General features: G+C 40.3%; 1 protein-coding gene across 1 annotated transcript; it reads right to left on the bottom strand.

Moving 5' to 3' along the window:
• Window positions 1-8085: 8085 nt before the first annotated feature.
• LOC311196049 (contactin-6-like) lies at window positions 8086-119277 on the bottom strand (the record flags this gene model as incomplete). Its single annotated transcript, XM_084269544.1, has 22 exons — window positions 8086-8180; window positions 8877-9045; window positions 10279-10391; window positions 13131-13317; window positions 14464-14579; window positions 15129-15363; window positions 18194-18264; window positions 21835-21984; window positions 22077-22235; window positions 23106-23223; window positions 23564-23739; window positions 29587-29714; window positions 45204-45354; window positions 46367-46496; window positions 49851-49987; window positions 52754-52938; window positions 60781-60883; window positions 62422-62625; window positions 71773-71868; window positions 87580-87755; window positions 94795-94921; window positions 119223-119277. 22 exons carry the CDS (start codon window positions 119275-119277, stop codon window positions 8086-8088), a joined length of 3081 nt encoding a protein of 1026 aa, XP_084125670.1.
• Between the last annotated feature and the right edge of the window lie 24902 nt (window positions 119278-144179).

Genomic DNA, 144179 nt, shown 5'->3' on the forward strand with positions numbered 1-144179 from the left:
TGAGTCACTGGGAAATATATTTCCTGAAAACACCAAAAATCAGCATGTTCCTGTTAATGTTTTGCTCTGCAAAAAACCAGTGTTCTCTGAAGGGAAACAGTTTGACCAAATGTTTTCCAACCAGCTTTAGCACAAGTGCTGCCAATTGTCATCATGCAGGAAAGTGAAGGATATATTTTATTTTAGCTTCAATTCCAGCAGTGTGCAGGAAAGTGGCCTCTTTAATAGCAGCTTTTGAGCTGGAGAAGTGGCAGTGAGGAGCATCGCCCTTAATGGGACAATAGCCCTGATATTCCTCTGCCCCTCTCCTGACCCTGAGTAAGCAAAAGCGCTGTTATGAAACCCCACTCAGGAAAATGCTGTTCCTTCCGACAAGCTCATAAAATCAAATAATGATTGAACCACCCAATTGCTGGATGCTCAGAGCTGATCATTGCTTTCCCATTCTATTTTATTTTATTTTATTTTATTTTTAAAAAAACCTCCAAACCAAGCAGGAAAAACTGTCAGCTAGAGCAGAACTTTTCTGCAGCTGCCCACCTTCTTCTTCTTCTTTTCCTAGGGCTTTAACAATTGATCTGTCCCACTGATGCTGCTGTATGTTTGCTGTAATTTAGCTATACTGGCATAGTGTTATTTGAAGTAGCTTTTGGCTTTGAGGGCTCATTTAAAATCAAAGAGGAGCCAGCTTTGACACTCCTTGGTGGCTGGTGTGGGCGGAGAGGGGCTGACAAATTTCGTGCTGTGTCTTCTGCTGCAGAGTTTGAGACTAAGTTTTCTCTGTTCTTATTTGTTTCCATACTACTTCGTCTGGCCTTTTGTTGGTCTCTCTTTCCCCTGCTCTACTATGGTTCCTGTGCAAGAATCTTCAGGAGCCTTAATGCTGTTTGAAATTTGTCATCATAGAAGAAGCACTGAATCCTCAGTGGGGTGGAAAAAAAAATGTAGTATTTGATGCATGGGTTTGCTTGCTTTTTTTGGTTGGTTTTAATTTTTTCAGAAATTCTGCAGGATATTTGAAGCTAGTTTGACAGGCAGCCTGAAAATAGAGAGAATTTACCCACAAGAATACCTGGTTTTGAAGTTATTTCAAATTTTCCAAGCTCCTAATTAAATAGAGAAGTTGAAGGAAGCCACAGTACTTTGCATGGGTGGTGGGGTGGATTTTGTGGCATGACCCAGGTATGTGGGCTTCCTGTAGCCAGGGTGGCCTGAGAGAACAGCTCTACCAGAAAAGCTAGAAGCCCATGTGGTGTAAACAGTCCAGTGCTTCAGGGGCACAGGACCCTGTTCTCCAGTTGGGAAAACTCTAGAACAAACATGATAAATGGCACTGTAAAGCACCCTCCATCCATTGTAAACCTTCTGAGGAGCAACTGAGGAATATGGGAGTGTTCAGCCTGGAGAAGAGGAGTCTGAAAGGAGACCTTATCACCACCCACAGTGACCTGACAGGAGGGTGCAGAGAGGTGGGCGATGGTCTCTTCAGCCAGGGGACAGGAGGTGGGACAAGGGGCAATGGGCTGAAGCTGCACCAGGGCAGGGTCAGCTCAGATGTGAGGGAAAATCCTTCACCAAAAGGGTTATCAGGCACTGGAACAGGCTGCCCAGGGAGGGGGCTGAGTCACGGACCCTGGATGTATTTAAATGACAGGTAGATAAGGCACTCAGGGATATGGGATAGCACAGGACAGGTATGGTTGGACTTGATCTCAAAAGACTCTGTGATTCTGTCTAGCAGAGGTGCCAGGACTAGCTCTGACTTGGTTGAGTGCAGATAGAGTGTTTCCTAATACAAAATGAGCAACTTTTCATCCTCTGGGGGACCTTGGGATGCCTCAAGCCCTTCCTCCTTGGAATCACACAATTGTTTTGGTTGGAAAACAGCTTTAAAGTCATCAAGACTAACTGTTAACTGAACACCACCAAGTTCAACCACTGACCTGTGATCCTGAGGAGCTCCCAGTCTCTTGCTGGATGAAGCAGCTGGAGACACCAGCACAGGAATCCCTGACAGGCTCTGAAGAACATGTTCACCAGTAAGTCAGCAGAGTGAGCAGCAGTTTAATCCTCTTCTTCAAAATTCAAATGCCTGCCTGTCTTTTTACCATTCAAGCCTTCCAGCTTGTTTCCTCATCACTAAGACTGGGGGCTGGATTTAGCCCAGTCAGGGCAATGTTGTGGGGGCTGAGCCTCTGAACTTCTCTCTTCTGCTCTGCACCAGCGTCTGTCTCCTACTTTTTCAGCTAGAAGCAGGAATACAAAAAAAAGTACTTCTAGCTCAGTCAGTGGATGATTTTTATCAGCTCATTTTAGTCAATAAAGAAAGAAGTCAATCACTCCTGGAAAATAGCACTTTCCAGTACTGAATATACCCGGCCAGTACAATCACAGAAGTAGTCAATAGCCACATTAATCAATACGATGTAAACTGCTGATCTCTGTGGATAAATTGTACCGGTGTAAGAAGGCTTTCAAATAAATTCTAAACCCACTCAAACTGCACAGGCTTTAAATCTACTGAGGGCAGTGGGACACGTGAAAGATTTGTGCTGTTTCTCTTTAAAATCTCTGGGATGGCAGGGCTGCAGAATAGTGTAATTAAATCACGCTAGCACTGCTCACACACTCTCACATGTGAGGTTTACTTCAATGAGAGCCCCAGAAAATAGCCCTTAACTCCAATCCACTGGCGACAGGGGATTTCTGGCATCCTCAGGAGGGAAGGGCAGGATGAACAGGAAGGGGTGCACAGCCCGGGCTGCGATGTGGTTATGTCACAGCCCCAACAGCTGTGGGTTTTACTCCCTCTGGGCACCTCCATTTTTTATAAATCCCTGAAGCTAAGCATCTCATGGTTTTATTTTACATATTGCCATGATAGCAGTCCCACTGAGATCACTGCCGGAGACCGCAGGCATATTGCTTGGAAGGGAAGAAAAGGGTTGTGCCTTCAGAAACTGGCCTTGCAGCAGCGGTGTGGCTGGCAGCAATCTGTCCCTCATTGCCCTCTGTGTGTGTGGCTGGCAAACAAATAGGACTGTAATTCGTGACAATTTGTGTTGGGCTCTTTGCTGTGGGTCTGAATGTGTTGTGGAAGAGGAAATAATTGTTTGGAGGTGATGGTAGCCAAGAAGCTGTACATAGCATTGGTGGGAGTGCAGATGGGATGTGCACCAGCACTGGGTGAGGGCTGAAGGGGCATTTCATGCTTACAGAATTATAGTACTTAATAAATAGAGCTACACTTAGCAGGGTCACACCAGCCGTGTCCAAGGCAGTGCCTCTAACTAACCAGGACCATCTCCCATACTGTCTGTAGAACCTGTATTTACTCAAGCACAAATATTCTGTAAACTTGAAAGTATCTTGTGAAAAACTTGGGTACTAACAGGGATCTTCTGGCATCCTTTTGTGTTTCAGAATTATTCCAATTCATTCTCAAAGGATGAGGGATATTTGTAGCCATTTTTCAGCACTGAAATATATGGGCATGTATAGAATAGGTTAAGTAAAGAAATTATACTTTAGCAGTATTATTAATATGACATTTTAATTGCTACATCAGGCATATTTTCAAGTACTAAGTGCTAGGAACTGATAAAAAGAAGTTCATATTAAAAAAAAACCCAAAAACCTGAGTGATTGAAGCCATTTAGAGGGCTTTTTTTTACCATACTGTCAAGATGTCCAACTGACCTTTTCTACATAGTAAATTTCTCCAAGAAAGATTTTATACAGGCTATTTTAATAGCATGGATTTCCACACACACACATACACCACCTCCCCCCACCCCCCCCCCAATAGCTTTTAGATTAGATAATGATCAGAGCAAGAGAAATGCCAAATCCTTGCATACACCCTGAAGATGACCAGGGGCGGTTTTTTATATGTATGTATATATATACACACACACACACACACACACCATGTCTCTGCAATCTTATGTAAATTTTTAGACAGACAGACAGACAGACACTTCTGGACACATCATTTGCCATTCTTTAACACCTAGGGTCTGTAACAGTCCTGCACATGGCAGCCCTCCATCAGTTCACACTCAGTAGCTGGGCTGACGTAAGCTCTACCACTCCTTGGCATAGATAATGCACAGACCATGAGGCAATGCACATTCCCATGCTGCCTGTGCTTTCAAGAGCCCATCATCCTTGCAGCAATAGCTCCATAGTCCATGGCTAGTGTTACCTCATCCCACGTTCACCCAAAGTGGTGGCTGCACCTGCACTTGAAACCCTGTGTAGGGTTCTGAGGTGCTTCCAGGGAGGTGATGGCAGATGGTGCCTTGGAAATAGCAGTGCCACAACGGATCAAAGGTATTGGTTCATTCAGAGCAGGGCAAGTTCTGCCCTAACTTTTGCTTGGGAAGGAGGCAGGTTCCCCAGACACTCACCCGTGACAGCCCAGTGCATCCCAAAACCTCTCTGAGCAGATTAATTCTCTCTCTCTTCCACACAGGCTCCTGCAAATCACTGGAGGGAATTCTCTGCGATTGCAGTACAGTCAGATATTAATAAAACCTTTTTTTTTCTGCTTTTACAACACATTTATACGTAAGTGTGATTTAGAGCTCTGTGTCAAGTTGTCACCAGGGCTGCATTCCAATGACCTGCAGAAAACACGGGGTGTTTCTGCACTTCAGGATAATGTTGATTTAGGGGCTGGTACAATAGCACACATGGGCTATTTTATTTAGTTTCTTGGCATTCATATTCAAAAATTGCCCTATAAAGAAGGAGGAAGGCATTAAAAAAAGTTTAAATACTCTTAAATCACAAAGAAACATTGTGTTTCGAGTGAATGGAAACATTTGGATAGACTCAAAATTGCTTTTTTCATGGAGAAATATTTTGTTGATGTGTTAAATTTAAAATGAAAATCTCTGACTGTGACTCTTTTTCATTTTTTGGTACTTTGCTTAGGTTATCAAAATAAAATAGATATTACTCTTCTAGATATTTTAAAACTTAGGCTGGTCTGGCATTTGATCTAGTGCCTCTAAACCTGGTAAGACTGAGACTAAGGTTTCTTGCATTGGGCACCTTTGAGTGGGGTTTTTAATTCAGGTTCCTAAAATCAGAAGCAATGGAGTTTTTTTTGTTCCACTGTTTTCATTTTGACTTCTGGTTTTTAGGGGATTTATACTATTCCTATTTCCACACTCTGTCCTGCAACCATGAGTGACAAAACTATTTTTTGACTTTTTTTTTTCTTTTAATGAAAGCTGCCAGTCATCTGAACTCCTTCTGCAGCAGCAGCAGCTGCTTTAATAACATTTTCACATGAAAAGGAGAGCTGGACTTTCACTGCTTTGGGCAGCTCAGACATCAGTTCGTCCCAGAGAAAACCAAAAAAAGAATTGGGGAGCCAAAGAGAAGAAAATGAACCTGCACAAGTTAGAGGACTACACTGATTTAAGGAGGACTTAAGATTTAAGCCTACCTAGAAGTACCTAAGTCCACATTTAGGGAGGATTGAAGACCCTAACACTGCCTATAAGTTCTTCTCCCAAGGCAGAATAGTCATTCATTAATCCAGTTCTGCTCCAAGGGAGTTCAGCAAGCAAATAGCTTTACTCATCTAAATGATCTTCCTAAGTTGTCCCTCACTTTAAAAGGGGCTACTCCCATGGGGATGACAAAACAGGGTGAATGTAGCAGTTATGAGGTTAAACGCTGGAGACATAAAGAGCCTGATTTTGCAAAGTATCTTCTACAGTGAGAAAAGCACCTGGCAAAGACTGTCAGCAATGTGTCCAGAAACGAAAACAAATCTGACCAAATGATTCATTGTTTAGTTTCACTGCAAAGAAAAAACATGCTTTTAACTTCATTAGGGTATTATCAAGACTTTTAATACCATATCCACTTCTTTTTCTGCTGTTCTCTGCTTTTGAACACTGTGTTAAACTGCTTCCTAATAACTCCTGCGATTAGCATCTTTGTAGAAATCCCAGGGGACAGCCTTCTAAAAGTGACATTATATTTCTAGAGCTTCCCTGTAATTAAGCATCTATCAGGCCTTCTATTCAGTTGTATAAATGCTCTGCAGAAAAGCTGTCTTTGCTTGAATAGAAAGAGCTGTTTTGTTTAAACTTAACAGAAGGATTGCATTTATGTTCTATAATACAAGAATTTCAGCTTAATTTAACTGGAAAAAATACATATGCATTACTTCATGGACACAAGAAGGTCTGCAAGTGTGTTTCCATGGCAGAGGGCAGCTCTTGCTGGAGACCTGCTGGGAAGGGATGACACAAAAAGCTCCATCAGAGCTCCAACAAATCGTGGTCAACTCCACGAGAGGCTTTGCTGGATTCAGTGTGGGGATTATTAAACGTCACCAGGTGTGGGTGACATTTCCTTACCCACAGTAAGCAGCCCGAGCTTCTGCAGTCACTTCATTCATAAGACTGCAACTCTGCAGCCACAAGAACGTGAAGCATGGTCTTTTGGCTTTGCTGGTGCCAACAAGAGATGCAAATGCTTCATGGTGACCCCAACAACAAGTGAAATGCCTTGTCCTAGGGACTTCATATCCCTTTCATCCTCTGGAGTCCTTGAATCAACACTGGACACCCTTCCACAACACACCCTTCTACAAAGGTTTTATCAGCTGTGATTTGATTTTGCATCAGTGTGTGTGGCTCTCCCTGGAGGTCCAGCACATGGGCTCTGTGAGTAACCCCAGGTACCACAGTTTGGGTAGCTTCCTATATGAAGTCAGATTTTAAAGTCTCTTGCTGCCAATTTGGCCTCCCATATCCATGGAGAGACAGGGTATTTAATCTGCTGTTTGAAGGAATAGTAGCACACACAGAACCTCCTTCCTTGTGCCCCTTGCACATCTCCACTCCCATGTGAAACTTTTTCTCTTAAAAATATCAGGGGGAGGATTTGATTCGTTTGTAGTTGTGAAAAGTTATAAAACCATGATGCATATTTGACAATGGTGAAAAGAAAATGTGTCCCAGAGTAAAGCAGGAAGGAAGAGAATGTCCCCCAGTAATGAGATGAGACAAAATGACACCAGTGTGGCTTCACTTTTGAGTGATATCTACTGACTTGAAAGCCGTGCTCACTCTGGTGTTTACCATGCCAATAACTCAATAGATTGCAGGACTTAGTTAGAAGCTTTTATTTATATTTCAAAATGATTCAAATCAATGTTCTTCTCATTTGCCTTCGTAGCCAGCCCAAAGATGAATCTACACTTTCAAGCTACAGCAAAGAATAACAATATCAGGTGAGAGAGCAACAGAAGCTGCTTGAAGACAGATGTATTTCAACCTCCCTTCAAAAAAAGCATTCAGCATCTCTGCTGGTTTTGTTGGTCAGAATAGTCTTTGCATGAAAAAGTCCTTTAAAATGCCTTTCAAGATATGTAAAGTATCTCATATTATAAAAGGTACTGCTCTGTCTCAATCAGACCTGGTTCAAGGCTCACTGATGCCACTGAAAGTCTTTCTTCTGAATTGAATGGGCTTTGGGTTGGTACACATGATTTCTTTTATTTAAGTCTCCCTTTTCTGAAGAAAATAGCGTGGCACATTTCATATAATATATAGTACAACTCTCCCTGTCATACAAACAAGTGCAAAAATTAAACAAATACCTTTTATTTAATTGAAAGTGCTGGGGTTTTTTTTACAGCTTATACTGAAGAACATGAGATAAATAATATCCACATCAGAAGCAAGTGCAAGCCTGCTCTTCTCTCAGCTTGGCATCAGCCTTTCATGCCTGACATACCATGACACTGCAGCTGCAGTAAGAACTACTGCTTGTAAAAAGTTTGAGGCCACTCTCCTCCCAACCTCAAGTTATGTTTGGCACCACTCCATTTAATTAATGCATGGATATTTATCCAATCATTTCAAAGCTTATTTTTTAAAAAATTAATTTAATATTGATACTTAAAGTTCTCATAATAATACACAGCTTCTATGCCCCTTCCCCATCCCTACTATCATCCTTTACCAGGAATGTTGGTCATGGTGAAGTATTAAGATAAAATCTACACATGGTTTATTTTTCAAAGTCCATGGCTGAGTGTTGCTTTAGTCATCAAGGAAGAGGGTGCATAAGAACAGAACCCAGTAGCAGGATCCCAGGTGCCAGTATATGGTTTGCCCTTAATTTTATTCCTCTGGAGCTTAAACCTGTAAAAATTACAAGAATATAAAAGTAAACTTGTGTCAAAAGAAGAAAATGTTCTATGTATTCCAGCATAACAGTCACCTGGGTTCTGTTTCCAAACTGAAACGTTATTCACCAGTGTTATTTCTATTTCCTTATTTCTTTTTTTTACGTAGCAGCAGCAGCTCCACAGAGTGTGGGCCTGAATCAGCTTCCCACCTTTCCTGTGAATATCTACCTTCAGGAAGGTTTTGGATAATTTGTTGCAAAAACTAAGCTCCAATTTGCAAGTATAATAAGGTATTTATAAGGGCAGAGACTGGAGCCTGGGCAACATCCCCCCCCAACCGTGGAGCAGGGCTGAGGATCTGTCTCAGCAGCAGCAGCTCCAGAGCAGGTTCAGAGCCACATTACATGAGAGTAGCAGCTCCAACTTTAATAACAAAGCTTAGTTCTCTATTTAGTGTCAGCCAGGGCAGATGGAGACCTGCACTAAAACTAAGGTCACACCTAAGTGTTGTGCAAAACACTTTCTCCACTAATGAATGCAAGTTACCAGAGACTAATCTAAGTATTCCCAGCATTCCAAAGCAACGGGAGGGAGACCACCTGTAGTAATGGAAAGTCTGCTAACCCATTGTAGTTTTTAGAGGCACGGAGATTTCTTGTTATGCAATAACACTCTGGGGGGGAAAAAATAAAATTAAAATCTCACATACTTGATATTTTTGGAATCCTAATTTCCTCACTGCTGCTGCCGTCCCCACCATCACTGACTGTTCTGATTTCTATGAGATAATCTTCTTCAAAAGGTACCAGAAGTTCAGCTGAAGTGTTGTTTGTCTCCAGAATGTGAGTTTTGCTATGTCTGTTTTGTCTATACAAAATCTAAGGGAAAAGGGATCAGCAAATAAGAGTTACTTAATTTTTACCAGTGAGCATTTATAGTCAGCTTGAAATATTCATGTTGACTTTCATAATTATCACTTGTTAAGGAGTCTAGTGGTGTGCTTTAAAGACTTCCAGGTAGGACAGGGATTTGGACAGTAACATCTGGGTTTCCAATTGGGAAGCATGTTTCTATAACAAACCATAACAGACCCGGTGCCTGCTCACACACAGGTCTTCTGCTAATGAATCATTGAGTCAAGGTGCAAAGCAGATCGGGGAGTCTAGGCAGGGATCCTAAGGAGTATCATCAGCAATTTCCCTCCAAGGAGTCTTTCTTCCTTGCCAGCACAACTCTGACTGTGTTTGACTCCTTTCTCATGACAATCTTTAGACAAAGTTAAGTTAGAAAGAGCAACTGAAGGGCAAAGCAGGAGACACAGGGACCGCACAGTAAGTTCCACAGTGAGAACTTGTGCTCTTCACCAACAGAATGTACTAAGCAAGCGTAGCCTGGAAGTGGTAGGTTAGACACAAAGGAAACAAACTTAATAGTCAAGTTTTAAGTTTTTCCTGAGCATGTGGAGCTGCTCAAACACACTCACTAGGCTGGAAAAGAAGATAAAAAATTCTGTATAGACATTGAAATGCCTGGCCACATGAGGATCTGGATCCTGAGAACCTTTTCTCGTGTAAGCCTTCTCCATCTCCATTTTTACAAACCTTCAAGAGTAGAAAAGTCTTTCCATAAGTCTTTTGGGGTCAGAGGTGTTGCAAAGCAACTTTAAACTAAAATTCCTTCCCTTAAAAAATAGATTTATGGGAGTGCTTTTTACTTCACTCACATTGATCTTTACGTGAGTAACTTCCTATCTATTTTCAAAGGTACATTTATGAATTGCCAGAGAGAACTTTTAAATGTGTTTTATACCTGTCTTTAATGCTGAGGAGACTGTTCTCTCCTCCTTATATACATGTAAAACTCCTTTCCAAGGAAGATGTGAATGCAAGAATCTTCTGTCATTACAAGGGAAATGGGACAGGAGTTACCCAGCAGTGGGATAAAGAGACCCTACTCTGAATGAACAGATCTTCTCCCATTTGTACAAAGATCAGCCAACCACCCCAAAAACTCCAGAAAATCTCTGTTTTCCAGTCGCGTTCCAACAAGTCAATGTTTATATCTCTGTTATAAACAACATCTCTGATTAATAAGATGAAGAAATTACTTACTTTGTAGCCTAGCACCTCTGATTCATTCTCCATCGTTTTCACGTGTTCCCAGTTCAAGCAGATTTTGGAATTTGTCAGCTTCCAGGCGATGTTTGCTGGGGGTTGACTTGGTGCTTTAAAAGAAACAGCTGATGGTAATCACAAGATACAACTGAATATTAATTTGCATTGTGCAATTGAGTGAGCTGCTGACATGGAGGCAGCAAATGCATGGGTTGAATCAAATTTTAAGTTTAAAAAAATATATTTTCCAGTCCATCATTGCTCTCGTTTTCCTCAGAACTAAAGATCTATTCATAGCACAAAACCACTTACTGGGAGAGTTCGTTTTCGAAATTAGGAAAAGCCTGACAGTGTCTGACAGTTCGAGTTATACGTGATAGATTTTGGTTAAGCACTGTATTGTTCCTCTATCTGTATTTTAATGTACCAGGGAATGTTTTGCTGGGTGGATTTCAGAGAAAGCTAAAACGAAGTGCAAAATACAAAAGAGGAGATTTTCATAAGCCATGAGGACAGGTTACAAAGAGCTACACATTAAAGTCTCCATGTGATCCATCATGAAACATTGTAGGATTTTATAAATTCTCAGTACAATAGGCTGAGAGTAGCTTTTCAAAGGCTTTCTATGCCTAAGTGCCAGGACTTTGAAAATTTGCCTACAAGTGACTGAAATCGAATCCTGTGTGAACATGTGAAGTCCAAACTGTGCCTTTGAACTGTATCTCAGATTTAGAACAACACATTAGCTCCTTCTCCGTGGTGTGATCTCCTGGACCCCACCTGGGAGGACAGCACTGGGGGTGTTAGAGGAAATAAGGACTGGAACAGAAATAAGAAAAAGGGAGTGTGGTTTGGAGACACATGTGAGGCACCCAGACCTGATTTTAAAATGCTTAACTTCTGGGATCCTTCTTTTCTCCTTACAGTTCCTATGTACTGATGATTAAGTGATGTAATTCAGAAGGTACTGTTGATCTGGTAAAAAGCCATGATTTCTTTCAAACTTAAGTTTAAGTTAATGATGTCACTGTCATGTTTTAGGCAACACTTGGCCTTGTTGCTGTAGAATTGAGGTTTATCCTTGGGAAGTATTTCTAGCACCCCTATCTGATGAGGTATATATTTATGAATCAAAACAAGGACATCTCTGAAATCCATGACATGTAAGTGAAGAAGCAGAAGAACTGAGCTTCATCATGGCTCCCGATGGAGTAGTATATTCATGGAAGGAAGGCATCATTTCTAGATATGAACTTAGACCTTAAATTGATCTTAGATAAATAGGTTTCAACCAGAGTTGCACCTATTTGGCAAAAAGACTATTTTAGCATTGCCTAGTCTCTCCAATAAGGGCATGCACAAGACATTTTAGGAAGCCTGGACGATGAGTAGGAAGACAGAGCTTTTACCTTGAAGCTAAAGCTCCTGCTGTAGATGTACATTGTTTATATTCTCTTGACATATTATCTCTACTCATATTAAAAGTGCTTGCATCTCTCAGGGACTAGAGCTTAAAAATTTAATATATGGTTTTAAATATTAAAAGGGTTATTTTGACTTTAATTTTTAAATGAGCCATTAGCACAACCCTGAATTTGACAGAAGATGAAGTCAATGTAAAATAAAAGCAAATTTATTCCTTATATGTCTTGTCACTTGACTGCCATGTCTTTAACTTGTCTTTCATACACATACAAATATAGAAAGTAATAGACATAAGGTGTTTTTTTGGATGAAGAAATTGAAGTGTCTTTAAAAAATACCTTCTCTGGCCTTATTTTTGTTTATGTTAATTACATTAAATGGTAACATTTATCATTAACTCATATGTTTGTTCCTGCCTTGCTCTTAAGTAACAGCATGAAGCAGCACATAAACAAGAGGAGAATTGGTGGGAGACAGGAGAACTATTTCCCTTTTTGTTTATTGGGAAAACAGAGTCCAAGAAAAATGAAAATAAAACCCAGAATACTAAACCAGGAATGACTTTGGGGCACTCGGGTCCATAGCAGATTCCTGATGCTTTATGACAATTTTGCTCTTAGCAAACATTTACTTCACAGGTTCAACCCTGCAGGATGGTGCTCAGTGCTTCCTTATTGCCTTGAAGGATGTGCCCATGAAAACATTGGCTTCCTGAAGCTGCTTCTCACAATCAGAAGAGCATATGGTTTTGCTTCTCCAATTAAAAATTCTAAAAAATTAATGGCTTAATAGTATTTCTATGAATGAATCCCATATGCCACCTTCAGGAGTGCACAGTTAAAAAGGTCTCAAAAAAAGCAATGTATTTGGAGCATTTAATATTTTTATTTAAAAAAAAATACCCATATTCCCCCATCCAAATCTATTGTTGGACCTGTGGAACATCTTTCCTGTACTGCCTCAGCATCTCTTTTGAAATCTCCCCGTGTTGCAACACACAAGGAAATCCTTCCTAACTGTTGCAACTCTGTAGGAACACGAACACCAGGGTTATCTAATTTTGTAGGTGTACAGAATTCTTGGCATATAAATGGAATTGGGTAAATGAAATAACCTCCCCAGGTCTGATTTAAGGTGAGAATTTTGGCGCCCATTGAGACAGAACTGAAGCCCAAGATAAACGTCACATTAATGTCTTAAATGACAGAGAGAGGATAAAGTTCATGGTGTCCACAGAAACATTGCCAGGGAAGAGACAGAGAAGTCTCTTAGTTCCAGGTTCTGTTGCTTAATTTTACAAAGAAATTTGGGATCCACTTGTCTTTGATATTGCAACATTTATCAACCAGGGGTCACAGGAAGCTGAAATGTCACTATCACACTTGGGACTTTGCAGCATTTGTTGTGCAAAACTGAATACTCACGCGATTTTTTAGTGGTGACATTTACTGGGGTGCTAGAGGGCCCCGTCCCTGCAGTGTTGTAAGCTCGAACCGTTGCAAAATACACCGTGTTGGCTTTTAGTCCTGTGATGTTTTTGGCTGTTACATTCCCATTGACTCTGACTTTACCAGCTGTGCTTTCCTTGGGATCATCAGTCCAATACAAAACCTGAGAAGTCAGAACAAAGGACAGCAATTCATTGTTTTCCATCAATTACAGATTTGGCTGGGAAGCAGACTTGCTGACAATGAAGAGTTCAAGGAATACAGGATTTCTTTTGGATTCGAAACTAGGAGGAAATAAAAACAAGCATGAATATTTATAGAGAAGAAATGAAATTTCAGAGACTGAATGCCAATTAAGGAGGTAAATTAAATCCATAACTTTATATATGTCCAAAAGGAAACCTTTGATAAGGTGAGAAATCTTAAAAGCTTATTTGATTTTATGGTTTGAAGAAAACTTTAAAAGATACAAAGAAAGAGACAATTATCTCAGTCATCTAAGAGGTTTTTTAATTATTTTGTACCCTGCCTCTAGTTTTGATTCAGTGACAGCTACTTACACCAGGGATGCTTTTCTTTTTTTAGTGAGTAATTGATTTAGGAAGGTTTCTGTATTGTACAAGGCTCCTATTACTTTCATTGATAGTTTTGTAATTGTAGGCCAGAATTTAAATAATTTCTGACTTGCTTTACTCTTGGTTTAGCTTCTCTATAACAAAAAAGAAAAAACCCAAAACAAACAAAAAATTAAAAAAAAAAATGGTTTGCTGTACAAGTAGAATGCCCAGGAATTATACCTACCCCAACACGTGGGTAAAAAAACCTGCCAGTCATTAGTAAATGAGCAGGTGCTCACTACAACTAGGAGCCAGAAGCCAAAACCATTTCACACACACCACAGCACAAGCTTTGGATAGCAATGAAGTGCACTTATCCTGCTGTGTAAGCAGCACTGTGGGTCACCAGCATGCCCTCAGACTCTGGAGTACCCATCCTGCTCAGGTGGTGTTACAGTGGTGTAAGAAGAGATCAGCTGTGCTTCGTAGAGTCAAGCATGAGACCTTTTATAGTGGTCATCACTAATGATTAATCTTGAGGTTTTAATTTACATTACAAAGAGTCTGGGACAGAGCTGCAGCCCTGGTCTGTAAAGGCTTGTGATTATCTCAGGTGAAATGTTGTTAATGAGAGCAGGGTGAAGAGCTCCATTGTCTGTTGACTCAGAAGCAAGGGAGGAGGAACCAGAATACAAATGTGCCTGGGGAAGGGACATCTGTAAGGTGTCAGACACCAGAACCAGCTTCCTCACCTCATAGCCCAGCACCCTGCCCGTGTGCCTGTTCCATGCAATAGGCTGCCAGGAGACCTCCACCTCCGCTGCCGAAACACTCAGCGCCGAAGCTCCTGCTGGTGCTATCTGCGGCTCTGGGTGATGGGAGAGAACACAGCTGGTGGATCATTTCTGTTACCAAAGAGTATCATGTCAAAGCTGAGGGAGATTCAAGAAAAGAGATTCTGGGTGGAAAGGAACAGACAGAGACTCCTGAAACCTGATGTGAATCCCTAAGTTTGCCCCCTCTTTATTCTGGAACATCAGCAAAACTATAATTCTTCAAAACTGATCATTGCCCATAAATTGGGACAGATTTTCAGAGGTCAGTGGCATTGAGCTGTTTGAAAAGCTAGACCCTCTAACAGCCACACTTTCAAACATCTCCTGATTTTCCCAGCCCACTCAGTGGGAGCTCTTTGGGAGCAAAGGAGTTGAAATGCGCTGTCTGCTTAAAGTGATTCTGAAAATCTGCCCCCTGCTTCTGTTTGCTTCATTTCCCCATCTTCTCCCTCATGTCTCCTGTCAATCTTCAATGAGCAGCTTTAAGCAAGCTCCTTAATAACCCTGTGGAGATCTGTCTGATCATGTCTGGGACCTACTGATGCTACACAATCATTACTAATAAGAATAACATGAGTTACCGTCTTCTCCTGAGTAGACAATGGATATGGAGCTTAGGGTCCCTTCCCCTTCGTTGTTGTAGACACCAACCTTCACTTCAAAAGGAGAGAGAGGTGTAATGCTTTCATTCCTATAAACATATTTGTTTGCTTCTACTGAAGCCACCACTGCTTTTGTCCAGGTTGTTGAGCCAAGAGGACGAAACATGATGATGTAGCCAAAACCTTCCCCATTTTGTAGTTCTTCAGGAACTGGCTGTAGTGACAAGGCAGTCAGTCAATAAGCATTTGCAAGTAGACACTGTTTTAATTGAATCTTCATTCTCTGAGTATATTTTAGTGGTATTGATTTAGTTGACTGTGCCTTAGAGAAGATAATAATGTTTGCTCTATCAGTCAATGTAATATTGAAATAAAAATCAAAATAATAAATCTATTGAGGCAATCAATTTAGAAACAAAAGATCTGATCAGCTCCATTAAAGTTATTCTCTTTCAGGCATGAAGTTTTCAAAATTAAAAGCATTTCACTCAGCACAGGTTGTAGCTGAGTTGGGTTTTTTTTTTCCCCAAGTGGTATAGGAATGCTAATTTTAAATAAATGAGTTTTGAACAAAAAAAAAAGAGTCAGGAAAGGAGCAAATGTATATAGAGAAGTGTGTGTCAGCTGTATAATTGCCTGCATATGAGGACACTACTTACATATTTTTTTAGCACAAGTGAAAGTCTCAAGTGCACGAACATATCCCTATTTAAGTTGGTTTAGAACAGAGATGTTATTGCAAGTCAACATGGCAAATGAATGTTTCTATTAATAAAACCTCATGTCAAGATATGTATTAATGACTCACACTGAACAGGCAATTACATCAACACTGTATCCAGCATCAATTTTTTTGTTGTTTTCTTGGGATAAAAATACTTGTACATTGGCTGCTCAAAACACAAGAACGCTTATGAAAGAGAGAAAGATCAGTAGTACATGGAGGAAGGATGCATTTCTCAGCAAAACTTCATTTATTTTAGATGGTGGAAAAAGAGAGACGAAATCATAGTGGCACAAACACAACCCCTGAGGTGGTTCCATGCTCCAAGGTCCTCTCCTGTGGAGAAACCACTGGGAGCACTAACGTATATCAGAAGGCTTCAGGACACTGATTTGATGATATTTTTCTTCCTAAATTCCTTCCATTTCTAATAATAATGCTACCATGGCATATATAACAAACATGTCTTTCCTCTGATATTCACAGAATTTTAGGGGCTGGAAAGGACCTCCAGGGATCATCGAGTCCAACCCCCATATGCCTACTTCTATCTCTTTTCCAGTCCTGAGAGAGTTAAGTGTGAGTGATGATGGTGCACTGAGGGTTTATAAGAGTTCAAGCTACTTTCTAGAGCATTTAATTTGTTTTTGAGGCTTCTGTGACCTCAGATTTAATCAAGATGTTTAGTGGGTTCATCACAGAAAGCCAGAGAGTCATGTTCAGTGTTGTTAGCTTGGCATAATTAGTATTTCTTCTGACTATTTTTCAGGACACACTATGAAGTCCAATGGGATAATTTGATTGAGATCTCTCAGGTTGTTTTCAATTTTCATGTTCTTCTGCTCCCAAAGAGTGTATCAGGAGAGGAGAAAATGGAACAAAGCAGTGAAAGATGTGTATGGAGGGAAATTCAGTTCAGTGGAAGTGCAGCTGCACGCTGTTTGGGGCACAGAAAGGGGAAAGCATTGGCAACACTTTTTCCTCTAGTGGATATTTCTCCCTGGCAGGGTTCAAGGTCAGGTTGGACGGGGTTTTGGGTACCATGGGCTAGGGGAGGTTATACTGAGGCAGGGGTGGCATTTGGGGTGGGCTTTTGGGTCCCCTCCAAACCAGTCTGGGATTATTTTTTTTCCCTCAATTTTCCTCTATCACTTCCCTTCCTCCCCTAAAGACACCGTTTTTTCAACATACAGAGTATTCACTCAGCTGATGAACACCATCACTTTTAGTTGAATTTAATTCTTTTTCCTTTCCTTCAAACTGTACACAGGAGCTTGGGCATTTCTTTGGAGAAAGCATGAAGTCTGGGGATGGAGCAGACACCTTTCCTTGCTGAAGCTGAACCAGCAGTCTCTTTTTTTCTTTTTTTTTTCTTCCCCCTGTCCCCCCAACTTATAAAGGCAGCACTGTGCTTTCAGCAGCCCCATCCCAAATCAGGAACTAAACAGAGGTCACCTTGTGCTGCCTCTGAGACAGCCACATCTGATCACAGGATACATGAGAGGGCTGTCTGACCCCCACCCTCCAGGCTAGGTGCTGCTGGTGGCAGGGATTAGCTCCCACTTCAGTCAGATGTCCTGAGCCAGATTTCATTAGGTGAGTCACATTCACTTCATACCTATTTTTCGGTGTCAATGAAGAACCCAGGGGGTGGGAGCCTTGTTTTGGGGAGTTTTTCCATCAGGTTGAAGCCCCAACCACATACCTGCCCTACCACTGTCCCGTACTTTCAAGATGCTGCCTGCCTTCATCACAGCACCCACGAGGATGCTGCTGGGTGGGTGGAGAAGTAGGGCTCCTTCCCACCCCGCTCACTTGCTGCTCTCTGACATGACCTGTGCTCACCCGTTGCAACTTGTAGTATGGTATTAACCATTCTGAAAATGTATATTCTCTCCTCTCACTGGAGTCCTGGAGAATTAAAGGGCTCATCTCCTTTAACGCATAATAGGATATGTCTTGTCAGCACAGTGTTCCAGAATGAAAAACATGTAAACAAAAGTATGAAAAATGTTAATGCAGAAAATGGCCAAGCAGATTAGTGTGCTAAGCACCTCCTGTACAATGGAGATAAGAGGGTTATAGAGACTTCTAAACATCTTTACAACATGCCTCTTAAACTGTTTATTTTTATAAATTGTTGGCTGTAACACAGAAAACTTGCTGTATATCTTACAGGCTGTTTTCTCTGCAGATGCAGGGTGAAATCCAGGCTGAGACAAAGCCAATGACCAAAAGCCTTTGGATTTCAGCAGGGTTGGGATTTCACCCATGGTCTCTTCCCCATTAGACAGCTTAGGTTAATTGAGCTAACAATTACCTCCCATGTGATGACCAGCTCAGAACGGCTCCCTCCACCTCCGCTGACATTTGTTGGTGTCACGACAGGAACTGGAGAAGAAAAGATGTTGGTGCTTGCGACTACCCACCTCTTCTGCTGAGGGTGGGTTTCATCAATGGCATGATTAGAGATTTTCCTAGCCCACATGCAGCTATGCTGCCTTTCCACACATAGAACAGGGACTATATAATATAACAGCACATTTTAAATGAACTGAAATTATATTTACACATTTCCACGTTTCTAAGGCTGAAGCCACAGATGTATTTGATACATGAGTACCCTGGTTCAAAAAATTAATTAAAGAAGCTAGTAGAATCAAGTATCTGACATTATTATACCTCATCAACTAATTGGCAAAATGATGTTCCATTCAGACTGTAGTCGCAACACTACTGATTTACTAATTATGCATTTGTTCAGTAAACATGTTGGAGCAATATATTAATTTTTTTAATTGGCTGCACACTTTTCTTAGAAAACTCAAGACTTGCAATTTGCTTTTCTGCTTCTCCCAAGACTATAAGTGTCCAAAAGTTCATTGATTAGAGTTTGAATTCCCCTGTGTTGCTCCAGGTGTATTGCACCACAGGGACAGGGTCAAGGTCAAGCACTGTGCTAGGGTTCCAGGCTGAAGGGCTTCTCGTCATTCCAATGGCTCACCACATCAACCTAAAATCCTTGCCAGTGTTTGGAAAGTGGGTTGTGATGTAATGGATGGGATTTAGACAAACCAGCCTTGTTCTTACTGTATATAGCTCTATAGAGCTGCTAGCAAGGATGATATCATGTTCCTTTTTGGCTGCTGGAGAAATACAAAGAAAGAGGACAACCATCGAACTGCCCAGGACAGAAATCTCTGATAAGAGGGTGTTTGGTTTGTTTGACATTTCCAAAACCTTGGTACTATTTTTAGAAACATCAAAATTGTTTGCCATTCCCTTCATTCAGCTCCCACTGCTTGAAAACTGGATGAGACAAGGCTGAAGACAGGGGCAGAAATAGGTGGGACAGTTCTATCTCAGACACTTTTTCAGAGATGTTGGCAAGTTTTGCCATGTCCACCTGCCCTTCCCTATGTCTTCAACCCAGTTTTAGCCCAGCTGCAGTAGGCAATAAAGGCAACGGCCCTTTATGTTCACAGAAACATAGGTGAACCCACCATCACTTCTAGATTCAAGTCCACACCTAAATTTTTATCTGATTTCATCCTCTCTAGAAATGTAAAACCTTTACAATAAGTTTGTTGTGCAGTCTTAAAAGTGAGTGCAGGTGAAAATGGACCAGGCTATTTTGGAGGGTTTAGCACAGGTATTCAGTTTTGTCACTCAAATCCTGTGTCTTCATGCACATCAGAGGCAGATCATCTAAGACTGAAAAGAACAGCATTAATGGGAAAAAAATGGCAAAACAGACTTTCAAACCTCATGTTTCACTGTTTCATGAACCAGTTGATGCTCAATTAGTTCATGTGTTAAATGTGTTCAGTGCTCACTACATTTGCATGGGGAAAGAATTCGTACTACTGCTCAGCAGAGCCTCAACTGGGTCAGAGTTGAGAAACAGATGAAAATTTACAGCTGAGTGCACCAACAGAGGCTCAATTAATTCTCAGCTCCATTTTAATGAAATGAACAGTGGCTCATTTGCATCCACAAATCTACTAATGTTCAGATTTCAGCTGGCAAAATAGCTATTATAGCAGTGAAGTTCAAATTCACCCTTTCATGGCCAGTCTTCTGCCCACACTGTGGTAGTGGTCTCAGTTTCCTATTCTGATTTTAAAAAAACCCAAACAAAACCAAACCAAATGGGTACTTCTCCCACTGCACACAGTGTTTTGAGACAGAATGCTTTGCAGCAGTGAAGGGGTTAAGCAAGTAAAACCTGAAGTGAGCCTTTCTACTCCTTTTGTTATTGTAAGGAAATAATGTTCCCTGTGTTATTGCCATGATAAATAATATTAATTTTATTGTTTCTCTTTCTATCCCTCTAATAAAATAAAATGAAAAAAAGCTTTAAAAGATGAAAGCTCTCACTGACTGCAAAGGTGGGTTTGAATTTCAGACTTTACAAAGCCCCATGGTAGCAACAGCGAGAAAGACCTTCTCAAGACTAATTTTGACTTCATGATCAATCATGTGATGGAGAACATATATCTGTGATGCTCTGCTGGGAAATTTAGAAAATCTGGCCTCTTCCTGTCTCTAGTTTTTCTTTAGCCTTCCATTTTCACATTGCCTCCACACTCCTTGCATGTGAAGGTTTCCTGTGCTTGTCCTGCTGGAGGAAGGGGCTCTGTACCAACTGGACATGGACACCTAAGTCCAGGCAGGATCATTTGTCCAGGATGGAGGATCTCAGGCTCTTTCCTTTGCTTGGGAGCAGCCTGCAGTCTGCTTTGCTGCCACAGTGGCCAGGCAGTTCTGACTGCTGATAGGACTCATTTGATGTCTCCCTGCACCTGAACAGATGACAAAATCTATCAAAATTGGTATTCCAAGAATCAAAGTTTTTTTCTGATGTGAGAACCCAGTATAAGTTTTTTTTTTTGCTTCGACAATAGGAAAAAGAACTTACTGAATTTAACTCATCTGATTTAATACAGTTTGAAGTCATTCTGCCTTGGGACAAACACTGTAGCATTCTGAGAAACAAACGGATCCCCCTTTCCAAGGCTATGTGTAGTTTCTGCTGTGTAATGTACAATACTGTATTTTGAGCTCTGCCTTGACGTGCAGCTTGCCAAACTTCTGAGCATGGCAAATGAGATAAACAGAAAAGAGAAAGTGGATTGTAAAAGCTGCTTCCATTTCACTGCTTTCTGTTCTACAAACCCTGACTTTATAGGTGGGAGAGAGCTGATAAGCAGGGAGGGGGCTGGAGGAGACAGACACATAAAACAAACCAAAGGTTTGGGCTTCAAATAAATTGTACCAAATTCAGTAGTTCAAAGGACTGACAGTGTCGGTCATCCAAGAATGACTCTTCTTCCTATGAGGTTCCAGGCTCCAGAAGATAAATGTGCAAAGGTTAGACAGACAGATAGCAAGGATCTCGCCCTGGAGTCTGTGGAAGCTATTAGTTTCACCGGGCTTTGGATACTGTAATTTATTCCCTCCAGTTAAAGCCAATATCCTGTCCTTACTGATGCTCAGATGTCAAACACCCTCTGCAGCAAAGGCATTTCATGCTTGTGCTAGGACATGCTTTATCATTTCCTATGCAAGTCCCTGAGCAGGGTTTAAACATGGTTATGATTGGAAGAAAACAAACGTTGCTCCTCAATTGCTTAACTGAAAATTTGTGTTCAGGCACAGGGATTAGGTATTTTGGTACATATTAAAAGGACAAAGCATGGGCCAGCTCCAGACTTAATTGCTGGCCCAAGTGAACCCCAAACCGGAGGGAAGAGTGTATGGTACCTCAGTCAGGTGCAAGCACCCCTTGCACCCCTAGTGCAGATGTGCTGTTGTGGAGCCATAGCAGCCAGACTAACACTCCAGACAGATACATTGGTAACCCTTAAGGAGCAGGTGGTACTGCCCTAGTGCAATTCTCCCACTCAGGAGCTGGCAAAGTGCCTGCGTGGAGAGGACTGACAGAAACTAGGGACTTACCTGCTGCTTTAGTTTTCAGTATTGCTGATGGTCTGCTCGGCTCCCCAATTCCAACACTGTTGCTGGCAACCACACGAAACTCATACTCAACCCAAGGGCTCAAGTCAACCACTGTTGCCTTGTGAGTCCTACCGTTAACAACTTCAGGAACTAAAGGTAAAATAAACATGTCAAGAGAATTTCTTTTTGGAGTAGTTAATGGGATATGTGAAAAAATACAAGGCAGCTCTCAAATCACTCACCTGTTGAAACTGCCTGCCATCCAACTGAGAAAGGAGTCCTTGTCTGAACACTGTAGATCTGGACTGGACTATTATTATCTATCCCAGACTTCCAGGATAACACAGCAGTTGTGCTAGAAATATGTTCAACTTTAAGATCTTCTGGTGGACCTGGGGGGCCTAATATGATTAGCATTTTAAGATGAAGTTATTAGGAAAAAAAAGATTCATTGTTGGGTCAGGTTGGGCAACTCTGAATTTCTCAAGTCAGTGGAATTATTAATGAAGCTGCAGTTTTATTAAAGCAATACAATCTTTAAATGATGGCTTCATGTCTGTATTACATTTCTTTCTAATTAATGAGGGGTCTTGAGTCAGGAAAATAAATGTCTTTATGTTACTAATTGGAAAATGACAAACAAGGGAAAGATGGGGTTTTTTTTTGTCTGACAAGGAGAGTTACCCAGTGTGTCTTTTGATGAGCCACCCAACATTTTTGGAATTCTTATTGACTTTAATAAAAACTGAGGTTTAGAAATAATGCAAGATGGGGAACTATATGGTTTTCTGATTGCTGATAGGGCTTAGAGGATCTGCTCCCATCACAGTACTGCTCTTGCTGCTGGCAGTAAAAAGATTAGGTAGTTGACCACAGAAAATAATTTTTCATATTGTCTCCAGACAGTGGAAAGGAACAAGGTCTCTTGGGGTTTTTTTCCAGCCTGCACAGTAACCCAGGGATGCCCAGCAAGGAGCAGATGACGGCAGTCCGCTGCAAGTAGACTTCCCCACAATTTGACCTGCGTGGCCAGAAAAGTTTACCTTCCAAAGAACCCATGGCAGAACTGCACAGACCTCCTGGGGTTCCCTGCACACTAGTATCAGGCTGGTCAGAATCTCAGTCGGATTTTGGGGCCAACGGTACATGAGTTACAACATCTCACTACTGAAATTTTGAATCGCTATCCTAGAATCCATTCAAACAACAGCTGCTGTTAAGAATTTCTAATTCCTCCAGAAGATTTATGTGTCTATGTTTAACAGACATACCTCTTACAATTATATCTACTGTTGCAGATTGACTGTCTAAAATCGTTTGTACCAAGCACACATATTTCCCGGAATGCTGCAGCTGAATATTTCTTATCATCAAATCCCCAGCAGATTCCTGTAGATACAAAGAAAGTAAACTAATCACTCACAACATGCTTTCCACACTGGACATTTTTATAAATTGCTCAATATTAATAACAAATTCAGCTTTTAAATTAAAATATTCATAGCTATCATCAGTTTCTTTCATGTGGACATTTTTATTATGGCTTCACAAATAACTCAAGCGCCTTTATGAAATTTAAGAAAGAAAAATAAATGGCTGCAGCCCTTGTAAAGAAGCAGTGATTTGCCTTGCATATAAATAGCCATGTAGGAATTATGATAAATATTTGTGTCGTCTGAAGACTGTGGCAAATAGTTTCATTAAGCGCTGAGGAGTTCGAAAAACTTACTCTCCCAATCCTTTCAAAATGATGTATTCCTCTATTAAAATCAATTGTGCTGCCGTTGAATGACCATGTGAATACCACATCAACGGAGGGGTCATGAGACACCTGGCACGGGAGGACTATGCTTTCTCCAACTGTTACATCCATGTTCGAAGGGGGAATAGTAATTATGGTCCTTTCTGTGGAGACAAAAAAAAATTTCCTTTTTTTATTAAGATGCTTATAAAAATAGTAGAACTTCAATGAGGTTTTGTACCATTTGTGAAATGATTTTAAATTGGCCCAAATGTCCCATAATAAAGAAAATTATCTCTAATACGGTGATGATTTCGGAGCACTCTTACCCATGTGTAGCCTATTACTTCTGCAGTACCAACACAATGAGCACAGCGTGTGCCTCTGAGAGCGAGCAGATGTCAGAGGCAACATGCTAAATTAGTCATATGTTACTTTGCGAAGCCCATAGTCAATAGATATGATTTCAGCTGAAAAAAGCCCAGGCTTCATTATTAAAACTGTTAAAAATAGACCCACGGTTCCTCAAACTTGGAAAAATCTCTCCTTGCAGGAAACTGCAGCAAAGGCGAAATTCCTCTCTGTCTCCGCTTACTGTACACACTGAGATCCTTAATCTACATTAATGTAAGTAGTAGTTTACTGCTCAGCATTGCTTATGTTACAGCTTCAAAGAAGGTATCTCTGCAGACAGAAAAACTATTTATGTAATCTTTTTTAACCCCTTGCACTGAGAAACAAACTCGCAGCTCTTATTGAGGGAAGTGGTAGCTCACTAGAGGGGAAAGAAATAGGTTTATATGGCTTCACTTTTGTTGATATGACTGGCAGATAGATTAGAGATAACAACCACTTTGGTGTAAGCAATTCCCTTGAATAAAGCTTTTGTGCATGAAAGTGTTATAAAATGTTGAGAATTTAGAGGCACATGAATAAAATGAGAGCAGAATCTATTCAACAATATTAATACATTCTGAAAATAATGTGAGGTGAGGAAAAGAAAATTTCCACAAGCTTTATTAGCTCAACATTCATTCTGGCTTAACACCGTGTGTTAGAAATGGTCTTGAGAATTCAGGATTTTGGATTTACCTTGGTTCCAAACAGTCGATGCATGGTAGGGCATCCAGCCCTTACCTTCAAACACATTTTTGTTCAGGCTGTCACCACCACTGGAGTCACTGATGGGTATGTAGGTACAGACAGACAATATGGGGTGAAACTTGAAGAGCGTCTTCCCAGCACCTAGATTGGGCTGGGGAAGTGAATGTTATGGCAGTGGTCAAATAGTAACAGAAGAGGATGTTGTGTTTTCTACTGACCTTTTAAAAAACAAACTGGATGTCATTAGTTCCAGTGACAGACCTGCTGTGGGTGCCAGGTAACGCTTTCCAAGGAAAACCAAGAAAGAACTTGTCTGATTTTTCTTGTTATAGACAACTTAGATGGTGTTTTTCCTGTCATCATTAAGACAGTGTCAGAGGTTCTCATTGTGAGTAAAAGCTCAGGTTTGGAACATGGTTTCTTAGATTTCTCTGTGTGCTCTGATTGCTCCTCACAGACGTGTAAAACTATCATTGTGGCAACTCCATCAGTTTGTCTGAAGTCAAGGACTGCAGAAATGTGAAGGCCTCATATGACTGTCATGAAGATACTCGATCATTAGGTTAGAGAAATCTCTTCCTCTCCCTTGAAGCAGTGTGTCAGATGCAATAAATTCCAGATGATTCAAGGGCCATGTTCTTTGTTGGCACAACTCCACTCATTTCAGCACACGCTGACAAAGAACTTAAGTCCATAAATCTCAAATGAAGTAATTCCATTGTGAAGTACAGGTAACTTTTGTAGAGTAATATTGAAAATATCTGGGAAGTACAGAGAACCTCCACAAAGGTTTTTTTTTTGCTTGCTTTTTTTCTCCTGTACTTCTTGTTCTAGCAGCTGAGAGAATTGCATGAATGACACTTTGAGGAGAAAATTCTATATACTTGCAATAATGCTGTGTATGTTAACAGAAGAAAAAAGAAATAATAGACTGGTATACATTAAAATTGGGAAGGTGCTTTCATGATAGCCAGAATTTCTCTTCATCACTAGCAGGTGGAGAGGCACAATCTGCTGGCCTGATTCGGTCCTCAAACTCATCATCTCTTCCCCCAAAGCCATCCTGTAAGACTCTCTCCCTCCTTAAGTTGACAAATCCTGTGCACCTCTACACTGAGCTGTTGAAGCCAGTGAAATATGGCATTGTAAAAACAAAGTCTTCCCCAGAACACCATGGCTGATCTCAAATTGGAAATTCTACATTGCTCTGAATGTTTATGGTACTCTTCCATTTTTTTCCTGAAGTCCCCTCATTGGTAAGCTCAACATCTGAATGTGAGCAGACAGTGGTTACAGCTCTCGGCTTCCCCGGCCTCTTGGATAGATGCCAAATCCTAAGATGAGGTCCTTGCTCCAGATGTAAATTACTGCTAGTATTTTATCTGTCTTGCTAAAAACTGACTTGGATGTATCTTTTTTGCACTGCTTTGCTGACATCCTGAAGATATCCTTTCATTTGTTCCTCTGCTAAAGCTCCAAATCAAGGATAAAATTCACTTTTTCTGCTTTGGTTTACTCAGCTTTAATAAAGCTTTGCACCACTATTGAATTTTCCACATGCCAGGTACTTCTTGTCCTTCAAATCTGTCTTTATCTACCCTTTCACAAGACCCACATCACCTATGCTGCCACAAGACTTCAATGCCATCTCATTTTGTACCTCCTGCTTCTCTGTATTGGATGGTTGGTCACCAGGATCAGTGCATTCTGACTCTTCTGCAATGCACTGTGTGCAATTACAGCATTCTATAAATAAGTAAAATACTATAAATAAAATCAATTTATTTCTATGGAGAGGTCGAAGTAAGACTAAGCAAGAATGATACAAATGGGATTGCACAGAATTTGTAATCAGATTCAATAGTTACATTCTGAAACCCATAGAATACAAATAGAAAATGATGTCCTGGTTTTTGTAAAATCTTTAAGTCTCCATCAGAGGAGCCAGTTGTCTACTGTATAGAAAGGGGCCAGTAGCTCCCCCTGGGTGCAATGAAACTGGCTGGGAATTTTTGGACACTTTTCTTCATCAGCAGGTTCCAATAATACTACAGTTGCCTCATTAGGTCTGTCATCTAATTGCTTTTGTCATTATTTGACCGCACATTCAAAGAGATCAGAAATAATATAGTAAATATTAGAAGGAATAAAAGTTCTAGGCATCATTTGTTAAAACCTGAGGAATGCCTTCTTAGGGAAAAAGATAAATATTTAGAGGAAAAAAAAGCATTTTATGGAATCCTCTAGAGAACCAGTATTTTGGAGTATCAGAACATAAAGGTTTCTCCTCGTAGCACAATGAATCTCGATAGTTATCTGCTGTTAGTTTTATAAAAAATCTACTTTCTTCTTGTCAGGAACCTATTTGCCTCCACCAAGTAAACGTTGAAAACTGTCTTTTCATGAATTATACCAGGGTTGAGTGTGAGGCATGCTTTTCAGTGCAGCTAGCAAAAAGAAAAAACCCATTTTGTTCTGGTATTAACATCCTCCCGTATCTCTTGTTCTAGCCTGCTCATCTCCAGCGATATCACTGATGTAGAGTGGTTCACTTGGGCGATATTTTCTGCTTCTTTTATGGGGTTGTCTTTAAGACTTCCACCTCAAATACTTTTAAAAGCTTCTTAAAAGCTCTTGGTTCTACGTTATCTATCTATCTTGCTTAGCAACTGCAGACATGCATTATATGGCAAATCCCATTCCAGAGGAGAAAATAGATAAGATGTTCTGAGTGCTGGAGGTATAATAAAGACTTCTCACACAAAGAATAAACAACTCAATGAGCAGCAATAAACTTAATTTGCACATTAGATATGCTTTTCCAAGTTCTGACATTTCAGTTGAAAATAATGCTGAAGCAATGAGGCCTATAATTGAACAGCCAAAACTTCTCCAGAGGGGAAACAAAAACAAATGTTCCCTGCAAACAAGATCATTTTTATACTGTGTTGTTACTCAGTGTTTTAATAAACTTCATAAATGCCAAACAAAATATTTTTTTCATGTTTTAATGTGATTTTCCCATATTGCTCCATTAGGATGTATGTATATGGTATGTGAAATGGTACATGATCTTAATAAAGTCAGAGCTGCCTAAACCCTAAACTTTGTGGTTTATTCATTGCTAGCTGGGCTGTAACATCATCTCAGATTACACATTGCCCTGCATCAATGCTAATTGCTCTTTCATAATAGGAGTATGAAAAAGATATTTTGCCAGATGCAGTAGGTTAGGGAGGAGGTCGTGCCTGCAGGCTACAGTAACTGTTCTGAATTCATTGAAAACAAGAATATTAAGAAAAAAAAGAGACTTACAAATTACAGTTAATAATGTACTCTTCTTGTAACTACAGACATTATTATCATCAGCTGCTTTGCAAAACTGATACATGTTTATTATCATCTGAGAAGTTTCAATGTTAACTTGTCCTCACTTAAATTCAACAAATACAAATGCTTGTGTTGAAAGGATCATCCAGGAGCAAAGAGGAAAAAAAAAAACATGCTGCATTTTTTGTGCCAGTGGTCAAAGTTGAGAGAATACAGAGCATAGTAATTTCATAGGCTGCTCATAGGAGTATCTATACAAACAATAACATTTCACATACTCCAGCTCTGGACTAGTTCACCTGGGTGATAAGTTTGTAAAGATGCTTTTTCCTAATGGAGATAGACCATCCTTCATCACAGCAAACATCTGAGGCAAAAGGCTGCTTCGGATATAATGTACTTTAATGTGTTCCATGGTGTATTTAACTGTGTTTCAAGGAAGGGTGAACAGTTCTGCAGGGAAGACATTCCCCTGCAGAGCATCCCTGGTTGGGATCAGAGCCAGGGTGTGCGGTTACACCAGAAGCTCAGCCCCAGTGCACACAAAGACGCAGCTTTGGAGGGAAGGAGAATTACAGCATTTGGAACCATTTGGTATGATGTGTCTCCTAACCAGAAATATCCTTTTCTGCATGTTTAAGATGATAATCAGAGGATGACTGAATCACAAGATCTATGAATAAAACTCCTGGCTTCACCAAGGTGGTCTGAAAAGCTGAATTAGGCAAAAAAAAACCCCTCAAATGCTTCCAGAGGATGGCGTGTCCTGTGAAATGAGGTGTCTTAGTATTCACAGCCAGGAAAACCAGATCGCCTGAAAGTGTAGAAGGGATCTGACAGGCTCCTTGTGTTGTTATTAACACAGACTCCGGGACACTTCATTATTCAGAATCAAACTTCATGTGAAGGGCCAAAGAAGAGATTTTTTCTTGGCTCAGTTTGTTTTGGCATTATTTACCAAGGTAGCACACAGCAGCTGGGATGCAAAGGAGGAGTGGGTGGCTTTGGGATCTGCAGGGACACAACATATGCGAGGTCTCTGCGCCCCACACTCAAGAAAGTAAACCCACCTGATTTCAAGCTTACTTCATAACTTCCTATTTCTTTTAAGGCTCTTCTGCAGTCTCAGATGTGATAGAAACTGTAACTGAGCCCAATAAACTCATCCAAGCACACTGTGCAAGGTACACACAACCTCCACGCTGCCTCAGCGTCGCTTCAAACTCTGGCTGCCCGATGCCTGCGGCAGTGCGGCCTACATCTGCGACGCCTCAGCGGTACCACAGAGGAAATATCCTTATTAATGTTACTACCTGTTTCTGTGGGTATCTTTGGAGACCTCCCTGATAAACAAATTGATCACCGGTGTGATGTGGTCATGAGGCTTTCTTTGCTGCAGGCAGTGGAGAGCTAAGTTTCAGTTTTAAACTGTGAGTAAAAGCCTGTCGATACCAGCAGTGATTGGCACAGTTTGGGGCAACCCAATGAAAAAAAAAAAACAACCCAAAAAACCAACAAAAAACCCCCAACACTTACTCTCTAATATTCATCAAGCACAAAAGAAAATTCTGAAGTACCTTTCACAATCAGGTTCCCTGAATTTCTGGCAACTCCAAACTGATTTGTTGCTACACAAGTGTACACCCCAGCATCGGACTTGGTGATGTTGTAGAGCCTGAGACTGCCATCCTCTAGTAAGATGACCCTAGGGGAAAAAAACAAACAAAGAAAGAAGAAGGAAAAAATACTTCTGTTACAGGAACTGTAGTAGAAATGCAAAGCTACCTTTAATATTTAAATGCTTCATTTATACTTCTTTTTGTCTTCTACAGCAAGTTGAATACATATCAATAAATTTCACCTCTGCTTATTATTGATTTCTATATTAGGAATGCTATATTGACATACTGGAGTTGACCATTAACTTATCTAGCTGACTTTCTTGCTGTATAATCTGGATTCTCAAGAGAAAGAAGGAGAATCCAACTTGTTACTTAATTGTGCTATATTTTACCACGGGGGGCTTTTTTTTTCAGGTCCCAATGCTCCTATGCTGTACTAATGTTGCGTTTGAGCCCAGCTGTCTGTGTAATTTTGTCAGGATTATTAAAAGATATTAGCAGACTAGCTGAGATGCTGAAATGCCATCTCACAAGCCAAGGAGCCAAATCAAATACATTGCTGTCTCGCAGGGCCCTCAAATCACCTTATTAGTCACTATGTTGTTTACACCAGTTTGCAGAGTATTGGGTAAATTGCATTTAATAGCAATTTCAGGACCACTCCTGGGTTTTATGGACAAAATTAATTTCTAAGCTTGTTCACATGCTTCTTCATGTCAATGAGATGCTTTAGTGTGTAAGTCAGGACAGCATTTGACACGTGTTATCTTTAGGTAAGCTTTCACTGCATGACTGGCACCCTTTTGCCTTTCCTATTACATACAGGGACAGCATCTCTGGGTTTGGGGATTTTCTTCAGAAATATACAGAATACCTATCTAGCAAAGTTCAAAATGAAAGCTGAATTAGGCAAGCAACGAATTTTTGGACAGAAAATAATATCATCTTGTAATGGTTCTTAATTTTGTATCAGATCTTCCAACGGCCTGTTGCACCTGGTAGATGTTCAAGTTCTTGATCATTTTTTTCTGAGTTTAGAAGAACAGTGGGATGAAATACAGGAAATTTATGGGAGTTTCATGAAAATGGGGTTAGGGTCTCTATGCACACCTCTTGCTGCTGATATAACTACGTGGGCAAACTCCTAGTAGGCATCAGAGAATCTGCACCTGACTAGGGAAGAGCTGCCCTCAAATACCACACTTTCCTACATCTGGCAAATCCAGCTGTAAGTCACAAATCCTCAAGAAAAGAGGCCTCATTCATTCCAGCGCTCACTGAAGCACTGCAGTTTTATTTTTTTATATTCCTCTTTTAATTGACATTTAAATCTAATACAAGAATCCTTTTATAAAAAGAAAATATCTAATTCATGCATCACAGCTTGGGTATTTAATATTTATTACTAACAACATAAGATTGGATGATGTAATGAATTATTAAAGGAAACGAACAATAACGAGAGCAGAAGTTGAAGTTGGCAGTAATGCCATAGCCATTAAACACACAAAAAACATCATAGTGTCTTGCTGCATTCCACTCTGGTATTTATATGCTTGTAGCTATATGTGTAACACACATTAGACCTTGTTCTGCTTCCTGTTACATGCTCCCTACCTCTCAGTTGATGGAGGGAAGCACTCGGCTTGGATTTCTGGCAGTCTTCTCACTTACATCCCCCTGTTTCACATCTCCCCCTCTCGCCTGACCTTACCCTGCTGCCCCTGAGCAGGGGTGGATTTAGGAAGGAGAAAAGCTGAGATGTCCCTGCAGTGCTGGGCACTCTCTCACTGGGGTGCAGTACTGGGAGGGGAAGGGATTTAGGCTTGAATGAAAAATCTTTGTTACCTTGGCAATAATCACCAGGTGCTGCAGCAGTTCTCCGCATGCAATTTGTCGTGCGATGAGAAAATAAGTTTGGGTTTAATAATCCATCATATATCCATATTAAACTGAGAGAGCAGCAAAAAAATGAAGCAACAAAGCACGCCTTTCGATATAATGATGTATCAACTAAGTGACATTTTTCAGATAAGGGAGGATGAATAAGCAAGAGCAAACTGAGCCTTTCTGCTGGCATCACGATGCTGAGCATCAAAACGAGAGCCTACGGTTGCCTCACACACCTGATGTTAGCATTTCAAAGGTGGGTTTAAATACAAAGAAACATTTGCCAAGTATTTCCCTTCTGCCTCTGCAATTTTCTTCGCATTAATGATGCATTTCTTCACATCGGTTTGCACCAGCCAGAAGAAAATACTCTCATCAGAAACTGCTGGTGATAAAATAGTTGATTCAATCGACTGGTTGGCTAGCATATGGTGGCTTCATCAAACAATGTCAAAAGAGATTCAAGTGTGAATCAGCAAAGGCTCATAAATTGGATACCTGAAAGATAAGTCATCGCAAGTCACCGCGGTGTCTTTCTCACTGCCAAATATTGGAGCCCTCATGTTTTTACCACAGTTGTGACAAAAAGCTCAAGGTACAATTAGAATCCAGAAGTGGGCATGAGGTTAAAAAAAAAAAAAAAAAGGACAATCCCAGTCCCCAAAGGCTTATAGTGCAGGAGGTAAATACACAGGAAAAACAGCCTGTAAAAATACAGAATAATAAAGGGAAGAGGCTCGAATGCACAGGGTGTTTGTGGATTTCTGGACAGAGATTTTTACACTGAAGTTTAGTCATGTCTAGCTCACTTTTTTTTTTTTTCCCCCTGCATTGTCCATTAGGAATTGAGACCTGAATAATTCCCAGCTTCCCAGTTTGTCCACTGAGAGGGCTCTGTGCCCAAAGAGCTGATGAGGTAACATCTGATCTGAAGAAAAACTGCTCCGAAACAACATTTCAGCAACGGAGGAGGCTGAGGAGGGGATGGCTCTTTGGATCAAAACAGAGCTCAGCAAAGAGAAACCATCAGCTAATAAAAGCTCCAGAGTTGTTTGAAACAGAGGTCACGCTACCTAAAGACAATTAAGGAGCTAGCAGTAAATAAGGTACTCAGGCAGAATTTATGTAAAAGCACAAAGGACTCCAGAGTAATTAGTTAGCAGGGAAGGGAATTAAAGGAAAGGAAAGAAATAAAAGCGTGTGATTTCCAGTGGTACTGAGGTCTGTGTCAGGAGAGGGATGAGAAAGCAGAGCACAGCAGAAAATCAAGATGATGCATTTCAAGTGCAAGGGAAAAAAAATGTGTGAAACAGCAAGCCAGGCACTACGATCAACAAAGTTGCCATAAACTTTCTCGGAAGCCCTGGGTGGGTTCAGAGGGGCCGTATTTTATCCTCTTCCATTTGTCTTTCAAATAATGGAACTGTGATCCTAAAGGCAATGGAAATACCTCCTTTAATGGGCTTTGGATCAAGCTCTTATTTATTAGAAATGATCTAAAGAGCAGCTGTGAAACCTGTGTCTCACCTGCTGAAAGGCTTGCTGAAAGCAGTTGCTTTTCACAACCTTTGTGACTGCTTGAAGGCTACAGATAATAATTCTTTGTATTTGCATCAGCAGACAAGGTAATTCCAAGTACTGCAACAAGACAGAGAAGTTTAGATTGTCTGATATAATGCAAGTTTTCTCTACTGGGGAAAACTGGACTTCTCTCAGTAAGTAAACTTGTGCTTGTCCGGGGACAAGAAGCAAAAGATCTGAAGCAGATCTGCTAAATGCATCCCTGTGACAGCAGGAGGAGGAGAAATGAAATGGGTTATTGGGGACCCAGCTGTTCATAAAGCCCTGTTGCAGCAAGGGATTGCTTGAGCATAAGCCCAAGTCTAAACTTGCATCTCTGACTTACAAAATGCTTAAATTATCAGCCTAGTGCTGATGCCTGTGTTCCCACCTGCGTTACAGAGGTGCTACCCCTGGGTAAATAGCTCAATTAAGCAGAGCTGGTATAAGGAAGAGATGAAATTCCAGTTCTGTAAAGCCAGAGAATGGTGCCACACAAAAGGGCTAATTAGAAATACCCAGAAATACCATTCCCTATGTAACAGGCCTGAGAACTTACTCTGCCAAAAAAGGGGCACGCTGGAGGCAGTTCAGCTCATGGGGACCACAGGAAGATAAGACAGCTCTTAAAGCCTAGTTCAGAGACATGCCTGGCCAATTTTCCATCTGCAGGGTGCCTGAGGCAGAGGGAGAAGTTGGGGGAAGGATGCAGCAGCAGGTACCACAGTCCCTAGCACCCAATGCCCTGTAACCCAGGGTGTAGATCTGGAGACACTGCTTTTCTAAACAGGATGAAATTTGTCCTCAGGAATTAACCCAAAGGCCTTTGAGCCTCTCTGGACCACGAAGATGACCAAGGTGCTGGAGCTCCTATGAAGACAGGCTGCAAGAGCTGGGCTTGTTCCCAGGGAGACCTAATTGCAAAGCACCAATACTTAAAGGGGTCCTACAGGAACGTGGGAGAAAGGCTGATCACCGGGGAGTGCAGGGACAGGACAAGGGCAATGGCTTCAAGCTGAATGAGAGCAGGGTTAGGTTAGATGTTAGGAAGAAATTCTTTACCCTGAGGGTGCCCAGAGTGGCTGTGGAAGCCCCATCCCTGTGGGGGTTCAAGGCCAGGTTGGATGGAGCTTTGGGCACCCTGGGCTAGTGAGGGTGTCCCTGCCCATGGCAGGGAGTTGGAACTTCATTTAAAGTCCCTTCCAACCCAAAGCATTCTGTGATTCTATGATTCTATAACTTAGTCCCATGAGAACTTCTGAGAATTTTTTCCCCAGTTTACTTAAGCAGAGTGCAAGCAACGTCCTCTTGTTTGGTTTTAATCTACTTATTCCATCGGGTTGATCCATGTCCTTGTCCTGAGTGACTCCATCAGTATACAAGACAGGCATTACATGCAGAAAGGGAAAGCTAACAACCTACCCAAGACCTGCTGGAGTCAAAACTCTGCAGAATGTTCAAAAAGAAGAGTTTGCAATGTGCCTGCAGGAGACACGAGACTGGGAAGAAGTGAGAGCTCATTAAAATTGTCACACATACTTTTTAAGTAAAGAACTTGAGAAATCAAGCAGGGATGATAGGTACAGCTTTTAATTAACCAGGCCAAACAAAACCATCTCCGGAAGTGTTGTCTCATGTGAACAAAAGATTGTTGATGGCTATTTGCTTTGATCTTAAGAGCATGAAAGAATAATATGTATTTAACAAGGCTGATAGAAAAAGAAAATATGGGAAAAGAAAGAGGTGTCAACTCATTAGATTTTAAAGTGCAGCAGAGGTAATTTTTGTGCGCTGCTGTATTGTTCAGCCAGTGTGTTTCAGACAGAAGGGCAATTTTAATTCATGGATGTGGATTGCCTTAACTCAATACCACAAATGCCTTCGAAATCCCCATCAGAAACGGTTGAGCTGGATTGATGCAAAACTGGGTGTGAATCAAGCCTATTTCTGCAGATGTCAGCACTGCCGGTGGGGTAGCTATTTCTTCAAGGGCATAAAATAATCCTTTTCAAAATACAGTAACCCTGATGGAAAGATTCACTCTGCTCTTCTCCTGTCTGCCTCTAACATCAAGTGTCTGACACCTCATAATGTTATTGAAGTCATCATCATAGCACTGTGCAGATAAAAAGGGAGTATGCTGGATCTGATGAAATCAGAGGCAAAGTAATTTTTATTATCTGAGCAATCCTATTTGAAACCATGTCTTCTCAGTCTCACTTTACTGCTCAAGAGCAAAAACACTTCTGCTTTCACAGGCTGTGAGAAGAGATATTGTTTATAAATTTCTTCAGATATGCCAGCAGACATCGAGACAATAGCTGACTTTTCTAATTTTACAAAGATTGAGAAGCATGAGAGGGGCTGAATTAAAAAGTGCAAGTAAGTGAGGGGCAGAGACATGAGCACAGCTCTCAAGTGACTCAGAATTCCTAGTGATTTATGCAGATGTAAATGTGAGTAAAGTTTGACTGAGTGAATGAATTGTGCCTGCTGATGACAGCTCTGGTATTTTTGAAAAGGTCCCACTGAGTCCCATCTGAGATCTGACTGTCTGTATTATATGTTAATGATTTTTGTACCTGTTTATCCGATTCTGAGTGTAATTTGTATGCTAATAGTATTGTCATTTAATAAACTACGCTTAAAAGAAGATTTTTGCTATCTGCCTGCTGATATAAATGAGCTTCAGAGTTGATTGACAAATAACTGGAAATAAAATAAAGACCAGCAAACTCTGTACTATTTGGATCACAACAAAATTACACAACCTAGATGAACAATCTCTTTAATATATTGTAGAAAAGAATACTATTAGCAATGATAGAACTTGACACTTTAACAAATGCTATTTCCTAAAATTCTCCCGTTTTCCTCAAAAGAAACCTTGTTTTGGATAGAATCTCTGACATTTGTGGCCACAAATATCAGTTTTATGGATAGATATACGGGCTTTTGAACTGAGTTGAAAGCTTCCAGACAAAATACAGACCAAATTCCTTAACATCCTCAAGTATTAAATGTGAGACAGGTGTTCTTATGCAATGACCAAAGGAAAAAAAAGTGACAAAAACACTGTGTCTGTAGACATCTGTCTAAATCTATTGCAGTAATACATCTCAAAATTTACAGCCAGGCAATACTGGGCAACAGCACCTCTATGTGTACAGGAAAGAAAGACTTGCCAACCACATCAGTAGTTTAGGGATGAAACAAAACAAACAAGCAACCCCACCCCACCCCACCCCCCCCCACCCCAAATGTGGCTTGCCCTGTTTCAATCCTTTCAGGTTTCTAAAGCTTTGTGATAGGTTTAAGATGTCCTGGTTATTAGTCTACCTTGTGCACAGGGCACGATGGAACATCGTATTTGGTGGCTGTATGTTGATTAGTCTGAATATTCGTAGCAGAAGAAAATGTAGTGGTAAAGTAGTAGACTGGGAAGGAAAGGATCATGAACCAGACTTTGTGAGATTTTGTGGTGAGAATCCAGGGAGAAAACAATCTGAATTGCCAAAGAAAAAGGTTGTCTTTTTTTCCTATTTGTTTTTACGAAACCTTTACAACTCTGGTACATCAGAGAAAAGTTCTTTCAGCACAGGATGGCATGCACACACTGCTACTATTCAATCTAATCCCACCATTAATCATTATTTTTATGATTCACACATTATTAGGAGCTCAGACACAGCAGTTCATATGACCAAATTCACTGCAGATGTAAAACAAAACCTTTAATATGGGACTTAAGTAGAATTTAAACACTATGTAAGGCCCTGAATTACCCTCTGCGTGGGAGTTTAATTCACTTACAGGAATCTTCTTCCCTATCTGCTTGTCAGAACATATTTCAAAAAATAAAAGTACAATAAAACCTGCTGTTAACTTTAAAGTAGTGTGTATATACAATGAGTAACTGATACCAGGAACACAGCGTGGTGCTGGCTTGCTTCCAGAAAACCTGGACAGCATTTTCGTGTCCACAAAGATACACATAGTGGATATATGGTACTGGAGATGCTCTTGCAGTGGCTATGTTCTAATGTTGGACCAATTAATTTTCAGCAATCAAATTAGGAAAGGAGTTTTAGCATGAATACTTCGAAACTCCTAACTCAGGTAAATAATTTCTAGCACAGAAAAAGCTGAAGCACCAAAATCCCTATTTTCTTCCACTGAGGCGTTGGTTGGAATACCTCTTGGCTTGAAGGAAACCCTGAGGCAATCCTGACTGGGCCTTATACATAATTTGAGTGATAATGATAGGGACTGCATGTCATTCACTGAAGCCTTAAACCCACATCCTCACTCAAGCTAATACAGACCATAGAAATTTTACGTCCTTTTAATGTGGGAGTAACACTGTAATACTTCTGTGTGTGTCTCCAGCAGAATCCTCCTTTCACTGAAAATTTGGAAAGATTTGTAGTTCTCATAGAAAATAAGTGCTGAAATTGCAGTATTTCTTTGGAATAAAACCCCACACCTAAACCACAAGTGTTAGCAGCCTCCCACAAATCCTTCATGCTGGCCAAGCATTAGCCACACTCTCCAGGTACTGTTTCCATGCTTTTGCTCATATGATGCTTCATACTCAAAATGACCCCAGAAATTCCTCCCTGGAAGACTTCGTTCATCATGCCTGTCATGTCTTATTATCTAATATATTGGTATTATCTAAATATATTATCTAACATCTTATTGCTCCTTTTTACATCACCTCCCCAACACATCCTGATCTATCTCTTACCTCTATAGTAACCCTTATGTTGAAAACCTTTGGGATCTTTTATTTGATGCTTGTGCAGCATGTTTTTTATCCAGTATGAGTTCTTTTGTATGCTCTGGCACTACACACCAGAACAGCGCAACACTAAAGTTGGGCATGGCAGTACAACTTGGACTAGGAGAGCAGCACAGAAGGTTGCATCCTCTCGTCATTTTGTGCAAGTTCCTAATTAGGAACCTTGATTCAAAGTCAATGGAAAAACTCCAACGAGATTATCTGGCTTTGGATCAACTCCTGAACATCAATTAGAATACGTGCATGCAGCAGGGACAGCACATGAACTGAAAGGGAGAGGAGGCACAATGCTGGCTTTCACTGGGTTTCTTGCAACTCCATATGACATGGAAGAGTGACAGATTGCTTGGGACAGGGCAGCATGTAGGACAGCCCCTCAGAAAGGCTCACCTTAACAAGGTTCCCAGGAGTTGAGTGGGAACATTTTTAAATTGTATTAGAGAGGTGTCATACAGAAGGGAAATTGTAATAAGCCCACCAGCACACAGGTTGTCATTCTTTCTGGTACGTGAGAACATATGGTTCATTTGCTTACTCGATGCTCACTCTATCTGATGTGCTAAACGCTATCGCATTAAGTAGTCAGTAATACATGATGAAATCAGGTTTATTGGCTTGTTCCATTATGAAACTCTCTGAGGAGAGAGAAAAGAAAGGAAAAGCCCTTTTCTTATGTGTTCCACTGCACTAATATTCTCTTCTGCTGCCTGCCAGCGTTTCATTGGGTCAAATAGCAATGGGGGTCCCCTTCTGCCTTCTCATTACTCTGCAGTAGATTGACTTCAAATGGAAAGATGACAGAGAAAGAAGAAAGGGGGAAAACAAAGCAAAATAAGATTAAGAGGAAAAATAAAATATTGTCTTTTTCTTCCGCTCTTCTATGCTCAAATGTCCTTCGCCTTATATCTGTCTCCTCATCTTTCACTCACACTTTCCACTCCCCTGCCCTCACTCTCAGCTTGGGGGAGAAGACAGAAATATCCGGGGAAAGTGGAGAACACAAAGAAGGACAGTCTGCAGAAACTTCAGGTCAGCCTGAGGCATTTTCTAGCATCCCTTCAGTTGCGGAATTTTTCTTATGCCAATACCATTAGTTTTGCCGGATCACCAAACATTTCTGCTCATGGGTACCCACGTGTACTCACTCTTCAGTTCCTCCTCGATTCAGTCATATTTTCACAAGGAAACATGGGCAAAGAATTGCACACTTGTGCCTAAAACCAGCACTCAAATCAGAAAAATACCAGTGCTTTTAAAAAATAAATATTCAAGGAATATGCTATAGCTGCCTCCACTGGTCTTTTGCATTACCCTCTTTGCTACCCTTCATATAGAACCTGCCACTACTGTAATCTGAGCATAAGGCATTTTTAGCTAGAACACAGAATGCTCCTTGTGGCTCTCAGCATTCCCTTGGGAAAGGTGCAGTGATGGGTTTTTGTCTGGTTAGCACCGAATACGTAGCAGTAGTATGGCCTGAGAGATGAAAAAACCCAAAGCAATTCTATACAGCAATCTCAGGTCTTGTAGGAGTTTTCATATCTTAATACATAAGTTCAGACCAAGCTCTGAAAGCAGGCAGGTAAAGCCGTGCCTTTGATGTCTGTCAATCTATTTGTTAGCAAGGAATGGAACTGAAGTGATTAATCAAATTTAGCAGATGTGGAATCAATTCCATTGGTTCCCTAAGCAAAATTAGAATTTCATCAAGAGATAAGCTTAATTTGTATTCATGTTGACTTACAGCGATGGTGGCTCAGATATCTGGAATTGCTCTGATTGCTGATGCCCACACTTCGAGTGCTCTATTTAAAAACTAAAATAGGAAATGAACTTCTTTACAAGCACAGAGACGCTGATGAGATAGAAGGGTTAAGGAATATCATCAAAGCTGCACAAAGCTTCTTGTGCTTGGAAAAGCAAGGAGGGCAAAAATGGAGATACACTTAATCCAGGCTTCAAAAACCAGCCTTAAAAATTAAAATAAGAGTAATATTAATATCCCATTGCTATTCACCTCGCTGCATTGCAGTAGAAAACTGGGAATAGAACAGTAAGTGCTGGAATAGCCTAAAACAACACGTTCGGTAGGAAACTTGTTATCAGCATACAAATGTCTATAGTCCCTTTATCTGCAAACAGTGGGTGCATAAAGCAGGGTGGTTTGTGGCACTAAGCAGCATGACAAGTAAAGCTTCTCTTTGCCTGTGCTACTCATCGGGTCTGACTTCAATATAGGTGGGGGTTTTTTTCAGGCACTGTGGGTAGGTTTCATTCCCCCAGTTTTGCTCATCTAAGAGTTCGGCATCTCATTTGAGATGGAGGTGCCTGCCAAGAGAAAGTAAATAATTACCTTAGACTGCATGTTGACTTCAGCTAAACAAAAGTTAAGTGACATCAATCTCCTCCTTTGTTAGTAGACTAGTGCAAAATTTGGAATTTTCAATCCATTTTATTTTGATTTCTCCCCAAACTGGATTTTTTTTTCTTTTTTTTTTTAAAGATAATGGATATTCTGGAAGGTTTCAGTACAAGCTAAACAAACAGCGTTGACATTCTGGTAATTGAAATGTTTCACTGAAGTTTGTTGAACTGCCCTGACACATTTCTTCTCAAATTGGTTCAAGCTGAAATGCTATTTCACAGTACAATATGTTTTGTATGTTATATTTGATCAGTGGATGGAGGACTTTTCCTGTTTACCAATTAATTGCCTTTATTTTTTTAACTCCCCGTTTCTCTAAATCCAATAACAGTCACAAGAAGACAGAATTCTTTTCCCCAAGTAAGAAAAAAAGTTTAAAATGTGTTAAAATGTTCATGGGTTTGGAATCTGGCTCTGAACCGTGGAGCAGCAAAAGAAAGGCAGAAGCAGATGGTGGCCAAGAGATTCGGAAGGATGTAGAAGAATAGTCCTGCCCAGGAGACTGATAGAGCAATTCAAATGCAGCACACAACCAAGAGCAGATCCAGCCCTGTAGTTAAAAACCTGCTGGGTTTCACACACAAGCAGAAGCCCCTTGAGTTTAAGGCTCTAAGGGGCAGCTTAGCTGTAAGACCTCAGCAATCACCAGACGATTGCCCCAGCCATAGCGTTAGAAGTCTCCAGCCACAACATCTGCTCAGCTTTCCTTGCATAAGGATGCTCAAAGACAGCTTTTAATTTCGGTGCTCAATCATTCCCCCATGTTTCCTTCGAAAAACAGCAACAACTTGAGTGCAAAACACCAAACCAAGTGTGGCATGGGAGAGAGAATTTCCCACCTGGAGCAGCTTTATTGAGGGCAGAGAATCAATTACCACCCTTCACAGAGATGGGACTGAACTGTGTCCTACAAGCAAGTCTGGGAACCAACAATATTGAGCATATTTTATTGACTCCTAAACATACATCTTGTCCAGGCCCCAGAAAAAGGATTTAATTTATGAATATTTGCTTATTACTGATTATTAATGCATGGGAAGTACTGAATATGACTAATGCATTCTTTCAGCCTACCTCATTTCTTGGTTTTCCCTCAGCTATCCTCATTTAGATTCTGAGTGGAGTGAATCACATCTGTTTATACACGTTCACTACAGCACTTGGGGTTCCCCAGCTCACAGTGAGGGAATAGCACCTGTCCCTGGCAAAGCAAAAAAGGGGTTCCAATTCCCATCTATTAAAATGCTTCAATCAAAAAGAAATTTTATGTTAAAAAGAAGTTTTCCATTAGGGTCCTGACCCTGAATCCACTGAAGGTGATAACAAGACATACATTTGTGATGAGATCAGTGTCTAGACTTGCAAATTTGCTTTGTTTAACATGTGAATTGTTCCTTTCTACTCTTTCTTTGCCACTTCTCCTTGGTGGATGCATGAAATGATAAAAGTGAGAAGCAAGATGAAGAAAAATCCCATCACACTTACTGAGAATATATGACATGCATGAAAACAGATCGTATCTGTGTCAAACTCTGCAGGGTGGGAGTTCAGAGCATGAAGCTTGTTCTTTTTCTTTGTTGCATTTCATTTCTACATTAAACTAAAATTCACAGCACACACCAGGAAAAAGTCACATATTCAACAAAGGCCAAACAAAACCTTTTCAAACAGTTGCCCATTGGACACTGCTCCTGAAGGCCCATTTCTCAAGACACTGATGCAAAGCAGGAGGCTAACTGCCCAAAAGGAAACCTGAAGGTGTACAGCCAGATGATCCAGAGAGGCTGATCAGGGGATCAGGAGAAGAGAGAGCAGCTAAAACCAGCCAGGACCAGCCAACTGTGGAACTTTGATTCCTGCAGCTGATAACCCTGAATTCTCTCTCTTAAGGTGGCCAGCAGAATAAGCTGAGGATAAAATTCCACTACTCAGCAGATGAGCTGCATGCATGAGGGTGGAATTAATCTATTTCTGAAAATCTTGAAGTAGAACACTCAATGCAGCAGGGACACTGAGACTGGGACCAGTAAGCAGACCTGGTATGTTCAGGGTTTGTTTTACCATCTATTGCAAAAATGTATTGCTTTGGGAAATTTGAAGGACTTACTTACATGCTTCAAATGCAGTAAAGTATTCTATGTGAATCAGGGCATACAAGCTGCTGAAGATCTGGGCAACGATGTACTTTAGCATCTTTGATTGTGATGATCATTGATGATCAAGATGAGAGAAAGAAGTGAGGCTGAAGGAAAACTGTCCCCTGAAAAGGGGACTGAGGGTTGAGGACCTTCACTGCTTGACCACAGCAAGAGACTCAAAAGACAATGCTTCATACTCAGGAAACATTCGGATACTTTTCAAATAGCAGAGACCTAAACACTGCAGCTTGGGAAACTTTGAAAGGCTTGGTAAAAAAAAAACTCAGAGGAAACAAAATAAAAACTATTTCATGGTGGTTTTAATAGGGATAGTCTATTAATTAGCTTTTCCTATTTAGCACACTTCTCTCTACATACTTAAGAACTAATCTTAATATAAAGCAGAATTATCTTGTCATAAAGAGCTCAGATGGTCAGGGAGAGCAGTGACCATGCATGCGTGACTATCAGGAATAAGCTATTATCTATCATGACTGAAAAAGAAGGTGCAAAAGAAAGAATATCCTTTCCCCTTAGGGTGGAACAGGTCTAGCTGCATTATTTCTGTAACAAAAGATTGAATTTGTCTATATCATTCTGAAGAACACATGTGATCTGATTTATTTAGCAACGTGTCCATCACAGTTTTGCAGCCAGAATGGTAAGGGACTGCTGCTTTCTGGTTTTCAGCATTTATAAAGGCAACCAGACACTAAAGAAAAACCCAAACTACCAGTAAAGAAGTCCAGAAAGATTATAAATGCTACACAATAAAACACAGGAAGAAATAAGGAAAGCTTATTTCCTTATTAATAAAGTTAAAATAGTTAATCTCCATGTGACATGTCAGGGTTTAATCACACAGAAAGGCAGAAACAATTCCTTCTCTTTTTTTTAATGAGCAAAGATACATACAATTTTAGTACTTTAATTAGCTGTGTTCGGTAATTACAGCCATACAAATCCTTATTTCATTTTCTGCTTTCTGTCACAAAGATCTCTGGAAAAACACTGTGGAGATGAGTTATTTTTCTCTTCTTCAAAACCGCAGCATTAGCTATTTTGTCATTTAATAATCAAAAAGCCTCATAAATTCTGCTTTGCACCAGTGGACACACTGGTAATAATGCTTTGCACATGCAGAGTTTAAACACTGTCTCCCTGTGCCTCCCTGTAAATCCTGCTCCTTTTGTTTACTCCAGCTAAGCAGCAGAAGGCCTTCTGGGATGCTCAAAAATTACAGCGTGCTTATTATTGTTAGTAAATTAATACAGAAGCACAAGTAAATACTGTATATAGTATGTAAATTTTTTTTTATAAACAAATCAGATAGGGAATATCATGGTACTAGAACCTGAAGATCTAGGCTTAATTCAATGATTTATATTGTAAGTTTTAATTGGAGCTCTCCTTGCTCCTCACCAATGTCAGGAAATCCAGAGATTACCAGTGGTGGATTGTATACAGAGCACATTTCCTGCATGCTGTAGGATAGGCTGTGTCTGACAGGAACGGGCTGGCATCTTGGTTTAACAGACTGATCAAAATGCAAAAGAGATTTGACTGAACACTAGCTAGAAACAGATTTTTCATCAATAGCTGAGCAGTTAAATGAAAATAAATCTGCCTTTACTGAAAAGCTGGGGAAAAGTCATTGGAAAGTTCTCTGCATCCCATGGCACGGATTGCTTACCAAAAGTTCCTTGTACCTATGTGAAACACCTCTTCTCATGTTTGCACTTTCACATATGCTCTGATTTACTTTTACCTGCCTTGTACGTTACTGCAGTATGGGGTAGGGATATATTTCCTTGCATCAGTTTTGGATACTGCTGGTAATTATTTTAAGTCTCATGGGACCCACATGAACCTTGAGCAACTGGTCCTGTGTACAAAGTCTGGGGTTCAATTTCCAGAGCTTTATAAAATCATTGATGCTGTTTGCAGCTTTGAAAAGGATAATGTGATAAAACAGTGTGGCTGCTGTATTTGTGAACTGAAAGATGCTGAGAAAGACTACAGTTCTTAGGCACTGTCACGCATTTCATCCAGCTGTCTATGTTTGTAGGTGGAAATACATCACAATTGTACATTGTGTACGCTATTCACAACTTGCTCATGTCAGTAAGCTGCTTTTGATTTTAAAACTCTACCATTTAATTGACATAAGCATGTTGATGGCTTGTGGCAACTCACAAATAAACCATTAGCCATCACAGACAAAAGGTTGATAAAATCCTGCCAAGGACCATGAGACCCTACAACAGTTGGTTGGGTACCAGTAGCTGGCCAGGTGGCTAAAACCTGTCTAAACAGAAGGAGAATATGGAAGCTGATTTACCTATGGGTTATTGTACAACCTGTACAGCTGAGAAGCAATTATGCTGCAGCCTGGGGGTATATTCTGCTTCCCTGAAGCCTCCACTGATGTCTCCTACTTGAAGCAGATTCACTCATGCTTCATGTGTGGTAAACAGTCAGCTTTGATAGTGCTGCAGTGAATTAACTGCTGATGAACACAAGCGTATGTATCATACAATTACCCACGTGTATTGGGCTTGGCTTTGTTCTCAATCAGCTTTCTATCTGCAGAACTGTATGGCCACTGCTAGAGACAAATAGGCCTCTGGCATCAAAGTTTTCCATCAATGAGCTGTCAAAAGCAATATTAAGTCAGCTGTGTTTCAGTGATGCTTAAGTGATATTACTAAAGCAGAGAACACCCAACAATCCAGCAACTGGTTTATGATGGTACCTTTTGCTTGGGCGCAGAACTTCGGAGCCCTTTCTCCAGTTAATAAGTGCTCTGGGAGAAGCACTTGGTTTACAACCAATTGTAACTTCACCTCCAACTTGAACAACAGACATCTTTTTCACGGGATTTTTGGAAAAATCCGGGGCTGCAGCTAAGAATAGAGAAGCAAGAAAGAAGAGCAGAACAGAACAGTATGCAGCTGAAGTTACTGAAGGAACTTGCTTGAGTTACATAGTAGGTGAATCCAACAATTGCTTTACATTTGAAGTAGATATATCAAACATGAAAAACATATTTAAGTACCAATGAATGGAATTCTTTGCACTTTATTTATACTGTTTCTAAACTGTCCACCCTCACAACCTTTCTTTGGGGTTATCAGCAGAATGGGAGCACAGAGGTCTGTCTGTGATGAAGAGCAAGGTTCCCGAGCTGAGCTATGTCAGCAGGATGAACATCACACTCCTGTTCCCAACCACAGGAATTCATCTGCCAAGAGCATTCCATTACAAACGTGGGTTTGTAACAGCTTTCTGTTCATAAAGTGATACTGTTTTCTGAAAATGTGTTTATTTTTGCAGTAATTTATGTGAAATTTCACTCTTGGAGAAGGACAAAACACAAGATCTGTGCTATACTTATGTGCTTTTAAAGCCCATGTTTTACTGGTTTCACTAGAATTTGGCTGTTGAACAAACTTTGGTATCTGTAACAGAATACCTTTTATAATTGATGAGCAAATGCCATTTTATGTGCATTTTTGGTAGTCATTTGAGAGATTACTTGCTATTTGTTTTTATATATATATTTGGCATATGCTCTTTGTTTACAGTTAAAACTAGTTTTCCCGCTTTCTGAAATGACTTTTAAAAACTGCAGAATAACTATTAATAACTGGAAGTGCTAAGTGAGAAACAGCATTCATTAAACTTGTGTGTATGTGATAAAAACAAGACCACACGTGGGATCAGATTCTTCTCCAACACCAGTCACGAAATGCAACAAAACCGCACCCGCACGTGGGTGAGGAGCAAGCAGCAAAGACATAGCAACAGACTCCAACTGCCAAGTGGAATTTAATTTACTCACCCCTTCATTTCAGTTTTTCCCAATGAGCATCCCACTATACTCAGCCCCTGCTCACCTTAGTGGCATTTACTCACCTATCACCCGCAGCTCAGCGTTGGCATAAATGGTATCGTACTTGTTTTCTGCCACACACTGATAGAGGCCAGAGTCTGACATGTTCAGCACAGGTATTCTAAGAATTCCATTTTCTATCTGAATCCTTTCCTGATAAAAGAAAAACAAGCAGGAAACACTGACAGAGCCCATGAGTTTACAATCCCAATATTATTTTTTTTTTTGGTATCCTGCTGATGCCCCTGATCATGATTCAGAAGAAGAAACATTATTTTCTTGGTGACTGAACACCTCAGAGGTACAATGCATACCTCTGCTATATGATGGTGGTTACATTTTCAGACCTTGTAGCTCTTCAAACTTTTCCAGAACTCCAGACACACATTGCAGAGTCACTGCCTTGGGCAGGTTTGCCCAGATGTTCCAGCTGGGACATGCATTTCTCTGCCGTGCTGAACTGTGAATCTGTGGGTATGCCTCACCATAAAGCAGAAGCAGCTACTGCAGGGCAGGTACAGCTCCTCCTGACCATGAGCCCAGAGCATCTTCCATGCAGCTCCTGAGAAGCAGCACCTGCAGCTGCATCCAGAGGTGCAGAGAAGAATGGCCTTACCCCCTCATCTGATTAGATGAATCTGATGATGATAATCTAAGATGATCACAAAAGCTCCACGGCAGTCAGAGATGCTCCAATAACGTGAACATTTCAAACATCATCAGATCAGAAGTCACAGGAAAAGGATCCACTGCAAAAGCTCTACTGAAAGCCAGAACTTTTACATTCCTGCTGGAAACCCATGGGCAGCCTGTACAGGTCAGAGGGACAGCATGCTCCTCACGGCTTGAATTTCTCTATACACATTAAGTTTCTTCGGTGTATTTCTGCTGGAATGGAGGAAACTGCACATTGGGACCAGAGCTTGGGGTTTGGTGTATTACAAGGAGTTTTATTTCCTCTATCTTGGCAAATAAGAAAAAAAAAAAAGGCCTGTTTCCTGCTACACCACCACTTAAAGCTAAATATTTTGTGATTTTACTATTACTAGCCTCTGGGGACAATAACAGCTCCATTGCAAAGTGTTAGCCCTGAGGAGAAGAGAATATGTTCCCCAAAACAGATCAGTGTGGAAGAATCCCACAACTGGGCATAAAATTTCCATTGCCAAATGCAAGTCTGAGGTAATGGATATCACACTTATTATGGGGTTGCTCTTTTAGTCTGGCTCTGCTGCCTCCAAAGTAGTAACAGGACCATATGCTGTTGGAGCGTACGGCACAGCCTTTGCTCAACAGCTCCAAGGGTCAAACCCAGTTACAACCTCTGAAGGTACATAACCTGGCTTGGTGAGGTGCCGCAGCTGGAGCAGTTGTACAGCCCATTGTAGGAGGGTTTCTCTTAGGGTACCAGCCAAGGGGTGAGTGCCACCTATGGAGCTCTGTTTTCCAGTACTATGGCTTTCCCTTGTAGGTCTCCCAGCCAAGAACTGACCTCGTTAGCTAAGAAATCGGATGACAGCACAGCTTACAGTTGTATGGAAAACTAATTAGCAACATTACATTATTTACCCACTCTTAACTATTTTTGAGGCCCTCACTACTGATATCTTTTGCCTGTTTAGTTTTACCTCCAGGCTGTTTGCTATCCTCATTGCATCCTATTTTTACAAACAGCCTTTGACTATAAAACCCTGTCCTGAAGCAACACTCGGTGTTTCATACACCAGCTGAATCCCCCACCATTCACTGCTGAATCTTTTGAGTTATGCAGACAAAGAGAAGAATAAATCACACCATGTACACAAGCAGGACTAATGCAGGGACGCCCAACTAGGTGGTCAGGGAGAAAGGTTTGACAGAGTAGACAATATCCTCAGAATCAGCCCCAAGGTGGAAAGGTATTCTTCCTGTGATCTTTCCAACAAGCAGGGTGCTGTGAAAGGCTGAATATTTTATTATGCCTCCCTTGTACTTTCACCTCCAAACTATCCATTTTGTCCATTGAGCAATAACATTCAGCATTTTGTTACCTGAAGTATTGCATTTACAATGCGCTGTAAGTACTGGGAAAATGCTGGTTGAAAATATGTCTGTAGAGTGGGTTATTCTTTTTTATTGAAGCTATGCAATTGAAGAGTGACAGGTTCCAAATATCGCTGTCTTGAAAGAGAGAAGCTAGATCATCTTGCTTAGGAATAGGTGAATACGAGTGGAATGATCAGATTCAGGCAAACTGCTATCTGGGTAAATTCTGGCTAGCCCTTAGCTGGGTTCTGGTTAGGACTAATACAGCAGAAAATCATACAGAAGATTGCAGACCCACCCCCAATTGCTGCAAATAAGTACCAACAAGTCAAAAAAGTGCTTGTCCTGCAACCCAGCAGGTGCTAATTTGCCCTGTATGTTTTGGAAGTGATTCTAATTTCTGTCTAGCAGGAATAGACACAATCACAGTGTTGTTTTTTTCCCAACCAAATAAGGATGCATTGCAGATGAGGCATGCCATTTTATTATGCCTGAGAGATACTGAATTGATGCTTAATACAAAGGGCAACTTGGCCTCCACAGGATATAAATGCAGCAGTCTCTTGCCACAGAAATCATTCTTCATGGGGTGGCCAACAGCTGAAGATTGCAAGATGGGTGTGCCAAAGCTTGACCACCACAGAAGTATAATTATACTGCCTGGAAAGAAACAGAGCTGCGTTCTTAAAGACCTCTCTATGTGAGTATCTGATCAGGTTTCTTCGATGTCTGAGCTCCAATTGATTTCTGCTCTCCTACTGAACTACCACTTCACTGCTTTCCTTTTCACTTGGTCCTCCTCTTTTCATTTAAGTGAGATTTGTCACTTATTCACCTTTTTCTTATAACTTTGTGGTTTTCTTCTTTAGTCTATTATTCCTCTACATAGCTCCAGAAAAGTAATAACCTCAATATTAAGTCATTTTCATAGCTGACTGGTTAATTCAGTTAAAGGATTAACATAGCATAAGAATGGCCACACTGTATGAGACCAAAAGTCCATCCAGCCTACAGATTAAGAACAGGAACAAAGTGCAAGTTGCCAGGCTGGTCACTTTGCAACACCAGCTCAGAAATACTCTTCCACAAAGAGCCAGTGGCATCCTACCAGTTTCCCAAGTTACAGATCATGCCTGAAAACACATCTAAGTTTTCTGGTCAGACCGATCTTTAACTATATTATTTTTAAACTCTTTCATGCCTACTGCCATATCGTGCAGCAAATGGGTTCTCTAAGATCAATCACATGAGGAAACTGGTGTACCTATATATATACACACATGTAGAAACTGGCAACACCATGCTTCCTCAATAAAGAGCTCCTAGAACCAAGGCTCTCTGCTTGTGCTATTATGTTTGTTTTGCATCTGTTAACCTTTAATTCAATTTCTGAAAATCATAATGCACTGTAAAATTAATGCCATGACTAAATCAAGTAAAAACAAAAAGACAAGAAAGCAAACAAGACAACAGGAGCCTTACCTCTGATGCGAGCGGCCGGCCGTTTTTTAACCAACTGTAGGAAGGGCTGGGTTTTCCTTTTGCCTTACATTCCCAAACTAAACTGTCATAGAGAGACAGAAAGGCATTTTGGATTTTTTTATCCCATTCAGGGAGTGCTGAAAAGAATATGCAAACCATTTTAAGCAGGAGAAAAATGATTTTGCTGGAGGTATGCTGCCATTAATTAATGAACTGAGCAAGGCTAATTAGTATTTGTCCAACACTTTCTTATTATATTGTAAGCCAATTTTGCACAACAGTTCCCTAGGATTAAACTTCAGGACTAACAGGGAAAAATGTCACAGATCAAGTGGCTAGTGGGCAGGAAGATCAGTTTAGATATTATTCATTTTTATGGCCAAAATTTGCAGCAGCAGTGAATCTGGGTGCCTGAAATTCTGGATGTGCTCTCTGAAAGCACCAAGACCCATGCTATCTGAAAATGTCTTGGTCTCTCTGGTTCTAAAACCAGAAGTTATCTAAATCACTAGTCAGTAGCTGATAAAAATAATGGCTTGAAAATATCATGCCTCTGGTTTCCTCACACACCTGAGGCCCCGGGTTCAGACCACAGGTTCTCTCCACACAAATACTATGCAAAAGATTTCAGGCTGCTCAGATCAGAGTAACACCTGAGCACTTGTAGCACTCCAGCATAAGTTCATTACTGTGCAAAAACAGGGATCAAGTACTTGCAGGGATCACCCACAGGCTCTATGAAGGTCCAGTTAGGCACTCAAGGCCTAAGCTAAGCAGGAATTGAGTTGGGCTGTCATTCAGAACAGTTGTTAAAATACAGGTGGCTGTGAGACCCAGGGAGATCAACTAACACCCACTTAACTTCAGTGTAGACTAAAGCCCCATGCTGGTGGGTTACTAGATTGTATTGCTCTGCCTGTAGCATAGGTGGCTGGTTTCTTAACATCCTGGAAAGATATTTGGCTAGGTTGTTATAAATATATACAGAATCATAGAATCACAGAATGTGTTAGGTGGGAATGGACCTTTAGAGGTCATCTAGTTCAATCCCCCTGCAGTGAGCATCTAGGGACATCTTCACTAGAGCAGGTCACTCAGAACCCCATCAAGCCTGACCTTGGATGTCTCCAGGGACGGGGCCTCCCCAACCAATCTGGGCAACCCGGGCCAGATCCACCACCCTCATATAGAAGAACTTGTTCCTAACATCCAATTTAAATCTCCCCTATACACACACACATATACATGTAGTTCTTACATAAACAAGTTAACATTAGGAAGAGAGTTGTTACGCCTTGAGTCTAGGGAAACAAACTACTTCAGGACATGGATTAGCAAGTAATATAGGTGGTACCCTACAGGCAGATCATGACTTTGCCCCCAAAAAAGAGGCACTTAAAGCTTTTCCAACAGTAGAGTAATGGAATGCCAAATTTATTGGGAAAGCATCTGGGATACAGTTCACTGTGCGTAGAAGTGATACTAATTCCACGTCATTTTTACTGCCTTTGGAGCCACAGGTGTGGCACCCAGGCATCATACACAGAGCAGAAGGCAGCACTCAGGAAAGAAACCCTCACTTTTAGAGACACACTGCCAACAGTGTAAAAACACAAATATGAAGCAAGAGGAAGTCAATTAGGTAGATAATGTACCAGCCCACTCCTAATATGATAAAAAAGTCTTGCGCAAAAGCTTCAGGAGGGCTGTTTATACATTTCTCTATGAACAGCTATTAATTAATTTACTAAGCACATTTAATAAGAGCATTGTTTTAGATTGTATTAGCTGATCATAATTTTGTAATTGCCTATGCTGTTATCAATCATGTCCAGGTAATCTACTGAACTTAATTTTAATGGAACTGCTTGATTGATGTTCTGCAAAAATTAGTGAGCAACGAGAACAAAAATAACCCCCTAAAAGCAAAGAAATAATTAAATATTCAAACCAGCAGCAGACTGCTCTATTCCTGGCATATATCTTGATATTAGCCATGGCTGCGGGAGACTGGTAGCTTATCAGCAAAGCCTGCATCTCTTCATTAGAAGAGATTTACTTGAAAAAAATAAAAATACTCACCAAGGTCTTCTCAACAGATGTTAATTGTAGGCTCAGCCTAGCTTTCTGTAATTTTTTTCCCCCCTCACTGTTCTATTCTAATTTTTTTTCCTTCTCTAGTGAAAGATTTATGAGGTAAAGAAAACATCTCCCTTCTTATTCATGTCAAAATATGTTGCTTTCCCTGGGTTTTAACAATGGGACCGAAGAGCATATAATTCACCTTGGCTGTGAGGGACCATCATCTGTGACTCAGATCGCAGGAAATTAATGCGTGCAGGAAGGGAAAAGGAAAGGGAAAACAGTCTCACAGAAATATTGCCCTCCACTTCTAGGCAAGGAGGAAGGAGAGGGAGGTGGTGGAATGAGTTCCCCCTGCTTTGCACTCATCTGTTTATGGAGCAGTACAGTTCAGCTCAAACTGGAGGTGAAATAACCTTACACTCCCATGAACCAAAACCTCACAAATCCTTCCCTGGTCTGCATCTGGGGCAGCACAGCTTCATGCTGCTGGGAGCTATTGAGAGTAAATCTCTTTTTTTGCCTGCCCTCAATGCTTCATGTAAATGTACCAGGGATTTCTGCCTCGTATTAACCTTTACAACTTCATCACGGCACAGCCCACATTTTCAATCTGAGTTTTAATGCAAAATATCTTTATTTGCTGAGGATGTAATTCAGTGAAGGTCACTGCAGACCTCCAATCATTTTTTAATCAGCTTAACCTGAACTACATTTTGTATCTCCAGTAAGGGGCTAATAGACTTCATCTACAAAATACATCTGAACACCATCACGCTCTGTAAAAAAAAATAAATGAAGAAATTAATCACCCTGCTTACCATAGACAAATAATTGACCTCTTGCAATGTTTCTTCCTCGAATGTTTCCTGCAATGCACTCGTAAGAGCCTTCATCATCTTGCTGAACATCTGGGATTTCAAGAACTCCTTTGGTTTTGCTGCGTTCCATTTTCTTTGTCAATGAGTTTCCGTCAGACCTCCTCCAGCTAATACTAGGGACAGGACTAAATGTATTTCATTAGAGAAAGAGAGAGAGCATTTGTTATGGCAGGGAGAAGGTAACGTGAAATCCTTTCATAAGTAATAATATTTTAAACACCCCAACATTTCTAAGCATGACATACAGAGGTTGGTAAGGCTGAGATTTTATAACCCGTACAATTTATTTAGAGGCAAGAGTCCAAGAGTGGGATGAAGCCTGTCCTCAGTCCATTCTATGATTGCTTTTTTGGCCAATTTGGATTTTCCCTGCAGTAACTTGTACTTAGGGCTCAAACCTGCTTTTAAACACTGCCACACTGAAGGAATGGTTTTGGAAGTCCAAACAAACACCGTAGAAGCACTAAATTATTGACCGGTTTTCGGAGCAAACAAATTCCCTGTAGCATTAGAGGTATTTTCACACCTCAAAATAGGAAATATTGGACAAGAATTCAAAGGACCTAAAAATACCAATAAATCAAGGTATAAAAAATGGGAGCCAGGGTAGAGGAAGGCAGACAGACAGTTGAGCAGGGAAGTGGAAAGCATGAAGCATTGAGGCTGAAAGGAGATAGAGACAAAAGAGAATATTTCTTGTTTCATGTTTTCGTCGCTTTCCATCATTTTCATTTATATCTGGATCAATGTATTCTATACAATAAAAAAAATAGTCAAGTGTGAAGGCGGCTATAAATACTTCTTGGATTTCTGGTTTCACAAACCATACAAGCCTCACTTTCATGATCTATTATGTCACCAAAACACTCTGATATATTAATAGTCTTGGATTTCACAGTTGCTTTCTGTTTCTGCAAAGTAAAGCAAGCTGCTTTTTCTAAGCAGACGAGCAGTTATGTTTTGAACAGCTTTTTACAGAGGCATTGGCTAAACGCTGACTTCTTTCCCATTGGAAATCCCACCGGCAGCAAACATTCGGCTCTGAACCTGCAAACATAACTTCCATGGAAATTAGAAGTGCACATTGCCCTTCTCTGCCAGTCCCCAAGGTCTCTGGCCTACAGCACTGACTTACAAAACATTTATTCCTTTTTAGCAGAAGCTACAAACACTTGTACCTTAAATTACTTAGGTGTCTGGTTCAAATCCTTGTTTTGTGACCAAAGAAATCAAGTCACTAACACAAAATGGGTGAATTACTTAACATAGGTGAGTTTAGGCCTAATTTCTGCATTTTGAGTCTGTGTGGCTCTAATGTTTGCCAGTTGACCCAGCATCATGCAAGCCAGTGCCCAGGAGGAGTACGAGCACCCAGCACATTACGGGGGCTGAACAGCTGGGCAGGTGTTAACACAGAAACCACAGACACAGAATCAAGAGAAACAGGCTAAGAGGAGGACAATTTACAGTTAGACCACTAACATGCAATGATTAACAATCCCATAACTTGGCTTAGTTCTGCATTTAAGCTTCAAATAGAGAATGAGTACATTGGAAGTCCTCATGCTGGTGAGAGTTAAACTGAACAAGAGACTCTCCAAGCTGCCCTTCCTCCTGCTCTGTAAAATGTCACAGTCTCTAGACCACAAATCTGACCAAGGGATGCCTAAGAGCTATTCAAGCAGTGTACCAATTTCTCTTGCTACCTTACATCTCCCAGAATAACTGAATTACATGTGAAAAAGGTTTGGAACCACAAGCAATTTGCCCCGGATTTTGGTGCTAGCTCTGCACTGGTATTTGTATATACATGGGTAACTTCTACACACACACACACACAAGCCCTGGCTCTTACAGGACACCTCCAATACAGCCAATTTACAGCAAATGAGACTGGGATGTGCCAGCCATCATTAACCTGTGAAAGAGCTGGGAAGAACAACTGAGATTTCATTCTTCTATTTCCTGTTCCTGGCTCAAGACTTACATAGTTGTTCAAAATCTTTTCAGACAACAGCAATGTCATCATCACCTTTATTAATTGTTCTTCACTATGAGACCAAAACCTATTTCAGATGCAAGCTCATTTAATATTACTCCTTACTAGGATCTTTAAAAGGGCTTGTCTGTTCTCTTCAGATACACTGGTTGGTCTGTTAAAAAAAGTGCTGCATCCTCATATTGTTATCTGTACAGAATTTCTGAAAACCAAGATATTTGAGTTATTCAAAAGAAACACAGCTCTAGCACAGAGAAGGTTCGTCCCTCAATTGCCACGCTCCAGTCAAGAAAACAGCCAGAGGTATTTTGCAACCTCACAGTAGATTGATACAGACTGTTGACGACACGAAGGAGTGCTTTTAAAATGCTATTGCATATTAAACAGTGGGTGAATAGCTACTGTATAGCACAAACATGCAGCGCATTGAATGCCAGAAGCATTTAACTACTTACTTTAAAGGCACCTCTTCTGGATTATTTTTCTTTTTTTAAACAAAGAGATTAAAGTAAACTAACTGCCATATGGGAGAAGAAAAACAACAGTTAGACCTGCTCATTCATGCTCCACTAGCTGAAAGTATTTCTTATTCTATTATCTGTTTGCTCTTAGTACTGACTATTCATGAACAAGGGGAGCCCGTGCTGACACCAAGGCCAGAGGCAGGGCTCAGTGGAAAAAGTCCCCCTCTGTCAGCTTGTCAAGTCAAGTTTACCAAGGTTCAAGCTGAAGACGCTGTCCTGTTTTCCATATCCACACCACATACTTATAATGACATCCTTGGGGATGTTTCAAGGCAAACTCACCTCATTTTTTTTTTGGCCAAGCACAAGGGGGTTTGAAATGCACACCCTCCAATGTTAACCATAAAAAACCCTCAGAGTTCAGCAGCTTTGCTGCTCCTAAATGGGCAACTGCAATGAAGAGTTAACAGTGCTTTGTTCTCCTGCCAGGGAGCCTTGCACCCAGTGGCCTAGTTTTATCAGCAGAGGGAATTCATTTGTCAGGACAGCAGCTCCTCATCAGCCTGAGCTATAGGTTAAATGAACAGACTGCAGGAGGATCCGTAGCTCAGCTGTGTGCCATCATCCATAGGAAGGACCCGCCTTGTCACAGCAGCTTGGGAAGATCGGCATTTCTTCCTTGACTTTGCTGACACCTCATTATCATAGGCTTTCCAGTTCTGTCAGTCACTGGATTTTGCAGGAGGCAGGTTTTCTGGCTGGCTTCACCTTCTTTGAGGTTAGTTTACATTTTTAGAGCCAAATCTCCTAGCAGTTATTGCTACGTGAAGCCTTTCCAGGTAAAACACCCCCCTATATTTAAGGTTAGAATTTTCTTTAGTGAACTTGCTTTTTGCAACAGAACAACTATATGGCAAGTTGATGATTTCAGAAGCAAAACTTTAGGCATAGATAAGTGTCTACAGATCTATCTTAATAAATACAACCTCATGAATATTTGTAGGATTATGTGGCATAGTCTATATTCTACTGAAGGGCAGCATCTCACATCACCACACAGACCTGTATTTCCTGATTCGGGGTGGTCCTGCAACCGGTGGGTCTTTTTCATTTAGTCACTCCCAATAACCATCTTAAAATAGATTACTGCTGAGGCTAAAAAGTTTTGGAATATATAAAGAAACAATGAGTACGCTTCCCAAATTTATTGCACTTCATAGACAAAGTCTTGCTTTCACCTGAGTAAATAAGAAAACAGCACATAAATAAGAGAGTGTCTTTGTACATAAATCTGCGGTTTATTTGAAACCTTCAGAGCATCTAGGAATACTAATTTAATTTATATTCTACCATACAGGTGGCAGAATCACAAAGCCATAAGTTACTAACTCAGAAAGAAAAGGCGATGGAAAATATTTTTTGGTTGGTGACAAGTCTTGTCACACCAAACACGAAATTAATTTGTCTGCAGCATTACAGCCCACACTAAGATGAAGGTTCCACCTTTCTGCAGCAAAGACTCAGCAGCCAGATGATGCACAGCATCTGTGCCTCATCTTTCGTCCTATGCATCTGAGGGCACTTCACAATAAAATTAAATCTACAGCCTTGGTAATGAAAACCATGCCTAGTTAAACAAATGAGACAAAGCTGAGGTTTGAGAGCTGCTATCATGTCTGCATCAACTGCTGACACAAGGAAGAATGAGGATCCAAGGGGCATCATAATTAAAGCACTCAGGCTTCTAATCATCCTGATGCATCACTTGGGAAACAGCAAAGCAGCAAAGTTTTCTGAAACCCAGTATTGCCTCTCATTCCCCTGTGGTCACAAGCCCCTCACCTTAACTAATGTAGGAAAGGATGTTCTAGAGCTGCTTGCTCATCCCTCAAAGTACCAATCTGAAGGTATAAGCTCTTTCAGGAATGTGGGCTGAAAGCAGCAAACGTCACTTGTGATGGCAGAAGTCAATCATATATATATATATATAAAAACCCTTCCCTAAATATGTACACATGACCATGTGGGGGCCTTCCCATGAAAAATGAATATTCTAGCTTGAAAGAAATCCTGGTTTATATTATTCACATATGCTTTTTACAACCTCAGCTGGCAACGGCCCATCTGCAGGGATTCTGAACAGATTATTTCCCTATCTTTGAGAAGAGAATGAAGAAAGATGTAAAACACGACACAGTTTAATCGATATGTGCACCAGACATGGAAACTACTTTGGTGATTTTTTCATTCCAGAAATTAGTCTTGTTTGTGCAACAGAAAAAAGATTATTGTGGAAGAAGTGTAGAGAAAACAGCACAGTAACTGCTGAACATAACTCCTTCCCTGGTACTCGGTACCCTCAAAGACATAACGAGCAGTAATTTAGATGTATGGCATGACTAATATAGCTTGATCCAAAGCACAGCTTTTAATACTGGCTTAGTATTAAACACTGTCAACATAATGAACATTAGTGCAGGACACAAAGGCTCATCTCTTCAATTGCTAGAGGCTTCAGTATTTTGAACAGTCAGGCTACTATTTCATATTTCAGTTTTCCTTTTTTTAAAGAAATAAGTGTATTGTGGATTTTTTTGCCTGTTTAGATTCCCCATGCCAATCAGCAGGCAATTACAGGCTACTTACATCCCTTTTTGCCTAATTTTATTTCCACCAGAGCGAATACTAATTTATTTCTCAAAATCTTCTCTCCTATTCACAGTAGCTGTTCTACATAAAAAGGATTCAGAGCCAAGAGCAGGCCCAAGCACTTTCATCCATTCAGGATCCATCTCTCCAAACTCTCTTCTCAGAAATACCAACCCTTTGGCACCCTTCTATTTATTTTCCTCAAAATATACAAGAGTTTATGACCAGGCTAAAAGACCATTTGTGAGTCAGTCATGATATCTCCACGTACAACACCAACAGAGAGCTTTGCAACACAGCGATGTGGAATGTACCTACCTCTGGGTGTCCCACAGCCTGGCTGAAGGAGAATTTCTCCAGTGGCTTTGAGTTCCCCCAGATAAAAAGGCATCTTAAAACCCAGCCATAAACCTGCCCTCTCACACTCAGGTTTTAAACGTGGATGTGCTTTTTGAGCAAGGTCCAAGAGGTATGATTTGCTGTTCCATATAGAAAAGAGATGCTATTTCTCTAAATACCATGAAAGTACTTTCATTTGAGACTTTTTGGAGACCAAAACCGCAGCAGGTTGCCTATAATCTGCCTTAGATGTGAAAGATTTCTGTTATTCATAGCGCAGAGGTAGTAGCAGCTGACAGCATTGTCTGAACCAGTGGACTAACAGTATGAATATAGAAAATTATGGATAATGGGAAAGCAGTTCTGAAATCCAAGAGAGATAATAACCGTTAGTGCTTGTGGCAGATCAGAGGTATAGCTCAACAAATGTTGAGCTGAATTGATTTTAACATAAACAGACAATAGCAGAGGCTAGAGTTTTAGTGGAATTTAGGCATCTAAAGGTGCAGATGGCCACACTGCTGCATTTATTTGTGCCTAACTACAATTGTGAACAGCTGGAGGCAGGAAACTTCAAGCTTTTAACAATACCACTAGTCACCTATATACCTTTAGAAATCTGGCCTTATCTAATAAGTTAACAGTATTTCACCTGCAATCTGTTTCTCTTGCTTTATTCACCTATAAATGCCAGCCCTGAAATAAAGCTTTTTCACTGATTGACAAGTTAGTGAAAGTGTGGTTCAAGGCTCTGTTCAGAGAGAAAAAAAAAAAAGAGGCTGAAAACAGTATGGTTCTGTAGGAGACACCTAATGTATCAAAAAACAATCTAGATAGGAGAAACTCTCCAGCAACACCCCCTAAGAGCCTCTATTCACAAGCAGCACCTCTCAGACATACACTAGATACACACTAACAGTACGATAGAAAAAAAATTGTGAAGAATGAGTATCTGCCCATGGATCACTGGTGTTTACACAGTGTAACTCTAGGGTCATGTGGCAGCCCTGGTTTCAGCTGCAGTCCTGTATTTAAAGGTAACAGTTGTATATTAAAGCTTCATTAACCCTCTCGGCCATTCCCTTTCCTAAGCTCAGCCTAGCAGGTACTGAGAGAATACATATGTCCTTTCAGTCCACCTTTTTTTAATCCTCTTCAAGATGTTCTTACAATGGCCAAGCCTTCACACAACATTAACATAACCCATCTTTACCCTGCAGTAAGAAGGGATGGTTTTGTACATATCATTTACCCTGGTTTTGAAATGCTTCTCTGCAGTCAATGTATCATTGTTAAACGCTTTCCATGCAACAGATGGAAATATGAAATGACAACTTGAAATGTAAAGCCTGCACTGACTCACACACAATTAAGGAGGTATTTAAAGAGAAGTATCTTGACAGTATTTGGAAAGGAAAATCAGCTTTAAGCAGGAGTGTTCCAGTCTGGTACTTGTTTTGGGCCAAAAAAAAAAAGCATACGCCTTTGAATATGGCTCCATAGAAATATTCTTTAGCCTTAAATAAAAATTAGCCCTAAGATTAGTTTATATAAAAATCTCATCTGAAAGGGAAGGCCATTTCCCGTCTTAATAACTTTTTATTTGCTTTATTTTTCTACTTCCCAGTGTAGGTTCCAGAGGAACATTTGATTAATTTGTGCTGTCTGCAAGTCAGGCTTTTAACCTCTGGGAAAGCTCTAAACACTTTAAAAGCTTACAGCCTTAAAACAGATTGTCAAAGTGAACTTAAACTAAATAGAGGTCAACAATCTAAGGTTATTTTAGCTTTTCCAGGGAAAACGGATGCTCATTGGAAAGATTAGTTTTCGTAGGCTGGTTACACTTATTCAGTTAACCATCTGCTCTTTGAATACAGAGCACCGCTTGCTGTCTGAATGCACTACTACTTCTTTACATGAGCACAACAGCTAGCTAAGAAGCCTCCAAAAATATAGGCTGCTGCGAGACTAATCTATGGGTAGATTTTAGCAGGAAGGACTACTGCTAGGGCTTCCTGGGGTGCTCAGCATCGCTTTGGAGAAGGTGCTGAGAGCCACGTGAGTGTTAGATCCATTCTAGGCAGTCGACGTGCTCTTGAAACGCAGCCTGTTTCCCCCAAAGTTCCATTCTTAATGATGCCACGGAGAAAAACATGGCTGTTTGGATGTGGATGTGCAGTTACACTGAATGCTGCGACCTGAAGTCAGGTCCCAGAGTTAAAATTACTCTCGAGGAATATAAACTGTTCGGCTTTTCCCTCCCCACTCTACTCCCCTCACACACACTTCAAGCTGCAACCAAATGAGCGGCAGCTACCGGAGAGTTTTCTCTCTCGCTCCCTGGGGAACATATTGTGCAGAAACATTCTAACCAAGATAAGGTTTAAAAAAAAAAAAGGTATTTTACAGATTCACATTCTGACCAAAAAAAATTGTACTGTGAGAATTAAGAACCATTTCTTGTCACTATAGCACAGTGTTAGAACCCACATTTTAATAAGAGACAAAAACCTTACTTTCCAAGGGCAAAGCATTCCAGTTGAACAGATGAGCCCTTCGCTGCATATGTTGTTTCTGGAAAACGTACTTCAATCTTTGGTTCATACTCCCCCATCACACCTGTTGAACATCAAAACAGCTAGCACTCCAGTTGAGCCTCAGACCTGTCTAGTGCAACAGAATTTCAGTGTAAAAGAAAGGATGGCATTAATAACGTCAGAGCCGTATGTTCCACCTGTGGCAATCAACACATGATGTCTACGGAGCAGACTTAGCCTGTTGGGTGAAATTCAACCCTATGCTGAAAGCTTTTTGTGAGCTCTCTAAGCCCTGTGTGTCAGAGTTGAAGAGCATGACTTTATATAGCAGTTCTGTATGTACAAGTATCTTATGCATTCAGGCTTCAGAAGTGTTAGCAAACAATGCTAACATTGTTCACCTCTCAGGACACTGAGGTGCAAAAGGGAATTATGGAATTCTGTGTTCAAAACACATGCAAAAACACTTACAACTTCTTTAAAACATCCAAATGTGAGCTCCAGGCTTGTGAAAGGCTGGTGTAATTAGATGCGATTATCACATTTAAAAAATCTGGCTGAACATCTGATAAATCACAGATAATCCAACATGAGTTTAGGGCATTTAACTTTGCAGCAGCTTTGGGACTGCTTTAGCAAACTAAACTTTTAGCTGAACTTCTTAAATGTGCATGCGGCTTTCAGCATAACTCAGTGTAGTGGTAATGACAGATGAGCCAGGTATTTTCTTGCACATAGTGTCTTTACCCACACTGAAAACACACTGATTTTATTTTATGTTTAATGGGGATGTGGCTAATATTACACAATTTGTACCCTTGCCTTAGCGGCTGCCTGCTTACGACCCAATCCAGAGGCCACCAAAGTGAATGGGAGAAGATAAAAAGAGACTGATAGAATGACTCTGAGAAAAGGAATAAAGTAGTAGAGCAATGAAAAGGAAAAAAAAGCCCAAAACATCTTAAGCATTTACAATCACAGTTTGTCCCAAGTTAATTAACTTTTCAGCTGTGGAACCATAGCTTTGTTTTAGGCTATTTCAGAACGCTGTAAAGCAGCACAGCCTCATAGTGGAAGTATTATTCTATAATGCAGAGTCCAGTTTTATTTATCCTAGAAACCTAACTCTACACAGACTTTTGTTACTGATTGCCACCACTGGTTTGCAAACAGTACCAGTATATTGAAATTTAGGTGAGCAAACTTACCAAACAAACTTTGTGCAAAGATTTCCCAGGTATACATTTCTCACTGTGGACATCTGATTAGAAGTGCTGCCATGAAGGTATCTGTATATGTGCAGGTGAGTTTCCCACCTGAGTGACTCATCTTGAAACCGCTTTCTAGATCTGATATTTGAGCTATGCCTAGATTATAAATTTAAAAAGCTCTGCTGGATTCAAACCTCAACAGAGACATCTGCAAGATGAGAAATATTAATGCACCGTTTGACATCCTTTTGCTATTTTGCAATCATTCTGAGCATCACTTTTTTTTTTGCTTACATTTATCTCATCATCCCTGTCCTGACAGTTCAAATACATTCTCAATCCAGCAGAAACCATGGGACCGTGTCCCACTGCCCAACTTGTCCCAGCCAAGCACAGCCAGATAACTTACCATCACTGCGGAGAGTGAGAGGAGTGGGGGGCCCCCGCACGCTCCGCTCTGCTTTGGAGTTGGTCACCACGCAGGTGTAGCTGCCCACATCTGTTGGCTCTACTTTGGCAATGTACAGATTGCCCGTTGCTTGTGAAACAAAGCGGCGGCTGTCTTCCTGAACAGATAAGGTATTATTGTTGAAGATCCATGCATAGGACAAGCCTAGAAAACACCAGATACATGTCATGCATCCTTTCCAGTAGAATCTGCTCCCTGTTAGTGCTTAAGTGCAATATTGCCAGTTGGAAGAAGGCATCAGTTCAGGGCAAAGCACTGGGGATGCCCAAATTTGCAAAAGCAAAAAAAAAGCAGCTTTAGTTTTAAACTCAGTTCAAGCCACTTCAGAAGGTCACAAAAGTTTTTGTTCCCTGCTTCTTTTAGTTTTCCTGCTTAGCCTGTTGCTAAGTTGGAATGGCAGTGCTGCGATGCCATGAGAAATCTGGTTCAGTAAGTGATTGCAAAGACTTTGCCTCCAAACATCCAGAGAGCAAGCTGCGGGCAAGCACTACAGCTCCTTCCTTCGCTCTGAATATGGAAAAGTGAGACTGGTACCATGGAGCTTTATCACGACATTCTCACAAGGGGGGAGCTCAGCTGCACCCCAATACTCAGCATCTGCTCCTATTGCACAATTCACCTTTCTCCTTACCTTCCACACTTCTTATCCTACACTGACTTCCTAACCCTTCACTGCCATCTTTCTCCAAACGGTGTTTCACAGTGCAGACCTCAGCAATGCCTGCCTGTAGTCTAGGCAGCTTTATTTGCCTAGCTCACCCTGGGAGGACAGATCTCTACATGACCAATGCTCTTCGGCCACGACAGGTTACCCTGCCATCAGCACCACAGCATGCTGCTACACCCAAGGTGTCCTGCCAGCCCTACACCGTGGCTGCTCCACATTGCTGCTGGCATCCAACCATGAGAGCAGGACTGAAAGTCTGTCTTTAATAAGACACAGTAAATCAGAAGTTTCAAAATCTACCAGTTTAGCTTCCCTTAATTAAATGTATAATTCATAAGCTAACAGTGTTCTGCCAACAGCTTCATTTTTACACATTTCCCCCATCAACAATCCCATTTGAAAAAGATTATTTACGTTTCTTCCCCCCACTCCGTTACAACATGGGTGCAGTATGGTAATAAGTCTGCAAACTCCAGTAGTTTTGTGGAGTTTTATGTTACCATCTTCTAGCATTTTAGGACTCTCATTAGAAATGATGCATCTCCAGGGAGCAATCAATAACATTTTCTATACTTGGCTAGATCCTGCAATAGGCTCTGTTTTACTACAGCTTAATGCTAATTTCTTTTTCCTGAGGTACAGTAAACTTAGAAGATGCAACAGTTCCTAAAACAGCTTAATACCACACAATACATACAAAGAAGATAAAAGCACTGTATATTTTCACATTTGCATGTCCATGTATTTTTAGGTACCTGGTTGAAGCATGTATTTACAGAAGAAAATGGGGAGATAGGTGGGTTTTTCTGCAGGGAACCAGTCTATATAGCTAGAGATAAAAGATGCAGCCATAACTTGATGTGTCTTCCAGAGAGATAGCATATACAGAGCGTCCCTGTCTCAGGCAAAGTTTGATGACTATAGCCTGGCTGGAGGACAGTGTGAAATGACTGGGTTTTTTATGTATATTTATATATACAAAGTGCCTATTACCATATTGATAAACATTCTTTGGAACCACTCAGATGGCAGAGGTAAGAGCTAGAGTTTGAACCAAATTTTTGAAGTTCTCTACCCTGCAAACTAGGGACTGTGAAGAAAATGCTGAAGATTTACAAAGTACATACATGCCATAAACCTGGGATTTCTGTGGAAGAAATACCTTGGACCTGAGTTGCTCCAGGTTTCATAAGTACACCTTGTGTCCCTTTTGTGGGAGCTGGAAGCCGTGCTTTCCTCCTCACACAGTGCTACAGAGGTTTCATATGGGCTCATGTACAACAAGACTGCTCCGAGAGGTTGAACCACTGAGAGCTGGACACAGACTTTCATGAAAGTTTAGTGTATCTAATGATGCACTGAAGGTAGTTTAAAAAGCAATATAAATAGGAAAAAAGAGTTTGGAGGCTCCCACCCCATTATCTAGTTCTGGTGCTGCAATTACAAGGGTGAAGAAAGTGCTGAATCAAGCTGTGAATTAATCAGTAACAGAGAACTAGTCTTTGTCCTGATTTCAGGGTGTTCCAGCTGACTTCATCTTCCCAAGTCTCTTACTCTCTCCCTGTCTGCAGTCCTCCATTGCCTTAGGGCCTATTGATGAGCTTCCCCATTAACCAGGAACAAGTGCAGGTCCCTCCTTTTCATATTTAAATACTTCTTCTCCCCATCATGAGGGATATAAACAGTACTGCTCTTCTAACTGCAGGTTCATCATCACCAGCCCGCAGCCCACACTTGCCTAGAGCCTAATTCAGCTTCACTAAACTCTGTAGAAACACTGACTTTAATTGACTTCAGTGGGACTCGGATGAAACCTCAGGAGAAACGAGCCAAACTCTGGAGATGAACCTTCTTTCTCAGACATAAAACCAGCATCCTACTCCCTTAGCCAGTATCTCTCCTAAGAAAGTTAAGTGACAACATCAACAGATGTAATAGGCTAAAAAACCTGAGGGTATGTGAGAAAAAAAGCTACTATCACTTAAACATTTCTGGTTTGGGTCACTTTGAATAAATCAGATATGGAACAGACCCGTTGAATGAGCAAATGAAAGTAATAAAAGGCCCATGCCATTAGTTTTAGGGTTACATTCATTTGCATGAACAAATCAGCAGTTGGGAAGAGTCTGATGAAAGTAATGCTGAACAGAAGGTAGCAGAGGCATAGATGGGAAATTATAAAGAGAGAGTAACCTGCTAATGAAGTCTAGCTAAAATGAACACAGAAATTGCTGCTGCCAGCTATTTTACGGAAGAACAAATAGACACAATTATTTTTTAGATTATATTTTTGGTTTCCACTTAACCACAGGATTTCTGAAGCAGATAGCAGTTAGGAAAAACACTCCGACAGACCCATGGCAGCCTCAGAATTACTGAATTTCAGAGAACACTATGAAAGGACTTCAGTGTAAAGGTCTTACACAAGTCTTAGCCGTTATCAGCACCAAAGATTTTATGGGCTTTTTTTCTATTTATTTTTTTCCTTTGTGCATAGACCTGTTTGGCTGTAACTTCCCCTCTAAATTAACCACTTCTCACAAAATGTTGAAGATGAATCAACATGTCTGAAGTAGGGGAAAAGAGGGTTTTCTATACCAAATCAGCCTGGTTTCCCTATTACTTTTTTCACTAAAGTTAATGTGTAATGTTTTAGAAAAATAAACATGAAGTGAAGCCATGTAAGGGGGCAGAAGGGAAAGAGGAGGTTGAGGAAGGGAGCCTTTCCAGAGAAGTCTTCACTGATTACAGGGGGCTACTGTGGTAAGAAGCAAGTTGAAGTAATTTCAGGTGAGTCCTTACTCAGTGGTGTTTTAGAAATGGGCCAAAAAAGCTGAGTTTAGGTTTTTCCCCAGCATAAACTTTTGAAAGAAATTGCTTACAGTAAGAGTTGAGCTTGCTCCAAAGACAGAGAGAAGCTATGATTTACCCCTAGGTCACAAAAATACTCTGCTAACCATATGGAGGTTTAAACCCAGAAAGAATCCCTCTGATATCTGGGCCTACAAATAATGACAATACAAAATTCTGAGCACTACAGAAGTTTCAGAATTTAATTCACAAACACAAGTAATCAAATATTATTCATATAATTTCTAGCCTCAATTTTTAAATTTAACACCTACATGTCAAAGTGTTTCCCAAGACAAACTTCAAAACCAACCACCTTCAGGTAATTAGTATTTTTAAACTCTGTCTAGTTATGGCATAACAAGTATGACAGTGCAGCTCCTTTTCACATGTACAGGTAATTTGTCTCAGCCCAAATTAACATATTTGAGCACAAAACACTGGAAAATTATCTTTGCTCTCAAAAGTCAGCGATCCCAGTGCTGCTATTGACTGTGAGAAGATGTCTTGGAGAGCACAGAACTGCCTTTACTGCGAAGGGGGTACATGTCAGTGGAAAGATAATTACATCAACATAGACTTCATTAAGCATATGCCAGAGCAAGAGCTATTTCATTAGTGCTGCAATCCTAGGGTGTGTTCATTGGGTGTGTTGTTTGTGTTTTTAATCCAAGGCAGAGAACTACGTGGTGTCAGTCTACCCCTTCACTCTGCAGGCCTCACCTGATGGTCAGGCCCTGAGCTAGGCCTGGCAGGAGAGCACTGCCTGTGCCTGTCAGCTATGAGCACTTTCTTTCAGAGCACAGCTGGGAATGAAGAAGGGCAGCTGATAATCACTCCTGATATACTAGTCTGGGGAATATAACATTCCAGTGGTTCCCTGAGCCCGAGCACATTCAAATCAATATCACTCCTTCGGCCGGAGAACAGCTACAGGCTGGTCTCTGGGAAGAGGCTCTTCCCTCCGGCTGGAGCTGGCAGGAAAGGATTAAAGATTCATAGGAACAGTGAGAAAGGGACTCTAAACCCATCGCTAAGGCACTCATCTTTATAAAGGGAGTTTATTTAAAAATGCTTCAAACTGTCACTTTAAGACTACAGACATTATCAAGTGACTGCTTAATACAGAACCCAGAGGCAACCTGAGGGAGTAGTCGAAGACCCTTTCACATGGGGCAGGACTGCTCATCCCATCCTATCATAGAATCATTGTGTTGGAGAAGACTTTTAAGGTCATCATCAACCCAGCACTGCCAGGAACACCACTAACTCACATCCCTAAGTACCACAGTTCCACATCTTGTACGTACCTCAGTCGCTTTCCAGGCAGACTGGCTTTCAGTGAAGAAACCTTTCCTAATACCCAATATAAACCTAGAGGCCATTTCCACTCATCCTATCACTTGCCACTTGGAAGAAGAGATAATGCCCTACCTTGCTACACCCTTCAGACAGCTATAGGGAACCATCAGGTCTCCCCTCAGCTGCCTTTGCTCCAGTATTTCAAGCAGTCCTTCGCTAGCTTCACTGCTTCTCCAGACACGCTCCAGAACCTCAACGTCTTTCTTGTTGCAGGGCCCCAGAACTTGAGGTGCAGCCTCACCAGTGCCGAGCACAAATCTCCACACACCTAGTTACCCACCTCCTGCTATCACATGCACCTCCTTCCTCACCCTTCTGCTAGCTGAAGATTTGGCACATTCTCCCCATTAAGCAGGTCCACAGAGCTCCAACTTCCTTAAAAGTGGCTTTTGATTTGTTTTAGGAGCTTTTTTTTAATGCTGCCATGGTATAGTAATAGCAGTATGGAGAAAAGCCTCCAGACTCAGCAGCATCCCAGCTTCAAACCCTGGCAGCTCTTAGGAGCAAGTAAATACAAATGCATGAGTGATCCTGCTGCTCCTAACAAGATTAGCAACTTCCTTAAAGCCCTGCAGGGAGCTAGCTTGAAGGAAACAGGCCTTACATCAGACTTCACTTCTGAGAAAATAAATGAAAAACAGTCTACACCACAGTCTCCTGTCAAGTATTACTATTTAGGCAGCAGCTTCTTAATCACAGTCAGGTCAAGCTTGTATATAGCTACAAAAGTGAAAGCTATTTCAAGCTTACTTCCTCCTCATATACATTCCTCTACTTCCTCACTCCAGATAAAGCATTATTTTTAAATAATGCCACATGCTGATTACATAGGGTAAAAACAGCTGACCTAAAGAACTTCTCTAGCTACAGAGACACTTCCTAGAGAAAGAAATACAGCTCACATCCCCACCTCTACACTCCAGACTCTCACTAACAAGCAGAAGAAAGTCACATGCTGAACTTTATACGGTGTGTTAATGAGCCTCCTAAATAATGACAGCTGAGGCTGGAGAGTGGCCGGTGCATAAATAGGCAAGGAGGGGCTGGAGAAGAGATGGTCTGGGTCAGGCGTTATGGGGTAGTTTTCCCCCCCTCCTCTTTATTTAGCTAATTATAAGTTGTGGGTTTTTTGTTTGTTAGCCAGCAACTTCTTAGTGTCTTCCTTTGTTGAGAGGATAAGTTGTGCTTTTAAAGGGTGGGGGTTTGTTTGGTTTTTTTCCTAAGTGCTGATGTTTGCTCATAGCAACCTAGAGTAGCTTCTATTTTGCTGTTGAAGGTTTTAATGTAACTTTAACAGCACCTCTTCAAGGCTTTTGTTTTCTGAGAGCTAGTTTAAGGTCTTATGCTGATGTTGAAATGATCCTTCTAAACTTTTTTCTTATCGTTGAGCTGCTTGATGTATTTGTCTCTTGTTAGGGTGAAATAGCTTATCGTTCTTGTATGACCCAAAATAGGCTTGCAGCACACTCAGGTAAGAAGTGTGTACATAAAGCAAGAAGTAGTGTAGCTGTTCTTGTCAGAAAGTGAAGTTCGGCTTAACTTCAGCTTCAAATGTTTTAAATACTTGGAATGTAGAGAAGCCTTTGCAGCCTGTGACAAGCAGCTGGGTAATCAAAGGGTAGCTTAGAGCTTGCCTTCCTGTGAAACCAGTAGAGAACTTGACTTCGGGCTGTTTATGGTATAGGGTGAGGTCAGCTGTGCAGAGTGTTGGTGCCTGTGGTGAGAGGGAGGAAGAGGTGTGTTTCTTTAGGTAATATAGGTGGGAGAAATACTTCTTGTGCTTCCATTGTGGCTACCTATTCCTGTGTCTCAATGGTTTATGGAAGCAATTTCAAATAATAAACCTTGTTGCTTTCTTATGTTCATGTCTTACTGTCTCACCTATTGCTGGAAGCAGAAGAGCTTCTAGGTTAGCAAGAGGTTTTAGCTAATCTATCATGTTTCAAAACATCTCTATTAATGATAGCTGTCTCACATCACTGCTGTACAGAGGTTTTCAGTTCTTCAAGTTAAAGGAAAACAAGCCAGTAACCATGAGGTCACAGCTGACCCCAGTGACAAAGGGATATTCCAACCCATTTGATATCATGCTTCCTTCTAAAAGAACATAGTCTGTGCTCTGTACCCAAACAGTTACCCTGAGTTTTCCTGTAACTGCTTGTACTAACAGGAGGTCTGCAGTGGTGCTAGCCTGGATCTCCTAAGCTGCCTAAGAGATCCAAAGAGCAGTTTTGTTTCCTAGTATAACTTGCATTGTCTTATGCTAATGTTGTAGGGAAGTCAGCTCTCTTTCCTGCTGGCATTGTGTATCTTGCAAATTCCTTGATACTTCACTAATTCCTGCCACATTTGAAGTATTGTAAATACACTTGCAATGGAAGCTGTATGCCAGGCCAGTAATCCCTTCTCCTGCAGGTGTTGTGAGTTGGAGACAAGGGTTACAATTAAAAATGCCTAAATATACATTTGTTTTCAAAGAAAATGCCTTCCTAAACCTTCTGAGATAGTGTATGACTTACCATAGTTCATATCATGTACTTCATCCCTGTGGCATGTAATTTTGGATCACAAATACAGTGTTTATGGATGTCTAAAGAACTCTCTGTTCTCTAGAGACTTGTTATTTCAGATAATGTATTTTTCAGGCCTATTGGTCAACAGCTCATATCTCCAGCTTAAGAAACACCGTGGCAAAGGCTTTCTTCATGGATACCATTTTGTCAGCTCAATTAATCTGGGGTGAGCTCACTTGTTAACTATTTATTTGTTTTGAATGTTTTCTTCTAGTCCTTCCTATTTGTCAAATCATAATTTCACCCTACAGCGAAAGGAAAATATATAGCTTACTGACTCAAGGATGGATGTGTTGTCTTTCTGTCTGTCCCATTGATACATTTCAGGAACTCTTTCAAGCCTTTTTTGCCCTTAAGGACCAGGTTTCACTTCATTTCCTTGATTATATACTTCTTTCATATAGCTGTAAACACAAAGTGAACTGACATTTCCTCTCTGCTCAAGGCTTGCGGGCTTTAAATTGATTGATGGGTTTCTCTACATCTCTGATATACTGCATCCTCTTTATAGATCACTATTTACCTTCTCATGGGAGTTTGTCTTATAACTCTGTTTCTTTAAGGAGAATTGAAGAAGCACTGCTGTGGATGTGTGGTTATTCCTGCTGAAAGCAGAGCATCCTCTAAAAACGGCAGATTCCTTCAGTCCAGAACTAGACAACTTGTTAATTATGCTATTGCTATTTCCCCTTTTAAATACACATTTACTTTTCCAGGGTAAAATTTCCATTCATCAACACCCAGTTATGTTAGGAAGCTGTAGTTCTTACTCCAGACTTCAAAAGATGTGAAGCGGTTTTGATCTGGATTCTAATGCCCCCAGAGGAGATGTGTGTATGTATATGGCTCAACTTGCAAGAATCAAGGTTGGAGAGGAAAAAATAAAGATCAAAATATCATTCAAGCTTCTCACTCATGGTGGGGGGGAAAAAATTACCACAGCAGTGTACCTACATGTTCAAGCCTTTGTATTGCTCTGCAAATGCTGATGTTAGAGGTGGTAATACACCTATAAAAAGGAGGAAAAGGCAGACTGTGCCCCATGCTTAGGGCTGGCATTGATGAAAGATCTGAAACATTATGCTAAATGCATTCCTGACTCATTGGTTGTCACCTGGTCTTTACCTTGTCCTGGAAGACTTCAAAAACAGCATTGTGGCTAAGAAGCAGTAGTTGGCAATGGCAATAGATGCAAGGTATCTCCAGATCAATTTCCCAGAAAAATCCTTTCTGTTTTTTACCTGAAGCATTGAAAATTATCAAGCAACCTGATCTAAATAGACCTCCTTTGATCAAAGGGTTTACCTCTTCAGAATTCCCTTCCAATGTAAGTCTTTTTAGTGATTTTTTTTTTTAAATGATTATCAGGAAGGAATCAGATATTCAAGAACAGAAGACACATCTTTGAGTCAAATCTAATGTGTAAGGCATAGGATTCAAGTTATAGCACTGACAGTCATTCCACCCAGACCTCAAGTGGTTTTAATGTAGAAAGATTTGCTGTTTGCTGCCTTTCTGCTGTTCCATATGGGTGAAGGAGCTGACATAACCATTCATGTCAGGAGACAGTCTTTAGACCTTCAGGCTCTCTTTGCATGTGTCACAACCAAAATGCGATGATGTGGTCTAGTCCCTCAAGTAACCCCAAATAACACAGGTCCCCTTTGGAAGTGCAAACCCCAAAGTCCTTTAAAGAAATGAAATGCAAGTTTACAACAAACTTACTTCATGTAGAAATAAATTCCAGTGCTAGTAAGGTAGAGAACTGCATAGACTACTTTGCCTGAGCTATAGCAATTGATATTCAGGCTTCATGTGATGTGGGGCTGTTCATCATACCTCCATAATGTGGTGGAGGACCGCAGAGCAGGACCACTCCTTGTCCTTCTCTGACTGACACTGTGCTTCTTGGCTTCGCTTCAAAATTTTCAAGATCTTGAGAGAGGAGGAGAAAACAAGACCCAATAATTATTGGTTAGATACCTAATGGTGCCCCAAGCTATACAATGTTTATCTAACTTGAGAATATATTTAATATAATATACCAGTATGCAAATTGCCACACTGTATAGGAAAATACTTTGTCCAGATTAGCATCTAGTCCTTTGGCAATTCTTAAATACCAGTTCATACAGCAGGTAGAGTACAACCCTGTGAATTTCTATTTACAGTTCCTAATTGCAAAGCTAGTGTATTATTCTATGAGTTGTTCTAGCAGCATTTTTTGGAACTTAATAGATTCTTAATCTACAAGAGTAGGGGAAAAAAGCACTTTGCATTGTTTAATTTTTCTAAAGAAATCAAAAGCAGGTGTGCTCTTCTGTATACACAAATGATAATTAAACATCATCAGGACTCCCATGGAGTGTGTGTTTAAATGATGATAAAAGCATGTTGTATTCTTAATGAGTCTGTTCTGTCCTAAAGCTGGCTGCAGCAAGTAGATATGTTTTAATTCACTCCAACAAATGTTAGCACTGGTTTTAAAGGGGAGAAAGATGATACATTCAGTAGGAAATCAAATGATGGGTAGGGGAAATCTCCTGTATAAACATGACTGTCCCTGTCTCCCATAGGCAATTTTTATAACTATTAATTTTTTTAAATGAATCTAACATCACAATCTCTTCTGCTTTCTTGCATTTCACTAAGAAGTGAAAGTATTTTTATCAGTCTTGTTCCCCTTAATAATTATGTTACAGAACCTGAGACAGTAGATGTACTTTTAAAACTGAGTTACTCTTTTGTTCAGCTCATCCTAATGAGAAGACTCACTACCTTTGTCAAACTACTTTGGGAAATGATTGCTTGAAATACATTCAGAATATTTTTTTTATATAATAAAATACCAGCTTCCTCTTGAAAATCTTTATTCCATAGTGTTGAATACCACTTGCCTTAAGCTTATTTTATTTACCTTGCTGCAGATTCTTGTTTCAAACAATTGTTCCATTTTTCATCAGCTGAACAGCTACCCGATCCAGAGTTCAATAGAGAGAAACAGTTCTCGTTGGTCAAAGCAATAATGATTACTACCTGCACAGGCTCAGCTATTTATGTCAATATATCAATTTTCTCCCCCTTAGTTGAACTTTACACAGTTAATTTTTCTTTTCCTCCTCTTCATCTCCTGTATATTGGTCTCCTATGAAGACATTGTCTACTCAGAGGTGACTGAATTGAATTAGACAGCTGTAGCACCTCCTTGTGCTGTCATAGCTACAATAGATGGTACCTGTCAATACACTGGGAAAGTGTTTTAAACTCTGATGTTCTTTTAATTGCCTGCTGGCTAGATCTGTCTTGCAGTCTGGGTAGTCCAGAGGGACAAAAAAAAAAAGACAAGAAAAGCCAAAAAAAGAGAAAAAGAAAAATATTTACTTAGTTTTAGTCTTTTCTTTAAGACTAATTGGGAAACTGGATGGATATAGTAGACCAGCCAGAGTTTGGATTCGTACTTAGAAGTTACTGGTTCAATCTCTGAACAAGTGCATTTACTTATTTACCAGTTCTGAAAATTGTGAAAATTTATCAGCTTTGTCCTTTTTCTTTTCCTCCCAGTGGGTTCAGTGTTTTCTGAGCAGGCCAGCACAAAATATTTGTGTGGAAAAGTGGCTGCTGGGTCAACTGGCCAGACAGGAGATGGGGATTTGCTTGCGTTGGGTGCCCTGAGGCTTGTGTGCTCTGGGAGAAGGGGCAAGCTTTGTATGGAAGGGGTAAAAACATCCTTGAATTTCACAACTTCCTATGTTAAATAGAAAAAAGGCAAAAGATTGAGACCTTTCCTGACTTGGGCACTGTCAACAAAACTGGCCACGCTTCCCTTTCCTTCCACTTTACTTGACCAGTTAGTATAAGGCAGATTGTGAAATTTCTACATTAAAAACCCAACCAACCATAACTCTTGGCCTGCATGGGAAATAAGAAGCATAACTAGTGGTTTCCAATGCTTTCTGCTATGGTAAATCAGGTCTCCTTTTTTGCTGAGAACAAAATTTTACTTGTTATGAGACACCTGAGAAAGGAGGGGAAAGGGAAAAAAAAGAAAGCACAGTGCAGCAGTAGCAAAAGGTTTTCAGCACAGTTCAGGTTTAACTATGTAATACTTTGCTCTGAAATTGGAATAGATTTTGGAAAGTAATAAGTTGCTAGTAGCAATTCTTAGTTTAATGACATGGTATGCCATGGTATTATTTCTACTCTAATTTTAGAAACTGTATCACCTCTCTGTTTCTCCATTTAAATCCCTGATTTAAATATCAAAAAAGGAGTGGTATGAGATTTCTTATGGGATCCACTGTGTTATAATTATCAGGGCTACTTTTGATTACATGTGGGGGGACAAGTTGACTTTGCCTTTTTAATCTACCCATTTCAACCTTAAATTGAGTATCCAAATCTGTATGCAAGAGTCCGAGCTCTTCCATAGCAGGTTTATAGTTTGGTTATACAAAGCTTTTCCTAGCACTGGAGAGAAGATTTTCAGCCCATTAAGCTTACTAGTGAATCATAGGTATAAAAAAGTAGGTATGGAGGCATATAAATGGTCATTTAATGTATTCTACTGGCCCATAACAGGTACCCATAACAGTATGCTATGTCCTTCCTAATAGATACTTATTCAACCCATTTTTAAAGACCTCTAGGGATAGACATTTTCTTTAGACATTCCCTTCCAGTGCTTGACTCTGATCATCATTGTGCTGCTTTTTTTAGAAACCTAAACAGGAATTATCTTTTTTTCTCTATCTGAGGTTGATTTTGATAGATAATCAGGCACAGTATATTTATTCAGTGTCTCAGTCTGTAATAAAGAATCATTGTATAAACAAAAAAAAACCCCAAAACAGCTCTGAAAAAGCAAAACAAAGCAAAATGAGTAAAAATAACTCATTAGGGGAGTTGATCTTACTTCTGTTGTCATCTTTATTGGGCCCTTTCTCCAGGCAGGCAGCATCTCCTATGAAATATTATGACACCTCATTCAGATGGGATTCAATGATGAGTTGTAAAATTGTTTATCTTTGTTATGTAGCCCAGGGTGAGAAACAGAGGAATGAGCTGGACCATTGGAAATAATGCTGGAAGCAGTCTTTTTGCCCCAAAGATTTTTGCATTCCTTCCCCTCTCCTGCCTCCCCCACCCCACCCGTGAGGATGTTTGTATTTTCAATGATTAATTGCAATCCACAATGTGATAAATATATATTAAAAAATAACATGAGATGCAGATATGTCACTTTACTCATGTTTTTCTGAAAATCTGGCCACTTCTCTAAACCACTTCTCTTTGCCCTGAGTGGGCATTTACACCAACAGAGCACAACCACTCCGTTCTCCCAGTTACTGTTACCTAGCATAGCTTTATAACAGAAAGTGACATAATCTAATAAAGCATAATGTTGCTTGTCATAAAGAATATCAAAATAAGACTGCAAAGATCAGGTGTTTGGCACACATTTAGATTGCTAATATGCACTTAGGAATAGTATGACTATTTAACAGATGGTATATTTGCTAACTTCAGTGTTTCTGCAGAGATCTATAAATAAATTATCACCTAGTTCCTACATAATTCCTTCCATCCTTTGTCTGTATTTATCTCACTTTATGAACAACGAGCTCCCTCACACTGCATTGCTCTCAGCTGTGTGTTTCAACAAAAAAAACAACTATTTTCCAGCATGCCAGCAGATTACTACTGGTGTAGCACTATTAATCAGGTGGATGTGATAATGAGGGCATGTAGGCTAAGCAAAATAATGCTCAGGTGAACAAGTGATTCTTCACTGCGAAGAGTGGAAGTCTATGGACTCAGCTGTGTGTGGCAAGAAGTCATCATCTTTGGCTGGGAATGTTTGCAGACCTAAGCAGGAAAGGTATGAGCTCAGAACAAGCAAAATGTATAGCATCTTGTGGGAGGCAAATTAGAGAATGACAGGGTGCTTGAGGTGAAGGAGGCTTTCAGCTTACCAACTATGAAGGGACAAATAAGGAGAAGGGATGGTCAAGGGAATTATGCCAATATATAGCTTGCAAGTCTGCAGTGTAGATACTTGATTACAATAAGAAGAGAAGGTGGGAAGAAGAGTTGTTTTGGATAAGGATGACCATTGTGTGGCTCTGAGCACAGAGCTGAGAGAAGACAAGTAAACCCACAGCGGTGGGCGAGGTGTTTACTGCAAGTGATGCTCTGTGGAGGGAGAAACAAATATTACTGACACACACAAATATTTCCTGCTGAAGTACTCGTGTTAATTAATAGGTTCAGCCCCACAGGATTTTTTTTTAGTCTTTTAAAGCTCTGCACTGCAACAACTGCTGATTGTGTCATGAATACATGTACTCTAATATCCCCACCCCTACACCTGGTTTGGGGTGGGGTGGGGGTGTTTTTTGTTTGAGTGTTTGTTTTGGGTTTTTTGTGTGGTTTTGCTGGTTTATTTGCTATTTGTTGCTGGGGGGGAGGTTATAAAACTGCCTTGAAAGTGTTAGAGTACTAGGATCAATTTACAGAACAGGGGAAGACATGGTCAGTCTTCCTGGGATTAGGGAACTACTCCTCAAATGCATGTGATATGAGTAAAAACTTAATTACAAGTAGCAAGTTGTTCATTTCAACCTCCCAGTCATGTGTTTGAAATTCCTTAAACTGCTCAGGGATAGGTGTAACCCTTCCAAACGTTTCATTTTCAGAACAGGAATAGGACATCTCTGTGTTACCAAATAGCAAACAAGAAAACTGGGGCATTTTAATATATGAAATTGTTACAGACAATTAGAGAAAGTCCAATTTATCACCTTGTGTAATTATTAACAGTTAATCTGAATTAATGTAATTTCATGCTTTCTTGAACTTTTGATTTTTTCATAAATGTTTTGTCATTATGTAATCCCAAATATTGTAGCTGTAATTGCTTCTTATCGAAACGTGCAGTGAATGTTAAGGCATTGGTAGTAAGAGCACCTTACAAATTAGCTATGCTCCTGAGGACTAATCAATAAAATTGTTCACGTTTCCATGTGGCCGTGTCAAATTGTGATATATCACAGCTGCTCCAGCTGCTTGTGTTTCTCTTATCAGCTGTGATATATTGCAATATGAGTGGCGTTACTGGGTGTGATGTATCACAATAGAAATTCTCTTGCAGGGAGATGGGATAAGAATTTCAGCCTCAGCAGCTGTGGAAAGAAGCTGGTGGTTATGATTTGCTATCAGCATTTCCAATGTCTGGGTTAAGAGCAGACAATTAGTTAATATGAAGATGATGAAGGACCTGGAGCATCTCCGCTGTGAGGAAAGGCTGAGTGAGCTGGGACTGTTCAGCCTGGAGAAAAGAAGACTAAGAGGGGACCTTATTAATGTTTATAAATATCTGAAGTGTGGGATGCAGGGGGAATGGGCAGCCCCTTTTCAGTGTCTGTGGGGACAGGACAAGGGGCAATGGCTGCAAGTTGGAGCACAGGGAGTTCCACACCAACACGGGGAAGAACTTTTCCCCAGTGAGGGTGAGGGAGCCCTGGGACAGGCTGCCCAGGGGGTGTGGAGTCTCCTTCTCTGGAGAGATTCCAGATTCGTCTGGATGCCGACCTGTGCAGTATGAGCTGGGGAGCTGCTTTGGCAGGGGGATTGGACCTGATGATCTCTGGAGGTCCCTTCCAACCCCTGTGATTCTGTGCTGTCACTTGCCTGTGATGTGGTGGATTAGGGCTGCCCATTGGTAAGCGTGAGCCTGAATTCCACACCTGATTCCAAGGAATCAGCTCTATTATTGCCACCAAATGGAAAAGCTGACATTTATTCAACCTTTTAAAATTATTTCAAATTCTGGGGTGTCCTATACTTGGCCAGAAGTCCCAAACTTTTGTTGGGCTAAAACTCTTTTAGATACAGACTGTGCCTGTAGCCAAAAGATTGGGATCATCTCTTTGGACCTCTCCAGGAGACATCCTGTGCATCTAACCATATCTCCTATTTCTCCTCAGCATGGGTGTACTGAATCTCTTTGAAGGAGACTAGTACTGACCTCTTGCAGCTTGGTTACCAAGAGGGTGTCTAAATAGAAACATCTTTCATTCTCCAGCTATCTCCTAGAGGAATGGCTAATCTCATTTCCTAGGACTTTCACTGGAAAGTAAACTTTTTTCCAAGCTTTCAGAACTGTAGTAAACTTGCTAAACAAACTCTCTGACAGTTCTTTTGCCTTGATAATAGTGTCGATACATTAATCTTTTCTCTTTACCATCTAATCTCAATTTTTAAATGTTCTAATTGATTTTCTATGAATTCAATTTTGAGATTAAGAGCGGTGTTATCTCTAATTAAGGTGTCTGAGAGCTGCTTAGCGTTTCCCATTTCCTGATTTTTAAATACTCGTGGTTTTTACTAAACACCAACTGAGTCGTTCTGCTCCTTCCCCATTGGAAGCACATGTGAGTCTCTGCTTTGTCAATGTTGTAGCATCCTGGGGTCTGTAGGATTTGGAGCTACTTCAGCCAGGGTGAACCTGGGAAACGCCCAATTATCTCCTTTCACCAGGACAGGTTAAAAAACAACTTTAAATCCTACATTTGTTCTAGTTTTCCACCTAAGCATCTCACCCTGGGTAACAGAGAGTTGCCCTCTCCTTCCCCCCTGAAGAAGACCACCCTGCCACCCCGCTGCTCATCTCTGCCCTGATGGAGCAGTCTGCCAGACCAAGGGGGAAAAGCACAGTTTCTGGGTCTTGTCCTTCTCCAAAGCTGCATAATCAACCAAGGACCTTCATCAGTGCTCCTTTATTTAGTTAAATTGCTTTGGAGCTTCTAAGGAGAGGGGACCTGTAATTTACACATTAGGATGCACATGGGTCCCGGGTCTTCAATTCAGCTTAAATGGTATGAATAGCCAATCCTGGCACTAATTTTCAAGGTGGGGAACAATAATTTCTGCCACAGCCTGATTGTCTTTTTCAATTAAAGAGTGAAAATGCCCTTTACAAAGTAATATCAAGCTTCTCTAGAGGAAAAAATGGAAGGTCACAATTAAATTAAACAGGGAGAGAGTGGGGGTGGAGAGGGGGAAGCTTTAGCTGACTTGATTTTTTTATTCATCCACTGAGAAACCCAGTACAAAGAAACATATGCTGTGAAGCTGTAGTCCTGGTCTGCATCTGGGTTTTGTTATTTTTTTTCCCCTCTTTTACAGAGTTAGCAGCATGAAATATTAAGGCTCTCTTCTGAACCGAACATGGGACTTGCACCGAGCAGTAAGTGTTGATGCAGCCTTAGGGCTCTTACTCCAAAGCCCATCTGCAGGCCAGAGGCGTATCTGAAGAGCTGACCTCTCAAAGGGAGGGGGGCCCTAAGAAATATATTTTTAATATTTTATATTCCTGAACAGTTTTCTCACTTGTCACAGCAGAGTTCATTTGTCACCTGTCATCACAGAGTCACTTCGCCGTCTGCATGAGTTTTCTCCAGATTGGAGTGCTCTTAAAAACAGATTTCTCTCCCCAGTCTAAATCTCACCGGCCAGACTTAGCCCTGCCAGAGCTCTTACTGATTTGGCTGGCTCTACACTGGAGATAGCCCTCGTCCCCTGTGGCAAATGCCCTCTTGGCACAGGTGTTAACTCTTATCCAAAGCTTTCTTCTTTCGTTCATATTTCCCTTTGCTCCCACAGAGATTTGGTTTCCCAGGGTGTGTGGAGGTGGTTCATGATTTGAACCTTGACCTTCTTGTTGGCAGCGAGCAGCCATGGTCCTGGTCCTGTGGAGACCCCATCTGCCTCTCTGTCCAGTGTCTGCTGGGTACCTCCTGTCAAACACCCCATCATCCCACTTCAGGCTATCAATTTATTTTTCTATCACTTCTACCAACAAGTTAATAATCTACTGTCCTAAAACATACAATTAAAACACCCAGCAAGGTAGAGGGGGCTCTCATGCTCTGCTGAAAGTGTGTAATGAGCGTGTCCATGAGTATTTCAGCCCTTCCCAAATTCCTGCCCAGCCCTTTGGAGACCTCCATCCAGCACAGAATTATTTCTTGCATCACCTTGGGTTATCCCCAGGCACCATGGCTTTATCTTACTCATTCCAGCTGCAAAGCCATCAAAGACTTCCTTCTGGTGGGAATTTCAGGATTTACCTGACTGATGGGACTGATGTAAAAGATTCTTGAATGTGAATCTTGTAAGTGGGATTGTAGGTGTGGTACATGTTATTAGTTGGTCCTTTGATAGCATTTAGAAGTGAATGTTTGCAGCTCAGCCCATTGTCCCTGCCAGACATGGTTTTATTCCTTCACACTGTGGAGGGTACCAATGGCACATGCTGCTCCTCCTTCTTCAACATAAGCTATGGAATAAAGAAGTTTACCTTGTACCTCAAAATGTTTGTATTAACATCAGCCTTCACTGCTAAAATAACTATTCCATTTCAGGCTTTTTATTCAAAAAAGCCAGTCATTTATTCCAAATAATTTAATTCAGGGCTTTTTTTTTCCCTTGCAGGCATCCAACTCTAACTTTTGTGTGTGTGTGTGTCACACCAAAGAATGAAGAAGCTCATGTGCATGTTACAGATATTTCATTCAATAATTTATTGGAATCTAAGTCATATTGTCTGCAATGAAAGTAGAGCAGATAAAAAGAAAATCACCCAGACTGCAAATATAGACTGGTTTTATCCTTCAAAAATATTAAATTTTATCAATCAGAATCTAGCAGCTCTGGGACCTGTAGGTGCTTTGTTACCTACCATATCTCAATCACGTATATTGCTTTTCCAATACAACTTGCAATGCGTTGATTTAGGATAAACACTTTTATAGGAACTACAGAATAGTAAGTAATATATAACTAAGAGATAATCTTCAAATACTTATATGTTCCCTATTACTACTTTATCTGACTAGCTTTCTGGCTGTAACATTCCTTACAACATCTCTGTAGGGTACGTCTCCATTTCATAGATAAAGAATTCCCATACAAGGGGGATTGAGAGGCTCCTTTTATAATAATAGTTTAAGCAACTAACCTAATGGAATTCAACAGCTTTAGCAAAGTGTCTCGATACAGAATAGCCCTGAATGTGGTGGGGAGGTACTTTGAGATGTTTAAATCTCTTTGAGAGGGAGAAAAATGCAGCTTGGGGTTCTGGCACTGCTTGTTCTGCTGTGATGTTAAATTGAAGGGGAGTGTTGCTACCATAAGCTCCAGTTTGTGTGTTGAAGAAGAGAGAGAGGATGGAAGATCCCAGATGGGCTCTGGGAACTCAGAGTGGACTCACACCTTTAGGGAATGATAGAGAGAGCAAAACCCCTTGATTATATAGACATACATGTATCTTCTGGTTTTATGATTCCAGGATGTTCTTTCTGTCTTCAGAGTGTCTGGATATTTGCATAATCCTATTCTTGTAGTATCTAAGCTGTAAAATATAAATGCTGTTATCACCCTGCCTTGTCCTGTCAGCAAGTGAAAACCTTACAGGCTTCCAGCTTCATCCCTGCTGAATGCTGGTTGATGGCTCCAGCTTTTCCTTAAGCCTGTGAGAGCCTGTGTGCACACAGACTTCTGCAAAGAAATAAATACCAGAAAGCTTGACAGTGATACAGAAAGGTGAGCTGAATGCAGTGAGGTCTTGCAGCGATTTTGGTCTTTGGGTGAATAAGGTGCATCATTTATAGTCAGTTCTCTGCAAATACTCTGCTCAAAGTAGCCTTGAAGGAAACAGAGTGCCCTGCTTCTGACTGGCTAGAGCCGGACCCCGTGTAGCAACGCATATCAGGTTCTCACCATGGGTTTCCTAATTTTGTGGGGAAGAAGAGGAAAAAAAATACATGCCTGAGGCTGCTGGGTCTGCTCCATGGAGAGCATCCATTAAGCAAAGACCTGGATGTGGAGTCCCACCATGGGGAACTGCTGCAGAGAGTGCTGGAGCATTGGCACAAAGTGTCCATAGCAATCAGAATTGATAAATGAAAGTTCTGTTTCTTTTTCCTCCAGGCAGAATTCTGACAAAGTATGGACTTGATTCCCAAGTAATAAAGTGAGGTCTCAGTATATTTACCGTAACCCATCCTCTTCAGAAGCTTGCACGCCACCTCCCCGTGCACAGGGAGAGGTAGGTGCTGCTGCTGTAGTTATATTGGATTCTGTAACTCCACTTCAATGTCCAAAGGGCAGTTTTGAGCTGTAAAGCTATTTAGTGACATGAGGAGAGATGACGGCAGTATTTCCAGCCTCCAGTGAGGAGCGTTGCTACTGCAGGTTGCATTACTTTCTCACCTGCTCAGGGGAAGATGCTGGTTGTGAGGTGTTGCCTGGACCATCAGGAGGACTGGAGAAGGCACTGGCTTAGGTCTGATTCTGTACCTGTCTGCAAGCTGAGATGTGTTTCTGTGTTATACACAAGGAAGCCCTTTCAAAGCAGGGAGGTAGGCTGAAGGCAGTACTTGGTTAGAGAGCGATGCGAATAGAGGCCAGCCTGCAACTTTACCTGGAGTGTCCCTGTAGAGGATAGGGAATGTAGTAAATGAAGTGAAACTTTGAGGGATGTATCTTTGATGGTGACCTGCTTCTGCCGCTGGACAGCGCTGTCTCCTGCTTGCTCTGCAGTTACCAGCCAGCCATCCCTGAGCACCCACTGAGCGATGCGTTGAGAAGCCTGCATCTCCTTTGGAAAAAGGAGGAGATCACAGCTTTCCTTCTTTTGGTGTGTGCTGCCAGACAGGCTGATCAGCATGCCAGCCCTCACACGCAGGGATGAATTAACAATCAGTTTAAAGACCCAGAGAGCTTTACTCCAGCTGGTAGTTACACCACCTAGCACACCTTTTTAATCAAATACAATTGTTACAGAGGAATTTCTGGACACATGCAGTACCACAACACAACCAACCCAGAAGGGAATGTGCCGTTTAGACTGAAATTCATGCATGTCCAGACTTTGCAAATTCAGACTATCTGATCTAAGTGCATTGATTTTTCCATTTTCTGTTTCAAAGCGTATGCTACGAGTAAAAAGGGTTATGACATTTTGAGGCATGCTGTATTGCTTTGTGATGTTTCTGTAATTTGTGTGCAGTCAAAGGTAAATAACATGATGAAGTAATCAGATGAAAAGTGGGCTTTCATGCTAGCTGAGCATCTCACAGGCAGTCACTCCAATCGGGCTTCGCTAATGCTCAGGCTGTCATGATTTAGCAAAGACTAAGCGGACGTGATTGCTTTTGATCTCTTCCCCCTGAAATGGTTAAATGCTAATGAAAGACTATTATTTTATGGTTTGGAATGGAAAAACTCTGCCCGGGAAGCCTTGTTGTCTCTTTAATTTGTTATTTCAGCCAAACTGTGCTGTCTTCTGTCTGTCTGACAAAAAGCACGTGAGAGCACTCGGGAGCTGTGGATTTCATTCCAGCACTGCTGCTGCCATCCACGCTGTTACGAGCACATCCTCACTGGCCAAGAGGAGGGAGGACATATGTATTTAGAAAAATGCTATTGACAACAAGCACTAAGCAAAACCCTTGAGCAGCACTTTGGAGGATGTATTTACAGCACACCCCCCCCCCCCAAAAAAAAAAAAAAAGCCAAGAAAAATTTCTTTGGTCTGTAGCACCAGGGGGAAACTTTTACACACATGGTCTAATGTCTCCACTGTGTGCCCTCCTGGGTGGCTCAGGACAAAATGACTAATCCTATTCATGAATTTAAATTGTTGTCATTGTTTCTCAGAATTCATGATTAATAATGGGGGCCTGAGGTCTGAGAATGCCGCAATCATCACAACTGTCTATCAGCAATGGTAGAACAATTTGACTGAGAATCTAATTTAAGATCCCTAGGCAACTAGATGTTTTCAATTAGTATGGAATTTTCTGGGTTTATTCCCTGAATAGTTATGAATTGGGTTCACATGAGATTCTGTTTCATGGTGGAATACTTGTTTTTTTCTGCTTTGTTTAATTGCACTTCTTGTTTCTCTTGCATATCTCTTAATGTCTCTGTTACAGACATGTATGAGAACGAAAAGAATCAGTAACAGGCCTGGACAGTGTTTTACTGCTGCTAGTTATGGGATTTCCCCCAAGACCAGTTGTTTGCACACAGTTACTTTTACTTAAAACTCATGAAATAATTAAAACAAATCCCCTGTGTGCCTTGGGATAGAGTTCTGGTTGAAGCCATATTTAACCATTTCTCTAGAACAGCTTTTTTATTTGTCTTTTCCAAGGCATGAAATGCAATTTAGATGCTCTTCATTAATAAAAATAGATTTTTGCAGAACACCTCATTAATATGCATGTAAGTGCATCTTGGCACCACAGAATAGGAGAGACTCTGGTTTCAGCGATCAAAACACTTCGTTAAACCTGGGTGCTTTTTTCCTTCTGTGAGTTTGGAATGTGACTGTGATCCCATATCTCTGGCTCTGATGCAGCGTTGCTGGGCTTGTGCCTGCTCTGGCTCTGCGCTGGCTTGGGGAGGTAGAGAGGCTCAGGGCAGCCCCCTCCTCAGAGCTGTCTGCTCCGTGGTGCACGCAGTGCAAGCAAAGCCTGTGACGTGGGACGTCACAGATGTGCACGAGCATCTTCATGTTGGTTTGGAAACCCCTCCGTGTCCCCATCTCTTTCTCCAGGCTGACCCTCTCGCATAGTTCAGGAAGATGAACTCCCCGCAGAGCTCTGGGTGACCTTCCCTTCACATAGAGCTGACCTTGTGTCGGATGTCGGTGCTGAACTCGGAGGAGGGGAAGTGCTGTGTGGGTGGCAGGTTGTGGCTCGGGAGCGAAGCTCATAACTCCAGCCAGTGCGAGGAGCCCGGCACTGTGCCAGCAGGGATCTGACACCAATGATTCCATCCAGACTGCGGATCCAGCTCTTGCAAAACGCACCTTAGCTCCTCAAAATGTGCTGCTTGCTGGGTAGCCAGAGGCACACAGGATTTACAGGGAGCTTTGGGCTTTATGGCAAAACAAACCGGTGCCAGGAAGCAGGAATAACATGGGGCTGGATCCTACGTACCCCACTAATGCATTCACAGGCTCTTGCTCTGCTCCCTCACACCGATGCTGCCTCTCATTTTCATCTTGTAGCTTTAAAAATCTGTGCCACTTCCTCCTGTACAATATTCCTCCTGCAGCTTTCATTTGACAGCTCTGTTTTTAATAGAGGATAAGCATGAAACTCCAGCTGAATCCAAAGACATATTTCTAATCTCAGACCCCATTTATTTTGCTACTCAGAGAGCTCACTACCTTGAACAGGGGAAAAAGTGTTTTTCACATGTTAAGTTGAGATGTACAATAGGTTTCCAGAGGTATCCTTAATTCAAACTCGGAGTTAGTTACCTTGTAGTAAATGCACAAATATGCACAAACCCTGTTACTTGGATAATAGGTTTGATTCAATTATTTATCACAGTGATTGCAACAATACACCAAGCAGCCTGATTCAGGGAAGAGTCACATTTTGTTGGGTATTGAATGAAAGTGTCATAATATCAGCATGCCTGCCTGGATTTTAAGATATAGCCTGAAGTATTGGTTGAAACAGAGAAGTGAATTGGATGGCAGCATGAAAATAAGAAGCAAGAAAATATTAACACTGAAATAACTGTTTCAAGGTAATTTGTTCCACTATTCTCATCAGGTCATTATAACATTTTCTATGGACTGTGTTTTTTTCTATTGTGAGACAAGTTAAAACTCCTAGTTTCCCAGTGATGCTGCTAAATTGAACATTTTCCTGTGTGTTTATATTTGCCAATGTAAATGACAACCTTCAATTTGTTTGTCCTCTCTCTCTTATATGGGAAAGGGTACAAATGTCTGTCACTGCTAATGACAAAGTAGTGTGCTTTTAGAATGCAGGATGCATTTACTGTACTATGGCTGCTGTAAGAAAGATTAAGGCAGGGTGGTAGCTGTGGGTGTTTCTGCTGCTGTGGGCAAAGGAGACCCAACTTGGTTGAGACTTGCTCCCCACAATAACTTTGGGAAGTGTCTTGGTGGGGGTGTGAAGCTTAAGTAAAGGAGCTGCTTGATACGCAGCCCGTTTTGACTGTCATGTATTGACATAAGACTTCAAGTTATTAGTGAGTTAAGTGTTTCACCAGCAGGGACCATTACAGAACTGGTGTTTAACATAGAAAACCATTGGAAGGAAGTGCAATTAAATATTATGCAAAGGAGCACTTGCCAGAAGAGCTGTTTATATAGGCCAAGAGCTTCCAGGAGTTTGAGTTGAGGATAGAGTTTTCCAGAAAAAAGTGAAATCACGGAGAGATATGATAAGCTGAACAATCACCAGAGCTGCCTTTCTTTCACAGATGCTCCTAACTTTCCTTTCTCTTTCCTTTTTTTATTTTTTCCACCTCTTTTGTGCCTTCAGTTAAAGGCATTCTTTATTTTCTTTACGTCTTTTCCCAGTTCCATTCCTGGCCTATCTTGGTTCCTTGGGGATTACAGACTCCAGAGACAATTTCAAGGTGGCCATCTATTCTGGCTTCTTTCTAAAATGGGATTTGTGCTGCCACTAAACAATTTTCATTCTCCAGACCTCGAAATGATTTCCCAGACAGGAAAGCTGGCTTGCAAAGATGTTTCAGAAAAAGTGGGAAAATAATAAATCAAAATTTTTGTTTCTGTTTGACCAGCTCTTGGGAATCAAAAGCTCTTTGACAAGTTTGGAGTAAAACATTATTAAATGAGATACTAGCGATCTACTGTTTGATCATCTCTCCTAAAAGAGAGCCTGTGAACCATCATGACCTCTAATGTCTCCTTTGTGTAACCCCTGCGACATGAGATTTGCTATGAGAAATGGAACAAGATTAATAATTAATACGTTTGCTGGTGTCTGAAATAGCGACACAAGGTTGGCTTTAGACACATGTTTTATTAATGAGGTTTGAAAACAATTGCTTTCTCCCAGCAACAGACAGCTCAGACCTTTATACTGCGGAGAGGAATGGAGGGAATATCTGGGGAGGGGGTTGTTGTTGCTGTTCACTCCCCCGCCCCGGGGTGGTCACAGAACTCAGTCACCACATATACATTTTATGGAAAAGGTTGTGAAGTTGTGAGGAAGTAAAATAGGGAGCAAGGCTAAAATAAATCTCAAATCATCTCAAGGCAGCCAACGTGCTCCAGCCAACGGAGCTGAAATAGGCAGCATTTCTGAGCATCACCCAGCCTTTTGCTCACTCTGCAGACGTATCCAAATGTCAGTGTGGCAATTAGGGGTACGATGTTTTTACGACCTCGTTACTCTATAGAGAACAGAAATCCTAACTTTTTTTGCAACATTCTTCCCTCCCACCCCCAGTTGTAACTACCTGAAACACAGCAAAGAAAGCATCTGGCCTTAAAAAGCGAGAACACCTTTATTAAGTGAAAATAATTGCGCTCATCTTCCTTGACCTTTCAATTTTCTGAAAGTTATTCTTGTTCCTGAGGGCTAGCAGCCATCAGATGTCTGCTTTTGTTAGTAATATTTACTAGGAATTTATTTTTTTAGAACGAATAAGCACTGCTGAAGTAAGCCAAACCTTTTGAACAGAATCATCGATGATACTTTAATTGGCCAATAAATTACAGTTCACGTCCAGAATTAATCGGAAAATAATGCTCTAATAAATATGATCTTCCCAACTTACATGCAAATTGAAGCTTTGCCTTCCTGCTCAGAATTGTTCCAAATGAATTTGTGGCCAAACACTGGTATGTTCCAATATCCTGTTTTTTATGTGGGTTATTGATTGCCAAGCTGCCTCCAACCAACCTGTAGTGATAACTCATGGTAAGATCAATATCTGTGCCATTTTGCTTCCACCTTTGAGGGGAAAAAAATCAAATTATGCTTATAATTTACAGAGCCTATTCATATTTATCTTAAATAGTGTGCTGTAGCATACCTGTAATGATAAAAATGTAGTTAAATATCACAAAATTGTATCATTTTTCACACAAGGCTGCTTCTTCTATCAATCTCAATGATATCAATAATTCTGTTCCTAGAAAAAATCTTTACTGCTTTTATGCTAGTCACCAGTGTTCATCCAAAATGTCTACAAAAAGTAATTATAACTTACTCATACGAACAACATTATCCATCCAATTGGGAGTGTGGTATACACCTCCACTGCAGCTACCTGTGTTATTATTTTTTATAATATAAATGCTACCAGAATGTGCTTTACAGTCCTTCCAAATTATGTCATAAATTTGGTTTAAAAAAAAAAAAAGGATTTGGAAACATAAGTCAGGAAGGATTACATTTGAGAGGACAGAAGAAAGTAGAGAGAGAAGTTTTAATACAGCAAGTTTGAGACTGATTATTTAATGATGAGAATGCTGCTATTTTAAAGCATGATTTGTCCCTCTTAGCCCACTAAGTAGAAAATGGATTGTGTCTGCAACGTTACACAGCTATTTACAAATGTCAAAACAATATATTCTATTTCAAAGAAAATAAATGTTATCTTTTTTAAGGAGGGAAATTTTAATGGTAACCATTAGTTACATAAGGGTTGAATTTTCATTGTCCACACGAGGCTCAAAGGAAGAACAAAGGAGCTCAGTCACTGATGTCTGCAAGCTTTGGGCTTGTTTATGCCACACTTTAGGCTGTCAGCAATCCTAAAACTACATAACCACCTATTTTCTTCTCCTAATTTTATGCCATAACCAACTCTTTAGCTTGTATCTTTTTTTCTGACTCATATGGGTGTGATGCCCACCCCTCCATAGGATGCAAACACTTCACAGGAGTCACTACTGGCTCGCTTTAGGCTTGCAGAAGGCTTTATGTCAGTCTTTGATACAAAGATACTAGTCTCCTTGTTAATTATCTGAACATTTAAATTTCTATTGCTTGTTTTTTGCAGAGATGAACTTGCTGACAGCGATGGCAGTTTCCACACTTAACAAATTGAAGCAAACTTGCACCATAACTAGACTCCTGGAAGATCTGACCTGGATATCCAGCCCAATGCTTTACTTTGAACACCCACAGAGCTTCCTCTACACGACTGGACTGCATAGGTAGCAGTTCTTTTGGAGGAAGGTTTTCAAGCTGTGCTGTGAAATGCAATTCTGTGTTCCAAGAGAAATCTGGACAAATATCTGCAGAGGAAATAAGGATCCTGACCTTTTAAGTTGTTTTTAACGATGAGTAATGACTGATTAAAACATTAAATCAGTTGAATACTGTGAATTTGGCAATTCTTCCTTCCAATTGCAGGTGATTTTTGAGGCCTCTGCCCTATTCCTTTCTTATGTTTTGCTTTAGTTGGTCTTTTTATGTTGTTGCTGCTGGTGGGGGGAGGTTAGCATTTTTTCCCCCTCAAGCTGAGCAAAATCCATCCTTGAGCCTTTCCTATGAAGCAATATTGTGTAGCACAGTTAAGATTTTGCCATGTTTCAGGATTTGCATATGGTACGTGCTGCCTAAACCTTTTGAGTTTCTAATATAGGATATTCTGGTATTTAGTTTGCCAGTTCTCTTTAATTTCTGAATCAATCACTGGAATAACTGCTGTCATCATTACATGGCTTCCAATTAAGCTCTATAACTGTTTTTTCAGAACAAATGCAAAGTTGTTGTCTTAGTTGCTGCAAATGAATTCTTCACAGTATCCCCATAATCATTCTAATCACCGTGGTACAATGATTATTAAACTTTGCATATAGATCAGGGATTCATCTCCTGGTGTGGGCTTTTTCCTAATTAATATGTTTACATCACTGAAGGAAGCGAATTAATGAATTCATGTGATAAACAATGATTTAATGACTTTGTGTGTTCTGTAGTATGTCATCTAATACACAGAATTCTTTGAAGAATTATTTTAAGAAAATTTTAACATAAGCTGGTTAAGACAGGGATCACATACATGTTTTCATGAACTTCTTCATGCAACCATTGGAAAACACTTTCCATCAATTAGAGGAATCATATCCTGGACCAATTATTTCAGTATCTAAACATAAAAAAAATGTTTAAAAATGCTATATTCTGATGCTCAATTTCATCGTTCCCCAGGAATGTCAGACTTCTCAAATCACATTGATATCTCTTAACTTTAAAAAAAAAAAAAAAGCCCTGAGTGTTTTAAAAATTCATAGACTAAGTGATCATATTCCATTTGATTCAAAATCTTTTTATAGAACAAGTTATAAAATGGTCCAAAAAAATCTTTAGTAAGTTAAAGACTTTGGGAACATATATTAGTGGGACCTCCCCTGACTCCCATCTTGATTTAAAAATCTCAAGTGAAAGGCATTCTATTCCCTCTTGTTCTCCCTTCTTGCACCATTACCAATTTATTGTAACATTTGAATACCCCAATATATCAGAATTCTTCCAAGCCAGCAAGTTATTTTAAATCTTTGATGTTGGACTTGCTGGGAACCTCCTTCTAAAGTACACTGCAGCCAAATCATTTTAGCTTCATTTGTACAAGGATAAACTCATAATATATGACAATTTACTCATATTTATACTACTTAATCAATACTTGTGATTTGCTATTCAAATAGTCTCCGTTTCCAAGCAAATAAAAATGAGGAGGAGTAGAATTTATTAATGAACATGAATATGTGAGTAATGTGTATTTACAATGAAACTGCAAATTATGTGATCTGTCTTTAGGGTAATAACTTAGAATTGTGGAAAAAAAAAAGTATAATGCATTTCACACTGAAGAAATATTGATCTAACTAAAAATGTACAAAGAAGACAGCAGCACATAAAACTTATAAAAATGGTGAGATATCAGAGACCTTTGCAGAATACAAATATCCTTAGGACTTGGTTGAGAAATGTCAATGTGTTTCATTACACAGGAGTGGACTGTTAGGCTGCATACCCACAGGTTTATCTGCTGTTTGGACTTTCCTTATCCTCTCTGAGCAGAGTTTCTTCTGGGTCTACTGACACCACCATCCCAACACCACAATCCCTATCCCAAAGATGCTCCACAGTGCTATGTGATGTCTAATTAGCTACAATTAAATGAGCCCCATTTTTATGATTAATGAACCTGTAAAAAGAGTATTGTTCCAAAAAGGAAGCATGTATTTTCAGAAAATCTGACTACTTTTTGGAAATGAAGGGTGAAGCTGTATCAATTTCGGTGAAATTATTAGTGTGAAAGTGTTGAAGCAATTAAGGAATTAGTAAAAGATTCCATTTTGGCAATGTGCAATTGCAGTGTGCAACTTTGGATATGCAACATTCAAATGCAGTATTTGATTACTTCTTTTTACTTGCCTTTAAAAAATAGAGACACATTTAGGAATTTAGAATTTCCTGCTGAAAGAGCTTTCTCCAGCTCTACAAGTAAAATCCAGGAAGCACACATGGCTGCATGATGATTTTCTACCAAAGTTATCATAGCTAGAAGCTCTTCCTTGCATATATCTTTCCCTAATTTGAACTGCTTTCTATGTGGATATATGCATACATGATTTAATTATCTTTTCAGCATGCTGTTATAATAAATATATATATACTTAAGTCTTTATTGTGTGCTATGTTTTTTAGATTATTTACATTCAACTGGAAACGTCCTGCCCAGTCACCCATGTCTTTGTTTTAATTGGGGGAAAAAAAACCCAAACCCTCACTAAGCCCTCTAGTATTCTGTAATTTCCATAGAGGAGGAAAATAGTCTAAAAGCTACCAACTGTGAACAAGACAACAGAGTTTGAAGGCATTTCCAATTCTACTCCATTTTTGAAGCAGAATCTTCAATGAGTCAAGGGACATCATTTTAGTGAGCAAGTATGCTATAGCAGCGTTGCCATTTGCTTTTTAAGGATATGAATAAGATACTTGTATTCTGGAGGTTACTACCAATGATGATAAACATAATTTAAGTCATTTACAATCATCATAGACTTTGTGCTTCTGCTTCCCTCACTTTCAGCTGTCTGTAACAGTTATCTTCTGTGGTATTTTGGATTTGGATTGAATTTGAATCTCTTTATCTTATTTTATTGCATCATTCCAAGTTATGTTGAGATATTTAAAATATTGTTATAATGAATAAAGCCTATGCTGTCCTTGGATTCCCTATTTATTTGTTCAATTGACTGTTGTCTGTGAAAATTATTGAAGAAAAGAATCCTTGATTTCAATCCTGCGTGAAAAACACAAGACTATGGGAGTATTCTGGATACTGAATGTAAGTTCAGAAAACAAGTCAGAGCCAAGCATCTGAGACTAAACAGGAAATGTCAAAGTGCTGCAGAAAACCCTTTGCTTGGCAGGCTCTGGGTGACTCTGGGTTTGGTTTTTTTTCCAGTGTGGAGGAAGGTGAATGACTTAATGGTAGGAACTTGTGGAACTGTGATATGTTCATGGGTAGGCTGTAAGCAGAAAAAGGAGTAAAGTTTGTTCTTGAAGTTATTTGATGATAATCCCTGAATCTGCTATAACAGAAGAGCTTATGTGCAAAAAATTATAAATCTAATTTGAAAGGTTATCTTTATTTACTGCCAATATTCCACAGGGAAACAGTTGAATTAATGTACCTGATCTTATAAACAGTTTTGACTGTATAGAAAAAGGTATAACAGATAAAATGGTATTTATGGGGATGCTTATATAGATTTTCTAACACCTGTGCTGATTTCAGAGGTGTTTCTGTGCATAGTTTTGTTTCCAGTGTAATCAGATTTCTGTTACTTCCAAGTCTCCAGCAGGAAATCAGGTTCTCTTGGTTTTTATTACTCAGCACTTACTACCACTTCAACTCTATGCAATCCTTGCACTGCGGTTGTTAAGTCACACAGAACTTTGAAATGAAGTTGCAAAAAGTTCCTACTGTATTCAAAGGATCCATGACTGAGACAATATGTGATAAAACAAGACTTTTAGGGAATGCTAAGCACTTTTCCTTTAAAGAAAATGCATTAATCAGCATATTTATTTATGCAAAAGGTGGTAAATAGCAGATTAGTTGTAATGGTTCTGTATTTCTGAATCAAAGAAAAACCTTCCAATAGTCTTTCCAGTTCTTCCCCATCACTCAACAAAGGATATGATTAAATTTTCATACTGAGCTTGATTTATCTGAAAATGTTGGAACTTTAAATACGTGGGCTCAATCCGTATCAGATAAAACTGGCACTAGCACTAGTAAAATCAAAGCAAAATGCTGAAGACTTCCCATTCCTTTCAAGTCCTGGTGAAAAGCTCCCAGGTTGCAATAGCAGCAGTGATAGCCTGATAACTTCTAATTGACCTAGATGGTTCAGGATCCATCCCCAGACCTTGATCTGGTCTTATTAGAGTAACTGAGGCTTTGCAAAACATCCTTATAGTGCAAAGAAAATAAGGAAGCTGATTAATGGATGGATAAGGAAAAAGTGAAAGAGAAAATATGAAAATCAGACATATGATGGGGGGAGACTTCATAGTTTTCCTGTGTAATGAAACCTGCTGGCTCTATTTGCAGACGTGAAGAGTCCATGGTTGGCAAACAAGAGACAAGAATTTTTATAGGTCTCTGAGGAAGCTGCCTGTATAAATGGATATGAAGATGGGTGGATGGATGAGCTGGAAAGACTTGAAATTCGTGGCACTGAACCAGTAGATGTTCAGGTTGGAAACAGGAAGGAAGAACAAATGGGGTATGAAATGGGTGAGGATTTCTGCTCACAGGAGGAGAAGTTACACTGTGAAAAGGAGGTAAAGTGTTCCTTTAGTAGCACTATATTTGGAAACAAATTAGTACCTGAAGTACAAAAACCAAGTGGATAACTAGTAATGGCACTTTATAGAGGAAACTCTTGTGTGAACAGTTGAAAGCTATCAAAGTGACACTAAGTATTTGGTAGGATGCATTCATGTCCTACATGAATAATTTCTCTCTCTCTCTCTCTCTCTCTTTTTTAATTTCCTTTTCCCATACCATTATTTTCCCCATTCTTTTCTGAAGAAAGCACACTGTCATTTTTATATTTTTTTCAAGATTCCCAGCTTTTCCTCTTACTTGACTCAGTTTCCCAGATCCTTGGTGCAACAGACTGTTTTGAAAGATGAGTCCATAGTCACTGAATAAACAAACAACCCCATGCACCAAAGTTTTATTAAGTGTGTCTACAGAGTATTGTAAGCTAGATATCAGAGCTGTGCCTTGCTGTTTCTCTAAATAAACACTATAAATATATACATGAAATGTTAGAATTAGAAATGGGCAATGATGTTGCTCTTTTGCTTTCCAAGCATTTATTGATGTATGGAAAGTTTTATCAAAACAGCTATTCTGTGGATTCAGAAGTAATTTTCTATGTTTTAAAATACTTTGGGGACAATTTTCAATGATGTGCTTTCTTTTTCTGTGTTAATTTTCCTTACAGTAGGCCAGCAAAAATATTTTCCCTTCAGTTTACTGTGTGTATGTGCCTTTTAACTCTCCATTCCTTTGATCCTCTTCCCCTCAGATTTATGACAAGCAGTCTTCTAATGATGTGATATCATAACTACATAAATTAATGTTTTTTTTCTTTAAATAGCATCAGTGATCATGAAATGTTTCTTTTTTACCTATAAATGCCCAGTCCTAGATGCAGCCCTAGCAGCCCAGTACCTTTTTTATACTCTTTCAGCAGAAAATCTGTCAACAAAAGCCCCTCTCTCTCCTGGAAGTAAACCAAGTTGGGCTGTTTCTATGGCCTGTGTTCCCAAATGCAGAAAGGCAGGAATCCCACCCCCAAAGCCCACTGTGGGGCCACAGCTACTGGCTACAGCCACTCTTGCTGTGAGTTCTTACCACATATTGAGGTATGTATGACTGCACCATTGACCAAAATACAGTTAAAAGATGTACAGTGAGAAAATACTTTCCCAAAGTTGACTTCACCTGTAGTATGGCAGTGGGTATCCTTTAGCTGTGCAGTTCAGGAGGATTTCTGGATTTGCTGAGTCCATGGAATAAGTAATATCATATGGCTCTTGGATAAAAATAGGACCATGAAGGGTTTCTTCTCCTGTGAAAGAAAAACAATAATTTAAGATTAGACATATTTAGCATGTCCTTACCCATAAAAGTGTCCTTTGGTGTCCTTTGCTTTCGGTCAAAAGTTAAGGTCTGCGATTATATTCAGCAGAGAATCCAGCTCCAGACATTCAGCTATTAAGGAGGAAATATTTCAAGCCTGATTGATAATAAAACCACATATCCCAGGTGTTGGTGATTTATTTTGCAAGTGACAGGGAGCTCTACCTTCTTTGCATATTTCCCATGGAAGTTATGTGGCCAACTATTAAATCTCCCCCATCTCATAGCCGTGCTTGAGGTCACGTCTGGAAGCAGGAAGGGAGGACGTTGTGGCTTTATGTGTTTGATGCTTCCACCTCCCTGCTTGCCTGGTGAGATGGATGTGTCAGCCTTACATCACCCTTTAAAAGACAAGCAGCTCATTGACTGTGGCCAGACCTAAATGTTTCCATACAGCCCGTGAGTGTTCATACCATGGCAGAGGGAGACCAAGTCCCTGTAGCAAGCCCAGAAATAGCTTCTAGAATCGGAGGTATTTCATGGTTGGGCTTTTCTCATCTGCTGCAAATAGGTCTTGCTCCACTGATATCAGCAGGGTCTCCACCTGCATCCCCAAAGACGCAGTTCCAGCCACCAGCACCATTGACTCAAAGGCCTTCTGCAGAGCCATAGGCAACTGCACAGAGTGCACATCAAAAATCAAATCATCTGTGTCTGCTATCAGCCATATACATATTCATCTCCCTTCATACTTTTCAGCCACTTCAATCCATTTCCTTTAAATTTAGAAAATAAAAAAAAAGAAGCCAGCTCAGCATTGTTGTCAGCTTTCATCTTTTTGTGACACTTGCTGATTTTCTGAGTTGTAATCCTGGAATTGTATGAATAATTTGTCTTATCTGAAGTAATAAGAATGTAATATTTAATTTTTTAAACTATCATTTATTTTTAATCTTTCTTTAATATCTGAAATATTTTAAACTAAACCAGGAAAGTTAACAGCCCCATCTTTGTATGAGCAAAATTGTTTTCTACTGATGAATGTAGTCAGATTTTTCTTCTTCAGTGGATATAAAGCAAATAATATCTGCAAAACTCTAGAGAACATGAACAAATTAAAATCTTTTATACTTAAGATATTTTTAAGCATGGCATCTGATAATCACAATGTTTTCCCCATATCTTAATCAAGATACCCATTCTTATGTATCTTTTAGCCTGATTTGTGCTGTATATCCTTAGAAACTCAGAAAGTCAGCCCAGCTGTGAGTGTGTTTTCATCAGCAGCACCCGTGAGAATAGGCCTTCAAAAGAATTGGAGTAAAATTCAAAGCAGCAGTCAGAAAAGATTGATTTGTTTTATACTACAATAGCTGTTTGGGTAGACACATCTTATTTTAAGAATATCTCGTGGTATAAAGGAGATTGTGTGGGTATACTAGAAAGAAAAAATACATCCTTTCAGTTTAGGATATAAAGCAAGTCAGGGTAGTAAACAGCTGAGATGTGCTAGTGGTTTGAAGATAAAATATTAAACTTGGCTGAACAGTATATGTGATGTTGTAAGGGACATAACAGACCATAAAACCCAGTAAATCACATAAAAAGTATCAATTTCCATAACTTTTTCATTCTGCTAAACTTTGCAGGCTATATGTGAACTTTAGGCTCCAAATATTTCATGACTTATCTGTAACTAGTGGACACAGGTGGAAATCTCAAGATGTATGAAGCAAACTCAATGGAAGAAGCTGTCACTCAACTGCACTCAAGACATGATATGGCCTTGCTGTTTGCTTTTGGAGGGGTTACTCAAATGCCTACAGGTAAGGGTGTTTTTCAGCCCTTACTTCTGTCTAGAGCTTAAATTCATAATTCTTGTGATTCTTTATATTGTGGGTTTTCCAGCAGCCTTTAGTCATGGAGCAAGATGCTGTAAATAAAGAACTCACATCTCACAGGGCCAGCTTTCTGATCAGAAAGGTTACACATCTGCCCATGTTCATCTGAGACCCCACATTATTTTTCCTTTATTTCCTACTCCCAGAATCAAATGATTATAAAATAAACCAGAACCATTTCTGTGTCTCACGGTATCTTGTGGGAAGTTGGAGAGAAGACAATTTGTTCTACAAACCATGCAGGGCAAGGCAGTGTGGCTCTCCGAGGTGGTGCTTGGATACACTTAAATTGTCTTTGTTTCTTTTTCTGTTACTCTTCTGTTTTTAATCCCTTGATGAATTTTAAGAATTCTTTTTATGCCATTTCTACAACTGATCCTTTGACTTGTATTTTCTTTGGTAGGAATTTTCTTCCCTTCTGGGTCAATTTACTTAGCCTGTTAGTCATTCTCCTTACCTACCCAGGACAGCCAGTGAAAATCTTTTCTAAAGCATCAAAATGACCTAGTGATTGTTATTCCATTTTGAAAATCAGTGTAGGTGGGTGAGCCTGAAATTAACAGTGGTGACCTACCTGATGTACATAAAAAATCCCTGTTTTAGCTGATAAACATGTAAACATTTTGGTACATCTGGAATTAAATTCCCTATCAGTGTCCTTAACACAACAATGTCAAATAAGGACACAACAGTTTATATGTACACTAACAGCTCCTTAACAGTAGACATATCCCAGGCCCTGTCACAAAAGTATTGTCCATGAATTTTAGTAAGGGTGGCTTCATGCTATTGTTTTGTTTTCTCTTTAATATCCTTTTCCCACTGCCTGATAGGCAACAGAGAATAACACCACATTTGTGAGAAATGATGTGCACTTTCAGAGCCAATGGTGTACGATGAGTCCATCTCCTATTTATAGGAAAGGTCAGGCTGGTCATTTCTAATTTCCTGATGCATCCTTCTGCTTTTCATATAGAGAATGGCCATATATTTCTCCCCTATTCTCCAGATTCGATACCAGTCGATTTCTCCAGAGATACCTGTGATAAATGAACCTTTGTATGATCATTTACTTTTCTTCAGATTTAAATAATTCATATTTTTTAACCTATTGGAATATGAATATTTGATTAAATGCATCATTTTTATACATAAAGCTTGCCTGTGAATCCTTGGCATGGTGCTTGAGAGCAAATATAAACTCTTCGTATGAAATGCTTTATAAGAAGTTAAAATGTATTTCTTTATGACACCCAATCAGTTTGATCTCCATAAAGACCATAATTACACTAGCCTGAATTCAAATCTGAAGTATGAAAATGAATCAACATTCCTCTATTCATTATGTGATATTGTCTTCAGCCAATACAGACACTAACACAGTGCCAATGGAAGAGGAGGAGACCTATTTTTTTCATAATTATGTCTCAGTAAGGACATCCTAGTGCTTTCCTCTCATCGTTTTATGGGCAACTGTTAGTTACACTGGGCTGTGATCTTCATGTCGAATGCAGTCAAAGAGGTTTGGGTTAGTCACAACAAATATTGAAATGTTTATGCACTGTCTCATCCAGACAAGGAGAATGAAATACAAATCTGGAGCCCACACTTAATCAAACTAATTTCCAGCCAAATCCCACTCCCTGTTCTTTCCTGTTGTCTGACTCTGGCTGGCTTCATATTTAACTCCTTCTGAGGTATCTGCTCAACTAGAAATGCTCAGCAATACTGCTGGAGAGCAATTTGTGCTGGCCAAGCAATACAGCCTGGGAGCAATCCAGGCTGGCCAAGCCCCAGTCTATAACATATGGATGGATGACTGAATAAACCAATATTGCAAAACAACTGACTTCTCTCTTATCACTTTCCTGCCACAGATTTCTTTTTCTTCTTCTATTTAGATTTCTTTGCAAAGTGGAGTTATAATTACTACGACCCAAACAGATCAGGAGTATCAGATAAATTCTGTTTGGTGCAACTGTTAAGTGTCCTTGAAAACACCACACGCTGTTTGCAGAGAAAGGCCAAGTAAGGCTTTTGATTTACCTCTGAGAACCTGCTCCCAGTAAACAAACTCAAGGGGATTCCTTGCACAAGGACATGAAATGTACAGGGTTATTTTGGTTACCATGATGTTTTGTGGAGCAGCTCAGAGATTAGGACTCCTTTGGGGTGTGTGCTGTAGTTCGGTGGACTCGTGATGGACAAGTGATGGACGAGGGCTGTGCTTTCCTCGCTCAGACTCAGGCAGGAGGCTTGGAGAGGTCATGCTCCTGCCTAGGCAGGGATATGTGTGGAGATATCAGTGTATCCTTACTGAATAGAGTAAGAATAAAGAGGCCAGAATAATGGTAAAACCTGTACTCTAAAAAGCTTCTAAATGCAAAACTACTATAATTCACATAAGCAAACCAGATAAGGAGGAATTTATCCAGGCTATTAAGTTCCAGGAAGGCTGTAAATTCCAGAGGTAGTGAGTTTCTAATGAATCTTTCTTAATGTGCCTTAGATAGAGGCTCATATCTGATCCAAAACATTAATATGACTTTATGGGCCAAAGCTGACACCTGATTAAGAGGCCTCTTTTAAATCAGCTTGATAGTAAAATACCTGTCAGTTCTAGCAAAAAGGATGGGACAGGTGAGTTAGAGACTTCCTCTTTGTAAAGACAGCATGGGTAGAAAAAATATGAAAAATCCAAATGACGACAAAATCTGTTTAACTTTCCTTACAACTGAAGGCATTAGTGAGTTTTAATTGGAAGAGGGGGAATTTATAGGACCCACAGATTTTTAAATGGGATTGAGCATTCCCCTGCAAATAACACTGGGGCTTCTGATCAAATCTTGTCAGAAGCAGAACGGAATGATTATTTTCCTCATCAAAGCCCAGACCAGGTAGCTCAAGGACTTTAAAAGGAGCATGACAGATGCAAAACGAGAGGTAATGGATGAGACACTGTTTGCTAGCAGGAGAGCAAATAGTAACACACATCAGTTCAAGGAATCAGATATTAACGCTGAAAGAGAAGACAGGAAAAGAAGCAAGAAGCAGAAAAGGGCCATAAAAGCAGTCTGGAAAAAGAAAAACATCTTGTCAGTGCTATGGGTAATGGGAGGCAGGCTTCCCTCCTCTCCCTCTCCATGACATTCGGTTCTCAATCAGAGACCAAAGCAGGAGACAGAGAGAGAGAAAAGGAGATTAGAAGAGATGTTATAGGTTTGAGCAGGCAGAAGCAACCTAAAACCGGTAGGATTTTCCCAAAGGGCCTTCAACTTTCATGTGTTTTCTCCCTTCAGACATTGATGTTTGGCGCTCCAGAGACACAGGGCTCCTTTCAAGTTTCAGCTTCTATTGAAAAAGTCAAATTGGGAGTAGTGGTGAAATTCCACATTGTCTCTCCTATCAGACACCAAAACCAGAAAGACACTTAGCTAACTCTGATGTTGGGAGAGAGGTAGGCATTGAGGAGGCACGCAGGGTGAAGTCCTGGCCCTACTGAAGTCAGAGAAACTCTCTGTAAGGGATGGAAGCTCAAGTCCAGATTTTATATAGGAAGCTGTCTCTAAAATGAGAGTCAACAGTGCCAGGCATCCCTTTCATCTGTGACAGTAGGCTGGTGATACCCCTTCCTCACAGATTTGAAGAATAGCAAGGGCAGGGAGATGAAAGGAGGCATAGCTGTGAACCTGCCACTTCCTAGCAGCAGGGCTGGAGCCATCGCCCCAAACATCTGCCTTGCTTTGTCCCCCCTTCCCATGCATGGTGCAACAAGCTAGGAGACAAAGCTTGCAAGACCAGAATAGGGGTTCTCCATCCCTGGCAAATGGCACAGAAATGTTAAATATCTTCAGTGAGAGCAGCTCTGTATCCCTCAAATTTCATTCTTTGAAAAAAAATATTCAAATATTCCAATATTTTTACTAATATTTAAACATAACCTGTGTGATGTTGTTGGTCGGGTGACCAGAGGTTAATGTGGCAAGCAATGAGCTCAGGTTACATACTAACTGCACATTTTCCTGAAGTGCTTGGGTGTGAAAACAAACAATAAAAGTATAAAATATTACTTTAATTACTAATATAACCAGCTGTCAGAGTTGCCAGAACCTATCATATAAAATTAGGGTGTAATATATCACAGGTAATAATTAAAGAAGTATTATGCAAACCCGACAATATTCCTGAATTATGAGGTTTTTTCAATTAAATGTACATATTGACAAAAGATTTTGTCAAAATCTGATGCTACAAACATTTTTTAACAGTTTTATTATGATAACCAGTCTTACCTCAGCAGTTTGGGCTAACTTTCTGTGAATATAATTGGGTATCAGTGAATTTATTATCCATCTGCATTTTGGTCTAACAGGTACACACATTCTAATCCTGAAATGATTAATGATAGATCTCTAAATGCCAAAATGTGATGTTTCTCATAATATCTTACCGAGTATAGCAATCAAAGACTTACTTCAGATTTACATGAGACTAACTGCATTCAATACAACTCAAATATTCCCTAAAGATTCCCAGTCCAGAAGTTCAAGTTACAGTGAAAGAAAATTGTTCATAATTGATGAATTCTGGATAGCATTTGGTAGAGCTTCTCTAATTCACACTTTTGCCTACAGATGAACACAGATTTATGAACAATTCAATGTGGAGGTACACGTAAAGGTACCGTAGCCTGAAAAGGTATAGGGGCTATAAATACACCACCGTGTGATCTGTATTGATAATGTAGTATTTTATTAAAAAAATAGAGCAAAGCATGAGTCACAGTGCTAGAGTTGCTAATTGTGCATGACTTCACTGGCTTTTGAAGACTTTGATAACACTTTCTGTGCTGTCATGCAAGATGTAGACAAGCTAAAAGAAGCCTTTTCATTTGTGCAGGTGATTTGGACATTGGTCATGTCCTTCAGGTACAGAACTATTGTGGAACAGACATCTAATTATGGAGACAAATATCCCAAATGAAGTTGGAGGGATGTGTCTTTATGATGTATAGTAATCCTGACGTGCACTCTTCTCAATGAAATTTCATTAGGTTTTCTGTTACTAGGCAAGATGAATAAATAATAATGAACCTTTTCCAATCTACTGCACAAGCATTTTGTTCACTGTAATTTCAGTTATAAGTGAGACCTAGATTTGATGACAGATACTGTTTGCTGCATTGTACTGTTGTAATATTCATTTGGCACTGTTGCCAAACTGACTGAAGGCTTAATTTAATAATTTACAATACAGGAAAATATAACAGCTATATCATTAATATCCTGCTGGTTAAATTAATCCAGCACTTTGTTTTTTCTGTAACTTTTTATCAAAATGTAAGTGTCCTTTATTATTTTAGGAGGATGATGATTAATTAAACTCAGATAATTTTTGCCACAGATAGTGTTGATCAGCTCTGGAGTTTTATATGATAACTCCAAAACTCAGCTGCAACTGTTGATAGATGCTCTGTGGAAAGGGGGCAAGATTAGGATACTAACTTGACTTGAAAAATCTTGTACTAGGATGGCATACTGCAGTTCTGCTTATACTCTAAACAGAAAAGAAAAAAGAGATTTTTGAATATTTCTTCCAACTTTTAAGCTCCATTTCAGACCCATTTCAGTCTTTTCATTAAGGACCTCACTTTGCAGCCCTATGTTCCCATCCAGTGATTCTGGAGACGAGATGGAAGTGTTTTCTCCATAGCCTGCTTCCTCCTGTTCCTGAGCAAGCCAAGGTGGAGGAATAGCTCTGTCTCTCTTTACTCTCTTTCTCTTTGTGAGGGCAAACCATCTCAGTGGTTCAAGGAGTTCCACTGAAATGTCTTATTTCCCCATCTCCCTGTTCTTGACTAGCCTGAGGTATCTGGGACAAACAAGTCTTTTAATCTCCAAGTTCATTTACACAAAGCTTTACCATCTTTCATGGCACTCCTCTTCCTGCCCCATGGCAGAAAGACTTGGAGAATCTGTTGGAAAATACTTATCAAATACAACTGAATTTACTAGGACAGGGAGGATTACCTCTTTTTTAATAGCTGGGAGTAGATAGAGTTTCATACTTTGTTGTGTTGGTTTTTTTCCTTCTTTTTTTGTTCAGTGACTGTGACCCAAAGTGCTTTGAAGTCAGTGAAAGCCTTTCTTAAACTCCAATGGATGCTCCATTTTTCCTTTGTTTTCTCTGTGTGTGAAGCACTGTACTATCTGACATATATTTGTCCTATACTTGTGTGTGTATATAAATGCTAAAACATCCTTACAAGCAATTACACACTCATATGCACATAACGTAGGGGAGGAGAGATCTGCTCAGAATGCCTCATGTCTATTTATAGTGACTGGAAGCTATTTAATAATTGATAATTGGTTTACAAAACACTTTGGTGTTTGAAATCTCTACCAATTCAACCTACAACAGCTAATGTATATTGGTGATCGCTGCACTATTTTCTAGCAGATACTGAGTAGGAAAGGTTCAGCCACATTGGAATGAAGCAGCAATGATGAAAAGGGCTCGTTTGCAAGTAGCTTGAATATACAAAAGCAAACAACTGTTCCTCTTTTGTTTCCAGAGGACACAGTTTGTAATTCCCATTTATGTTCAATAGGAAACTTGTTGCAAGTCGAAGTAGTATTTTGGTTTTTGCAGTATTATGAGTCCCAGACCTTGTAGAAAGCTAGATATAATCACCATTACAGGGGACTTAAATTGCAGGTGAATGTTTAAGCTCTGTGCTTAAACACACTCTGTGTACATCTTATTTAAATTTTGCTGATTTACTTTGAATAACTGGAACGAAATATCTGCTTTATTGGTCCTTGCTTTTCCCACCAGGGTTTAAATAACAGGCAGGGAAAAAAGCTAGTCAGGAACTAGCTGTAAGAACTTGACATCAGGAAATATTTTGTTTGTACATAGAAAGGTTTATATCCTGGAATAATGCTTAGGAATAATAGAGATCATGAAGCCAGTAAGAGAAAGCCACATGGAGGGAATTTATTTTTCTCTCCCAAATTACTACCATGGCAAAAATCCTTAGAAAATGGGAAGATTTGATAAAGAAATCTCAGGCTGCCACCTACTTCTTGCTTTCAGATGATTGATAACTTGGGAATAAAATCTTAGAAAATAAATCATCTTAAGCAATTAAGGTAATGTCAAACCAGGCAAGATTAAAAGGATCTTTATTTTCTTACATATAATTGAAGAGGAACACAAGAGATATTTATAACATTTTAAACCTGAGGCAGATTCTGATTTAAATTAGATTAATCAAGCAGGAGATTATCGAAATATTTATCGTATTGACTGACTGATTTACATATGCTTGTCAGCACAGTACTGACACTCATTTAGTAGATTGAAACTAAATTTGGAACTTAAAATTAAACAAACAAAAAGGTCTTAACTGACCAAATGATCAGGTACTGTGTATTGCAAAATTGACTGTTGGCCAGTGAGGAAATCCAAGGGTCAAACAGAAATGTCTCTTTGCTTTCCCCTCTTACTTTTCTTATCACCATAGAAAAATGCTGCCTGGTGTGCAGTGTCAGGCTCTCTTCTCTGTTCCAGGGGATTTTGGTGTATTTGGTCCACTATCCTTACCAGAGAAACCATGGCAGTTCTGTTCTCCTTTGGATACTGCATGTAGTGTGAATATAGAGGAATGTGCAATATAGCACTCAAGCCATACGCTGTCTCTGCTTTTATGGTCTTCTTTAGGTGCCTGCTTTTGGCTGTCATGTAATCAGTTGGATGCACCTTTGTTTTAAGCCAGTATGGCTGTTTTGATGAGTTGTGCTTCCTTGTGTAGCATCACCTGCAGACCTGCCTCACCTTGAGAATATTTATGTTTAGGTATTCTTTTGGCATCTTAGTGGAAAAAAAACCCCCCTAAAATAATTAATATATAAGTAGCAGAAGGGAAATAGTGATTTAAATATTCTGTATCAGAAAAATCTGGTTAGGAATTCATGGGATGTATCTTTACCATCAGACACCTACTGCATTTCAGAATCGTGCTGAAACCAGTGAGGTGCAATAGCTCCCCATGAAAGGGTGTCATAATCCTCCACTGTAGAAAAAATTAGGCAACCTAAATATAATTAGCATTGTATATTTTGTTGTTGTGTCAAGCACTGAAAGCTCCCAGGCACTTTTAAAATAAATAGAATAAACGGAGATAAATGAATCTGAACTCCGTTAAATATCATCAACTAAGATCTGCTTTATTACTGGCAATTAAACAGTGAAAGTCAAAACACAAGCTATCATTATCACTCATTGATTAAAAACCAGTTAGAACATTGCATTTCGAGCTAACCCACCGTTTTGCTCGTTACGCATTTCAGCATGAGCAACAGCACAATATTTCAGAAATAATTAGGAACCCAGCACAAGCGATCAGTACTAATGTGCTGGAATAAAATTGCCAAAGCAAATGATTATAGATCAGCCCAAAGACACTATTTGAAGCCATCATCTTTTGCGACTGCTTAATATCTTCATGATGATCATCTTCTGAGAAAACACAAATGAAGTTAAAGCCTTTTCAGTAATGGCATCCTAAAGTTTAGCTGAAACCACAAAGACAACTTTGTAAATGCTCAGGGTTTGGGGTGGTTTTTTTTGGAAAATGACTGCTAGCAATTGAGTTGTTGGGGTAATCTTTGTCTTTAGTCTCTGTTGTAAAGGAGAGAATATCCACATTTCTGCTGTATGGCAAGCTGGGAATGTCTCACTGTCAAATTACTGTTCTTTTCCATTCAAGTAAAGAATGACCTTTATCCCATCTATTCTCAAAAAAATGACAGCATAAATAGCAAAACAAAACCCAACTGAAAGGAGAGGGGTAAAAAAAGCAGGCTGAGAGGGCTGTGTGGAGATTCTGCTTTGGAGCAGAGACAGAAAGGGAAGGGTTCAGCTGGCAGGGCTATCCTGGGCACGGCAGCGCTCAGCACTGGGTGTGTGGGAAATGGAAACACTGGCCATGTCCACAGGCTGAACACCCTCAGGAAAATTGGACCTACCATTATACCCTTAAGTCAGCCTCTTTCCCCTTCTGATGTCAGTGTTTGACATCATTCCAACACTAAGCTTTTGTTTTTACAGTTTTCCTTGGGTGTCCTTGCTATTTCTTCCTGAGGCACTGACTCCAGAGAAGAGCCAGTAACGTGTGGGGATGATATTCCAACTGGGGAGGTTTTATATGATTTCTCTTCTTGTGTCTCTTGTGCATGTGTTTCCAGAGGGCAACCAGGACCAGAAATGTTTTTCAGAAGCAGTTATAAAAATTCTCCCACCTCTGGTACCTGCTTGGTCACTAGTGCCAGTTTAGCTGGCTGGCTTCTTGTTACCCTCTCAGCTCCTTCCTTTTACCTCTGTTTTCATTGTTTGCTGTACTCTTGCAATTCTAAGAAATAGGAATTCTTTATTAATATTTATTAAAAAAGAAAAAAATCCAATTTCATCCAGATCTTAAAAGCTGTAATTTCAAATCAAGCCTTTGCCTCTGTTATCATAAAAATTCTTTTGCAAAACCATTTTTTCCAGCTGGGATTTACACTGATCCCTCTATGCTACTGTGTTTATTGCTCAGGGCATACTTTGATTTCTACCCTTTCCCATTATTTCACTTCAATTCCCTGTTTTCCCCTCTTCTTTTTAGAAGCTCATAAAAACTAATCTAAGCCTTATACCTTGTCCCCACCTGGAAACCCTACGGAAAGGACAGTGCAACTGCAGCAAGAGCTGAGTCCAGGCTTAGGACCTCCTTGTGCTTATCTCAGTCCATTGAGTTCTTTGCAATTTTGTACAATTTCCCTGCTTGGGCTGGAAAGAGAAATAAGCAATCAGGCAATCTGCATTCTGAACAGCCTGATGGGAGCTTTAGTGCATGGACAATGATGAAATGCAGGGAAAACATTCCTTTATGTATTACTTCTCTGTGAATTTTTTTCCTAATCCAAAAATCACAAAAATGCTGTAATTCTGCAGAAATCTGGCAGACTTGGATTGCATATTTTTCCCAGCTACAGTAGGAACTGATAACACTCTGCTAAATTACTGCTTAATAAACCACTAAATGAGTGCCATCTAAGATAACAGGGCATTAAATGATGACTATTCAGGGAAAAAAGTAGAAGTGCAGGAAGAACTGCAAAAGGACTCTCAGCATAGAGAGAAATTGGATTAGTCATCTCAGCTATGCCAGTGCTGAAATTCAAACTAAAGCAGATTTGGGAAAAAAAAGAGAGTGGTTTGATGCTGTAATGTGCCAAAGGAAGAAGTACACTCAGTGCAAGAGCTACATCTCATCACAGAGAACTTGAGCTGGGCCAGAGAGTGTTTTCATTACAGGGACAACGTGAGTAGCAAGATGCAATAAATGCAAAGAAAAATAAAATAAAATAAAATAAAATAAAATAAAATAAAATAAAATAAAATAAAATAAAATAAAATAAAATAAAATAAAATAAAATAAAATAAAATAAAATAAAATAAAATAATAAAATAAAATAAAATAATAAAAAAATGCAAAGGAAAAAATAATGTAAGGATGTTATAATTAAAAAAAAAAGAAAGAAACAAAAGGGGTGGAGGAGAATTTCAGGCTGTAAAGGCAAAAGGCTGGGTGTTACTTGAATCCAGTCCCTTGATCCTTTGATTTCAGTGGGATTTAGGTGTTTAAGCACTTGTCCTTCCTAAAAGGGCCCTGATCAAAACCAGGGGAAAGGCACGACAAAGCTCTATGAGGAACTGCTTTGTTTCAGTCCGTACATCATGGTCTGGTGTCATCCATCTACAGGAAAGGTTGTCCCAGAAGGCTGAGAACATATTTACTTGACTTGTAGTAGTTGGGAAATTGTATCATCTTGACTGATACTTAATGTGTCTGCTGTGTAGTATCACCAGTAGAGTTATGACAATCCGTCTGAAGGCCATATTTCTGGGGAATGACATAATCAATGATAGATACTGCTCTAATTTAGGTAGGTTTTGAGTGCAGAGTTTTAAAGGAAAGAAAGTAGGGTATTAGATGTTTCCTCTCCTCGATAATTGCATCAGGCTGAATTTATAACACGTCTTGCTTTAATGCATTTATTTTCTTCATGCTGGTATTTTCATTTCATTTTTCTCTATTATCATGAAAACTATATAAACATTTTAGTAAAGTGTCAATGCACTGGAACATATTGTGGATTTATTATTTTGACTTGAAGTGAACATCCAACTTTAGGTTGACAAAATTGTCCTTTTTGCTTCGACTTCTCCCCATAAATTAGTTAAGTGTATGTGCAATGCAGGATTTTACACAGAACAGAATGTCATATCAAATCTTGAATATAGGGTTTTTTTAATATATATATGAATTTCAGTTGATTTTTCAAATAAGGTGGCTTAGATTTTTAGCAAGAAGCTGTAAACCCAAGTTATTTTAAAGCATAAAACACAAACCAGGCTGGATGCTGTTCACAGGATTTCCTTTTCTTCAAAACTTTGTCCCTGGATGTGCTCAAAAACTGTAGACATACAGGTTGTCTATGTGAAAGGTTATCCACCTCCTTAAGTTATACTTCTGCATGTCTCCAGTCATGATCCATTTAAACTTTATGTCACGCACAGAAAGACTTGAAAATAGATATGGAAACAAAAATGAACCTGGAATCCAGCTAAAATTCATGTGGCTTCAGATTTTATAAGGGGTGCTTATTTATGATTTGTTATAAAAGGAAACTTCCAAGAGCAATAATAAAACCAGGTTTGTTGTTTGCTTTCTGTACTTTGAAATGTGTTTTAATAACATGGAGTTATTCCTGGTCCCCAGATCTCCCTGCGTGCTTTTAGTGCTACATGATTATTCTTGGACTCCCTAAAGAGAATATGTTGCTGCTACTGGTCAGTAAAGAAGAGAAGACATCGCTGGTACTGGTCAGTAAGCCTTGAGAGGCAGTGATATCACTGGGAATAAAAACCTCTTCAGTTTCTAATGGGATTGATGGGCTATTGAGGAGATGTACCTTTCTCTAAGGCAAATATTGTGGCTCATATATGCACCTCTGTTTTAATTGCAACACCATGCACAGTTTGATATAGTGTCAATTTATCTGCAGGAGAGGCCAGGGGTTAATTTAGTGAAGAAAAAAAGGGAAAAAAAAAAGTAGACTAATTAGAAGATGACAAGTTATAGCTGATAAGGTCACTTGTCAGACAAATATGAATTCAATATCCACTGCATAAATGACTACATTTTCCTCTGGCCTAGAGCAAACTATTTGTGTTTTACAAAACCACAAATATTTGCAAAGGCGCAGAGAAAACTGTTCTATTTCTACTACATTCAATGTAAAGCAGAATAAATTTAATTAGAAGCAGTAGTTGCATTATATCATCAGTGATTTCAGTAGCTTTCCACTAATATGACTGAAATATGAATCTGATTAATGCTCAACAAGCCTTTACTAGGGATTAACCCCTGCAGTTTTTGTCACATTGCCTGTGCCAGTACACAGGTTTTTAGAAGCTATAGGAAAAGTGATCAATCATCAGAAACTATTTGGCATAAGTGTCTGAAGTGAGACAGTATTACAGGACAGAGAAATTGCATTCCATAAATCACTTTCATGTTGGTGGGGTAACCACCTAAGCATGGGAGTCACAGTTTGGGGAGGTTTTACTCTAACCTGCAAAGGCATTTTCCAGGGTGAGCTCAGGGCACAGCCTGTGAGCTGGAGACTCTGCTGGGCTTTGGGTCTGTGAGGTAAAACCTGTCCTAGAGCACACAGCCAAGGGGGAGGTGTTTCGAAAGGACAGTGTTTCTTCTCTGGTTTTATGATATGCTTCTAGTTTCTGAGACTATCCCCCAAAATGAACCAGTTTCTTCTTTGGTTTTATGATATTCTTCTAGTTTCTGAGGCTGTCTCCCCAAATGAAAATGAGCTTTTCAACTGCTTGTAAGGAAAACCAGTGGCAAACACTGTACCCATACACCAGATCCTTTTTACATTTTTTGACACTCCTGTAAAACAACTGCAGAATGAATTGCATAGAAATAAACTATTCCTGATTTTTCTGGACCTGCATAAAATGCTTGCACTGTCCAGAAGATGTCAGATGCCTTACTGCTAACAGAGAACCATACTCCACCCATACATCAGTAAGCGCCAGAGGCATTTACAGGACTTCTCACCGGTGACTCACCAGTGACCTTTTTTTGTCTTCCATTTGTTTGGGAGTGAAAGTGGACAATGTTCCTGTGCAAATAATGAAGAGATGTTGCTTATTCAGAGAAATATCATCCCAAGAAATAGTATGATTGACCCGACCTTATAGGCAGTAAAGAGAAGACATTTTAGAGCTATGGTGACTTTCCTTGCTGATATCTGTAACAGTTTGAGTACTTCAGTAATCTTTCTCTTTTCTCTCAAAACCCTACTCCTTCTTTTGTGCCCGCTTTGGAACCATCAAGTACAATTATTCTATTTCTAAGGACCTCCTGGGCTGCAATGAAAGGTGCATTTGTCATTACAAAAATATCTTTGTCCATGAGAACTTTTCATTCCTACCAACAGCAGCTCACACCGTGGCAAAGCTCACAGGAGTCTTGATTAAAAGACCTGACTTACATAAGTAGGAATGAATGACTTACAGGTAATTATTGCAGGCTGAAAAGCAGGAGCATGATGTTTGGAGCTAAACAATGTCACAGATAGTGCCTTAATTAGCACCAAAAGTGATTTAGCAGAGTAATATTCTAATACCAATTCAATTGCTACAAATTATTAATAACAATAAGCACAGAATAACCAAGATCTGCTAACAATGAGATGCAATATCTGTCAGAGGAAAACATAGTGCCACTTTAATAATGAGATTGTAATTAGAATAGAACAATAAAGCATATATTAATATTGAACAAAGGACAAAACACCATGGCATTATGCTATGCAGGAGGGGAAAAAAATCCTATTGCCAAAATTCTAAAAGGGTCTAAAAATCAAATATTTAAAAGTAAAGGCATAGAGATTATGATTAAAGTCTATAAATTTACCTCTTGCTGCAAAGCCAGTAGGACTTTAGACAGTTTGCTCCTTAGGCTGCCCTAGTAGGACAAGGATGGACACCTCCAACTGGACCTTCCACAGATGGAAGAAAGGAGGGACACCCTGAGAAGTGAGGGCTGAAGGTGTCTTGGTGTGTGAAGTCCACCTCCCAGCCCAACCCTGCACAGCATTCAAGTTGCCCTCTAACTAACTTCCCTCTTTACTCCTGCAGAAGAAGCCATAAAGAGCCTTATCTCTGTTTGGATGCTAATTGTGGTAACTTTGCCATCAACTAGAGCAATTACAAACATAAATCCTGAATGGTAGGCACGGATTTTTTCCTCAGTTCCTGAAACCATGTAATTCCATGAGAATTAAACAAAGCTTTACTATTTGTATTTTTTTCAGAGTTTCACCCTAAAGATTAATGAAAGAATATTGAAAAGGGGAGCTCTGGAGGATGAATAAACAAATGCAAGGTGAACAAAAAGAATCTATTTGCATTATTATTATTTGCTCATTTAGGATTACAATTTAGTTTTATGGAAAATGTGTACTTGGCCTGTGATTTTGATTGTGTTTGGAGCTGGCAGAGCCAAAGTAGAATGACTATAGAATCTGAATGCAGTAAGACTGAGGAGAGGATTGTTTTACAGATGGCACAGATGGAATAGTCAAAGACTCTCAGATATCTCCATTCACTCAGCCCCTACACTAATCCATCCATAATTTTCTCAAATTACACATCAACATGTGTCCCAGGGCTGGTTTCCCATCCCCAGACCAGCATGCAATTTTAGTGGTACTTGCAAGAGTTTCTCTTCCCAATAGTCACAAAAAAAAATGCCTCACACCCCAAAGAGGTTTACTTTTGTAACATGGGAACAGTAACCACAGCCTCATACTGTGTGGTTTGAGTCAGTGAGCTCAAACTCTGTGACAGCCGTGTTCTCCATCCCGGGCAAGTGCCAACAATAATAATAATTAAAGAAAAGAAAAAGGATTTTGCCTACAAATCTTTTTTTTTTTGGCTTTTTTTTGAAGGAGAAAACGAAAGAGATTTTTGAAATCAGTGATCCTGGTAGCAAGCTTCCCCCTGGAATGTCAAGTAGGTATGAATGCAGTGAATTCCAAGAAGTTTTCAATGTTAATTTCTGCTCAACAATAAACACACACACACATAAACAACGATCAATAGTTGCTAAATGAAAAAGAAGTAGCGAATCGATAAGTAGAGACATTTTATTTTCAAGCTTCTGCAAACAATGGATCAGTCTGTGATTACGTGGAAGCAGCAGGTATTGGTTCAGCTCCTAAAAGTTAGTGGGCAAGGTTCTCACCTGTGTCACTGTGCGGAACTGCTAGATGGGAATATTAAACCACGTGGAAATTTGATGGGGGTTTTCATTTCTAAGTACAGAAAAAATTTAATAAGGGTTGTTTGTTGGGTTTTTTTGTATTTCCAGGGTCTGTTTTCTGAAAACAAATCCTTCTCATCCTTACTAACCACTTACATCACCTTTCTGCTAGAGGAAAGTTGCAGACTACAGCTGGATTTCGCTCCAGGTAGGACACGTCTATCATTGTCTCCATAACAGGACCTCAGGTTTCAGGTGCAAATGCTTTAACTGAGGCATTGGTTGTGAATATAAGAAGAGATTTAACTACTAAACCCCAAGGGAATCCATGTCAGTAACTCTGATTACTGTAAAAGTACGTTGGGTCATTGTGGTGTAGCCTCAGCTCTGAAATGGGGGGATCTCAAAATCCAGCCCTGTGGTTTTAGTTCAACATGCACAGTGCTCTGCACTGATAGTACCCTCTGCAAAGCAATGGCTTAAAAGTTACCATAAAGGTTAGCTTGTTGTGGAAGTGAGAGGTGTAGCACAGGCTGTGGGCTTCTTTCTGAAGGTCTCTAGGTGTGAGTGAAATCAATGAAGGATGCTTGGGTCAGGAAAAGTCCTGTACAGTGTGGGAGGCTACAACAGACTTGTTTTGTGCTCATATGTATCTGATCTGGAGTTTTGGAAGCAGGCTCCCACCAAAGGTTTACATTAGCTGGAAGAATCATCTTCAATTGCATTTTACTTGAGAACAGCAGTGTGCTTCTGGAAATGATTTCAGTGATAGATTACTGTGCCATCTTAACTTTAATTTTTTTAAGCTTAAATTTTCTGTTGCTGGCAAGAGAAAATCCTCAAACTATTTTAAGTGCTTAATCACCTGCTAATTTCAGTTTCTTGGCAGTGACAATAAAGTGCAATTGAATTTTCTTTGAAGCTGTTGCAAACAAATAAAAAGAAAAAATCTGAATGACTTCTGAAGTACAGGGATGTTATTTTATGAAGTTAATAAGCCTTTCATACAGAGAGATGAAATGACTTGATAGGAAACAGAAAGAAACCATGTAAAATTTACAGTATAGGCTTTTTTTTAAGTAAAGTAATTAATTGAAGAGATTCAGAAGTAGTAAATATTTAAACCAATATAGAAATGGATTGGCCTTGCAGGCTATAGAAAAGACCTATACACTAGAGCCATATAGAAAACAGAAAAATCTAGTAATGACTTCCATGAATTCCATGCTCTGCTTAACTTCAGGAACTGTAAATAGCATCTTTCTGACAGCTAAATCAATGCAACCTAAAATTTGAAGGTGCACCCTCAAAGAAGTATCTGAGCTCTGAGTCTCTGAGTGTCTGAGTGTCTCTGCACTCGAGGCAATTACAAAGAAAAGACTTTTTTTTCCTTAGAAATGGAGTATTATAAGGAAAACTTTTCTGTAATGTGTGTCTGGCCCAGGTTATAGAATATTAAATGATTGTCATTCACAGTACCCAAAAATTCAGTTGGATGTAGTCAGGTATGCTCAGGATACCTCGCATGATACACCCAGTTGTCCACTCAGAATGAAGACAGCTTGTCAGGTGGGCTTCTGTCTGTCTGTCTGTCTGGTAAAACCCTTACATTCAATAAAAATAGTAAGTGAAGCTTTCAGAGATGCTGAGCTTTGCCTTCATCTAATTCTTCCCTTTTCAAAGCAAGTGGTAAGACTGCCATTGCAATCTGTGGAGGCATAAAAATACCAGTGCTGAGTCCTTCTCACCGTCACACCAGCTAATTGCTCCTAACATAGGCTGTCACTTCGTTATTGAAGTTATTATCATCGCTGCATTGTCACTTCTTTCTTCTTGTGCTTCATTATCACAGCAGCTGAAACCACAGACTGGTGTGAATATATCCCTCCTTGGATTGAGTAGCGAAGGAAATAGTTACCCTAAACTCCATGGTGCTCTGTAACATCCACCTGCTCAAGCAAGTGGTAGAGCCAGGAGTTGCTCACGGGCTTTGGGACCACGGGTCCTCTTTGTCTCTAGAGGATTTGTCCTTGATGTTGCCTTGCACTGAGCACAGAGATTCACATTTCTCACGTGCTGGCTTACTTTGTTTGGGTTTTGCCCTTGAGTAAGAAACAGTTTGTGGTTCTGATAAGAGGCAGGAAATGGAAGCAGTGAAATTGCTCATTCTTGTTCTTAAAATTAAATATAAGGTACAAGATCTGTGTAAGCCCTTCCAGAAAGGAACAGGGGCAGAGCAGCTTGCTCTCTGCAACTCACCCACTCCCCCATTTAAGGCAATATTTAGGATAATATTTTCCAAATGTGATGCCTGAATACTGGATGACAGATTAGAAAAATACCTGATTTTCCCTTCCTATTTGTGATGGTTTTTCCTTTATCTCGCACATGTTTTCATGGCTTTTTTGATAATAACATTTTTCCTGCTAATGCAAAATATATTAGGTCCTGGTTTTGTATCTGAGCACGTGTGTGGCATTTCCTGGAGTATTAGCTTGTAGCTGGGATGTCGCTGGCCCATGTCAGAGATATGGGAGAGCATATGACATATGCATTACCAGTTCCCCTCTCCTGGTAGATGCTTGGACATCATTTACAGAAACACAGCTTTCAGGGTCACTGTTTTCCAAAATCATGAAAACATCCATGTTGTCCAAGAGAGACCTAATTATTATCACTCTCTGACTCATCAGTGGGTCTCTGAACGCCTCTGGTTGTTCAGAGAAGCCCTAACATTCCCAGGCTGGACTAGTTCACCTCCACAGTTCGCTGTTAGAAATAGCAAAGATGTCACTTGTCTTAAAATATATGGTCTGCTGTTCCATTCCTAAAGGTGCTGTTATGCTAACAATAAATCTGCAAGAGACTGCAGGCAGAGTGTGGGATGTGATGTATTCAATATTCATCATGCTGTGACCCAAAGGAGTATCAGGACACCTTACATCATAAAATTTCTCTCTCTAATTTAGCAGTTTCAGAATGATGGGCCAAAATACAGCCTGGGAGGTTGCTGTTCCATCTTCAATTGAATTTAAGCCAATAAGCCAAAGGACTGAGTAAAAATACTGTTACTGTCTCATTTCCAAACTGAAGCATCGGACTGGCTGGTTTGACTTTTAATATTTATATCGTCAGGAGTTAATTTTAAGAGCCTGACAGCTTTTACTGACATTTTCCTTTTTCCTTATCTTTAACCCTGGAGAACCCACTTCCTTCCATGAGACAGTCAGGACCATCAGCAGAGCAAAGAGCAGTTGCAAAGGCTGTCTCTGTGTGGAGCTGCGGGTATTTATTTGAAGGGCAGAAGCCACTAGATAAAAGCAGGGGCATGACAGCCTTTGGGAGTGGGAGGGACACAGAAAATTTGGATAAGCTGTCCAGGAGGAAGGCAGAAACTGTAGGAATAATGAGAAGATAACTCAGTAAAGAGCCTCGGAGGATTGAAAGAAGGAGGCAGGGAAGTTCAGATGCTCACAGGGAAACTGGTATTCTGTATTCCTAAACTGGGTAATGGAAAAGGGTGGGAGTGTGGTGACTTTTGCTGTTATGACCAAATTATCCTCTGCATTACAGCACTGGACAGAGTCCATAAATCCTTATTGACAGAGAGGGAAATGGAGAGGCCAGAGACGGATAGATGAGGCGCCTGTTGTTGCATGGGCAACCTGCTGCAGAACCAGACCTGGCACCCGTTTCTGAATCACTGTCTAAGGTGCATCTGATGGATGCTTAAGATAGCTTCCCCATGGCATTGCTGGCAACCAGCCTTGCACAACAGCTTCAGAGGAAGGAGCAAGAGCTAGGAGCAGCCAGAGAAGGAAAACTTGAGACAGTTTTAATGTGAAGAAACAATATTTCTTGAGCACTTTGGACACTTTACCGTTCATATCAGCTTCTCCAAGTTCTGGCTGATCCTTAATCCAGAAAGTGAGTGCTCATTCTTAAAATGTTATTATCAAGCAACTTTTCAATTTCAACAATAGTGTAAGGAGGTGGTTGTCATGTGTCCTTAAAACAAGTACATCGAATTTAAAGTACTGATCTCTGAGTTTATCCTCATCACCCGTCTTGCCTCCGGTGCTCTGCTAGATCAGATTATCTCATTTAAATAGCAATGGGTTATGAAAAAAAAAAGTCTAATCTCTTCCCTCACTGTGCCACTGTGCATGCATACATTATGCTATTTTACTTTATCCCCTAAGGCAGTTGCAAGAAAACCCCAAAGACCCTTGTTGAGTCACATATATAAAAAAACCCCAAAACTCTGCTGGAAAATAAGAGTTGGAGGGAATATTACCCTTTGCATGGTCTTTCATACAAAGAGAATATAGAAGGCAGTTTGATTTTTGAGTAATTGAATTACCATTGGGGGTGTGTGTAATAATATCTAGCTCTGCTGTACAGCACATTTAATCCTTAGGTATAAAATTCATGTATAGGTCAATATAATTTTCTTTTATACGTGTGTAGTAGAACTGAGGGAGAAACAAGGAGGAAAGCATGGACCAATGTCAGCTAACAACCTGCATTACCTTTCAAGCCCCAGCCCACAAGACTGCTCTGCTCAGCATCATGACTAGTTCCTAATTTTCCCACTCAGTTCTATTGCTCCTAAATCGATGTGAGCCATCCATATAATAAATCAAAGAAGTTTTGCCCACAACTACAGTTTTGACTAGTACCATCAAGCATATTTGAGGATGCCATGTAGTGAAATTCATTGTATCTCCACTGAAATCAATGGAGTTAATTTATACCCAGGTATAAATTAAGTTATCTCAGTGAAGTCAGTGGGAGATTTGGCTGTTCCTTTGATTGACAGCAGGACCAGGACAAAGGTGCTGTTGTGATCTACTCTTGGTGCCTGGGAATATGGAACAGTTAAATTTTTATCTATTGTTAAATCTTAAAAAACCTGAACATATTAACATGAAAGTGAGCTCCTAGTATCTTTTAACTCAGTTGGCCCAGGATACTGGTCTCATTAAAAGATGATCCTCCAGCAAGAAAGATGACGATGACAAAAAGTTTGGCAAATGAAAGCTTTGTGGAGAAAAAGTGAAGGAAAAGGTTATATTTGGAAATACAAAACATAGGGGTAAAAATAACTTGTCCATCAGCAAGCTGTACAGTTCCTCCAGTGATTCATATTCCAGGATCACCATCTATTTCACAACTGTGAAGAGCAATAAAGAAATTAGAGGGGTATCCTGTACTCTGAAAGTTTGATACAAGTCATTTACTTAGGCTAGTGAGGATGGAAATGATCTGTGAGAAGTACCCAAGAGAACTGGTAGATGCAGCGACAGTGGGCAATTAAAGGGAAGATCTGGGTCCTGAACAGGTTGTTGTCGTGTTTAGCTCAGCAAACCTGGGCCTCAAGAAGTGATTGTTTGCTTGAAAGCTCTACAAACATTTCCATATGAAGTCCTTCACGTGTTGGCTGTTGGTTACTGAAACACAGGCACTTAGTATTAATTTAATGGAAAGTCTGATCCTGAGATTTATGTGTTTGGTTTTTTTCCTGGAATCTATTAGATAAAATATTATCTACTTTAATTTAAATCATATTTTAAAATACTGAAGCCTGTGCTCTGCTCCTGTTTCTTCATTTGAAACAGCTGCTGACTCATGCACTATATAATTAATTTAAGTATCATCTGAAGTTACTTTAATACAATTTCCTCGTAAGTACATGAGTAACAGCCCAGCTATTTAGAGTTCAATGCATTAATTGTAGACAAAAGTCAGTTGTCATGGTTTCTATCACAGGCAAGTGTGAAGGGTCAGTTCATCCCCAAATTCAGACTTCAGTTACCATTTTGTGCCTGGTTTTAGATGAGGCTGTAATAAGTCACATGAGTTAATCCCATTTATGCAGTTTTATGAAGCAGACTTGTCAAGTTATATGCTTTGATTTAGGTTAAGAAAAGGTTCACAAATGGAATGAACTCAGAACACTGATCCCCCACTGTGTACAGTGTCCAGCCAGGCAGAAAAGAACACTTTACCTTACAATATGTTACCAACCTGTTGATATTTTAATGAAGCATGAGGAGAATGGGAAAAACAGGCCTGCTTCCTCCAACCAGTCTTTTTCCTATGAACACAATCTGAGGACAGACTGGGTGCTCAGCACCTGATTCCATGATCAAGTGGATGTATTGTCATGCCAATGGCAGGCAAGGAAGGAACATTAGCACTTGCTTTGGTCATTAATCAAGATTTCCTTTAATTTTTGGTATTTATGTATTGATAAATCTGATGAGTCTTACTTATTTGGGATTTCATAAAAGAATGCTTTTATTAGCCAACAAGTTAAATGTGTTTTAAAGACACTTTACTGGTATGGAGACATTTGAATCATAGAATCATAGACTGGTCTGGGTTGGAAGGGATCCCAAGGACCATAGAGTTCCAACCCCCTGCCACAGGCAGGGACACCAACCTCCAGGCCTGGAGCTACACAAGGTTGCCCAGGGGCCCCATCCAACCCGGCCTTGAACACCTCCAGGGACGGGGCACCCACCACCTCTCTGGGAAGCCAGAGAGAGTATCATACTAAGTGTAGCATCTAAAGCATCCAGGTGATACTCCCATACACCTCACTGAACTGGTGTGGTTTTTAATCCAGCCCCGTTTGCTGGCCTGGGAGGTAGTTACACTGTGGTGAGAAACGTCTTTCACGTGCATGTTGTTAGCCAAGTAGCAATTGTACTTTTTTCTTGGTGTTACAGTTTAGGCTATTTTTAAAAGCTATTACCTGGAGTACAGCTCTCTTATGATCTTGAAAAGTGTTTGCCTGGTTCAAAGGCAGCACCTTGTGTTGCTTAAAATTAAAGCACGTCCTAATGAAAAGCTCCTTAGTCACTTGCTCATGCGAGTAAGTACTGTTAGTTTTTGTAATAGCTTCTCCTTTCTAGAAGAATTATGATACTGATATAGATTTATCAATCACAAACACTAATAGTGGAACATTTTACCTGTGCTGCAGCTCATGAATGGCAGCAGACTTATTAGTTTCCATAGCAACACCATCTCCACTTTCCAAGGTCAAAAATTCCTCCCATCCAATCAGTGGAAAGTAACGTGTGTCTTCCTGTGACTACCTTGATACTCTGTAAAAACAGGAAGAGATATTGGGTAATTAAAGAACAGATTTGAAATAAATTCCCCCATTTTCCCCGTGTAAAATCATGTTCTACTACATCATTGGAAGACTCAGACACTAAAAATGCAATAAATAGTTTAGATAGGATCATCCCAGCATGAAAATAATTCCCAGGTGACACAAAACTGGCAACAACATCAACAAAAAGCATATGTCACACTGAGACCCATCCATCCACTCCATGGGACACAGAGATCACCTGCAATCTGGCTTCCTATAGCAGGATGGATCCCTTGGTGAACGTATGGTAACATGAGCAGTAACTGATACAAAATGGTAGATGTCATATGAGAGGAGAGAGCAATATGTTGTCATGTGTACACTGTATAAAAAAACCCAGTCAAGAACAACCTTTTATTCTTTAAAAATGAAACATTCACCTGAAAGGATCTGTGTAACAATTTGCTTTCGAGTTCTTTGACATTTCAGTCAACATATGAATTAAACCAGGAAAAAAAAAGTATCTGGCCTGTACTCCCAAAGGGCAAACAAGTAATTTACTGTTGGGAATCAGTTCATAAAACAGCTGAAACCAGAAATTGCTTAATAAAATGGGTTTACAGAATTAAAAAATCATTCGAAGCCTTTTAAGTGCTGAAAATTTTCCACTGAGGAATTACATTTATGAGCCACGTTTAAGGATCCATATTCTCTTCTCACTTGTTGCATTTTTCATACCTGTGTGAAAAGACATCATAGAGGGTTGCCCTGAAACTCACTGCTGATAGGAGGGAGAGAGATGTTTTTTAGAAAATTAAGAAATTAAATTCTTTTGGAAGTCATTCCCTTTCTAGAAGAGATTTAATTCTGTTCAAGGGATTTTAAAAACTTCACCTACAAATTTGTAGGTGGTCCCAGGTTAGCTGCCATTTCATGCAGGGAGCGATCAAACAAAGTGACAAGCTGCTAAGTTTTTTGGGAAAAAAAAGGATGGAAAAAGCAGGATTTCTTTTTTTGTGATTCTGTGACATTTCTCTCTACACCTTTTGCTTGTTTTACATTAGAGAATTCCTATTGTGTTTTTCTTAAGTCATTATTCTATTGTTGTCTTCTCATTTTTGTCTCTTCTGGATTATTTCAGCCAGCAGAGCTGACCTTTTTCTACAAGGACACTGCCTAGAGGTGGGCACAGTCCCCAGCTGAGGCAGAGCGATGACAAAGACCCATTTGCTATTTACACATTCCCAAATGAAGGTGACTATTTCCTTTTGTCTTTTCATTTCAGGTCCCCCACTTCATAAACCCCACCAGCCCATACTGAAGGTATGCATTGATTCTTTCTGCCTAAGTGTGAAACCTTGTACTTTGCCTTATTGAATCACATCATATTTATTTCACACCCTTTCTCTTCGTTGTCAATATTTTTCTTGAAGCTGGTGCATGCTTCTCTGATACTTAAGGCAAAAAAACCTCCAACAAACCCTTACCTTTTTTCCCTTGTCCTTCCTAAACAGAATGCATCCTTTTGGACCGAAAAGGAAGTTAGAATTTTCATTGTTTCCTAAGGTTTCATGTTAATTCCTCCTATACTAATTCTGTGACTTTGACTCCCTGCCTTCCCCTGTATCCCAGATGTACCATTATTCCTCACTCCGGGTTGGCAGGAGGGATCTGTGGCCTGCAGGAAGATTCCCTGAAGAACCACCCACACATTCAGCAACACCTCTGGGTGTGGAGGCTCAGACTGCTCTCTGGATGATAAGGAGCTGCAGGGTGCCAGTGTTCTCTGTCAGTATCCATAGACAACAAACAGTACTTGTTCAGGTTTTATCCCCTTTTGCTGAAGTTATTGCAAGGAATTTTGCACATTCCCATGAGCTGCATTTCCTTGGTGGTTCCAACATTCCCCTCCTGTGCTGGGCCCTTTTCTGTGGTTGTTGATCCAGACAGACATAATTTCCTAGTGCTACCCACTCCTGTCCCACCCAACTTCCTTTCCCTGAGACCTGTCAAGCACATCCTGTTTCCAGTCATTAGACATTTGGTGTGTGAGTTATTTTGTGCAGATCACCTGCAATCTCTGTTAAAGGTGCAAGAGTTGCCAAAGGCTAAATTACGACTCAAAAAGACTTAAAGCATCCGATGTTACTCACATGCTTCCCAGAGGGAATACTGAACAACAACAAAAAAATCACCAATAAAAACCAATTAACTGACCAAATCCCTCCTTTTCCAAGATACTTGCCCTTTCTTGCAAGGACACTTCCTCCTGAGAAACTCCCTGCTTTCTATTCTCCTCTCGTTGGGTTAAACATTTGTCCTCTGAAACCAAGAAGCAAATACCCGCTGCTGCCAATATCCAGAATATATACCCAGAACTCTCTGGAGTCATAGAAGGTATCGGTCAATCCTCAGAACTGTAATTCTCCTGCTTCTAAGATTGCAAATTATGGGGCATTATTGTAAAGAAAAAAAAAATCTATATACATGCACACACATACATTTCCTTTAAGTAACCCAACTGTTTTAGTTATTTCGCTCTGACAAACACAAGGACCTAACTGGCATGCAGGCACTTAATAATTTTTACAACATCTTTCCAACAGCAGCTTCCATGGGATTATTTACTGTCAAACTAAATCAAGAATAAATGAAAAAACTGAAATATTTATAGCATAAGAAAAATCTGGTTCAGACTAGAAATCCCAGACTGGCATTAAATCAAGAAATGTAACAAGATAAATTGTGCCATCATACTCTTTGTTTTCTGGATGTAATGCTATCACTTATTCTAATTGTTATGCCACAGTTTGAACAGTCGGTGTAGATAGATAGATGGAAAACAAAGTGTGTTAAATATGATCACGGGGGAAACATTACATTTTCCCCTAAAAATACTGATTGCATGTCCATTTGTCAACAGTATGTAATTTATACAAATATGTTTGTTACAGAAGTAGTCAACATCATTTTTTGCTGTTTTCCCATTAGAGGAAACAAGTCTGTAGGAAGGGACTCAATCCTCAGAGATTTTTTTTTAGCTGTCACTTTTTCATCTTATCTGTGGGGGGAAGGAGAGATATCTCTTCCTGAGACATCCAAACGTGACGTGTGGGGTGTACTGGAGTAGAGATGAAATGAAAAGATAGAAATACTGTGACAGAAAAAAAGGTGGTTGAAATAAGTCTGGGAGAAATCTACTGGTCAGCCCAGCGCCGAGCTGCTGCCTTGAGGGGTTGAGCATTTGCTTCTCATTGCAGATACTCTGTGTAATATCATTGGAAAGAAAGTGCCCCAAAATATTGCTTTCATCAAACATTTCTGTTTCTGGATGTCTGTAATATTGAAAACCCCAGTCCAAGCATGGGATGGGAGTAGGTGAGTTGACTTGGTGGCATTGCACTTAGCACACAGAGGGAAAGGGGGTTTTGTTGTGCATCTGAAGGTTGCAGTATTGCTGTTTTCCCTCAGCACTGGGATTTAGAAGGAGATATGCTATAGAGTCATGTATTAATTAAAATGGTCTGACATATTAGTGCATTAACATAAGTGCCAATATTATTTTCTTTATTGAGCTGAGGCTCAACCTGGTGCCCAGGCTTTAGGTTTCAAGACCTACACTTTCTTCAACTGACTTTTTTTTTTGAGTAACAAAACACTTACAGGATCAAGTCTGTGACAAAGGAGAAAATGCACTTCTGGTGTCACCTGAGTTTTCATGAAAATATGCAACATTTCACATTTCTGCCACAATTGTCTGTTAGTTTTGTCAAAGCAAGAAAGAGTCGGTTCAGGTAGCGACCTGACATCTTTCAGAGGTAAAAGTTGTCAGGCAGTGGGAATGATGAGATTTTGCTCTTAGCTAAATTCAAGCAAGATGACATTTTTACCCATGGCAAAATGTAGCTCTGTTTGCAGAAATAGCAACTTTTTGACCCGGTGGAAGAAACGGTGTTTAGCAACCGGGATTTGGGGCTAAATTCCACAGCGGTGCCGGCGGAGGAGCTTCACTCCAGGGCCGGTACATTGGTGTAACTACCTATAGAAAGAGATCTGTTGAATGCACATAGGAGGAAAGGAATAAAAATGTGAAGATAAGAGTCTATAATCCAGATAGCGCATACATAGCCTTTTTATTCTGCAGCCTCAGCTTTCCCTCCCACCAGCTTCCACACATCTATATTATCTTTTGAATTTGGCCTTACATACTTTTGTACTCTTCATCTGCCAGGAAATAAGCTGAGCCTGTCCCAGCTAGGCTTGCATTCTTGGCACACCATTGCTCCTGATCTCTATATTGTCTCCTGAGCACCTGATTTGAAGGCATCTAATGTGAATTTTCTCATGAATGCCAATGATATACAGCTACATTTTTCTTTTCAAACTTTTTATCCCTGAGGCGCTTTCTGCACTCAAACTATTTTCCAGATATCCATAACAGACTGAATAGCAAATACTTGTAACTACCAGAGCAGAAGCAGAAGCGACCAGTTCTACAGTTTGCAGCAAGATTTACCTATGCTGTTGTGGTACTTACTGCTTATTTAAAATTATTGAACCATAGTTTGGAGGAAAGTACCCCATGTTATTTAGCTAAGGTTTCCAATACTGATCACTCCTATTTTGTTTTTTCACAAAAGGACTTGGATTTTCATTTGGATTTCACTCCTGACTGCTGTTGCTTACTTTTCCTAGGAAAAGAAAAAAAAATATTGCAGCTTATTTGCAATTCAAATGCAGTATGTAAAGCCTTCGGGGGTTGTGTGTGTGTGTGTGTGTTAAATCTTGTGTTTTCAAAACATTTTCCTAAATCCCCAAACTCCCACAGTATGGCACTATAAATGCTTTTGTTTCTTGAACTCCCCGCATTGTCACCTTAATGACATACCAGTAGCAATCGGCTGGACTCTCCTCTGGTGTCTATGACCTCACTCAACTCCCCAGATGGATTTACCATATCAAAATAAACAGACATGAAGGCCATAGCTGGCTTACAGAGTGTCACAGGTGGTCCTGTGACATCTGGGGACAGGGCAAAAGGCTTGGGTTGAGCAAGCTGCCAAGCAAACAGGATCCACCATCCAGGCATCACATGAACTTACTTATCTTCCCATGATGAAGGACCCTCCTGAGAATTCACACCTTATTCTAACAGCCGAGTACAAGACATGAGAGGATTTCCATTTCTTAAACATAATTATTCTGGCTTTTCACATGGTTTTATTGTCACAGGCAGGGACAATTGGAGAGCTTAAACTAGAAAGCTGAAACAGAAACAGTTCTCTCATTAAAGCGCTGCAAGACACATCCATGCCCTTTGGTGCAGTTAACATCCCTGGGAATGCCCTGGGAAGGTATCTGTGAGCAACACCCTTTCCCCAGAGCATTATGAATATACAGACTTTATATGTGTGTGTATATATATATGGTTTAATGCGACAGCACAAACATTTGTGTGGGCACTCAACAACTGTAAGCAACCATGTCTCAGTGGGAAAGCAGCAGTGAGAGAGTTTGCTGTGTTTAACCCAAACATCTTTATCAAAGACTGAAAGATCTAAACCCCATTGCGCTGTGCTGTTGAAAAATCAGCATTAAAATGTCTTTCAACAGTAAACTGCTTAAGTCCTAATGAAAATCACCGTTGTAATACAATCACAGCCCTTGTGCTTAACCAAGCCTTAGGAAAGCACTGTAAAGGTGCAGTTATCTCACATGAACAATGTCATTTGGAGTTTATTTACTAGTACCTTGATATTCTTTTTTTTTCAGTTTATACATGTTTTTTGGTGCCAGTGATCATTCTGAAAGAGCTGTCTCATAGGCAGTATGAGATTTTGCTCCACATTGCTCACATACCAACATTGCTGCTAGTGTTTCCTTGTAGCTTAGGAGATACAGATATATTAGCTTTTTATATATGTACGTGTACATATATATATGTGAGTCTGTGTATATAGATGTAGTACAAACAAAGGTATAATTTGATTCAATCATCTCAACTTCTGGCTTCTTGGGTTTTTTTGGTGACATCTAAAGTTATGGTGCTATTTCTGCTCTTGGCAGTGATATGTGTGATAAATGAAGACAGAAATATCTCATGGTGGTTTATTGGGATAAAACCGGCACAGAATTTGGTTTAGTTTGAGTCTTTTCTGTTCAGTATAAACTCTGACTGGTCTACTGATTCCAGTCCTATAGTCTCTATCACAAGGAGAATCATCCTTCTGAGTATCATTTATATGTGAGGCTGTCCAAATTTGGGCTAGTATAAAATACTTGCCACTTAATTGAGGCACATTATTGCACGTGACTTAAAATATTCAGAGAATTATTGGGTTTTTGTTAATTTGCCACTCCAATTTACCTCACATACTGTAAAAAGCAGTTGTATCGGCTTAAGTAGTTTAGAAATATGTCATGAACATTAGTATTCATTACTGATATTCCTGGAGGCAGCAGCGAGGATCAGCATCCACTTACAGTGAGTAAGCTCCTCATTTTTAAGATCCTGGGATGTGATATCAAGAAACACAAGGTTTCATACCCTACTGTAGTTGTGCTTCCATTTTAGCTATACATGTCTCAGTGCAGTGTTCTCTGTTCTAGCAGAAATTACAGCTTCTGATTTCAGGGCAACGTCTTTTCCACATTAAATTTGTAGCTGGGATAAGAGTAGGTGCCTTTGACAGTGGATTTCTAGCCTGCAACTCTTTTCATAAACCAAACAGAAGTGAAGCAGAACTCGAGTGAGGCAAAGTAGAGTAATTATTTATCTTATGTTGTTTGATAGAAAGAAAAATGTCAGCCACAAAAGCTTCCTGGGGCAAAATGGATAACCTTAAAGAAAGATTTGCAGCGGTGATAGTAGCATTTAGCAATGACTGTCATGTTTCCAGCGACTGGGGGAAGGCAAAACTAATTCAGGCTCCCGTGTTTCTGTAGGCGATATGTACAGTGGTTCGCCAAAAGATTATGTGCTATTGACCTGCCATCTCTTTGCATTTGCAGATACATGGAACCTGGAGGCATGTAGAAGAATTAACCTCATATACAATTTTCCATTCCACTTCCCTTTTTGTTTGCAGTTTAAGTCTCCCTTTGTGTAATGGGCGGGATGTCTGATGGCAGAGAAGGCAAAATTCATTACGCGTTACTAGACCTGGGAATATGTTGAGCCCTTGGCCCAGACGTGTAAGTCTTGTCATTCCTTGGCCCAGATGTGATGCTCTTTTAGTTTCCTCCTTTTCCAAGCCTCTGTGCCAGCACTAGGTGCATCACCTGCCATTAGATTATTCATAGAGGAAAACTAGAAGCAATCATAGTAATTAATCATCTAAATAATGTTGCCTGTGGTGAAGAAGTATTGCTTATCAGAACTGTCTAAAGCAGAAATTGTGATCTCAAGTCTACTCATCAGAATACTTATTTAAAGATGTGGCAGAAAGGTGTTAACATTTGCTACAACACAACAGCAGCTTCACCCCTATACTAGCTTCGTACTAGCCTGGGTTATGACTTTGATATTCCCAAGTCTTTCCTGTTAGTCATCCTGCTGTGGGGTTTTCCAGCTCTTCAAGTAACTGACAGGACTGCAAGAACCATGCAAAAGAGCTCTGAACCTTCCTCACCTGAAATGGCTCTGGTCTTGTTTAATCCCTACATATGTGGGAATGGAGATTCAAACAACTGCATCAAACCTGTCCTGTACATTTTTATGAGATGGAAACTTCAGCCTAGATTTCTGTGAACTGCAGAAAAGGACTTTTTCCATGTGAATTGGAGCTTAGAACTTTTCATCATATAATATCCAACAAACAGAAGATGCTCTACTAATCACTCAATATGGTCCACAACATTTAGTGAGCAAACATTGCGATAGAAAAGGTCTGATAAAAAGGCTTGAAAGGTTTGGCTGAAGTGTGAGTGTAGATCAATTTTCAATTCAGTGCGTTATGAAATACATTTTCTGAAGAGATCTGAAAGCGTTAAATTTGCCAAACCTGAAAATATCACCTTTAAACTAATTAGCATATTTATTTTAATGTGTTCACAAACACTAAAGCTAAATGTCTAGATGGTATCCAAACACTGAGGAGCATATGTTATTCTTTACAGATTAAAAGTTTAATATCTACTTCATATCTATGAGTAGAAGTTTAAGAACTCTAGAAAACAGCTTTCCAAATAGTATCAGTGTAATAATGGTAAAAAAAAAAAATCATATTCTGTTCCAACTGAAGTTTGTAGCAAAATTCCCATTTCTTCAGTAAAATTGGATCGAAATTAGAATGTCATCAAAAGATACTGTGCAGGTTTCTTCAAGGACAGGGATGTTAATAAAGGAACTGCTGATAAACCTTTACAATTGTATCTTGAATTCTTCACCTCTTTCAAGATCTCACACAGTGGTTGTTTCAGTATGAGCCTTACATCAGAGGAGTGCTTTAATTTGTGCCACCACAAAGTCTGCTATTCACTGTTCTCATTTTAATCTTTTGCTTGCTTCATATTTAATATCCCAGATCTTTTTATTAAAATCAATATTAAAGGTATTGTGATATCTTTATGGTGCTTTCCTTTCAAACAAAATAATATCCTTAGTAAGGAGGCTCCTACTTCTGAATTTCTTATACATCTATACCTCCAGCTGGTGGCCACGGAGGGAATCACGGTGCACGGAGGGAGTGATGCACGCTCAGGTCACCTCACTTGCTACCTTCCACTCTGCCCAGCACCAAACCTCTGTGTTTCTCAGGATAACAATCTACCTGTGCCCTTCTCAGCAAGAGACACCCAACTGACTGATGCATTTACTCAGCACCCATCGTGGCAGAGGGGATTTCCCTGCAGTGGCTCACAAATCTCATTGGATGCGGCAGGAATTTACAGTTTACTGAGACAGACCCTCTTTTTATTGTTCTTGGCTTGTTGATGTATCATATATTTACTGGCACAGAATCTCATTTGTGGTTTATTGCTCTAACATCTGAAATGATCTCTCTCTTTCTTGTTTCACTGTTGCTCATTGTTTGTTATTCCTCCCAATTACAGCCAGCCTGTTTCGAATGCTGGGCTCCCAAACCCAGCACGGCTGCCAGTCACTTGTCATCACAACACCTGGCTAACAGCTTTTCCTACTTAAAAAAAAAAAGACTACAGTTATGGCCAGTTTATTGAGAAACCATTTGTTTTCATATCCTCTCTTCTGGAGGAGAAGGGGGAGGAATGATGTTACTGTGCACACAAAGCATACCGGGCACAAGGTATGAAAGGTAGTAGGACTTAACATTCTGTGAGGTGTATTTAGAGGGTATTAAACACAACACTTGAATTATGCAGTGCATTACAAGTCCCCTGGCTGCTTCTTGGGGTCCCTTACAGGGCAACAAGTCATCTTAGGACTGGCTTTGAGGGAAAAAAAAGCCAATTTTCTCAGCTGAACAACAAGGTACTGCAGTGAAGCTGTAGGGAAAGGAAAGACTTCCTAGACTTTGGGGAAATGCATTTAAGTCCTTTTTTCTCTTTCACCAAAGCTGTGTTAATGAATTGCTTCTAATCTTCTCTTGACTTGGGCAAGTGATACACTCTCCTCCTCCCAGGAAGATTAAGCTTAAAGGTACTCCAGCAGTATGAGGGCAGGGAGTTTAGAAGAGCTTTCAACAGGCTTTCCAGAAGAACTGCAATGGGACAAGATGTCCTTTCTGACTCTCAACCATTCAGGTTGCAAATGACATCCTTACTAACTTGGAATAGTTTTCAGCTAGAAGCAGAGGCAGCAAGACATTGTTCTGAGCAGGATATAACATGGTGGTTATCCTGTAAAAATCAAGACCCAAAACTGAGGATCTCCATTCTCCCATCAGAATGCAACTTAATCTTGGCAGGATATAACCCCCAAAGAGCTGTGGCAGTTGTGTGGCATGAGAAAAGCAGGCATGAAGCAGAGACTGATGCAGACTGAGTTTTCTTGATCCCAGTCTTGGACCAAACATTCATGGGCATTCCCAGCAGCCAACACAATGTGACCTCACATTGGCCACAGGGATGTCCACCAAACTTTCTTTCCAAAGTGAACGTGCAGTTGAGCAAATCATCAGTGGAGCTGGGTTTAGAAGAGCTGGAGAAGTGCTGTTTTGAACCAAGAACTTGGAGAAATACCTTGGGAAGAGGACTGTGGAGTCCACCTGCTGTTGGATCAGAGTTAATACTTGTAAACAAAACACAAAGTGAAACCAAAGCTAATTTTAGTCCAGAACCTGGAAATTCACCAAGTTAAGAACTCATCTTCAACCTGGCAGATAGTTTAAACAGTACCACAAATGTAAATCATTAACTTTAGATTCCCCTGGAGAGCTGTCAGGAAATACTTTGGGTTTGTAATACCCATATATTGCTGTCCAGCAATAAACAAAGAGGCTAGGAGCTGTTCTGTGCCAGCCTAGGTAGACACACATGCTTATAGGTTAGATGAATTTAAACCAGCTGCCAACGAGGCTAAAGTTGAATGTGAAATAATATAAATAGGAACAAGGCCGGATTGTAATTCCGGGGTGACTTTAAGATTAGCTGGACCATACAGGGCCATTATTCTTGCCTAAGATGAAGTCTCTAATCATTTTATTTGCATGCATATGTGCACGCATGTGTGTCAGGAGGGAAAGTTAATTTCAGGGCTTATTGTTTAACAAGTAAATGATTCAGCGTGAAATGATGATCCTTACCATTCCCTTCCTCCTTGGTGATGCTATTTCTGTTTATTACTATCATTTAGAATCTCTCTGATAATGAGGAAAAGATGAAAATAATCAGTTGGTTTCTAGATGAAATTGGACTTAATTCAGCATAATCTGTGTATTTTAAGATAGGGGATATATCCAAGTAGAATAATCGGTGCGGCAAACAGATTGTATTAATGTCTAGACAGGGTTCAAGATGGTTTGGAGATGGGAACAGACAAACAACTTATTTGCCTATGCTGCTTGAATGGTATATCTGGATACTGATGGAATCAGCACCAAAAAAAGGAGAAAGAAGTGATTTTAATAAAAAACATGAGAAAAATGCTGGAGTTTCTAATGGTCTCACCATATCTATTCTATGGAAAGCTTTTGGGTGCCACAAGAAGACACTAAACAGTAACAAAATTAATAAGCAAAGATATATATGAAGATCTGCCATTAAAGCATCATTTTCTCCCTACCAGCCCACTGATATTAGCTGTCTCCCTGTGCTATTCCCTTCTTTTTATACATCCCTAACACTTTGGTTTTTCTTTCCAAGACAGGAGCCTGCAGCTCTGTCCTTGTCTGCAGCACCCACTTTCTCTTCACACCTGTGAGACAAAGATGAGCACATCAAGGGTGATGCCTGCCTGGAGGTTGCAGTCAGTGCATCAGGTGAGCCAGAGAGGAGGAAGAAGAGGCTGGAATTTGGGTGATGCTTCCCTGCCCAGAGGAGTCTGAACATGGTGTACAGCAGGTCTGCTATTGTCAATTAAGGTTCTGAAGATAGATGGCTTATTAGTGTTAAATGAATATAAATAGCCATGTCTTTCTTTGACAACTTGCCACACATCAGACATGAAGCACTGTTTTGATTTTTAGGAGATGATTATGTTTCAAATCACAGTATAACTTGTAGGCTCCTCTTCTTTTTCTATTTAAACTGATAATATGAAAAGAAAACTTGATTATGAGCTATGCATTTGAATGTATATGGAGAAATACATGTTATCATGATCTAAATATAAGAACAAGTTCAGAGACTAACTTTATTACAGAGGATAATTTGGCACATTTAAAACAAAACTGATCTATTTTCCTTTTCCCTACAATTAAATGTGACTTTCTTCTTGCCAAGAATTCCGCAGACACCTCTAAGTTCATTCAAAGTCACATCAAGGTCAGTTCACATAATATATAACAATAATATCAAGTTGATTTAAAATTATGACATCTCTTAGGCCTAAGATTAATTTATTTTTGCTTTTTTATTAATTAATTTCTGCAGCAATTTGCACTGTTTCCTAGGACTCAGTTATGAGCTGTTTGCTCATTCAGAAGGCAGACCTTATCGAGTGTCACCAAGCAGGTAAAACGAAGAGATAAAGAGGATCATTCATAGATTTTATTACATTAATTACTACTGGACTCCTGCTTTGCACATGGCAGATGATCTGTTAGAAATTGATTCTATTTCTTGATAATTATACTGCACTCCAAACGAGTCATGCATGCAAGTATCAATACATTTGCATCTGCTGGATATGTAGCAGACAATTTATATAGATCCAGAATATGTTAGAAAAGCAAAATGTTAACTTGAATAGTAATAAGTATTTATGAATTTCTTCTCTTCCTGGGTACACTAAAGAGATTTGAACCTGAACTTACTATTCCAAAGACGTTCTTGGTTTTTGACAGGTAAAGAGGTTTGTGTGTTCCAGCAGTGTAGAAAAAGCTTTGAGCTTTAAGGAGAAATGCTTATTTACACCAACTAGGAACAGGACCAAAGATATTTGGAAGAATAAGCCTTTAAATTTATCTATTGTAAGATAAGAATAATGATTTTACTTAGGGTTTCCTAATACGGAAAGAGATAATATTTATGATGCATTTATTTATGTATGCACTTATTTAAAATATACCAATTCTAAAAGTCTAAAATGTGAAGGTCCATGAAAACTGTTTGCATCAATCTTGGCCATGCCTGGGTATAAATATTTAAGGAGAGATTTTTATAGGTATTGCTTTTTTTTTTCCTTGAGGCAGAACTTTCTTTTCATTTCTGCTTTGTTTTCTCCTCTATTAGACTGTACACTGAAAGCTAATAGGACTATAACCTGTTTTCTTGTAACATCAATGCTCTGAGAAGCCTCTTTTATATCCTTCTATTCAGCACTTTAATTTAGACTCTCTTTATGCACCAAAAGATGTTGTTGGAATCACGGAGAATAATCGAGAGGAAATTGCACAATGCCAAATGATCTGTTATAATACAAAAAAGCAATAGTAGTGAATTAAACCCACTGCTATCTTACTCAAGGCCATTTTGAGGAGCACTTATTTTGTGAAGCAGTTGTCCAAATGATTCTGATGATAAAGTACCCCAAAATATAGCTAGGTGCTGGGGAACTATGCACATCCCTCACTCTACCACCCTCCTGAGTATCAAGATAAGCTGCTCTGCACTCACAAATTAGCAAGAGAAATGGTCATAATGAAATGTCCTGAAGTTTTTAATATTACTAAAGCAAGATGGTGAAAATTCACCTGCACGACTCGTTGCAATTCGTCCCCTTTTCATTCTCCTGTTCTTTATTTCCTATTCCAAGCATTTCTGTGCTCTTCTTGAACAGTTGCTGCGTTCTTAGTCCATACATGGGTTGGTAGTGGTAGAAAATTTGAAATCTTTATACCTCCTCTTCATTTGGTGAGTGTTTCCATGGGATGAGGATCCAAAACAGACAAATAATGAAGTTTCCATTTGAAGCCTTTCTGTATCTTTTTCCTAAGGCTCAGGAGGCCCCACTTTTAAGAAAGGTTCTGAGCAGTTCAGCTTGTGTACAAACATGGATACCAGTAACAGCCAACCTTTGGAGCTATGGACAAATGTACAAGAACTGTGTACATAAATAAGCCAGAAGAACTCCAATCTGCTGCTTTTTTTTTTCCAGGAGCATCAAACCCATCCCATTGACTGCAGAATTATTTGCTGAGTATAATTTTCCGTTTTGCATACCTGCAAAGCTGCCCCATCAATAAATTTCTCTGCATTTCCTTGGAATTGCATTTGTAAAGCCTCAAAATAGAGTTCAATCTCTAATGGGCTTAAATGTGCTTCCTGTTTTGAAGAAGAGGCATTGAGGAGGATCTCGAAGTGAAGTGTCTGCAGTTTTGTATGCTAATCATACTTTCACTGGAGTTATGTTCTTAATAATGCAGATTGTTTCCTGGGATACTGCAGCTCTTCCCCAACTTCTTGTCATCCGCATGTTTGATTGCACTCATAAATTGCATGTGGGCACTAATAACTCCTGCTGATGTTACACTGCGTGTCGTTCTGATCGTTGACTCAGCCTCTCTCACCGTCCAGGGTTTTCTCTAGCAGCCTGTGTGATGGGTTTAGCAAGAGTTTAGGAGATTGAATAGAGATGATAAGAAGGAGATGATGGAACTGCATTTCATTCTTGAAAACATCCATTTACTGGTGATGATCTAAATAATGGACTATTTGTATTTTTTCTTGACATACAAAACAATGTTGTTACTCCATAGTCACACAAATCAAATTTTTCCCAAGTTCTAGGCTAAAAGCAACAGCTAGATTGATTATATTCTTCTCTTGGTCTGCTCCTCTTAGAAAAATCTATCACCCGTTAGGGGAAATAGCAAGTACTAGGTCTGAAGGGACCCACTATCTTTAGCCTTTATTTCCTTAATAAGCAAATCAGTCCTCATCAGTGTGCAAGATCATCAACACGTATTTCAATTTCTGTACACATCAGAATATATCAACCACAATTACATTATGTGGAGGGTAAATCACACAGTAATTAATGTAGCTAATAAGCAGCATACAAGGTCTGATCCAGTCTTATGAAAGTCAGGGGAACGTGCTGCACTGACTTCAGGAAGATTTGGATCAGTTTTCAGCAGATTTGGATCTTCACTTGGCTTCTGATACGATCACACGTTGGAGTAAATAGGCTTATACTCTGCGTGTATCTGTAGGTCAGTGCACTCATACTTCAGGCAGGACTTACTGAATAAAAGCTTCTTTTCTGCTTGTGCATTTGGCTCAAAAGAAAAAGTAAAAAAAAAGTTGTGTTTACTCCAAAGTATTGCTCCTTTTCTTAGAAACTATAGTGGCAAGAAAAATGTAGTGCACAGGTGGATGTATATTGCAAAGAGAAATGTTGTGTTAGGAAAAGAACATCTTAGTAGTAAGCACAATATATTACAGTGTATTTCACAAGTATGGTAGGTATCATTCTTCCTGAAAGGTTTCCCAACCCTCTTGATCCAAATCACAAAAGCCGTGGTGATCTCTATTTGAGTACCCCTCAGGCTGCTGTTCAGATGTGCTGGGGAAATGAAAGCTTCCTTCCCTTCCTTGTATTAGTTGTATCCAGCAGAAAGTTACTACCAGAAAATAAACATAAAGTATGCAACTATCCTGTAACATCTCTTCTGTGCTCACATCCCGTGATATGTGATTCAAGGGTGAAAAAAGTCTCTTTCACCAGCTTTACAGCCTCATAAGTTTTCTTCAGTTATTGCTCAGAGCATCTGATGTTATCCACTGTAAAATCCATGCAGCCAACCTGGGAAGCTACAAGGAAAAGGCTGTGCTGATATAAATAATAGTTGTCCCTTCAAGAAAATTTCAGGCAGTTTGTTTCTCTTTATTTTGGTCTCATTAGGCTGCCAGTGCATGATAAATTATTTAGGTTAAGGGTAATTTGGTTTATGGCATGATAGGTATGAAAGGTTATTCCTTCTTACGCCCTTCTCACATGAAATCTACCTTAAAAAAAATGAAGTCATTATGTCTCAATAAACAGAGGCCACACAGATATTGTGTAACAAATTACCTATTGGATAACAATCTATAAAATGTTATCAGCTTATGAGGTTTGCATTGATTTGAATTTTACCCAAAAGCAAAGCATTACTGTTTCTCCAAAACACTGAAATAAAAGGGAAAGAGAAATCTTCATTGCAGGGTGGGTTTTTAAAAAAAAAAACATCCAGAAACAATCCCAAACAATTCAATCGAATTCCTAGAAACAGCCTGAAGTTCCCCTTGTCTCTTCCCTGTGTGTGACTGGGAGACCCTTGCAAATCAGGTCTGCTGAGGAGCTCAGCACTGAGGTTCACCACAAAGCCAAGAACCAGCTTCTGGCACCGGGCTGTGTTTGCCAAGACCACGCTGTAAAGCTCTTCTGTTTCCCCTGCGAGATGTTGGCAGCCTCCTGCTTGCAGGAGTGACGGTGCTGCCTGGAACCATGTGTGAGCAGTCACAGCTTTGTGCTGCCCGCTCTGCACAACCATTGGCTTTCTGAAATGCAGTTTGGTGGGAGGGAGAAGAGTGTGAAGCACAGTCGGGCTGCAGAGCTGTCTTCACCTTTGGATGACCATGACCAGCAATGTGCCCTCATGGCTAAGGCTGATGGCATCCTGGAAGTGTATTAGAAGGGGGTGGTTAGTAGGTCAAGAGAGGTCCCTCTACTCCTCTACTCTGCCCTGGTGAGACCACACATGGAATATTGTGTCCAGTTCTGGGCCCCTCAGCTCAAGAAGGACATAGAACTCCTTGAAAGAGTCCAGCACAGGGCCACAAAGAGAACGGAGTGGAAGACTTTCCTTATGAGGACAAGTTGAGGAGGTTGGGCCTCTTTAGCCTGGAGAAGAGGAGACTGAGGGGTGACCTTATTAATGTTTATAAGTATGAAAAGGATGAGAGCCAGGAGGTTTTTTAATCAGGAGAACATGGGGGAAAGAGTACATGGCAGGAAGGCTTCACCCACAGAAAGGCCACTGACTGGGTTCATGGTAATGTTTTGTCTTTGGCTGAACTTGGAGATACCCACAGAAATCTGTTTGCACACATTTATGTATATAATAGGACTATATAATCATACCTAAAGTAGGAGTGCAGATGTACAAATTCTTTACAGAGACATGCAATAAAAGCTACTAATAAAGCAGGGAGGAGAGGTACAAAGTCTATTATTACAAGTATTAATTAGCATTACTCCATCCAGAAGAGGGCAATCGTGGCTGTATGTTTGGTCCATCATTATTTTATATACCTGTTGGCAGATGAGCCCAAGGCACTGATATTTTACAAACCATATTCCAGTGATTCACGTTGTGTGACAGAATGCAACCTATCAACAGCAAACACCTTTGCTGCAATCACATTCATTGTATCTGATCCTGTCTGTTGGACCATGCCTTGCCCAGAGTTGATCACCAGGCCACAGCCCGTGCAATTACCCACTTCAATAATCAGTGTCTGATTCTGATGAATTAGAGCCTGGGCTGCTGTATTGTTCAGAATAAATGAGATGATATAAATGGTATGGCAGGTAACAATGCCTTTGTAATAATGTATACAGCCATTAAGCTTAATGCAAAAGAAGGGGTCACTAAAATAATAAAGAGAAAGAAATAATCAGAAATAAAATTTAGAATGTATTTAAGGCTGTGGCTGTTGACCAGGCATGGCAGACTGAAAAGTACCCTCATTCTCTATAAAAGCATGAAGATTTCTGGCAGGGTACACAATGTGGCCTTGTTCACTTCAGCTCTCAAATCTCTTGAGGTTTCCAGGCCATTTGAAGTGGGTGACATGGCTGGTTTGCCCATGATGGTGTAAGTTTTGGCTGCTCCCTCAACTGCTATCCCCAACTCTGCTGACTCTGCCTATGCTGGCAATGGGCAGCCATCAAAGTATTGCAAGAGAAAACCCCAGGATGGTCTCACACGCTGCTACTACCCTAATCAGCATGCAGAGATTTGGGATAAACTCCTGGTGTCCTCTGAACCTTTGTTCCTGGTGTCCTTTGGTAACTCTGTCCTTAGCACCCCACCCCACATTCAGCTGAAATACTGGCTTCAACCAGAAGAAATCCCATACCCTACTGGTGTGGGGAGAGTTCTAAGAAGGAAATTGGGCACTTAGTACAATAAAATCAAGCTGTATATTAAGAGGCCATGCAGAGGAGCTGTCACCCCCACAGAAGACGTATGTGGCAAAGGCACAGCCTCAAGGAGCCCCTTCCTCCCACCCCCATCTCTGCAATGTGGGCCATTTTCAGAGAGGGGAAAAAAATCTTCAATTAAGATTATTCACATTAGAATAGTGCTTGTCCTGATGTATTTTACTATTAAATGTTCTTTATTCGACCTCCTGATTTGGCCAATATGGTTTTGAAACGTGAGCTCCCATAAGGACAGTTAATTATAAGGATCTCACCTGGTTTTATTCCAGTGGCACTTGTACTTACATTTCCTTACTACTTCTAACTTGCTCAAAGGTCACAGATATCTCCCAGGCATTCTCAGTTTCTCTTGTCATGTGTGATTTTTCCTTGTTTACAAATAAAAAAGTTTGCACTATTTTATGATATAACCTTCTGCAGGACAGGCTAGAAAATCACCACTGACTGGTACCTTTGTGACTGAGCTTTAGAGCATCTCACAATCCATTTCTAATGTTTGGGGCTTTTTTCTCCTCTTAAAATACTTCTTTTGCATCTGTGGTTATGAGTGAGACTTACTCATACCTCACTGCCCTTAACAGGTCCCCTGGTTAGTCAGGGATGGGGCTTTATTTTGGGGAATTGCTGCCAGTTGCTCTGGCTGCTTGAACAACCTCCTCAGCATTGTCAAACAAAGTGGTTTCCTGCTAATTCCTTTCAGGGCTTAGATGGATTTGGAATCAATCTTGCTGAGAAAGTCAGCCAGACAAAGAGGTAAAATCGTGACATGGTTAGTCATTTATATTTTACCTGAATGGGAGAGTAAGGGACTTTCTGCCAGTTCTTACACTTCATACAAAAGTTCTTTTCTACCATTTCTCAACAGAAGTTTGATTTTGGGTATCCCTTGCCTATGTCTTCCAAATCAATCCTCTGAATCCCTAACCCAGAGTTTAATATCATCCATTATTCAACACCTGCAGTAAGACTAACTTTAAAACTAGTAATCTCTCAGCAAAGCTGTGCAATTAATGCTGAAATACCTCAAGTACAGAATAATACCAAATAGCACTCCCCATGGCCTTCCTCCCAGCATCCCAAGATGCTGATAGCCTTTCCTGAAGTCTCTAGTTATCAAATATTCTCTAAGATTTAGTGGTAGATCCTGCCTCACCTAAGTGAGCATTTTGCATTAAAATGAAATATATTTTCCCTTCAAATTTCTGCATGGACTCTCCACCAGCTCACAGTGCACCCATTTCATGCCAGACTTGAACGATCAAAATGTACCCACTAATGAACTTTCCCCACTTAAATGTTCTCTATCACTTTTAGCACTCTTTAATTTGCTGTATAAATTATTTGGTGCTTTCTCTAGCTGCTGCTGCCCCAGAGCATCCAGCCTGACCAGGTAAGAGGGGTGATGTGGAGCACCCACCATGGTTGCCTCAGCAACAACCACTGCCCCCACTCACTCCCACTATGGAAGGGGGCTTTAACATGCTGGTATTTTCCTTTTTCCATGAAGTATTAGGCTATGGCCTGCCTTTGGACAAAGCTTTTGCTCTGGATGCCTTCACAGCCTTCACAACTGCTGTGGTATATATTTTACTTGAAAACATTGCATTTAGTGCAATATAAAGAGGTCATCATTGTTTAGCTGTGCTCACCATTGGTCTTCTTTCCTTCTATTCTCTTTCCAACTGCTTTCCCAATGTCTTCCTAGTGTTATCCAGTCTATACTAGGCTCACTTTTTCTTGCTCGCACTACATACAGCGCAGTTATGTTTCTTCCCCCAAGCTCAGTGTCCTCAGAGGAGTATTTAGGTTAAGAGCAGTTTATTCCTGGCTGGAACTGCAGCAATTGTGTGCGGGTTCATAAGCCAGGATTCTCCTTTGCTTCAGGCGGCCACTAAAAGCCAAGGTGATGAAGATTAAAGTGGAGAGGTGCAGCAGTGGGGCATGAAGCATCCCTACCGCTGTGGTGAGGATGAGCCCACGGCACACTGGTGTTTGGGGCATGGCAGCTGCACGGGGGGCGAACGATCCTATTAGCAGGCAGAAACACATGTGGAAAAAGTGGCCAAATGGTGCAATAAACTCATAGTCCTCTGCTCAGCTGCTCCCCAGCAAACAGAAAGAAAGGCTTATGTGCCAGCTGAGGCTGACGGATCCAGGAGCCTTTACTGGACAAGACCAAGCAAGGGTATGCTGAAGATACACTGTGAACCCTACCACAGCTCTGTTATCTGCTCTTTGTTTCTCACCATGCCTTCATTTTTCACTTCTCCTATGAAGACAGGCTGAGAGAGATGGGGTGGTTCAGCCTGGAGAAGGAAAGGCATTCCTCTGTGTGGTCTCACCGGACAGATGCCTATGGAGCTGACCAGGCATTACACAGCTATATTGTTAGTAAATATTTCTATTTAGTATGGATCTTTGGGTGGGAAAAGTGAGCCAGGACTGAATATATGGATCTGACTCATGGATACGGTGGAATAGAGGTGCCGGAGCAGGTTTAGGGTAGTGAAATTAAACCTGCATCTCCAGCAACTTCAGAAGGAGTAACACTGGAAAGGAGAGGGTTAAAAATATATATGGGTTTTAGCTTTGTGTGCTAGCTCCAGAAAGGACTGGGTCATCTCTGTGGAGAGGCTTCAGCAATATGTCATAGCTAATGATGTCAGTGCTGAGGAAAAGGTGGCAGTTTAAGTGAGTATAATAGGGGTAAAACCTCTAACCTGCTGTGCAGCCGCAGTGCTCCTGCTCAGCCAGCAGACAAAACAATTTCTGGGAGAGAAATTTCCTCAGCGCCCACATCTGCTGGAGACTGCAGAGCTTCCCTGCTATTATCAGCCTGAGAAAAAACGAAACCATTTTGGGCTAAGTGCCTGAATTAAGGAAATTAGCAGAATGTCATCGGTTAGAGGAGAGCTTAAACGCTGCAGTACCAGGGACCAGCTACAACATGACATGTAAAATAGCGCAGTGCACAGCCGTCACCACCCAGGGCTCCTCCAGCTCCTCTAACATGAGCATCAGAAAGAGTTGTAGCAGCAGCTGCTACCTGACACGCCAGAGAAATGCAACCAAGGCACAAAGGATGATCAGGAGCTGCACTGGAGATCAGCCTGGATGCTCAGCGTGGCTCTCCAGCATCTGCATGGGCTTTCTCTGCAGAGAACAGTCCCACAGTGCAAATAAGATGCTTGGGTTTCTGTGCTTAGCTCAAGGAGGGACTCTTTGGAAGCTGTGAGACACTGGGAAAGGCAGGGAGGGAGCATGGGGCACTGCAGACAAGCTGAAATTCTGTCTACCAAGATGACTGAGAGATTTCAGTTCAAGGATGGGAAACTGAGTCCGTGTAGGATGCTGGATAGTCCATGTGGCACAACTGTCTAATTTAGGTGATAAAAATCTACATGTTATCTGGGTTCCTTTACAAAGGGAGGAAGCACAATTTATAGTGAGGTTTGCTCTGGTCCCGCTGGTTTTGTAATTTCATGGTAGGATTATCAGGAGCTGCTGGAAGAGATGAAGTTGCAGAACCTCAGTGCTTTTAATCCCCATTTCTCTTACCAGAGGTACCACATGGATGCTGTATATGTCGAATTCAGTGTATGCACTTCTTGACAGGGAATGTCTGAGAGGTGATTTGACTCGGTGATGTACACAGCACACCAGGGTTTCAGAAATTATTGTGTGGTCCAGCCAGACCTGGTATTGGTGGAGTGACCTCCCAACAGACAAGAGCATGGGACAGGATGAAGCCTAAAATGCACAACAGTGTTTGAAGGGGAAATAAGCTCTGAGTATCTGAAAATTTATTCCTTTGACTGTAAGAAACTCGGTGCAGAGCTTCAGCCTGAACAGCTGCTTTAATTATTCCCAATGTTAATCACAGGGATGTGAATAAAAAAAAGGTGCTGGTGAAAGGCAGTTGTCTTCTCACGCTTGCTGACAACCCAGCCTAGCATGTCCTTTGCCCAGAATAGAGAGTGTTTTCCTCATTAGCTGAATTCTCTACCATCTCCCTCTCCCCAGGTCTATTAGCAGGGGAGTTTGAGCACTGTGAAGATGAACGCACACAGTCCACAGTGCAGTGTGACAGCAACAGCTCTCACAGCACTCAGCAAGATGAACTTTCATCAAAGCCTGACCTCCCCAGAAGTACACTGGCTCTGACAAACTTTTCTGTGGGCAGGTTTCTCATCTACATGGGAAAACTACTGGAGCAAGGTTCTAGAGTAGGCAGGAGTCGAGGCACGATGTTACGAGCAGCGATGAAATTTCTGCTCTCCCTGCATGGTGACCTCCTGTACGCCCAGTGCCAGACTGCTGGCTGCTGTGGGCAGACATATGCCAAGGTTTTGATCATTTTGGCCATGGGAAAACCCTCAGAAGAAAGGTTCAGCAAGAACAGCAGTGGGTAATTAACTGATCCAGAGCAGCAAATTACCTCTGATTATTTATTTAATTGTTATATATATAAAATAATATATAACATTATATAATATATAAATTTTATAGATATATAAGACAAAAGATTGCAGGCATGAGATGATCACCCTGACTCACACCAGCTCCTCTGAGATGGGCTTCTTCAGCTCCTGCCACACCAAAATGGGAACAAAGAAACTTACACCCCTTTGATACCCTTGTTTTCCAGCCAGCCTTCTCCCGTGGCACAAGCTTAATAACAGACTCCTTAAAAGCATCACCACAGATAGGGACTTGGGATCTTCATGCTTTGGTTGCAGCATAATGGAAAGTATAATTCATTACCAAATATGAAACACTTCCAGTCTTTTTTTTCTGAGATATATATATATATGTAAAAAATGGATCCTGTTGGTAATCATGTCAGGATGTCCTGAAGAAAAGTGAGTACTTACTCTGGAAAAATTAGGGAGCATCTTTTTTCTTTATTTGTTTGAGGTGCCTCTGGTGGGAGCTGTGATTAGAGCCTGGAGCAGGTTATTGCATACCTGCGTGGCTGGGTCACTTGTGTTTGTATATGGCTAATAAAAACAGTTATCAGGAAGCCAATTATATTAGTTCCTGTATTATTATGGTGTGTAAGGAGCAAGGACATAACACTGTTTCTCTCATCTTTCTGCTGTTTTCCATCTCTTTTAACAAGAGCATTACAGCAGATGCTGTCAAGAATTTTAATAAAACAAACTTGTCTTTATAGGCTAGAAACATATTAGAGGGTCTAAGTGAGGGAAATTACTCTTCTCTCCCACTCCCTCCTCCCCATCCCTCCCTTGCAGTTGCTCCCCTGAGCACTCTATGCTGTGGAGTTCTTCCTCTTCCAGGAAACCCAAAGTACAAAGAACCCCCTGAAAAAGCCCTGCATGAAGATTTTATGATTATTTGATGCTTCTCTGGCTACCTGGATACATACTCACACTGTCAGTCAGTCCCCATCGCCCCTTCCCCTGCACGGAGCTCCAACCAGTCCTGAGGTGGTGGCAGAGCCCATCCCCAGACCCCTTGGGTGTTGACAAGAAGGCAAATGTGAGCAGTGGGAACTGTACCATGGGGGTCCTGCCTGCAGAGCCTGGCTGTGCTAAGCAAGGTGGTATGGCTAGAGAACATCCTTTGTGTGGACAGTGCCTTGCTGGAAACAGCCTGACCAAACCACAGCATCACCCCAAGGGATGACAATACAGGAGGTTTGTTACACTGAGCTACTGAGGACTGAAAAAGAAAAAAAACAGAAAAAAGAAAGGGGGAAGGAAAAAAACTAAAAGGGAACCCAGGAAATACGCCAATAAAATGTAACCTGATTAAATGTTGCACAGCTGCTGCTAGCAATACAGAAGAGACATCGTCTGTCTCCTGTCCTCAAACAGAGCATGGAGACTGCTGTACTCACAAAAATCCAATCATGTACGTGTAGGAGAGCAATTCCTTTCTGTGTCTGCCCCTGATCTGCTCCTTTGTCTTTTTTCCTCTCCAGGTGAGTCAAGGCAGGTCCTACCCTGTTATCTTTTGGACCTGACACACAGACAAACCTCTGCTTGGTGGTAGAGGTGCTGTGAGTGAAGCCCTCTGCATCTAGCTGAGGAAGGAGGGAAGCTGGAGCTCCGTGGGGAGAGCCCAGACGGGACCATTTTAAGGTGGGTGTTTCTCCTGCTGTGCCCTTCCCACACTTTCTGAAGCTGATCATACTGCCTGGGAACGAATCCTACAAGATTTCAGTATCCAACTATGACAAAAATCTCTCCTGGGCAAGTGTCAGTACTCAGAGACAACAGTAACTACAGCCAAGAGTCTGGTACAGGGACACCCTCACTTTAGGCTTGGGGAGAGGGAAGTTATCTGACCTAACTCAGCAGTGAAGCTACAGAGATGGTGAGACCTTAGTGAAATATTTCCTACTGAAAAATAAAAAACAAACCACCAAAAAGCAGTTTTGTAAGGCAAGTTGCTAAAAAATTGAGTGAGCTGTTGAGAGTGTTTAATTATCTCTTTTCCTAAAATGGGATGATTAACTTTACAGTCCCTGGACAAATGGGTGAAAACACCTTTAGTCCTTGAGAATAAAAGCAGGAGGAAGTGCTGGTGAGCAGCCCCTGACCTGCCAAGCAGAGCCACGGCTGGAGGTGCAGCCTGGGGAGAGGAGATGGACCTGGGAGCAGAAATATGCAGGGAAATTCAGGCTTTAGCTCTCTACCTGGGTCTGGAGATCCTAAAACCTTCAAAATGGATGTGTGCAAATCCCTCTGTTTTTTTTTTTGTGCAAAAACATCTTCCTAGCTCTTTATGCTGACCTGGAATGGTCAGCAGCCTCCTAGCACTGAGGTAGGGTATCCCAGTAGTTGTTTTCTTACCAAGTGCAATGTCCTGATGTATTTTGCTGGGGATTATTTTTATATTTTGTGATTAAGCTACTCAGTTGTCTTTTTAATGGTGGGATGTTGGGTTTTTTTTGGCATATTCTGTGCTTGTAGAAAGACTTTGTGTAAAGAAGTCTGCCAGTTCACGAATGGAAATAAAGACACCTAACCCTCTAAGGCTGGTGTGTTCCTACAGAGGAGGAGGTCTGTTGGTGTCCCAGAGATGGTAACTGCAAAACTGTGCCTGAAGTTCTCTGTGTCTGCACTT

The sequence above is a fragment of the Gallinula chloropus genome (genome assembly GCF_964237585.1).
Source record: "Gallinula chloropus genome assembly, chromosome: 12".
NCBI classification, from domain to species: Eukaryota; Metazoa; Chordata; class Aves; order Gruiformes; family Rallidae; genus Gallinula; species Gallinula chloropus.